Source organism: Melanaphis sacchari, unplaced genomic scaffold, assembly GCF_002803265.2.
Source record: "Melanaphis sacchari strain LSU unplaced genomic scaffold, SCAv2.0 Contig257_pilon_pilon, whole genome shotgun sequence".
NCBI lineage: Eukaryota > Metazoa > Arthropoda > Insecta > Hemiptera > Aphididae > Melanaphis > Melanaphis sacchari.
Genome location: NW_020271130.1, coordinates 140,004 through 284,182, shown reverse-complemented (window position 1 = coordinate 284,182; position 144,179 = coordinate 140,004). Strand labels below are relative to the sequence as shown.

Here is a 144,179-nt window from a genome sequence, read left to right as displayed (position 1 = left end):
CGGCGATTTATATAATATTGTGTACTTATACAATTATGATATACGTGTTATTACTTATTATTGTGTTATAACTCGATGGCCATATAGAAGTTAGCTCTACAACATATTTATTAATAATATGTAATATCACTAATATCTATTGGTAATGCGAATGTGTTCATATCGGTCGTGTAGCAGTAACATCACTGGTATGTAATAAATAATAATTATTATAAAAATCGCAGATATAAAATTTTTTGATTCCGTTTGACCGTATATTCTTGGATTCCAATGATCGGTGGAGGGGACTTTTCCGACGCCTCCTCGTGAGTATGTCTATTGTAGGTGGATGAAGGGAGGGGAGGGAGTATGTAGTAATTTTTGACCACGGCACGTGTCTGTTGCGAAATAATAGCTTTGGAATTCCCTACTGTCGTTGTATTAACGTTTTTTTCAAGGTTGGTTATACATTGCGCGTGTTCCGATATAACCAATCGTATAGTATAATACAAAATATTAAATATATATACGTCACAGATTTTCCTGAACCGTCTTCAACGTCGTTTATTTTTACTGCATTAAATCCCTCCCCTGATATGTAGCCCTAATAATTTCACGGGAATAGCTGGTTTGAATGTTTTCACGAATTACGCGTTGCCAAGGTTAAGTTAGTGTACTCGGATAACGCCAACAATTGATTTATTTTTATCGATCTACTCATTTTTCATCCAAATGCGAACTTCCCTCAAGATTAAACTTCTTAACAAACTATATTATAGTGAAACACATGCAATACGAGAAAAGGTTTTTTGACCTCAATATAATCTGCATCATAAGTTGCTTTTAATTTGTCTAGGTAGTTTTAAGGAATTTGTTTTAGAATTTTATCTGACTCAGAGAATTACGTCGACTTAATATAATATAATATATGTAATTAATAATTATATATTTACGGTGTGAAACTTATATTCACGTATGTGTTTTTTTTTTTTTTTTAGATTGAGAAATGGTAGCGGACACGGCTAGCAGTTATCATCATCAACAGAAAACTCAGCCACAACAACTACAACAGCCAAACCAGCATCAGCAACAACAGCAACAGCAGCACCATCACCAACAACAGCAACAGAAACTTCATCAGCAACAGCAACAACAACTTCACCAAATCCATTTGCAACGCCAACAACAGCAGCAAAACAGTGGCGGAGTCATGCCGCAGTACTGTAGTGACATGGAACAGTCGGGTGGTCCAGGGAGTATGAGGTACGATGATTCGGTATCACCTGGACCGGAATCACCAGGTCCTGGTGAACCATACCCACCTGGATTCGACCTGACAGCGCACCTGCAGCACAAGGAGTTCTTTGCGCAGCGTAAACAGCGTGAATTCATACCAGATAACAAGAAGGACGAAAGCTACTGGGACCGGAGGCGGCGGAACAATGAAGCGGCCAAGCGATCCCGTGAAAAAAGGAGGTTCAACGACATGATCCTCGAGCAGCGAGTGGTCGAGCTGAGCAAGGAGAATCACGTGCTCAAGGCTCAACTCTCTGCCATTAAGGACAAGTTTGGCATTAGTGGCGAAGCTGTGGTCAGCGTTGAACAGGTAATGATTTGAACAGCGTCAATAGAATGCGTTATTTAATGTTGGTTATTAAAAATCGTTTTATGAGAGATTTGCTCAAATCTGATCGCGTTATACAATTATATCAGAAATGTAAATACATAATATGTGGAGCGGGGGGGGGGGGTACATTACGATAGTCAAAGTTTGAATAGTAATATAGCGCTGCTTGTTATCCAAACAATTTTTTTCCGATAAGCCCGATGAGGTGATGTACTTCCTAGGTTTTAGGTCGTGTTTTCTCTCTGAACTTATTGAAATCCATTTTATCTAATACATATAATGTGCCACAATCGGACGACCGATCTGCATAAACGAATATTAAGTTAATGGTGCACAATACATTTAAATGTTAACGAAAGATTCCGAACAATCCATAAATCAACTATGATATGAATTCTTCACTTAATAAAAATCCGCTACTTGCGCATTGAGATAGACCACATCAAATTGGTATACTAAGACTAACGTCGGTTTTTCTTTTGCCCCACCCTCAGGTTATGGCTTCTCTGCCGACAAACGAACAAGTGTTGAGCATCACGAAACGCCCGAAACTGTCCACGTCATCGTCGTCTTCGTCGGTGGGTTACTCGCAGAACGGGTCAGGTCCCATACCCACGTCAGTCATCCACCAACCCGTCCAGTCGACCACGCCCAAAATGAACGGCTCGTACTACGGCGGCGCACAGTCCGACTGCGGTAGTCCCGTCGACCAACACCAACTCCAACAGCAGCAACAGCAACAGCAGCAGCAGCAACAGCAACAGGGCGACCGTTCGAACGGCGTCAATGGTCTACCGATGTCCGTGGCCGCCGCAGCCGTGGCCGCCGCGGCTCAAGCCGGGTACCCGCCGTACCCGTTCGCACCCGTCCTGCCGCCACTGCAGCCGCCGTCGTTCGAAGCGGCCGCCAACAGCGTACTGAACCTCAGCCGCCGGCCGCAGTCCCCGTACGAGCTGAGCAGCGGCAGTGGCGACGACACTTCGTCGTCCTGCGTGCCCATATCTCTAGCGTTCGTGGCCGCGGCCGCTGCCGCGGCGGCCGGCGGAGTCGTCGGACCGGGCGGCACGTTAGTCGGGAACGGCAACAACAATAGCAGCAGCAGCAACAACAACAGCAACGGCAGTCATCACCTTCAGCACCGGCACCGACACCATTTTAACGGCAACGGCATGATGGCCATGATGACCAGCGGCGTCGGCGGAGGAGTGCCGATCGCCGTCCTGAACGGCAACAACAGCGTTTCCATGGTGCACGCCAACGACAACAACGCGGGAATCATCGGCGGCGTGAACGGCAACAACATCGCGGCCATCGTGAACGGCGGCGGCGCAGGCAACGGCGGCGGCAACTGTCTGCCGCACAAGCTCCGCCACAAGACGCACTTGGGCGACAAGGACGTGGCGGCCACGGCGCTGCTATCGCTGCAGGCCATCAAGCAGGAGCCGGGAAGCAGCCGGGCCAGTCCGCCGTGGGACGCGGAGGGCAGCAGCGACGAGCGCGACTCCGGCATCAGCCTGGGCGTCGAATGGGGCGTCCGGCCGTCGTCCGCCGCGGTGGCCGCTTGCCCCACCGGCGCCTCGGTGGCCGCGCCCCGCGCCGCCGCCATGCAGTCGCCGGCCGCGGTCACGATGAGCGGCGAACCGGCCGACGGTGCCGTGCACGCGACCGCCCCGACGGCCGCCGCCGACGACACCAGGCTCAAGTCCGAGGTGGCCCGGCTGGCGTCCGAGGTGGCCAGTCTCAAGAACATGCTGTCGTCCAGAAAGTCGGCCACCGCGGCCCCGGCCCAGTCCACTACCGTTGCGGTCAACTGATCCGCTGCGATGACGGCCGTTCACGACGGATAGTTATTATATTCGTTATTGCGATTCACAGGTATTTGTAATATTGTTATACGTTCGCACGCGAATTCATAGATAAATTATTATTTTTTATTATACATTTTTTTTTTTTTATCATTATTATTTTTATTATTATTATTATTATTATTATTATTATCATCATTATATTATTATTATTATTAAAATCTGGTAGTTTTGACAATGTTTCATAAATCATTCGTACACGTTTTCGTCGCCCACCGAATGTCTTTTATATTACTATAAAATAGATAATAATATTATGATGTTATTATTGTTATTATCAAACTCGAAATAATAAAATTATTGTTGTTTTTTTTTTTTTTAACGACGAGCGTACATTTGATTGAGTAATTAGTATTGACCAGCACAGGCGCAAACAATTACATGGACGGGGGTTACTTGGAGGGGGGTGAGTAAAATCGTAAACAGCAAATTTAAAGTTTACTTTTTTCGCTCATCAATGGCGTTCGTCAGATTAATTTTAAGTGTAAATAATCTTGTAACAATAACATATTAAATACGTAGGGGGCGATTCTCGCACCGAACGCCGTGGTGGTTATCCATAACGGTGGAACGCAACACGAATTCTATTTGTACTACACGTGAACGATAACCGTGTTGAGAGAATCGCCCTGTACGTACACTATATATAATATCTATGCATATTATATAGGTGTGTGTGTGTGTATAAAGTATAAATATATTTAATACGTTACGCCAAAAACATTCAAACGAACGGGGTTTAGGCGAGAACGTTGCTTTAGCTAAAATATTATTTCATAGACGTGTACCGTATCATAAACCGTGACCTGTGGTGTAATACCAATAATGCAAAACAAAACGTTCTTTTCACCGCAGTCGTCGGTTATATAATATCATTGACGAGATTTTCAGAAATATTTGTTACGGTGAGGTGTTGGTAACCGGGTCGAGATTTGACTATAGAACGGTAAAAATCTATAAAGCATTTCTAAAACATAATGTCGGAAAACTAAATAAAATTGAAAAAAAAATACTTCGAAAGCCCATGCTTCCGAATTTTTGGAGCCACTCCGTTCACCTTCATCTCACACGGTCTTGATGCCGAATAAAATTTATCTGTGATAAACGTTTAATCGTATATTGCTTTTGTTCGGTTTTTGTGTTTTTGGTGTATTTTTACGTGCCGAAAAACGTCGGCACAATAAAATAGTTGATATTTGATATTTCAGTAATTGTACGATTAATATGATAGATAATACAGCGAAGAAAGGCATACTATTTCAATATATTGATATATTGTTGTGCATTTGCATCACAATATTGAATACTATATAATATAATACATGCTTATACAATATTATATTATATGCGCGTACTCGCGTTTTATTGTCTAAGAATATTACAATATAATAATATTTATTTATTAATTTATTTGTACGATCACTATAATATTATGATTTTTATTTATGTTATTCATCGTAATGAAACTTATTCTGTAATAAATTATTTATAATAATCGTAAGTTTTTATTTTTTAAACTTGTACAATGCAAAAGTTTATGTTTTATAATATGACGTACCTATAACGTGCGTATGATTTAACAACCTGTACATAATATTATTATTACATAATATAAGATTGTTATTGTTTTCTACTATCTATATATTATTATTTTAATTATTATTATTATTTTATTATAAAAAATATCCATATTATTGTAATATATAATATATATACATAAATATAATATATTATATAATATATCATTAAACTTGATTGTATTATTGTGCAGTACGAGAGAAAAAAATGAATTTCATATTATTTTTTTATATTATTATATCTATTTACACATTATATACGACCGAGTGTACAGTTTTTCGACATCGCCATTTCCCTTGTCCCTCCTCCAGCCACCCCTACAACGCCGACCGACTTGTTCGTGTCCGCTCACGTTTGCTAACTACACTGTCACGCGTAGTGTAGTAGTAGTAATAATAATAATAATAATAATGGCATAGACTTGCGAACATATTATTATAAAAAAAAAACCCGTTTTAACGGGTCTCATCGAATATCGCCGTTGTTTTGTCTTGCCGTTTTTTTTTTTTACTTTTAAATTTTATGTTCGGTTTGCCCCTCGACCGAGGTCGTTTAAAATTTAAATACTGTCGGGAGACGTTTTAAAAGTACGAGTATTATATTGTTTAAATGGTTTGACACGGTTTCCGCGTTCTCCGCGTACAACTGTATACATCATAAATTGTACAACACTACTCATAGATTGGTCATGTGAATTCAAATTGGATTGGTATCATGTTATGAAATACACAATATTATGTTGAACGATTCTCTAAGTATACGTTTGTGGTTCTTTGTAACAATACAGTTATTCAAAATCAGTTGTTAAGACTTAATTATGCATGAAGATTATTAATTTTAAATTATTGAATTTTTTTGTATCACTTAAAGAGCGTTCTGCTGTGATGCCTCGTTGACATAATTTTCTGTTTTTCTAACTCCTTGAGTGTAAAAAATCTATCAAGTTAAAAAAATAAAATAGTTTTTAATTTTTTAGGTAGGGATATATTTGAAACTTACAAAAATTCAGATTTTGAATTTCTGTGTTATTAAAGGGAACTTAATTGTTGGACTTGTATAATAACTCCACATAACTGTGCACGCTTTGTATCGTTCACTTAGTCAACAAAATCGTGATATCGATCTCGGTTTATTACGTCACATAACATATTAGTGATATAGGCAGAGCCGACTTATGAGGTTTGTATAATGTCTATGGCAATATTACGCACTGTACAGTGAATTTATTTTTCCATAAATTTCCGTCAATTTATTTCGACATCCACGCGAGTGACTACTCGTATTATTATTTTTATTATTAGGAAACGTCGTCGTTGGTTTGTTTTTGAGTAACAAAAATACCTATCTATACTCCAAACAAATATAATATTATAATCCAACTGGCTGCAGGTATAACTGGCGTACGAGTCTATATAACTGGTTTCATACGACACAAATATTCGATTAACAACTACAACGAATGTTCTCAATTGGTGCAAAAAAAAAAAAAAAATAAAAAATACGCAATCATCGAATTCAATGGATTGATCAAATTTAATAATGTGCTTCTATAATATATAAACATTATTATAGGTAGGCATTAAACGAAATAAACATGAATAATCATTTTTTAATAGCTTATACATAATTCATCGAATGTTATACACCTATTTATGCTTTTAGATGAAAATATATCTATAGACTATAATTATTTTGATATCGATGTACAAATCTTTTCGATAGTGTGGATTGAAACCCACTTGCACATTAGCTATGTCTTGCAAACTATTGAGTTTATTGGCCAATAGCCTAATACATATGTTTTTTAAATAAGTTGTATAATATAAAATATAAGTATTTTGTACTCTTAGGTTTTAGTTGATTTAGTAAGACGTCAAATCAGTGATTGTAGTGTTCACCTAATACAAGTTTCAAGTATATCTACTAATGCAGATGTATTCGAGATCGATCGTTAGATTAACTGGCGATTGGCGAAAATTCGATCAAAAAAACACGAGACCACGAATAATTAAATAATGAAATTTCAACTATCGGAATAGTTTTGAAAAACCAATATATATGTTTATAAAGTCGATTAATATTTTATTTTTTATCGAGATAAAAGGTAAACTTTTATAACAATTGACAGTTTAGGGCGTTGTTTTTGTTTTCAGCGTATATTACGCGTTTATAAAAGTTTTATACTTATCTCCACGTATAGGTAATGATTTTAACTATTATAAAATAACGAATATCATTGATCATAGTTTAACCATATAACTTTTTTAATTTAACATATTTAATTGGTAAATGAACAAATTATGAGAAACCTTGAAATAATTACTTCTATTTTTAGAATAATTTTTTATTGGCATCTATTAAAATAAAAATTTAATTTTAAAATTATTATACGTAAAAAGTTTAAAAAGAGTCAAAATATCTTAAAATGTATTTTATTGTTTAGAAAATGATTAAACTTTTCGATTAATTGTATTTATATTTTATAGACACACACACACACACACACACACACACACACACACACACACAAAGCACATCACATCATTGTAAAATCAATAAACTCATTGCATGACGCTTCGCTCCACTCAGATTTATTAGTTAAGTTATTGTCAAGGAAATTTGTCAAGTTAAAAACTTAAACAAATTAACTTTTGAACTTAAAGTAAATTATAATATCATTGCCATTCCTTTTGATTATGTTACTAAATTATTAAAATTCTTTGCATGAATTATGTGAACAATAGGGACGGTTACTTTTCAGGTGTTTCGTTTATTTACCTAACGGAAAAATTAAAAAATTAAGAAAATTATATGTATACAACTGACTATTGACTGTTGCAATGGATGAGGTGACACACACTACGTTACCACAGTAGATAATGGCGTAGAGTGTAGAATATCAAAAAATATTATAATTAATGGATAATCAAAAACACAACAGACGATTTCTTTAGTTTGAAAAAAATGTATGTTGTTCGAGGTTATTATTGACGTGAAAAAATATTAGCTTCAATTTTATCGATCTTTTTATATAAATAAAATAATTTATTTTTTGTACCCAATAAGCGCAAAAAATAAATATCTTTTTAACCCATAAGCACGAATCAATTTTTTTGTCCAATTTATTTTAACTCTAAGTATACTTCTACTTGGTGTTATTTAATTACTTCAATAAAATTTTAAATTCATGGGTGTGGATTGTAAAATTGATCTTTTAAGCGACGTTGGTATGATTTTGAACAATTGATAGTCCTTGGCTCGTTCGAAGGTGACTCGATCCAGAGGTGTGGTGGATACCTGTCATAATTTTTAATAAAATTATATAGCTAAGTTATTTAAAACCCAATTTGATGTAAGTTCATGCTGTTCATATTGTATATTATGTATTATACACCGGTATAGTTACTTATTAATGACAATCAATCGTTATCATAATTACTTGTTGAGAAAAATGCAATGTAATAAATTAAAATTTCGACTGAATTCGATCAGTGTATAATTTTTGAAATAAAAAATACACTAAATATGAGAATTAAATTTTGTAATAAGCGTCTATTTTTTTTTTTAACTGAAACTTATATTGTGCATCAGATACAATATTATATCGAGTAATAAAATACAATTTATTTTTGCGATTTTATCGTTCTTTTTTAAATTAAATTTTGCGCTTTTTCGGCTATCTAATAAAACAGACAATTTGCAGCGCTCTTTTGGGTATTACCGGGCGACACTATTGTCTACAGGTTTATACCATAAACTGTTCTACACCTCATATTAAATTATTATTATTATTATTATTTTACAGTACGCGGCGATGAGCGTTGGCCCCCCTCATTATTAGTAAATAGTCGTTTCGCTTCGGACTAAGTGCGACCCCGCGTGGCCTCAGGTTTTCAGCAGCCGGTTTCGACAAATCCGCTATACCTATGCATTTTCGGCGTCTCGTTTTATGGCGAGACCGGCGTGGGATTTTGGGTTGGTGGGTGGGTGAAGAGGGTATTGTTTTGTGCAAAAATATCCCGTTATATATTATTAATGTGACCGCTGCGCGAATACGACTTTTTGCAATCTCCCCAGATTACAAACACGTTTTTGCGGCAGACGCGTTGCGGTCGTACCGCGCCGATCAACCTACGAAGTTATCATTGTTCACCGCTATTCGATAGTGGGTGCCTATCCAAATAATATTAGTATAACGTTAACATTTTTTAGTCGGCTGGAATTCATCTTTCCACCAGTACCTACAGGTATAATTTTATAACGACCTCTTTCGTTAGCTAATACCGACTTTTACCTATTGTACATTGTACAATAATATCTATGTGCCGTATTCACATAATATCATATTACGATAATTAAAAACACAAGATTAAAATATAAATTTGAAGGAATGCGCTTCATAAGTTAATTTTTAAGCGTTATAACTAAAACTATAATTTTTACTTATCATAACTATAACAATCAAGGTTTATAAAGGATTTGAAAAGAACGCGTTTAATTTTTCACGAACAAGCCGTATGAACTGTATATATTGAGCCATATTATGTTTAATGATCATAATACAAACGTGAACGATTTATAGTTTCGTTAATTTTTTAATAAAAATACAAAAATCATAACGATATTGTCATGATTCATATTTGAAAATAATAAATTTTGTATTGTAATAATTCACAATTTAATTATTGATACCTTCACGTATTGAAAGGTGAAAATATAATTGTTTATGTATTATAATTTATTCCTGAATCTAGATTAATGAAAACTAGTCCAATAATTTTAAAAATAAAAACGACAGATATAGATTAAGGCCTTTCAAATGCTGACCGATAAATGCTTTATATAAAATTAAAGGAAATCAATTTTAACGATCTTAATATGGATAATAATACGTCTAGCGTATCTTATACACGTGCGAACGCATTCACATTTTTAGTGAATGTTCCAAAATAATAACTGAATTTATATACCTTGATTAATATATTATAATAAGATAATGAGAATATCGGAATAATTAGTAATTAATTAATAGCTATATTTTAACATAATTATAGAATTATTATGGGAGAATATAATTCATAAAAAATATATTTAAATATGGGTAATTATATTAGAATTTACTGTTGGTTACATAAATATGTATAAATACGTATGATTGTATCTTTGTAAACATTTTTCAGGGTGATAAAAAAAGAATCTATAAAATTGATATTTGTTTTTGAATTGAATTTCAATTGTAAGAAATCATATTAATAGGTATCAATTATATGATAACTATACGTAAAATATATAGTTTTTAGGATGATAACTACACGTTTTAAATATATTACACAAAATATATATTTTTAAGTTGAAAATTAAACATTTTAAATATATCTTACATAATATATCATTTTAAAGATATTTAAAAAATATACTAAATACATTTAATACAAAATATTTTTCATAAAATATTTTTAAAATATGATAATCTTACAAAAGTTGTGTAGGCTTTTTTAACCAGGTCACTCATTAAGTGTTTTGATTAATTAAAAATAAATTAACATTTCATTACCACATTTTCTTAGATATGCTAATGAATTATATAATTACTCATTTGTATATTATAAATTATAAGCTACCACATTGATGGTATATTATATCACATGTAAGTTTAAATGTTTTGAATACATTTTTTACGTCTAGTTATCTATATAAAATCTACATAATAGTATGACCAAAATTAACATGTATAATAATATACTCAGCTATATAATAGTCTATAAAATAATTAATAAGATACTTATTGATTATCTAAATTAAATATTAAATTCATGATATAATAATTAGTATAAATTTATAAAATATAAATATAATAATATATGTATAGCTGTATAGGCAAATTTTTAATGAATTATTATTACAAATTTTAAATAATTATCAATTTTATGTAACACCTGTACACTTAAACCTTAACCTAACCTTATACACTGTATAACATTATATACATTATATAATGTTTTTATAAATAGTGTCTATGTCTGGCATGATTAATATAATTATAGTTTTTGTTCGGGAAATTTAAAGTTTTTCCAAACTTTCCTAGTTTTGTTAAACTTAAAATATATAATTAGTGAAATCGAGAAGCTGTTTTATCAAAACTATCTGTATTCATGGATTTGATAAAATTCCTAATCGGTAGCTTAACCAGACATCTCACTAAATAGGTGAGTGATTATTATACAATATATTTTTTATCACAACATGGTTAAATATTAATATTTTTATTTGTTTATTTATCTTGATTATTACAGTTTCGGTTAAATGTCATTAGCATACACTTTTAATTTAATTTTTTAGTTTAATGTTGTCCATCAGATTTTATGGGGGGGGGGGGGGAAAGTATATTTTATTAATTAATTAAATAATAACTTAACTACCAAACAACGCCAAAAGTCTAAGTTGCAATTAACTAATTTTTCAGAAAGCTATTCTAAATTTTTCAGTTATTAAAAATATTATAATTTGTGTTTGATTTTTTTTTCAAATTTAATATTACATATTATACTGAATATGTATTATATACTAATTAATTTATACATAGTACCTTTAGTATATTAACAGTCAACAGATAATACACATTGATTATCTTTATTTTCTGTTATTAAATTTGACTTGTAGCCCATTAAACATAACTTTTGTATGATTGCCGATTTGGGGTTTTTTTTGGAAAAATAAAATAAAAATAAGTTAAGTTTGAGAATGAATGAATAATATTAAATAAGACTTTAGATTCTTTAAAATTCAAAGACCTAGTTACGTAAATGTTTATGCATTTGTAGGTAACTTATATTCTATATAAATTAAAATTATCGGGTTGTTTGTCGTAAAATTTTATATTGTTTACTATTTTTTATGTAATTTTTTTTAGAATAAACTTTGAGTATTCTTGCATTATAAAATATATACGTGTTTGTCGTTTAATGCCTATGTATATAAATTGACAATAATTAAATTAGAAAAATCTTTTATACCAGTCTTATAATAATTTGTGAAACGAAAAAATTGACCTTGATTTACTTAATGAACTGATAAATGATTTAAAAAAAAATAAAAAATAAATTTAATTTAAAATACGTTTAACTTATATTAACCATCAAGCTATTTTTGCTATTTTTTTTTTTTTTTTTTTTTTTTATATCTAAATATTTAAATAAAATATAATCTATGTATAAATAGAAGGTCAACAAGTGAAAAAAAAACCTTAAGTAAGCATTATTAATTATTAATAATAATTATATGGCAGTCATAAATCCTTTGTGGTTCGTCGACGATCGAGACGAAAAGAAGCCGCACGTCGAGTCGACTTTTTAGTCATAGAGCGTATACCATGTACAAAACGTTTATCTACAGACGATAGAAAAACGCGTCCAAAAAATTTGCATAGTTATATACAATATTATATTATTTGTTATGATGTTATGAGTATTTGTAGCGTGTGCAACCGTCTTCCACATAAAAACATGAAAACGTATACAAAACTCGATGTGTGATATAAGGTTAGGTTAAACCCCTAAACGGGTGGGAAGTGAGGGGGTTACGCTGTTTTCCAATTTTATTTTTCCGTGATAATTTTATGGAATATTTGTAAAAACACAGTAGTTGAGTAGTCCATTCTGTTTGTATAGAGTGATTCTTACAAAAATATCACTGATTTTATCCAAAAATGTTTAAACGTACCTTTTTGGCTTTTTGGGAAATATTTTTTAGATCATTTAAGGATTGAAATTTGATTCCGCTCTGTAAAATATCGATAAACTATTCTGCTTAACTATATAGTAGTATCTATTTTAAATAATTAAAACATATTTATTATATTTGTCAGAAGTATGATTTTAAATTAAATATAATTTTTAATTGAAATTTTCAAAAAAATAATCTCCCTTGAAATATGAAATTTAAAATGTATCTATCATTCAAAAACGTAAATAACTTTAATTTAGTAACAAATATATTTATTATTTTTGAGAGAACGAGTGTTTAATTTTAAAAGAATCACCTTGTATTATTTATGCACATTGAGCACATAAATACGAGTATATATATTATAATTAGCCAATTATAGATGATTAAAGAGTTTTGGAAGATATTTTTATACCTATAAAACAGTCTAAAAACATAGTAATATTATACAAATGTTTTCATTAGTATTTACACAAAGAAAGTATATATTATTTTCCATGTTATACATATTTGACCTTTTTTCACTCATAACTTATAAGTGCATATTTGGCTAGTTTCCAAATATTATGAGTGTTTATTATTTACAAATGTCTGCTACAAACACTTCTTTGTCTATAATATCATTTTTGAATAATAATAGTTCATTTATTATTTTAAATAAAAAAAAAAATTAATAATGAACTATTATCATATGAATTAATTAAAAATCTTTCCTATTTTCGTGATAAAAAATATTTTATTAATATTATTAATTACCAGTAGTTCATAAGAACTACCTATTTAGTTAAAATATATGTATAAGAATATCTAAAATAATTGTTGAAAAATTAACACTAAGACAAATATTTTCCACTAGGAAATAAGTTCAATTATGAAGATATCATTAAACAAATAGAGAAAATGAATTATTAGTATGTTTTCCATGCATAATTAATGTTGATTAGTGCATAAATTAATAAATTAATGTGAATTTAGAGGTATTTTATGGCATGAATTTATTTCTTATACTTAGAAACTAGGAAGTAGAAGATTTAAAACGTACCATTACGGTGTATTTTTCATTAGTATCAGGGTTGAACATTTTTAACAATACTATAATTGAAAACGAGTTTAAGAATAATATCAAATGATTATTATTATATCAATATGCAATATAAGTATTATTGTTGTGCACCCTAACGCTCAGCTGTCGGTTTAACGAGATACGAGTGATTACAATAAAATTATGATGATAGGCATTGGTTCCGAAATAACTATTTTATTCATTGTGAATCGAATATTGCACTCGTCACCGTCAAATAATTTCCTACTCAATAAAATATCATAATAATAATAATAATAATAATAATAATAATATTATTATTATTATTATTATTATGTGTTCGGTGTTGAGATAAAAATAATTTAATATGATCAAATTATAGTTGTACTTTTATTTAAAAATCGAGTGATATAAAACTTGCACCACCAATGATTTGTGGCGCGATTGTTATTTACATTGAATTATTTTTTCGTCGAAAATCTTGATTCCGAGAATTTGATTTTAAATTCGACGTGGTTTTTCATTCAAAATTGACTTAATGCGACGCGTAGCGATCGCGTGAATTGCACGTTTCATATTATATCATGCTCGTTTAGATTTATGTGAATGTTGACTCAATTCCATCAGATGGTTCGTCATGAAATTATTCTTTACTAAAGCAATTTTCATTATCTCGTGAACTTTATTTTTTACTGCCTGAAAAACGATCTCCCACGACAGTGTTCCCAGAAAACAAGATTTTCCGAACTCGACGATTTCGTTTTTTGTTTTTGTTTTTTTATATTTTTCAATATTGTGACTGTTTTCGTTTAGGTGATTGTATATCACGAATGACATGAATAGAATATAACCGCTCAGCTTGATAATAAGCTGAGATAAAAAATGCAGTCCAAGTCTCTGTTAACAACACGTCAAAACCAACTTCAAAATACGTAAGTATTATAATATAATTCGTAATCATATTTTTCCTCTGCATACCTACATAATAACACTCAGCAAATCTTCCACAGTTCATAAGCTTATGGGTAATATAATAAGTCGGGTTATAGAGAAATTTGTTAAATATAATTATATACATTTGGTTCTAATTTAGTTGATAATGGTTCTTAACAATCTTAACATAATTTCGTTAAATTGAAAATTTTGTTAAATGAAATAATTAATTTCGTTGTATGGAAGTTTCATTATGTAAGACAGTAACTAATAAGGTGCGTACTATTTATTAATATATGTTATTCCCCGTTTGGTTATTTATTATCTTTGACATTTTTAAAGTTATCATTCGGTTATGCTTTCCGATAATTTTAAAAGTTTCCTTAACAGTATTTAAATGTTCAGAAATACTTTTATAGAGAAGTAGCACACGGAGAAATAATTGTATGTATTTATATTTCATGCTATGCATTTGTCTAACAGACTGTTCCCTTGCAATAATATTTATGCCTATCATAATTTATAATAAAAATAAAGACATCATAGTCATCATTCTTCTTGTGATTCGAGTCATACGCGTAACAACTATTAATATCATTCATATGTATAACAGCTTATGTTTAAAAGAAAATTTACCAAGTCCATCTGCTGTTTTATTTCCTAATAGAGTATAACATCCGTTACAAATATTATACTTGCATAATCAAAACTATATAACTTAATTAATATATTTTAAAATACATTTACTTTCGTATTTGAAACACTGTGTTTTAACCGAAACTACTTTTAACATTCTAAAAACTGTTTATTATAATATGGCACATTGTTACTTATAAAATATAATACTGTTTTTACAATCATTGAAATTTAAGCAAAAGAACCTGAAAATATTGAAAATCATTTCGATTAAAACATAGTTGACTTTTTGATAAATTAGAAATTAAAATCCATCTATACGAAGTCCTGCACTATTGTGTCAGTCGGCTTGGTCTGTAAGTGTAAAAAGTAAATTTCACCTTTTTGTACGACTATAGACAAATCAATTATGTCATTGTCATATATTATAATATACATTATCAAGACAAGTGTCTTGCATATTAATACTCGTCACTTGTGTAATAGTATAATGTGTTCCAAACAAGAATGTTATCTAAAATAATAAACTATATGTATTATCATAAATAACAATGGTTTGGATATTTTCGAATGACAATGTTTCACTGCAGAACTTCGTTGCGTTATTGTACATCATAATATTATTGTTGCTCTAGCGTTTCGTTACGGGACGTTCGAATGATATAGACATAGAGAATATTCGATAATAATAATATGTTAAACGTTTGTCTGATGAACATTATTGCTGTGTTTCCGTGTTGAATGGTTTTCTTTGTGAACTGTAGGTGTTATGTGTGATATCTATATCGCTCTTAGCTTTTCATGTTATCTGTTGGTATGACTATTGATTATACGATAATATGTATACGATCATTGAATAATACATTAAATCAAAGGAATTTATTTGTTATTTATATATCTATATATATATTTTTTTTTTTTGGTGCATCGGCTTATATCAGAGGTAACTTTTCAAACATGTGCGCCGCTGTAGACTATAGTACAGAAACAGCTCTGTTTGTATGAATAGACTACAACACTATTGAGAATATTACAGTACCTATTATAAAAAAACACATGCATTTTGATAAAAAAAAAAAAAAAACACTATAAATTTACATTGATTGTGGATAATAAATCAGCAGTGTTGTAGTTTATATTACATCAGAGGCACTATATTTTATAACCATCATTGCGCTATCAAACACATTCACGAGTTTGTGACAAACTGGCAAGTCAATTTATAGAAACCAACATGTACTTACAACTTAATGAATTAAATTAGATTAAATAGATTTCCGAAAATCACATATTTATGGCAAACCAGCTCGTAAATTATTAGAACTGACGTATTTTCTATGAACCTCGATAACAAGTAAAACCACAAAGAAGCTGGAAAGTCTAAACACGCACCAAGTACTAACTTCACTACCCTGCTAAATTAATTCTCAGTATTCTTTCAAATCTATTTATCTATAGTTAAGTTTATGGGTCGTACTCTAAGGCTAGGATCACACTATGCGTTTTGTCGGTTCCCGACCAACCGGAGCCGAACCGTAACACTTTAAAATAAAATAGGTTTAAATATAAAACGCGTTATCAGGGCCAGACTAGACCGATTTACGGAACCGATTAAAAACCGTCGGGAAGCGACCGCAACGTGTTGCGGCCCAGCGGCCCAACCGTCCGGTTGCGTTTCGGGATGTAAAGCACAACACATGCAATGCAATTTGTCCGATCACATTTGTGCGGATTATCGGTAACCGAAATTGAAAATTTTATGAATAATTAATAATCATTTTTAAATTTAAATAATTAAAAAACTTAAAATATATTTGTAATATACATATATATATATATATTATATTTTATTTATATAATAGATGTATATTATTATTTATTAGCATAATTAGTTGATACACGTTTTAAATAAAAACAAATAATTCTAATAACACAACCTTTTTATTATTTTTTTACTTATAATACTAGATACATTTCGTTTAAATAAAAAATCAGTTTAAAATTTAAATTTAAATTAAAAACGATTTTCGGGCTTTTTAATCTCATTTGTATGTATTCGGTTACCGATAAAACGCACAGTATGATCGATCGTCCCGATTGCGGTTAATCGGGATAGTATTTTTCGGTTGCCGACAAAACGCATAGTGTGATCCTAGCCTAACATCGCCGCTTGTAGCTTTAAGTGTAGATTCAGAGTTACCTATAACGTAAGCAGGTAAGCTATATTATTTTCACAGTTTATTTTACACTCTGTCTACAAATTTAATTAAATTATTATATTTTAATAAAGTATACCTAATATTAATATCCATTGTTCTGTTTAAATTAAAATTTAACCGTGTACCTATCTCACGTGTCGGCCAACAGATGTTACAGAAAAGGTTTAATAAGTAACAGTGGAAGATTACTAAAATTGATATAACATTTTGAAAATTTGAAGTGTTTCATATAACATACGTATATGAATTAAATACGTATTGTATATTTAAATACAAATTTTATTTTACGTAAAAAAACAAATACACTTGAAAGAAAAATATATATTTATTTTTAGGTAACTACCAACATTTGAATAATTTATTTATAAGTTAAAGAATAACTAGTAAATACCTAAATTTTTAAAATTATATCAGTAGAAAAAAAATATTTTTAATTAACTACTAGGTAATTTTTGCATATACGTTGTTTAATTTTAGAGTATAATGAATAATAATTCGTTTCCTATATTTTCTATTAATAATTATTATTCTGCACGTAACATAATTTTTAGCAAGTCGGGAATTAAGTAAAATGATAAATAATAAGAGAATATACAACATAGTAAATGATATAAAATATATACTATATTACGATGAATGTATAAAATATTATCGGTAAATTATAATAAACATTGAACATAGATTGTATCAGCTATACGGTTCAAGCTATAATCATGATATCTATGATATAGGTTCTCTTTTTTGGTTGAAGTATACTAACAGTTATCTTGGGTAAACCCTATACAATTAATAGGTTTATACTTATTGTCTGTTATAAAAAGAGAGTTACTCTTAGGTACTATAAGCAGTAAGTTGGTATTTTTTTTTTTACATTTGAACCACGACATTGGTTGGGAATTGTGCTATGTATTTGTACTTTTATTGTCATAAACTATGTCCTGGTTTATCTGTTAGTACTTATTATTAATTAAAATTTAAAAATATTGAAAATAAATAATCAACATGGATTTTTATAAATCTTAAAAGTATTCAAGCTGTGACATCAATTTTATTAATATTTAAAGTTTTAAAAGAAAAACAACGATCTCATTTCTCAAACAATTTTAGTTATTTTTTTGTAATTTAAAATTTATTAATTGCATGGATATTAAATTCCAACATTTTAACTAAGTAAAGTGTTCCTAGTTTTATTTACACGTTTAATTTTCAATATATTTAGATTAATTTTAAGCTACGAGTATTTATAAGCTGCAGTGCTTAGTTACTTTTAAAAAGTCAATCAGTAACACTATTCGTTAATTAAACAATTATTATAGTATAATTATTTTGTTTATCAATAAGTAAAGAAACTGTTACTGTCTTCATGATAAAAAACAAATAAAAACATTCAGTGAGAATTTCTTAAATTTACCATCAGCCGTCGATCGACAACAAACGAATGTAAGTATATAAGTAAAAAAATTTATTGCATAGGTATAATTTGAAAAATATGGGTACATAAACATTTAAAAAAAGTGCCGATATTTCAAGAAGAGTTAATTAAAAAAAAGTACAGTGTAAGTAAATGTTGTTCAAAATATTGAAATCTGAATTGTGACTAGTCCGTTTTATTTTAATAATTATTATAGATATTTATAGAATAATATTTTTTTCATATTAATTAATAGTTTTTTTTTTTATCTTATAATTCTAAATACTCCGAATGGTATTGTATTTTATCTTAAGAGTTACTTATCAAAAATAATTTTTACTATAATATTTTTAGATTAACGCATTATACAAATAAAGTAATGCTACTTTCGTAACCTTCGTTAATATCCTACTCTCGATATAATTTATAATTGTTATTACATACATAGTTTTAAATAATATTATGAAGGTATTTCAGATTATGAGCGATGATAAAGAATGTATCTATTGGTTTTACAATAATGAGTGTTATTTTTTTAAATTTCCGTCTTCGTGTCTTAGATAAGTGGTTTTGTTCCAATAATTAATATTGAAAGTCAATTTTTTTAGAAGTTTAAATCTGGTTTGAAATAGAAAATTTGAAGTATTTTTCTTAATTATTTGAGAAAAATTGACGAAAATCAGCAAGAAATTAGAGTTGTTTATGTAACACAGTTCTTTGGCAAAAGCTTTAAAAATATTTATATTAGTATTTTTTAGACATAATAGATTAATTTAAAAATATTTTTTCTCTTTTTTGGGAAATAACTAAAGAAATTTAAAATGATAAATTTGCTTAAACCTTTTTTTTTTAATAAAATGTCTTGAACATTTTTTATACAAATAAAATAAAATAGTGGTACACATGAAACCTATTAGATTAGAGACCCAACAAAAGTATGGTCTTCCATTTTGTTTAATTTATTTCTTAAATGATAATATTATGTAGTTGCATTTACCTAATCGATTCTTAAAAAATGAAGCATTTTTTCATTTAAATACTCACTGTTATTATTAAATTAACATTCCATAGGTATAGATAGTACTTTTTTATTGTTATTTTGGAAATATTTCATGCAGGGAAATGTTAAAATTATTTTTGAATTAGTTTTTAAAGGACCTTGAAACTTCGAAGGCTTTTTAAGTGGGTACCTGAGTTCCCCGCTGATTTTCCTCAATTTACTACAATATAACTATTGGATTGGAGAATATGTGAACCAGAATATATTATAATATGTTAATCCATAGACAATAATAAATTATTATTATTATACTTCCAATACAAATAAAATGAAAATAAATAAATAATAAATATTTAACATGGAAAAATGACATACCATATTAATTCTCATTGCTGTTTATATTATTTCATTTGATTGACGGCTATCGTATAAATCCCACAGCTGCAGTTATCTACTATGGCTAATCTGTGCAGTGAACTATTATCTACCAGCTGCTGTTAAAAAACAAATCGGTATAATCTTTTGGTCCTGCCGTCCATCATCTTATCTCAGCATGTCGTCTTATTACGCTGTTGTTTCAATCATAAACTTTTGTAATTCCGTCAAGAAATGATTTTGAATTATAAAAATTAAAATCTAGACATATAGTAACTATGTCTGTATAATCTCATAATACGAGTATTATATATTTTTAAAATGTAATATACTCGTATAATTAAGAAAATCAATCATTTTTGTGGTAATATGAGTACTATACATAAGGTGTTATTGCATAATAATATTATATTATATGATAAGGACATAATTTCGCAAAACAAATAGTTTTTTTACCAATGATTTCACCATTTTGTAAATAGTTTATGTAGGTCACATTTTATTATACATACACACATTAAATAATTCTAGCGATACATCAAAAAAATTATAGTACGGAATACTTAACAAATATCAGCTTAACCTTTTGATATGTTCTTTGTTCTTACAATACGAAAACTAATAACAGTATAACACTTTAATACGAAATGAAAATGTTTTCAATATTCTAAAATGTCTAGTTACAAATATCTAAAAAAATTATTATAAATAAAAGGATTTCAACAATTGGTGCTAAATCAAATATTTATTTTATCTTTTGTGAAAGGTGTAAATATTTTTGTACGATTAAAAACTATGAATTACAAATGGTTTTTTTCAAAATTAATTTTTTTTAATTACATTCTTTCGTATGATATACACAAATAATATGATGTGGTAAACATTGATTATTGATTATATTATATTAATTTACAGTAATCAAATTCTATACAAACTAATATATACTTTATATTTATTAATCATCCATATTTGTTTTTGATTAATTGATTTTTCTTTATCTTACTACATCCTGTATGTATATTGAATAGGTTAGGTTAGGATTAGATAAATAAAATTACACCATTTAGTTAATTAAAATCGAATAACCGATGACGGTGAAAAGTATTTCACTACTAATAGAATGTAGCAGTAACTTACATAATTACATGGATATCGAAAACTTAAAGCGATTTTTCAACCGAACGTCCAACTTGTTTTAATTGCTTAATTCTTGAGAGGCACGTGTATACTGGGTTTAATTAATGTCAACCGATTAGCTTTTTACGAAACTTGGTTTAAAAATGTTTTTTTTCAGAGATGATGCTATTTTCACGGTAAACCAGTTATTCTGATTCAAATAATATAGAATATTAAACTGCTTACAGAAAAAAAAAATAAAGGTTTTTTAAAAGGTCTAAAAATCTATTATATCTTTTATATTCCTTTAGTAATACTAGCACATCATTAAGTTAATAAATTATAATGTCATTTCAACAGCATACAAATTTATTAAAAAACGTTTTAATACTGACAATAACACACAAACATCATTTTAGATATCTATAATGTCAATGATTGGAATTATTTATTTATCATTTTCATTAAAGAGATGCGTTTTCAAAGCTAGAAACAACAATATAATATATTAAAAGAATTTTAGAAACATTTATATTTGAAGTTGTAGCAAAGAACTTGCTCTCCAGTGATTTATAGTATAAAAAATTAACATTATTACAGTAATAATTTATTTATAAAATAAAACAAGTTATGTTTGATAATACAATTTTTAATCTGTACAATATCAGCATAATAATATATATATATTCATATATTATTATTAAAAGGCAGCTGTTATTTATCAATGTTTAAGTACTTATCATTCTTATACGTTTTACTATTCATGACACAGCTAGATTGTATAGGCAAGGATGGTCTATTGTTTATTAGCTAGTATAAGGTCAATATGATTTATATAATAATATAATATAGAGATTCAGGATTTTGTAGTGCTTCGCAAAAAATTGAAGGATGTTCTCAATTTAAATATAACTGTCCGAAAAGCGTAGCGTATGAGTGACCCTGGTCTAGGTTCGACGTTTGTAGTCGTGACAACAATAAAATAATCTATTGACAATGATAACTATGTGTATTGTAGATTCATCAATTTTTGAGAAAAAGAAAAATATTAGGCGATTAAACGAAAGCATTTTTTTCTTTTTTACACGTTTTGCTGTTTATTGTGAGACTGGACAAAACATAATATTTTGATTATCGTTTACGATACACCCGTGAAGTAAATGAATAGAGATTTTTGAAGGTCAACCTTGAATGTTTTGTTCGACAGTTAAGTAATTGAAAATTCAAACGTACATAAACTTAATTTTTTTAAATATCAATAAATTACCTAGGATGTACAATAAGTTTCATCGTTTTAATGCTTATAAATTGTAATATACGTTTCAAAACTAAATATTAAAAATAATTGATTTACGGTTGATAATATAAAATACTTTTATAAACATGTAAATACTTAATAATATGCAATTTAATATGAATCCTTAAAGAAAATCAGCATCAATAAAAATAATAATGATATAAGAAAGCAAAAATAATGTAGTAAATGCTATGAATTTGATTAATTTACTAACTAAAAATTATTTTTCAACTTCTGAATAAATTTATGATAAAATTTGAATATTGTAAGTAGTGATGCTGGTATTGCCAACGACATACGAGTACATAACATTAAATAATACCTAGATATTATACTCGTACCTATTGGCTATTATTATCTTAGCAATAATTATATCATATTATTTCTAAAAATAAACAACCCTGAGAATGAACTTACATTATTTTTTTATCGGTTTATGATGTATTGGCGTTTGGTTTTATTTTTGAACTTTTGTTTAGAATTTAAAAGTGCGACCTATATTCGTTCTTTGTTGTAGCGTAGTTACAATTCGCTCTAATACACTGATATATATATAATTTAAATTACAATAATTATTACACTCGGTGGAATAATGATTATCTATGACTTTTTATTGTAGTACACATTTTAACTAAGGTTAATGAAAAATTAATGATAAAAATTAATTGATATTAGTTTAGTGAAATACCTTAACGTTGAAAAATAACGTTAGATTAATACTTATTTGTTGACAAACGATTTATTTAGGTTTTTAACTTTATATAAGCTTATGGTTAATATTTTAAAATACAATTTTAATTCAATTAATTAAAAAAAGGGAATTTATTTGTTTTAATTATTACATGAGTTAATTAAATGATTATGCAATTTTCAAACGCATTAAATAAAAAACAAATATTTGATTTAAAAATAATCCTACTACCTATAATTACTATTCCTTCTTATTTAACATTGACCGTTGTGGTTTAGGCAATACAATTTTCGTGTCAATTAAATTATTTATTTTTAAAATCATTACATATTGCTTAATTAAATAAAAAAATAATTAGTTTTAACTTTTAACTATAGTTATAGATATGATTTTAACTTGATGTGATGCCTATCAAAGTCACTGTGGAAATAACATAGTAATTACTAGGATCCGAATTCCGGATTTGTATTATGTAAATGCATATTTTTTAGCAATTCACCTAAAATAATTTTGATTAAAAATGTTAAAGTTTTGTTATGTGTTAATTTTATGATTAAATTTTCTTTTTACATATTTGATGAAAAATTCATATTTCTGGGTATTTGCGTACATGTTGTATACTTTTAAATATTAATTAAAATAGTAAAAAGAAAATTTAATCATATAACTTACACCTAGTGTTAAGGTTATTTGCTCATGGTTTACACACAGTAGCTGAAGTCATATGAGAAAAATATCAAAACTTCGATCGATTGATTTTATGTATTAAAAAATATTTTTAAAAGTACTTGCACGTATAAATATAAAATGTATCTCAATTTAAGTTTTTTTTTACAAAAAAAAAAATATTTTAACGAAGTATTCGTAAAATGTGTTATTCATGCTTTTGGCTAAAACTAAGTGAAATGTATTGAAAACGGACATAAAATTTATTTCATAGTCAAGAGTTAAAAAATTAACTCGCCGTTATTACAACACGCTTTCAGTGTTTAAAAGAATACGAAAAAAAAAAAAATAGAGAAATTAAATATTATGAGATTATTGTTCATAGAAAATATTATACGTAAGTTAGAAAAAAGAGAATCAGGAATAGATTTTACTGGATTCAAATTTACGAATATTCTTTCAAAAAACCATGGATATTCTACATTGAAAAAATTTGATTGCATAATCAATGGTGATATATCAGAATGTGATAAATTATTATCAATCAATTATGCGTCGAAATTACCTTTTTACCCGTAATCTATCGTTGCCTCGCATATCTACTCTATCAAATTTTTTTACATATTGTTTCCGTTGACTTTCGACTCCACCGAACTTTTTAACATATTGATTTTAACGCGATGTTAGAAAAATTCTGTGATTATCTATGTGATAATTATATTGATGACACATCAAAATGTAGTCTAAAAATATAGACATAGTCTTCAATTTCTTTAGAATGAATAACTAATAGTAGTGAATCGTTTTATTCAAAATTTAACACGCAATTCACCAAAGCACATCCCAATATATTTTTGTTTTCCCATGAATTAAATTTAAAGATACAAATGGATTCTTTAATAATAATAATAAAGCTAAACAATAAAAAAATTTAAAAAAAATATAAAATTAAAAAAAAAATATAGAATAAAAATTTTTGACGATTATTTAAATAAAAAAAATTGATAGATTAACTTATGTAAAACTCACATCAAACCACTATTTTAAAAAATAAATCAACTTGCACTGTATTTAATTGCTTTTTTCCATAATATAATATGTCTACTTGTGTTATATTTTTCTTTGTGGACGACAATTAATTGTTTTTTTAAATGTTTTTATTAAAAAAAAAAAAAATTATAGTAAACTGGGTGTGTTTATACTGCTAATTAAAAAATATACTTTATATAACTAACATTAACAAATATTCGACGGAATCAATTTATATATACAAGTATCGAGCGGAAGCTAGCAGAATCAAAATACACAAATATCAGGCGGAATTTATATTGAAATGGCGAAATCGATAAAATCCCAAATTGTCAGTTGAAGATTTATCTTGTTTCAAGTATGCACCAATTTTATTGTATCTTGTGACGTGGAAAGACATATCCAATTACAAAAGTATACTTTGAGATATTCGAAAACATTTTTAATTTAAATCGATGTTGATACTCATCACATAATATAAACAGTATAATACTTTTAATTTTAAAGGAACTTTTTTCATACATATATTTAGATTATCCAATATTTTTTCTCAAAATCGTATACTTTATTATTTAAAATGTTTGCATATTTATGACATAAATCTACATATTTCATGAATTTTTATTGCATATAAACCCGGGCCCTAGTTATTATTTATGGAGAGAACCAATGTCGTTAAGCTTACTAATTAAAAAATTTACCTACTAATTGGGTTAAAAAAATTTGACTTAATTACGTGGTCAAAAATGCAACGAATCAATCTGAAATTTTTAAAACAAGGAAAGTTTACGTATATAACTTCACGTCGTCAGCTGATTACGTGCTATTTATTTTCTACCAATTTTTTAATAAGCAATAAACGTGGTTTTTTTACAACATTGTTATATTGCGAGATTTTTCGATGAAAAAACTACACTATGTACGCGTTGCGTAACATTTTTATATTAATAATATGGCTCGTACGTATTATGTATCAGTTATTATATTACCGATTATTATTATAATATATTTAATATTATTATTTTTCTTATTTTAATGTTGTAAAATGTGTAAAGTTACGATATCGTTTTAATAATAACACTAATAATAATATAATATTATGTATACGTGCTATGCCGCTGTGTGTTATTAAAACGTATATTATTGTATTATACTCGTTTAGTCGTATTCACGACCAACCCAGTGTTGATATCGCAGATGACGCAATACGACGAAGGTAGGAGAGAGAAATAAAATCCTACTGAACAAAATAACACTGTATACGCGTGTGCGTTTCGACAAAATCTTTGCTAGTGCAAAATGTAGAATGTTACTACATCTACAGCATATATGTAATACAGCATGTACGAGTATATTATAATACATTATAATGTTAATATAAATTATTATGACAATAACGAGTGAGTAAAACGTGAGCGTTTTTAAACGAAACAAATTATTGTTGTTCTTATTAATTAGGTGCATAAAGGGGTATTTTTTTTTTGAAATTCATATTGCAAATAATTATAATCCAAAGATTTTACACGAAATAACTGCGATCACGATAACGACGGCATGTATAAATATTATAATAGATTTAAAGTGATGTAAATTGGTAACTTAATTATTGTAAATGTATGTGAATACGATATTCAGTACCTATGTAATATGTTCAGAAAAACTGAATAACCTGAGAAAATATGTGCCCTAAATGTTGAACGAATAATCTACATAATAGGTATACTGTATTAGAGTAAATATTGCATACACCTTCCGAATCTTTTGAAAATATGTAAATTTACGTAACTAATAATCATGAATATATTAAACAAAAACCAATATTGTTATGGCCATTGTATACGTATTTAATAATTAATATTTGTTCTAAATAATTAATCCCACGAAAACTCGCAGACCTTATAGATTATATTTATAGAAAATCGAAAAATAAAAATTCAAGTAGGTATATCTATATTTTAATCATTATTTAACAAAAAAAAAAAAAAAAAAAACATAAAGTATAGGTATTTAATAAAGCCACATGAGATAAGTGAATAACCCATAACCACGGGACTTGATTAAAAAAAAAAAAAAAAATTAAGAACGATAACATATTATTTAATTAAATAATATGTCCATAGTTCACTATTCACACTACAGATTATTCCCAGAAAGAAAATATTTAAAAAAAAGTGAAAATATGTAGTAGGTTTTTTAAATGTAAAAAAACGAAAAAGCTATAAATAGTAATTTTATGTGGCAGTTTTATTGTTTTTGATAATAGCGAACACAATTTTATTCGTCGGATCTCAGCGCAGACACAATAGTTTACTTTAATATTACAATATAATGCAAGACGGGATTACGTTGTATTGATATAAATATTTATTTATATTTTCTGAAATAAGATTTCTATTAAAGGCAAAGATTATTCAGTATCAAAGTCGAAAATAATTATTAAGAACTAATAAGCAATTGAAAAAAAAATAAATATTTTAAATTAATACAAGGATGGATAAATACGAGTACTAAATAGAGATAATATTTTTAAGTGCATTTTTACTTCAACCTAAATTTTCCAATTTTACCAAAAACCACAGTTTTTTTAGTTTTTTTAACACTATTTTTTTTTTTTTAGAAAAGTCATATATTTTTTTTATTTTTTCAGTTTTCATCTGGATTTATTTTTCTCGACTGGTCAACAATGGTGTTTTATTATAAAACATATTATACACTTACACACTGCACGTAATTATTTTTAATTATCATCATGACAACAAGGAAATAAATATACACCATCAAACTTTGATTAAATAGGCAAAAATAATGATTATTATTTTAGTTTAAATTATAGATTTCAATATTTTTAAATTTCAATATAAATTTTGAATACTAAAAAAACTTGGGATTAATTATGATTTTTTAGAAGTTTTTAAGCGATTTTTATAGATATTTAAAATCAATTTCAATTCTCTGTTTGAAATACAAGCTAACACCATCTTCAGTAGAATCATTTGTTGTATAAAATTATTTTTCAACGAATTCATATTGATGTGTTCATATTTCATAGCAATGATTTACAGGTAGGTATAATTGAAACTTTCTTTTTAGAAAGACTAGTTTCTCTATTTTTATTCATTATTGTAAAACTTTGCATGGCTCTATCGATATTCGATTAACCTTAACCCTTATTTTTCGTTTTATTTTAAATTATTTTGGCTTTTCGATCACATTTTACGTTGTTAACGTAATTTGCAATTTATTTTTTCATTTTCTATTCGATTAATAAAATGTGGTATTCTATATTTCGTTTGGAGGTTTCAGAGTTAAGGTCTGCAGTTTAAACTAGCTTTTATTGATAAATCAATAAAAAAAAAAAAAACCGCTTAATAACGTAGATTTCCGCAATTACATTATGGAACGGTCATTAAAAATTATCGTAATATGTACATCAGCGTAAAAATGAATGAGTAATAACTACTAATATATATTATGTAGTTATATTGCTTTTAAACATTCGTATTTTATTAAAAAAAAAAGATTTTTATCTTTCGTTACCTTGTAAAATTGTGCTGGAGCGATTTTCTTAGAAATAAAAGCAGACAACACCGTTTCAGATCAAGTTCGTTTTTTATACATTATTATTGAATTAAAATTTAACACATCCATTACAGTGATATATACTTTCATTGACACTATATAAAATTGAAACCTTCTATATAATAGAACGAGTTCCTAAGTTTTTTTTTTAATCATATTCATTCAAAAGGTTATTGATGTCTGTAAAACATGGTTTATAGTCCCCCAATTTTTAAAACTCTAGTTTTTTTTTTCAACAATAATGAAGAAATCAAATATTTATTAGAGGACTTTCTAGAAGGTCCAAGATATTTTCAAATCCTTTTCCCAGATTGTTTAGTCCAATTATACTATTTAATAATAATATTAATAGATGTATAATATTAATCAATTAATATATTATTCATTATTATATTTTATTTATTTAAAATGATATACCTTTTAATGTTTTGGGGCATAATTTAGGTAGAAAATAAAAAGTTGAGGTTTGGTCAATTTTTATAATGAACAAATTTATTAAGACTTTATTCACATATTCAACAAAAATATATCCACAAATGAAATGTAAATAACACAACCAATAACTATAATGAGATATAGTATAATACAAGTATCGCATAAAGGTACTTGTCAGAAACTCAAAAAAAAGAAATAAATACATTTCCGTATAACCTGCAGTACATATAAGAGGTACCTCATCGTCTCCACCTTAATAATATTCTTATTTTTTCTAGTATGTAATACACGTATTTAACTGATCATAATAAATAAATACAATTCAAGAAGGTTAGGTTTGTACGATATAAAACAGATTACATCAGTAAATTAGATACGACCATGACTACGATGATTTCCACAAGGCATGTTGTGTTTATAATAATAGACAATTGTAAGTAGGTATAACTAGAAGAACGGGTCAACTGCATACTGGACAGTACTTCCAACATCGGTTTAACATCGTTAAAAATTTTATTTTAATTCAAACGTAAACATCTGAACTTGTTTCAATCTCTAAAAATTTATCAGGTATATACCAGTTTGGTTTGTGTTAATTATTATCAATTTCTTAATTGATTTTGTGTTGAGTATTGAAAACTATTTTTTTACTATATTCTTTGTGACGATAATATTCGCCAAATCCTTAAAATTGTACCAGTTATTTTGTAGTTAGACATTTATAAAACTTTTTAACTTATGCAAATAATAAAAATACCGGAAAGTTAAATTAATTTTTCATGAGAATTTGAAATATTAATTTTTATAACATTGGAAGACTAATAAAATTTTATTGGTACCCATAAAATAATTATTTCTTCATAAACAGTTAATTTTATTAATTTCAAACATTTTAACTTACTTTAGTTTATTTAAAAACATAAAAAATTGTCAATTATTTTAAGAGTTTTTTTAAGTCAATAACAAATCATACACAGAGTCAAAACTCTTGAAAATTTTATTTAAGATTTACAAACAAATTTTTTCTTGTATCTATTTAAAAATATTAAAAACATATAGGCACTGCTTTTTTTTTAAATGCATTTAAAATTCATATTTGGACAAAATTACTTACCTATTTAAAGATAAATAACGATATTAATTACTTTGTTAAGATTTAAAATCATTATTTGTAGGAATTTAAAACTATTACATGTATTATAATATCATTAATAATTTTGAAATACGGAATGAAACTTTCGATTTGTTTTAAAATATTATCTGTTTAATGTTTATACTATGAATTTATTTTTACTATTTTATGGTATTTAAAGAAAGATATTATTACATTTCGAGTTATAACGTTATTATAAATGTTATAAATATATATCATTATAATAATATAATGAGTACAATATTTTTGAAAAAAAAAATTATGAAAACACAGTAGTACTAAAAGTAAAATAAATAACTAATAGTTATATATATATATTTTAGAATGGGTAAAAAATGATTGTGTATGTTCGTTAACGGTGATATCTTTTTAAGCTACACAATTGTGTACGATTTTACCTGATTTTTAACTACACAATTTTGTGTGAAATATAAAGCGTTATTAATAATTTATTGATTATTTTAATTATTTTACTATTGTTTAGTTATTCTCATTAGATATATTTTATTATTTTATATTAATTATTATAGAAGTGCACAACATATTTTACCAGATATTTATTAGATATATGGTAAAATTAATGCATTTACAATGTGCATATAACTTCGAACGCAATCGTGTTTATTTTTTTTTACTTAAAGGTATTTGTTAACCTATCTATCGTGTTCTACACCTTGAATTATACTTTGTAATATAAGCTTATAGGCAGTCTCTGTTCAGAATGGTTTTTCGTTTACAATGATTTAACATTAAATTCAAACTGTATACACCCATAACAGTAGCCCACTAACACCTAATGCATAGCAAATCAGTATCCATTTGTCAATATTAAAGTGTGACACTAAAACTATACCTAACAGTATCAATAAAATTAATAACTGAAACAAAACTAAAACTGAATCATAATTTGTAATTAGTTTCACTATAACCATACGAAATAGTTCGATTGCGTGTATAAGTCATTGTGTTTTTTGGTTATTATCATGTAATTTAGGATAACAATACGTTAATGTAAAATTTGTTAAATTGATGATAAAATTATACTTTCATAATACACGTTTTATCATGATACTTCATTTTTTCAACTATACCAAGAGTTAAAACATTTGAATTTAAATAATTAATTTTACTATCGTATTTATATGTTTGCATGCATCATTTTAAGCACAAACTTAGATTTAGAATGAAAATTGTAACAGCGGTAAGAGTAAATAATATTATAATAGAAGGCATACTTATAACTGGACATTTTTAATTTTGACTTAGGGTATGCATTGGTCATATATTGCGGGTCAAATATACGGCTGATGGTGATTATAATATTTCTACACAAAAAATATGTTGATTCAGTGTGAAAAATGATTTGTAGAATTAAGTCGCAGAGAAGACGAAACTTTAAACTTTTTAAATTCTGTAATCGGAAATGAATGAGACCCGTATAAAGGTGAGTAGGTGCACAATATGCTATTGCGTATAATATTATAATATTCATATATATAGTATATAATAATATAGACATTAATAAAACATCGCAAATATAACGACGATGAATTACAAATAAGGTACCTTTAATATGTAAATACACCCGAAAATGGTATATATTACCCACAACGCGGAATGAGTGCAACCCTCTATATACCGGATCTCGTTAAAAAATAACTATCATAAGCATCGAAACATACAAATAATGTGTACACACTAGGTAAATAAGTGCAACACGTCATATTTGTTAAACTTTCAAATTATTATTATACCTTTACGCATAGGTAGCAGAGGTGGAAGACGCTGGCAAAGGGTTATTGCGTGAGATTACTGCAGGTGACTGGTGGGTGTTGGTCCTGGGTACTCGGCGGAGGCAATGGATGCGTGCGCACCGCATAAACCGTCGGCGGGTGTATGGTCGGGGGTAGGTGGTAGCGATCGCGCAGGGCGCCGCGGAAGGAGGGTGCGGCCACCCCAACCCGCCAGTCAGAGGTTCGAGCGTTTCCATAGGACCGTCCGGGCTTTCTGGGCGACAACGAAGCAACTGCAACCCGTCCGCCAAAAGCTGTGATCGGCTCGCAGCTTCACCGAGAGCTACAGTCGACAATCGACGACCAAACTGTCTCATCGTCAACAGCCACACCATGCGTTGAACATTTGACGACAAATTTTGGTAATATGACTTACATTATTATTATTATTTTTGCTTTATATAAATATAATATGATATAAAATATACTTATAAATTGCTGTAGTTATTATTAGTATTTTATTTTTACAAAGTTTATGTAAAAACGTTCAATTGACTTTAACTCTAAATCAAGAATACTTAAAAAAAAAAAAAATCATAAAAAAAATATATATAATTTTTTCGACTTAAGAATTATTTTATTTTTCATTATTATAATAGCAACTTAATTAAAATTTTTTATCCTTGTATTTATATTAATTTATTAGTCGGTACTCAAGAATAAATATATTGTTTTATTTTTTCTTCTAAATTCCTGATTAAAATAAATATTATATTTTTAGAAAATTGCATTCATAATTTAAATTTTTTATTAAATTACTACAATAAATTACAATTTATATTACAACTTTTTAACATATTGTTTGAATTTTTTAGAAATATTTTCTAGTATTACAACTATTATTGATTGCTTAAGATAAATAAATTTAGGAGTATTTATAATTTTTAATGATGTATATGTATATTTTATATCTATATTATTATTAGTGTTGTGAAATTTAATTTCACATAAAAAAAAATTCTTTTACATATATAGGTTTTTTATTCAAACTTATTGAAATCGTTTCGTATTGTATTATTGTTGATTAAATTTTTTCTTTGTTTAATAAAAAAAAAAAAAAAAATATTTTCAAAGTAACTATTTGGTTTTATAAAATCATTAACTTTACTTTAATAATAATAATAATTTACATTAATATAGTATTTTTTTTCTTTTAATAGCATATAGCTTATATTTATCTTTATTCCTCCTTAACCAAACCAATTAATGTAGTATGGTAGATGTATGAAATGTAAATAATAAAAAACTCATAGTTTTAAAAATGATGTACGGTTCTCTCATTATTCAAAATAATATTATATAAAATATAATTTTAGTTAGAATATAAACAATAAAATAGGAACACTAGATTATTAATGTTTGTGCAATATTCACTTTATAAATCTAAAAAAAATAAAATAAAATATAGTGATTATTTTAAATTTAATATTAATGGGTAGGTATTGTCTTTCATTTATAAAGCTCCGATTAGAATTATTTTAAATTAGTATTAAAAACTTTATCATTAGTATAAATTATATTTTGATATTTATAAACAGTGTTTCTGTTTTTAAATAAATAAAAATTATATTTAATCAATATAAAAATTGTAACATTACATTAAGGGTGATTATAAGAAACAAATACAAAATAATATTTATATTACATTTTTTGTACGAGGATAATATATTACACACGTAATATAATTCATTTAAATTATTAATAATAGCTGATGTCATATTATGTTTTTAAAAATATCGAACATTTTTGTTATAACTTATAAGAAAAATTAATTTCGTAGAAATATTAAAAGGAGAAATACGTAAATATAATTACTCATCATATTTAAAATCAATTTATATGTTATCAAAAAAAAAAAATAAATAAATATTTATTGTTTAAAAACATTAAAATTATTATTTTATCAATATAGTATTTTATTTTATTTATCATGATTTGTAATATTTGACGATATTATACCTAAATCCATTAAAAAAATTATCTTCATCCATCATCTAATATTACGGTGGGCTGACAATTATTATCGGACTACTGACAATCTAAATAGAGATTAATTGATTCGGTTTGTATGCATATTCATATAATATTCAAATATTGATGTATGTATCAAAACCTTTTTTGAAAATTGAAATTATTAATTTTTAATGGTAAAATAATGTGTATATGCTATTAATGTGTGAGATTACTGAGGTTATTCGTTTATCATATTCTCATGCATGGTAAACATTTTTTAATTTATTTTTTGTTTATACCTAAATATCATGTATTTTCTGTTTATGAAAGAGACGAAATTGTAAAACAAAAACATTTTTTTTTTATTGGTAAAATTCGTTCGTCCGTGCGTGTAAGTTGAGTAATAAATACAAGTGTGTACATAATAATATATTAATATCCATTTACCTAGTACCTATATACTATTATAAGATAACTGTATACAAAACGAAGGTAAGAAGTATAATAGAAGGAATAGACATAATACGTAAAATTTGTTAAAAAGCAACGACCCATGCCCAATCAAAAAATGTAAATAATATACTTTGTGGAAAAAACTCTAGTGAAAAAACGAACAATAGCAAGCGCCGCGTAAATAATTCATTTTAAGCATTTTTTCATCCCATATAAATTATTGATAGTTTTCACAAGTGAAGACGAACGTCTAGTTGTTGATTTTACTAACTTGGTATAGTTCTGGTTATATAGGTTTTATAAAAAAAATATGTGTTCAAAATATATTTAGCACGTATCAAAGTGCGTAGGTCGTAATCGTAAATTGGTATTAGTTAATAGGTAGTATTAGTGGTAGTATTGAGGTTTTAAATTCACGATTGAAGCTTTGAATGAAAAAGAAAATCAGTGTGTTTGTTTGTCAACATCTTTAGAACCTATAACACCTTTAGATCAAAATATGATTTTCTACATTCTTCATTATACGTTCCTTTCAACAAATTGAAAGCTTACAATATTTCAATCAAACAAAATACACGTATATAAGAGTAAATGAGTTTAGAGAGGGTTTGAAACTGAATTACAAAATATTGTCTTGATATTAAACGTTGTATACCAACATCACTATTCATTAATTACAATTATCTTCATTGAAATAATATATTTTTCTTACATTCAATTATTATGTGTTTCATATTAAAAATTAATCATTTTATAGTGGTTACGATTGCGTTTAAAGTAATTTAAATTGTCCATTCTGAGTACAAATCACATATAATTTTTATTTGTTATTTCTACTGATCAATGGTTGATATAGTAAAGTCATATTCTATAGATAGGATTTAAACATTTCGGTAGATAGCTTAACTGAAAATACTAAATTTTTCACCTGTTTTCAAGGTGTCTGTTGATGTCACGGGTTGCACTATCCACTTCATAAATCCTGATTAAAGTAAATAATATTGTTGAGTGCAATGCGGTAACAATCTAGGAAATTAATTTTCCAGGGCAATCTTGTAATTGTTATGGCCCTTATATCAAATAATTAAGAAAGGTCCTTTGTTCAAAAGTGTTCTGATCAATTAGAGAATAAATAAGTTCTTGTCTGCTCCCGCCTACCTCTGTTGAAGTGTTGCTATCTAAAACCTCAATGGTCATAACTAATCTGTAATTTACCTAAATATAATTAGTTTTTACTATGAATTTTTATTACGGTGACTTAAGGAAATGATATTTTTATAATCATGCTTAACAAACATTTCAGTCATAATTATTGCAACCGTGATAACTACAGGCAATTTGTGTAGGAGAGTGTATCTTTTATATCAGAATCGATTTCGATTATTTTTTATAATACATAATTAAAAAGAATAATAAATACAATCGTCTTGGAGACTTCAAAATATTAAGATTTTTAATTTAATCACTAAACAATTGATCGATGTATACGAGTTTTAGGCTAGATAAAAAATTATTCAATGCCGACATTTCCTTTCAGTTATACATTTATGTTGTGACTAAGTGCTCGATGCCCTATAAATTGTGACATATAATTATCATCAATCAGATGCACCCCAGTTTTTTATTATTAATTAAATTTCTTACTGTATGATCGTTTTTTTCAATTTTATTTTTCACTCAAAATTAGAAAATAGTTGTTGATATTAAGACTTGTTGCCCAAGCCATTTCATTTTGTTGGTGTAACGTGTTTTCCCGGAAAAACACGCGTTCATTCCTCTCCTTGTCGTCGCATTATTGTGTAGTGTTGTAAGTGTACGAGTATATGGTATAATAGTATAATATCACGTCTTGTAAAGAACTGAAAATGACGTAACATTATAAAATACACACTGAGTTAATATTTTAATTATTTGGTGGTAATTAAATTTGAAAAATGTAATACTTCGATAATGATAGTAATAACAATTAATATGTTCATATAATATATTACGTAATTTTTTTTTTCTCGCAATTATCTGTCTGTAAATTTACACGTTTACTTTATTTTATGTTTGGAATTTTCAATAGCACGAATTTGATTCTAATTTTTTTCAAAATAAGACGAGAATCAACATAGAATTTTTTACTAACTGATAACAAAGATACGATATAGATTTATGTTTTTAAAAATAAATTGATTACCGTAAAACCTTACCTACAATCAATACTAAATATTCATTTTATAGTTTAAAGTATCAAGATCCGTTACATATTATATTTATACGTGTAATCAAAATTCGAAAAACCTAATATGTTACCAGTTTTATTTGAGAACTACCTATAAAATGAAAATTGTTAATTAATTTTAATTTTTAATAAATTATTATTAACCTAACACAAAGTTCAAAAAAATACTTAATATAATAGTTATTGTGTAACATTCATTAGTACGAGTAAAAAAAAATCATAAATTTCACAGTTAGAATTAGCATTACATATGCATAACGTAGACGCGATTCCCTTATATCGACGTGGGATAGTAAATAGTGATAGATAAACATTTCCGAGTACATTCCAAACGGTAAATAAAATCAATAAGTTGTCATTCAAATATTTGTACAGATAATATATTCTTTATTACATTACCATACTAACATTTTATTGTAAATAAATTGGATTTTTAATTAAATGATTAGACAATTAAATAAACTATCTCGTGACTTATAGTTGAATATATTAAATTGTTTAGTAAAGAAGTTATTTTATTTTATCTAGTTTAAATAAATGTACTTGGTCTTTTTAAACAACAAACGCCATTAAAATATATCAACTTATTTGTTTTTGATATTTTATCGAAAAAAGGAAATTGCACTATAATTATGTTTTATCATGTTATTATTCATTCCTGTCAAATAGTTTTCGATTATGTTTTTGCAATTAAAAAGTTATCAAATGACGCGAGTTTAATATGACGAAATCTAAATTTTTTCATCAAAAATACAATCATATCGATTACAAACCGAACATTTCAAATAAAATTATTAACTCGATTTATGTATAGTTTTATAAAGACCTAATATTATATAGTACTCACATAAATTACATAAATCAATATAAGTATTGTCAATATTTACACCTAATGGATAAATAACACTTAAAAATTTATTGGGAAAAGATAAAATTGGATAATTATATTATATTTAAATGACGACTGATACAACAGGCGTGAGAAACAGATACAAATCTTCTTTTCGTATAATGTTTATTATTACCTATCTACTTATTATAAAATAAAAATGAATATTCTGAGTTATAAACGTTATTTTTTTTTTTTTTTTTTTTTTTTTTTTTTTTGTTAATGTGAATTCAATGGTCGTTTAATTAAATTGGTGACTAAATGAGTTTTTAATGTAATTATAAACAATCTATAGTACAAATTGTATTTTAAACTTATAAGTGCTCAAAATTTCTAGCAATAAAAGCGCAACTATACAGAATATACCATAAATTCATAATACAGTACGTTGTTAGTTATTACATATTATGTCAACTTTCTCCCATTTCTATACATTCTTTTCGTCTGGTTTTATGTTATATTAACAATATTATTGATAACATTTTCAAATTTTTGGATTTCGAATTAAGCTTATTGAGACAGGGAACTATTGGTTTTGCAACGACGTATTATTTTTAGTTATAAAAAGTTATTTTAATTACGTAGGATTATTTATAAATTTAATAATAAATTACACTTACGAACAATATTTAATTTTTTTAAACATTGGTTCTGTTCTTTTAGTTTTACATCACCAGCCGTCACCATTACCGGTTATCAACTGTTGACACAAAAACAGCTAGTAGTATACATGTTTGATGTTAATATTATAAAACGTATGATTTACAACTACTGTGATGCCGACACTACTAGTGTTGCACTACTATTTATAACATAAGATGATTTCCTATTAAAATCACGTTCTTAGTCAATTTTATCTTGTATAATACATAAATATTATATCATATTTTAAACACTACTATAATACGAGTACGTAATCACATTATAATTTTGAATATTTTAAAAATTGCGTTATTTTTACAAAACTTTTTAACGTAACTAGTTAGTTTATTTTTAAATTATCTTTACTATAGCCTATAGGTAGCTCAAACATCCATTGAAATAATTTAACTTTTATTAGTTAATTTAAAAAATAATATTTTAAGTTAGATTATAGTATACATATGTTATATATATATATATATATATTAGTTAATTATTTTTTATCTTAAGTTTAGTACCTATGCGTACATATTTTTAAATAATAAACAAATAAATATTCATTGATTAAATAATTTAATTTTGAGTTATTTCTTAATCTATTACCGCTGAGTGCATAAAAATAATAATTAATAGTAGAATACATTTACTTACTCTTTAATAACTTTGAAAGTTGTACAATTAATAAGTGTGATTCTACAGGTGGCCGGTACTTAAAAAAAAATAATTTTTTAATTTTTAACCGAGTAAAAACAAGATAATGTATACATCGTATCAAATTTAAAATTATTGAGCTAAATATACTGTTATGTTGTTTTATAATTTACAAGTTAAATAATTCAAGTTAATTTTTTTTCATTATATTGCTAACTATTCTTAAAAAACGTTAATAGCTTTTTATTCACATGCACAATTTAAATTACTATTTTTACTACTATTTTTGGTTTTTAATTTATTCGTAAAAATAATATTTTCAATATTTTTTATTTAATAGTTTGTTTAATTTCGGTTTTATATATTTATAATTTCAAAGATTGATTACATTATATAGGTACAGCCGAGTGCATACGCTGTTAGTAAATGGTTAGGTAAATTAATCATATCCATTTCAACTGAATAAATAACAATTTTATCGATTATTTAACTATTTTCTAATATTTTCAGTTCAAATTTAGAACTACAAATCTGTCATCTAAAATGCGTTTATTATTAATAATAAACAATATGAGAATCGAATTATATAATATTTTGCATAAATTAAATTTAAAAAAAAATGTTGTTTGTGTGAATACACAACTCATTATGTAACGCGATATATAGCTTCAAAATTATAATTTACATAGTCTATTAATATTTGTATTATCTGTTCAAACGTATTTAAGTTGTGGTAAATTTTACAGATTTAAGAAAAACATTCGACTACACTGTGTTAATCCACAAACTTGGTAATCTTGGTGTTCACAGAATTCAAGATCCACTTCGAAATTCAATCGAATTCGACAGGTAATATTTTAATGTATATTTTTTTATATGTACATAATACTAAATAATCATAATTTAGTTTAAATAACACGTTATGGTTTCAAAGTTTACATAATTATACTAGAGTTAACTATCCTTCCCACCGCCTAAAATCATGTTGCCCATCGAACACTGAATAAGATTAATATCAATAGTTTTGTAGTCCAGCGTATTATTGCTGTCATCATGGTATACATCATTGCCATCATCGCAACGAATTTAGCTGTTTAGATTTACTACATTTTTAAATTAGTTTAATGATGATAAGCATATTGCACATAATATTAATAATAATTCTCGTCTCTGTGATGTGTTGTAAACATATTGCTTACGTGTATCGTGGATGTATTTTCATTAAAGTAAATAAATATACAAAAATAGTGTAATGATATTTGTATACTCTTTGTCGAACCAACATCAAAGTATTTTTTGTGAGTAGTAAATAACATACTGAGTACCTAATGACAATTTAATCAATTTTATTGTAATTTGTAAAAAGTTTAAAAAAAAAAAAATGTATTTAACTTAAATAAAAATAAAAACGGCATTCAAATGCATTACAATTTGAAAATTAGTATTTTTGAATTTTTGATAAATTTAAATCTAATACATAGGTTTCAATATTATTATTTTTTAAACAAAGCAAGTTATATTAACTTAACTTTCAGGAATAAATATGATATGCTACTGATAATAGGTATTCCTATAAATACGTATAATATTATTTAAATATATAATTTAAAAACGAACATTTTTTAATGATGTTTAATACTTTCATATTTAGAAAAAATGTATAATAATTTATAAAAAAATATATATATATATAATTTAAATTATAAAATATGTTTTTTAAATAATTATTAAACGATAAGTGTATTACGGCTATATTTATTCTTATTCATTGTTTAAGTAAAATGTTTTAAACTAGCTGGTTTTTAATGTTTTCCTCTTGAAAAATATCAGAAAACATCAAAGAAATCTTGAGAATTTCCATCCTCTGTAGACCAGTATATGTATATTATTTTTAATTTAAATAATATTAAATGATAATTGAGAAAAATGATTGTGTAGCTCGACAACGTCTCAGTATAAATAAATTATTATTAAGTAATATATTTTATAAATTTTTTTTCTAAGTATACTATAAGTTATTAATAATCCAATAACATTATTACATTCAGTTCTTTCCGTTATTAATACAAGCATTTCAATGTTTTTGACTGCAGTGATTTCAGCGAAGTATTATATGTTGTTGTTAACTGTTGCAAAAATAATTATTTAAAAATTATGTAATTGAACCATGTCTCATATAGGCCATTCACGTGAAATGCATACACACTAGTCCACTAACGTATATTTACATAAATTGATTTGGGCCGTTCCAAATGGAAAATTCGCGTTCATTTTCAATTCCAATATTTTCATATATATTACCTGTAAGTGGCCTAGAAATTCAGACTTTGACATCGACAATTCACATCATTTTTCAATTCCTATCTCGTGATGTACAATCGTGCTTATTTATGCGTGAGGCAGTTTAATTAACTTATCCCCTTCCTGACAAAGACAATTGAACAATATTTGCTTGGTCTGTGGCCATTATTATTATCTATTGATGTTGATGTTTCGGCGTGGAAATTCGTTGCGTGTCGATGCATAAAACAATTCGTAGTACTAAAATATTATATTATATTTTTGTATGTATATGTCTATCAGTCTATCGTCTACGAAGAGTATACCTACACGTATTAGGTATAACATGCGCCAGAAAAAAAAATAATAATATTAAATAAATAAATAAAACGCCAAGTGAAATTTAATCAAAAATCGTGTCGACAAGGACTCAGCGTAACAACACGTTCGTATTTTATTTGATTGGATGTACATTTTTACACGAAATAGAACACATAACATTATATAGAGTCACATTTCAACGTGAAATCCATAAATATGAAATCAATAATAACGGTTTATTTGTGACAGTTCGACTGTATAACTGAAAAGAGAAGTAAATTTACAAGTTTAAACTGTGAAAAACAAGCGTTAGAAAGGTATATTGATCAATATTCTTTGATATAAAAATTTTAATTTCATTACATTATACGATGATTGCACAGGCATAATACATTTTAATACGTATAATAGAGGTACGCATATTTTAAAATATTCTGACTGACTGTATGTGTTATTATTGTAAGTCAAAAGAAAGATTTAAATGTTTTTTTACGACATTAGTTTGAATTAAATAATTATTAAAATATTATTTAATATTTTATTTGAATGAATACAAATAGTTATTCGCCAAACCGCTTTAATTATACACAACCACATTATATTTTGTAAATTATTAATTATAACTTGTAATTAATATTGATTATATAATAATAATAATGATAATAATTTTTGTATGAATGAAGAAAAAATTTCTTCCAACAATTATTCCGATGATTGCTATTTTTTAATTGACTGCAGTTGATAATTCCAAATTAGCTAATATACAGGTAGTTTTTAATAATATTTTTAAAACAATTATTTTTTTCTTAGTAATTTTTTTTTTTTTAATTTATCATAAAAAATGTGGTATTAGTTACATTATAGTTACTTGATATTTAAATAATAAATTGCTCAAATTAAACATTAAAATCATAACTGTTTGAATACTTTGAAAATTCAAATTACTTTTTAAGCACACGCAATTTTTTAAAGCTATATTATAAAACCTATTATTGTTGAATAGGTAGTCGTTTTTTCGAATGTCTCGATTAATAATTACTTTTAAATGTATCATTGTAATAATAAGCTAATAACTCTGACTAGTCGTGTATCGAAGCGATTGGAGTAGACAAGTCTTTATGGTTCAGTATCTCTTTTATTATACCACGTTAAACAACGCGATCGATCATAATATTTTCACATCGTTAAGGTTAGGTTAAAACAATCGACATTAGTAAAAATATATTCCTGGGAAAAAATATATTTATCTACTGAACTAAATATTTTAAATTAACGTTACTTTGAAAGGAAATGTTAATCATATTAAAATAATTCATGTTTATTCATTGGTATTATTTGAATGTACACAACGACAACATTATGTATTAGATTTTTATTATTTGTACAACGATATCTCAGTGACCGATGTTATTTACAAAATGAGAAATTTGTGTCGATTTTATCATTTTGCTAACTATTAATCAAACGGAAATTCTAATTATTCTAATTATGCATTTTGTAGATTAAGTTTTGTTTATTTCAAGTAAAAATAATTTTCTTATACATGGACAGAAATCGATCACAATTATTGGTTAAGATTATTACTAAACCAAAAAAAAAAAACAACGATATACAATTCTGTTTAACTTCTATAATAATTAATAATGTTAAAAACAATTTTTTTTGTTTCTAATTGGTACTTATACAATATATATAAATCTATAAGTATTATTTCGTTTGATTTTATTGCATGTGATAATCCATAGTGATATTTTTAACGCAGTTTTCGTAAATTTATGTTATTTTCAAGACAATAACGGTTACTATACAGTTAAAAAATATTTTTCTGATAAAATTCAAAATGTTTTTTACTTTTACAAATCAATTTTCTATAGACAATATTTATAAAGAAAAAATACATGAATTTTTTTTTTTATAAAAATAATAATAAATTTATTAGTAATCTATGTTTATGATCGAGAGAATTTTATTTTTAGCGAATTTGGTGGGAGGGAGTCATGTTTATTATAACAAACTACGTATCTATATTTAATTGGTTTTCAAAGTCGTCTGACAGGAAAAACAATTTACAAACGAAAGCTTTGAAGTTAAACAAACAGATATCGCTTACTGACTGACCATAAATTGATAACATACTTCAAAGTATGATATGAAACTTTTCAAGCATTAAGTTTCATCCTTTAAGCATATTATATTTCGTAATAATATGATTAGAGATCTAATTGTATTGTATTAATGAAATTTATTGTAAAATATAGATAAAAGTAGCAGTGTAAGTTATGCATTTGTTGTATGTATCAAGAATTTCAAATATATATAAAATGAGCCTATTTATGTGTATTTTAAGCATTTTATATTTTAAGTGCTGTTTAAATTCAGATTTGTCCTATGTTTTTTACAAATCACAATGAAAAGTTTTGAGGAAAAGTAAAATTCACAGATAAAAAAATCTACGTGTACTTATATGTTTTTTATATACGTTTGAAAATTATTACTTTGAACATCTATTCGATTACATATTATCAACTCGAGTAGGTATTAATTTTTTGAAACAAACATTTAAATCTATTAATAATATAACTTGTATAAAATAAATAATTATTAATTATATAAATAATTTTTTTTTTTTGGTATTTTTAATATTTTAGATAATATTATGACGTATAGGTATAATATCATGAATTATTAGGTTATAGTAGGTATTTTTATTTTTAGTGTAATAAAGTCTTAGCACTGGTTCTGATCTACGCTGATTTCGGTAATATCAATTTAAAATACTTATACAACATACATACCAGGTACTGGTGCAGAAATGATTGCATAATGTTTAATCGAAGCGTGCATAATATTAATATAGTTGGTGGTACAGCTGGTCACGCACAGTTTCTTTTGCGAGACATTTTTTTGTAATTTTTAGTGCAATACGTGTTTCATTTCATTTAAATGCAATTGAATTTCGTGTTCAACGAGTTTTTATTTACACGCATTACTGCAGTGCACGCCATTAATAATATAATGTGTGTGGAATGATAATAATTATGTATTTTACATTAAAACGTAGTAAGTAAATAGGTTAGATACATTTTGAGTTAAAAGACAGTGAGAAAATCAAGAAAAGTTTATTTGACTTTAGGCACTCTATAAGTTTGTAAAGTTTAGAATAGAAACCAAATCCTCGAATTCGTTCCAGATAAAGTGACTTTAAAACCTTAACCTTGGATTTCTTTTGTATTTTTTATAGTTGCATTATGAATAAATAGGTTTAGAAATATAGTCATAATTTCAATTTTCCCTCTAGGAGTTACATTTGTGTATGTTAGACAGACTCACGGGAAAAGTCTTTTCTACACTATACTCCAAAAAGTATTCAGAATTTATAAACAAAATAAGTTATAAGTGTTATAACACTAAATAAAAACAATAAAGAAATATTATTAGCTAAAATAAAAAAATGAAAACTAATGAATACTACTAAAAATTAAGATTCAGTGAATTTGAATAAAAAAATTGATTATTTTAAGAATTATTATATGGTAATAAAAATGGTTTTATTTATTTCAATTTTATCGAATGGGTTAATTTTTTTTTTAAGTTGAGCTATGTCCTATATTTCAAAATTGATGTTATGTTCAAAATACGTATATAAACAGCGTTTAATCATAAATCTAAAATGTGAAATCTTTTGTAATTTTTAAATATAAATTAAAAACCATATTTTTAAGTTCTTGAGATTTTTTGTATTACTTAAATATTTTTCTGTAGGTGATATAAACTTCTGTTTGTTTAAAAAAAAATAAGAATGCTTGTTTTTTTTTTTTTTGTAAATTTTTTAATGTTTAATTATTTCAAATTTTTTATGTATCTAATTCGACATTTGAACGAGTTGTATATTTATAAATTCCCTATTATTAGAATGTATGTACCAAAGATAGTAGTCCTTAAAAATTGTTTTAATAAAAATATAAAGTAAATGTTATATTAAATCTAGTGTTTATTATACATAGACCATTTTTTCTAACCTATTTCCAATAACTTATCATCTATAATACACAAGGTAAATAACTTGAAACTTATTATTTTTTTGATTTTGATGCGTCAAAATGTTTGTAAAAATTATTCGATAATTAATAGTAGAAGATGGAAGTTAATTAAAAAAAAAGTTTGTATCTTTACAGGAAACTCTTTAAATAATACAAACTCAATAATTCGAAAATATAATCTTAAAGTATACTTAAATATTTCAAAAAGATTTCAGATTTTGAATTATTATTAAAGAAACTCATTGAAGAAAAATTAGGGATGAGGATTATTGGTAAACTATCTATAGCGTATATACATAGATATAGCAGCTAAGATTGCTCATATTTAAACTCTTGTAATGGAAGATTGTTTTGCCTCATTTCGGGTTATTTTTTTATCGACGTCTTTATAGAACTTTATTTATTTTCAAAATTTGTAGTTAAAAATACAAGGGTCGACGTTGTTATGAAAAAAATTAGATTAGTTCGTGAAAAAGTATTGCGCAATGAGTTTAAATGTTTGATGTTCGATACATGCCCGGATTTATCGCACATTTGTAAATAGTAATCACTAGTTAATTTTGTGTAATTTGTATTGTAAATAAACATGATAAGCTATTTGGAAAAAAATGCGACGTAGTATCATGACATTTCCGGCGGGTTACACATATTAAATTAAAGTAGCTACGTGTTGCGTTATTATAAATAATTATTTTATGCTTTTTTTGGATCAATAGATGAAAAGTTTACAAAACATATTATTGACCTATACGAACAACAACATGTGTCAAGCAATATAATATTATTATTGTTTCATATTCACCCACATTATATTTTAAAATGAACTGAACTGGACACGCGAAACCGATCCACATCTGTTTCAAATAAATCGACTTACATGTACTCAATTCCTAAGTCCGGATTGTGTGGGTCTTACGAACATGGCCGTTCGTGTGTCATAACCGTTTTCATCACGTCTATGGCTTAGCTGATATTTTGAGCTTTAGACGCGTATAATAATAATAGTAATAATTATAATAATAATCTTCATATTACATGACAACAGTATAAAATAAATTATATATACCACAATAAATTAAAAATAAAATTTGGATTTATAAATTTTGAATTTGATTTATTATAATATTTAAACACGGTTTTAATTTAACATTACCACAATTAAAAAAAAATCAATATTAGTCGTTTTTTTATTCATATTTTTTGTGTAGAACTAATTTTTAGCATGCTGTATTTTGTCTGTGAAAATGATATGAGAGCCGTTTTAAGGACACAATATTGAAGTATTGGAAAAAATATGTATCGAATTTTTACGACTTTATTATCTGCAGACGAAATGGCGTCAAATTTGCGTCATACTCACGTGTACACAGTTTCGTAATGTACATAGACTTTCCGCATGTATTAAAATTATAGTTAAAGTAATGTTTTCATTCGAGTATTAGAGGTTCAGCAATAATGATGGTCACGACTCCGTTTCACTTGTTATCTTTATTTATACGATATAAGCATTTTTATTATTTAAATATATTTTTGCTTACTATTTTTATATTGTTTTGTTTTAACACCTTGACCAAAATAATTGGCACGATTCTGATTCTTTCAAAAAACTTATTATTTGATGTCTTTGGTCTATGTATGTTTGCTTCTTTTATGTGTCTTAAAGTCAGTCAAGTAATTCATTATATTTTCTCGGCTGTTTGTAAATCCGATACTTGGTAAATATGAGTGGTTATGGTTAATTTTGTAATTTCACAATAATATGCTCTTTGTATTTAATCTATTTGTTTTCTGATATGATTATTTTACTGACCATTTATACGTAAATATTTATTGTCATATTTTACTAAATGTTGGCTTTCATTTTAATCTTAATTTCTAACCTTTTCTTGCAAGGAATAAATTGTTTTTGTTCATCATTATCCGTTATTTTTTATGTCTGAGTACCTGGTATATATGGTGGTATTGATTTTGTCTACGTTATTGTATTATGTGTATTGTGTTCATTGCCGGTAGTCGTAACAAGTGTAACCTATACATCGCAATGTATTTACAGACATTACACAACAACAATAATAATAATGATAATATTATTATGTTCGACTTAATATGTATGTCGTTTATAATGTTATAATATTATATTGGTGGTTACACGGTGATTAGTTGCGGTTGGATGGACTCGAAGGCGATTCCGACGCGGGTAAAAAAATAGTCGCATGTAATAGGATTTGATTCGATATGAAAACGGCTTTAGAGGTAAAAAAAAAAGTATAAATTAAAAATATAAAAGAAAAAAACGGCGGCAAGAGACTAAAATACAGTAATACCTACTTAATTTAATATATATATTAATAAACGGCGGCATTCGTCGATACGCGTAGCCAAACTCCATATTGCACATTATTGTTATGTTGAATGCACACTGCATATAGTGTATTTGCACATATCGATGTGACGATGTTGAATAATATTGTTCAATATTTTTGGGAATACCTCGTGACATTCTGATTATCTACAAATGTATCAAATCACAACATCGTCAGTGTCGGTGAAATGTATTTCTAGGTTTTAAAATGTCTTATAGTGTCATTGATTATATAAGCAGGGTACCGAAGTTATTGTTTAGACCACGGCTTGACTATTTTTTTTTCGATGTAGTATCAGGTGACCGAGAATTCGAAGGAGACGCCACCACAATGATAACTTAATTAAAATAAGTGTGTGATCACTAAGATAGATTTACAGTACACATACCTATCTATAGGTATTTTGTTCACGACACAAATGAAATCACGTACGATACATAACAGTCTATTGAATTATTGACGTTTCCTTTAGGATTTAAGCAAATTAGGCTTTCACAAATCTTTTTTTTTTTTTGTATTAAGTGAAAAAATAAGACTTATTGTGGTTGCATACTAGTTTGAATAAGTCCGTTTTTTACAATTTGACCTGACTTCATTTTAAGAAGTTTCAGTTTGAAAAGAATGAGTTATTTTTAAATAAATAATGATACTTTGTACAAATTCATTTTTATAAAAGAAAAAAATGAAAATAAAGAAAAATAACAATAACTTGTTTCCGGTTAATTATGGATCATAAATGGATAAAAACATAGATAAAATATATAAATCAAGTTCCGCTTTCGTAGTTTAAGGAAGTATACTTAAATTTAAATATCTTGAAAGTGCAGACTGAAGGTATTAACACTCAATGAACTATATTTTTTAAATCGAAGTGGAGAACATAGTGTTAAATTAAATTTATAACAGCTATAATATAAGAAGTTTTAAATTTAAGACATTATATTTTAACAAGTAAGTAATTTACTTAAAACTAGAATTTAAATAGATGATTAGAGAATTTGCATATTATCTATAATTTTCATAATTTTCTTTTTTTCTTACAATAAATGTTATAACTACAAAAGAAACACGTTTATTTTCTAAAAAAACGAAAAAAGTACAACATATTTATATGGAACGTTCAAAATACTGATAGTAATATGTTTTAATGTTAGAATTTGAATGCATATACGCGTATACAATATATTACTAAACATTATTATGGATTCGAAATTCAACATATTCGACGTAGATGACATGATGTATGGGGCAATGCAAATTCAAATAATACGTTATTGCCAAAGATGTATTAAACACATCACGAAGTTTTGAAAAATGAATTCGTTTTATTCAGTTAGCTGTATAGTTCATATCCAATTAATTAATAAAACGAAAATCGTGCAACATGTGGTTTTACTACAGTATATTAATGGGTTTGTTGAACGCGTGTCTTCGGCCATATGAATTATTTATTTTTATGATATGGACAGACAAGAAGAAAGAAGAGTCGATTGGATTTCGTATTATGTATATAAACAGAATTGTATAGAAAAATATTAAAAATATTCATAGACAAAGTTTTTATTAATGAGATATAATAATAAACATAACGAAGAATATTTATGGGTCGCTATTAAATAATAATAATAAAATATGGTTTATAAATAAATCTGATTAACCAATTTGTAAATTATTTTATTTTATTTTTATTAAATATTTATTTCTCGTTTATTTTTAAAATGTTTTGTTTTATGTATTTTGTTTTTAAACGTTGAATAAAGTTTGATATAAATGTATTTTACAGCTGTTTTTGTGGGCAGCCAAAACAGCTCAATCGTTTTTGGAATAGATAACTTTTGATTTTTCCAGTGATGAATACTGAAAATTTCCGATGGGCAATGGCCTGTAAAGATTTTGGAGGATATAATCTTTTTAAGTGTTGCGCACAAATCATTAATTGCGAATATCGACTTAATAAAACTACATGATAGGTAATATATAAATGCCAACATTGTCTTGTGTCGATGTGAACCACGAACACTAAATACATATAATTATAATTTCATAATACTCCCAATCAACAGAGTTTGCTAATTTCTTATTAGTTTTTTCACATTTTCCGCAATAATTATTTTTTCTCATCAATTTGTAATTATTTAAAAAAAAATAAACTGGAACGCTAATTGTACGTGTATTGTTGTTCATAATATAAAGTATACAAGTATAATTAACATGGCATTGCAGTGCGTAAAATTTTGCAAACTATTAGGTATATTATGTATTTATGTACAAGTTTAAAATGACAACGCAATAACTATGATAATATACACATATATACAAACATCACTGAGAACAATATTTCATTAATAATACTCATCACATAATGCGGTCGTGTTTACTGTTATTAAATCATCAAAATCAAATTTCAGATAGATTAAAAAAAGCAAAACATTAAATCATTTTTACATTTATTTTTTTTTATTTTTTTTTTTTTATAATTTACGTTTTGGTCATTGGAGTTCTATATTTTAACAGCGTACTACGTTTGGCAAAATCTTTTTTTAAGTATACTTTTTATTTTAAAAATTGGGTTTCTAAATTTTTTTCACATCAATTAACAAATTTAAATTTTTTGAGGAAAAATATTTTTTTTTGTAACAGTATGTCGATAAACAATCTTCCGATTGTTTAATATCGAACCATTTGAATGTAAATATTTATTTTGTGCATTTGAAATTTAGCCAAGAAAGTACGCAAATTCGAATTCGCGCGTCATAATCGCCCACATTTGATATGATGATGAAACTTACAGGAACTATCTTCATAATACGAGTATATAATTTCACAGTAAAGAGTTTTATTTTAAAAAATACTGTAATAGATTTAATATATGCAAGGACTATTTTAAAACGATTTATTATAACAGGAATAATATACAAGGTTATGTATTTAAAAGTTTCCAATCATTACTTAAAAACGTTTATACTTTTTGAAAATATTGTTTTTTATAATTTTCTGACATTAAAAGACGATGTTTTTTGAAGTAAAATTATATTTTTTTTACAACTTTTATCGACATTATTTTATAATTTTTAAGTATAGACATAGGTACTTACCTACCAACTTAAACTCATCGCCTTGTATACACAATACATGTTATTAATGTTATTAAAAGACAATGGTTGTGTGTGTGTATGTGATTCGTAGCAAAGTCTAAATTACATTAATGATTCTGAAATTTGGTATATGTAGGAAATATTAATATAGATGTATTTTATTTTTAAAGAGGAACTCTCATATGGGTTTATTGAAATCCACCAAAATTACTTACATTTAATGTGGATTTCAAGAAAAGTTTAAGGCATAGGTATTTAATTTATCATGAGCAACACCGTGCAAGATCAGTTAGTATACTATAATATTACGATAGCAATATTTCGAACATCTTAAATGAATTTTTTAATTAAATTGTACCGGACATTTATTTTAATAATACGCGATTAATTTAACCCAAACCAACAGGGTTTTATTATATTATAGTGTACATTGCGTATAGGGCCATAAGAAAAGAACATTTTTGACTATAAAAACCACGTGAATATCCGACACTAGGCTCAACTAGGTGTTGCTATAATAGTAATGGATAGATAAAATGTTACAACATGTGGTCTGCCGCTTAATTATTTATTATTACTAACTTGTGTTTATATATGTGAACTTCTCCTTGAACATCAATATTATCAAATCCGTGATTTTTTCTTTGTTTTTCGTTTGTGAAAAGTTACATAAACAATGATTAATGATTATATTATTGAAAACTCAAATGCAACATGTTTAATATAACTATCATAAATAAATCGAGTTCAAAAATTTATTATTTTCATATTATCTGATTACAAACAATATGATATGAATATCTCAACTTTTTTTCTTATCAAATACTAATATAAATTTTACGTTTGACATTACATTTTTGATCTATCAATGCATAATTATAACTATACATTTCAATGTTGAATGTTGATAGATATATGTGTACATTTAAATAACATTTTTCATAGTTTAAAAATATTTGAAAACTGTAAATAATATTATAATACTCATACTGTATATATTTTTGTAATGTATAAAACATATTATAATTAAAATAATTCCTAAAATACTTGTTTTATAATTGAAAGTTGTTACGGACTTCTTGGCAAATATGTACATTATGAAAATTTATATTAACTCATGAAATTCTGAAATACATAATTTTATATATATAAACCTCAAAACCAAAAATATAAGTTGCATATTTGTGTATATTTTAATAAACACAAGTGTTTTTCAAATTTGAAAAATTGTACATATTTATATTGTTAACAAATGAATAAACTCAATTATAAATTAAATGCAGTAAAAAAGGTAAATCTTTCATTTATAGTCATTTATATTTTCAATTATACAAAATGTTTAATAATTATTTTTACCATATATATCTACTAATATTTAAAGTTTAATTAAAAATATAATTTATTTTATAATTAAATATAATACATAGATATTTTCGCATATTATTACGCTCTTTTAATAATTATGCATTTTTTAAAGTTTATTCCCTTGTAAGCATTTAACATATTTAATAAAAAATAATTTCATATAATTTTTTAGTGTATTTTTAGTGTATTTACAAATTTCATTGTTTTCAAGTCTTGATGTTGAATCTTGGTTTCAACTTATAAATACCTATGAGTCAATTAGGTAAAATATAACTAAGCCAAAAATTGTACTCTCACAAAACGTTTTTTTTAATTAAACGGGTCACCTAAATGATTTATTACCAGTGAATGCATTTTTTTTATAAACTCATAAGACCTATCTAACTCGTTATTCAATGATACATTTCTTGACTAATTCATCTATTAAATTTAACAACATCATAAAATTAATATCGATTTTATCAATTTGTTTTCATTATATAAGATCATAACAAACGAAAAAAAAAAATAACACATTAAATTATATATATCGTTGTGATAAATTAAAATATGTTTAACTAAGCAGAAAAAAGCAAATTTAGATAAATCAAGCGTGATGTTTCGCTATGTTTGATTATGATGATGACTATTCATATATATGTTTCATCTGCTGTGCGTTGTTATAACGAGAACCATGGTATCGCATTATTATATTAGCGATTGCCATTTATGTTTATGCTATGTTTCTAATCAGTTAAACTGCAGTTAGCCTCGTACAATTATATTTTATTTATATTCTGTAAACATTTGCAATACTTTTTAAACATGATAATTTTACTGTTCCATTTATACATAACCTATAGGTAAATACGTCATATTATATATCTATAAGTACTTCAAGTGTTTGATTTTAATATTTCGATGTGTGCAATTTATTTGATAACAATGTATTTATAAACAACGCAATTCGTTTAATGTTCAATAAATTCATTTTTTCGATATATTTTGGTAATTTAAATTTTTAAAGCACTTTAAATCATTGAAAACAATTCATTTCCGTATAACATTTCAATCTGGCGGGTACAATATTTTTTTTTCATCAAGTACATTTTTCATTTTTATATATAAAAAAAAAAAATGATTTAACTTATTTATGATAAAATGGTTTATATATATATATATATATATATATACTATATATCTATTATCGCTACGTTTTGAAAAATTCAAAGTCGGAGTACTATGGAAGCACACTTATTATATTTGTTTTATATTATAGTACAAAGTTATACCGATTTACCGTTTTTCTCTGAAAGAAAAAAAAATAAAAATAAAGAACTCATAGGACGGTGTACATTGAGAAATGAAAATGTCCAATCGAAGATAATACGGTTGTCATCTGCCATCAATTTTCGATGTGCACTCATCTGTGAAAGAATTTTTTTTATATTTCTATGAAAGAGCTATTTTCCACTCGAAAGGAATAAAAAAGTCAACGAGTACGTCACAATGATAAAACTATAAAACTAATACATTATTTAATATTGTTTACTCTACGTTAAAAGTCTAATGAAATTATCGCTTACTATATTCTTCGGCGGGCCGAACCATCGCTGTCCATGAACGGCATGAACTAAGAATATCCTCCTGACAAATTTGAGTACTGTTTAATAATATTGTTATAGTTACGCACACAGTGTATGGCCAACACGGGAGTTCAGTACTCAAATTTATCCAATGTTTGTTAGTAATTTAACATTATAATGTAGTTACTAGTTAAGTACTGTAACGGAATTATTTTTTATGGAATTTGATGGTAATTTAATTACATTTTTTGTGAGTAATTTATATATAATTGAAATTAACTTTTTGTAATAAAATTACTAAATTACTTTATATTTTATTATGTTTAAAACATTGTAGAAACTAATTGTTAATATATGTAAATATACCATTAAAACAAGTAAGATTTTCTGACAGTTATATTTTTGTAATAACTATTTGACTAAGAAGTTTAGTTTTGAGTAATTAGTAATTAAAAATCCATTGTTACTTAAAACAAATTTAAAAAATAAAAATAAAGCGTGTTAAATAGATAACAAATATTGTCTTCTTTGGTTCTTTAATAAACATTTCATACATTTTCACATTGTTAATTTTTGTCATAAAATGTATTAAAATAATGCGCTTCAGTAATACTTTAAAAATTAAATATTAAAAGTAACTTCAACAGTAATGAATATATTTATCTCATTAAATACAGTAATTAAAGAATAATTTAATTACAGTTTTGTATGATTATTTTTAATGTAATTAAATTACCAAAAAAAATGTAACTTCCTTAACACCGGATTTATCCTCTTTGAAACGTTCTTTACACATGATACGATATGGTACATATACGTATATTGTATGTTATACATACAAGTAGTGGCATAGCCAGAATTTTTGAATGAGGGGGAGTTAAAGTTTAGGTATATACCAGGGATGGACAACTCAAAATCATACCGGGACAGAACATAAAAATCAAAAAAAAAGTCATTCAAAATATGTGTTTTAATTAAAATGATTTTTTTATGATGTAAAAGTATTTGAACTTCATTACATTTATCATAGTCTTCTTATTTTGATCGTTAACTTATTGAATAATTAAGTAAAAATCAATGAGGAAGCTACAATACTCACCTTCCCTCCCCGAATACAAGAGATACATACAAGTGTATCTTAAAACTTAGTGTTTCAAATTTTTTTTATTAAATTATAGTTTTCTTGGGATATTGATGGCGGACTATCGTGTTAGATCTACTTCAATTTATATAAGTAACTCCTGTAATGTTAAGAAGATAAGAGGAGCTCTATTTACATCTACACAAAATTTTATAATGTGTATTTTTTTTTATGAATATTTCGTTTTGTTTTTTAACGTGATTATTTCCTACTTAAATCACTTTATTAATTGTTCAATACTTTTTAACGTATTTATTCGTTATTTAGAAGCATGTTGAGTTTGAGGGTTATACGCAATTAAAGCTTGTAAAATATAGCTGATTTAAAATTACATTTTATTCATTTTAATAACACCATAAAAACTAAAAAGAATTGTCAAAATTAATTTAGTAAGTACCTACTATTTTAAGTCAAGACTCATGTAATATATTATGACAAACCAAGACAAACTGGTCAATCGACGTTCAAATTTTAAATGAATTATGTAATACATAATTTGTATAGCGACAGAATATGTTTTGTATAATTATTAATTTTATAAGCGCAGCTAGCTATAAAGAATAGTTATAAATACAAACTGATTGATTGAATTCTATCGTAAGTTGTAAATAATAAAATTAAGCAAATAATAACTAACGTGTACAAATATACAATGATAACAATAATTCACTGTCGCAAATCACGATTGATACTGATGGTTTATTTTCAATATAGGTAATCAGACATTACTCAGTAATCACATACATCAAACATTTTTTTTTATTTATCTTATCACTCAAGTCGTTTAGTATCACGATTTATTTCGTCTCGCTCTCCAGTAATAATATTAAGAAAATTTTATCAATGTCAGTAATAGTATTTACCAAATATTGTCGTATCAGGTATTCGTATTTTAAAATCGTTTAAGACTTTAAAAATGATTATAATATGTAGGTACTTGAGTTTCTTTTAGAATTTCAATTATTATACCATGTGACATGTTAAAATAGTATCCATAAATACCAGTTAGTTTTCGCTATACTCTTGTTGACATTAAATTCACTTTTATTAATTTGATATGGTAACTCAGCATACTATTATTTTTAGGATCCAAGTATATCACATCAGATATATCTACTTTAAGATTTTTCAAAATTTCAAGAGAGGCTGATTAACGTTTTGATTTATATCACGACAATTGTTATTTGTGACGATATATTGATTCTTATAAACAAACTTAGTTTTATTTAGACAGGCTACGGTTTTAAATAGCTAACTCTAGTTACTAACTAAAAATACTCCGGATGCACTAAATAAGATAACTATACAATATATATTATTATTTTTACAAAAAAAAAAAAAAAAAAATGTGTGCATATAAAAACGTCAATAAAAAAATGAATACAATTTGGATTTACTAGGTATCTTGTTGATTGAAATTATAATATCGTCTAATTGTTTAATTAATTTTATTACTAAATGATACTATTTTAACACTTTTTTTTATTCCAAGCACAACTTATTTTTAATAATAATGATACATTTTCACCCTAAATTTTTTTTCTTTCATAATCTTAGTATTCATAACAACATTCTAAGTAAGAAATGTCTGTATAAAATAGCATTCTGAATTTTGATTATTGCTGATATGCGCAACGTGTAAAATAAGTTTGAATAAAATAGATCATCTTGGAAATGAATGAACTACTAATATCTATTTGATTTATTTTAAGAATATCCAAAAATATAATATTTTAGTAAACAACCTGTTTCTCAGAGTTATAGTACAACTAATTTTTTTGTCAGAATTTTAGCTTCCTATTTGATTTTATCTCTACGATCCAGTACATTTTGCTTGAACTTACATATATATATATATATATATAGATTAACTTTTTTGTAATGATATGCATGTGAACTGTGCTATTATTGGAGGGAATTAGTGGGAAACCCATATCTCACGCAGTTAAAAGACGATCAAAAAATGCTTCATACTTTTGTAATGCCAACGATGTTTAAAATTCGTAACATTTAACTTAGTTCAGCCAACACAATTTATATAAAAATTCCCCAAAAAATTGTTGTTGAAAAACGAGTTATGTTACAATTTAAAAAAAAGAAGTCTCACTGTTCATGCATGAAAAACACCAAAAGCTTATTATACATTATATAGTCATTATACACTATATAGTATGATTCACAAAGTATTCTCACCACTGTTTTCTTTTTCAATTATCTGTTTTTTGGAATTTTTAAATATATTTTTAAATTCTTGAGACTTTTTGTATTAATTTATCAGTATTTATTACTTAAAAAAAATAACCTAATTACTTATAAGTTATAATAAATGCAAGATCCGATAATTATATCTACACATTTTATATCTTTGAAAAATAATTTTAATAACTGAAAGACTACTTATCAAAATTATTTAAACACTATGTACTAAATAATATAAGTAAGAAAAGGAAATTTTTATTTGAACAATAAAAGTTTATAACACTACAAAACACTACCTATCCTTTAAAGGATACAACTAATTAGTTGTACAAAAATCCCCAAAATTCGAATAAAATATAGTTTTTAATTAAATTTAAATTCCAAAAATCAGTACTTAAAAAAAAAAAAAATCGGATTGATCATGTTTTGCGAATTACTGTGTATATATATGAGTTTTTTAGTATCTTGACGAATAAAATAATAATTACGATTAAAAATTAAAATTGAACATTTCTACTCCGATAGATAATGAGTATTTCCAATCATTATAAACGCACTGTATATTATTATATGATCATCAAAAAATATTTTAAAGGTTTAGTTTCCTTCAATAATGTAGGTAAGTTAGGCAAGGTAGGTATTATATTATGATATGGAAAACGACCGGATAATAATTGAGCACGTGATGATAGATTTGACTGTCATAACCATCGAGGTGAACTGAATCGCGGGCGGCCCTCGTACGCTTGACAAGAAAAACTGTAAGAAGACAATGACAATATAATAATATCGTACCTATATAATAATAGTGCTTCAAAATAAAGGCTCGTATCGATGTTGTCGTGTTTGCCTCTATGTGTACAATATATTTAAATATCAATATATGACCGAATATCCACTCGACGAAATCTCGAGCATCACGTTTTTATGCGTATTTTTTTTTCCATCGCACCCATGCGTGCCTAATGGCACTATACTTTTACATATAATACATAACATACTGCGATTTAATAATATAATATTCGCTTGTAATTTCGATGAAAACGACCGACCGTCGAACGTACACAATACATTATTCAAATGTAATATGATGTAGTAGGTATCCCATGAAATAATATAATATACGGGCGAGAACTCTGAAGAGCCTTCTCAGCGTTTTTTTTTTTTTTTTATCGTCAACACGACTGCTATTTTATTTTCGTTGCACGAGGTCATCTGTTGCTACAATTGTTCGGTATTTAAAAAAAAAAAAAAATCGAATGGAGAAATTCGCACATCGCTCATCTCGGACTTGACTCATATTTTTGATTAATTCAGTACTTGAAATATCACATCGCTGGCCAACTCGGGCGCAGTGGACAGGTTGGAGTAATAAATAATAATAAATCCGATTAAAATTATTGTAATCTTGCCGAGTCGTTTCGGCGTTAATTCCAAACATTTTAAACGCTAGCAAATGAACAAATACACTGAGCGTATGTCCATTTATACGCATATTGTGCTATAATAATAATTGATTTATCATAATAATTCGACATTAAGCTGTAAGGCTATAGTAACAAACGACCGCCGACAGTAGGTATTACGAGAGACAACTATAACATACACAACGCGATGGTAATGAAATAATATAATATTATTACAAAGGTAGTTTATTCCGGGATACGATGACCTATTACACGAACGACCTTATCATCACTTTGGTATATTTGGTATCGCTCAAAGTCAAAACGATTAGGCACAATTTCGAAACTCAAATATTGAACATTCCCGAATCAAAATAATATATATTTCAACCTTCAAGTTTAATAATTGAAAATTAACAGATAGCAATGTACAGATAGTGGTTTATTCTTAAAAAAAAATTAACTGTAAACAACTGAGATTCCGTGCCATGTGTGTGTACCTACACAGTATACACATACCTATACGAAACCGATTGATACTACTGCTGTAATATATTATATACCTTTTGATAACATTTCTAATTTAAATGTATAAATATTGGTTTTCTATTATTTTGCCGATAACTTTTAGTCCGCTCGAGTTCGATAAATTGTGTTTACATGTCGATTAATTTTTATTGACGACGTAAGCTGCTGCATAGTTTAAAATTGAGTTTCAGATGATTAAGTCAAATTAAATAAACACGTTGTATAATTCAGTTTAATATAACTTCTATACTTCTATTCGAATACTTTTGTGTTTGTTTTTCAATACAAACACAAATAAAATTATTAACACTGTATTAATTTACTGTTATTATTGAAAATTCGACAATATTCGTTATTTTTCTACACGTTATACGATTAATATACAATATACATACTTATATAAAGTTTTTAAATCTATCAATTTTATTAATTCAATTGATTTAAAATAAAATTTAATAGGCATCCCATTAATTGGTTACAAATAATAATATTTTATTAAATTATTTTATGATATGTGTTATAATTAACAAACTTAATTATCTCTGACTCGTGTACCTTATCGGTTTATAAATAAATAAAATCAGCTACTAATTGTTATTATTCTGTTTGCTCTTAGACTTTTACATTTATTTTTTATCAAAACAGTTGTTCAATTAGAGTACATTTTATATCTATCGTTGTTCAAACATTTAAATTGAATATTATAATTTTACACACATCCACGTTTCCTTTTTATTATTAATTCCATGATTACAAAAATAATCTTTTAAATTATAAATGATTATCAAAATAATAATAATGACTCCGACGTGCTTAATTATTCTGAGTCGAAGTTAATGTGTTAGCAGTAGTCAATATGTATATACTATTGCCTAATAACTAAAATAATGTAGTATATTATATTATTGATAACCGCATAATCTTTGATTCCAAGTATTTAAAATGTTTAATTGTACGGCGAAATATCAATATTTAAGTTTTTATAATAAAATAAAATATCAGTGAAATGAATAATATAACACTGAATTTTTATTTTATAAAACAAAAAAATAAATTGCTCAAGACTAAATAAACGGCATGTTCAGTCTACGAGTGTGTTAGACCAGCTGGAGCGGTAAACAAGCAATTGACGATAGAAAAAAAATTAGGCAGCCAATGGCTGGTATGTAGGGACGTAATATAAAATATTAATCATACAAAATAATAAGGCAATTCTTATAAAATTAATTTTCAATCGAACTTAATGTCCTTAGTTTATTATCACAATAGCAACAGGTATCCACGTATCGTTTGCTAGAGATAAGCGAGTGTTTTTCATTATATCTGTACATTATGGTACCTCATATAATAAAATGATATAATATTATAGTGATGCATGCGTTCTCGTATTATCTAAACGATTTAAGAATAGGTAGTTTGGCACGAGCGGTCAATCACACATTGACGTGTACAGCCAATCAACAGCAAACTTCATTCGTACACCTAGCGCGATTAATCGACGCTATTTTTTTTTTTCTTTCAATATTTCACTATTTTATTCTTTTAGAAGTTTATCATTATATTTTTGTGTTTGCCGTGTGCTACGGAATTGTTTGACCCCGCGTTCCATCGCGTATCGGTGTTCAACAGCACTCCGATTGATGTTTTCACGTGAGCGAGCGAGTGCCAAATACGCGCGATATCACTAAACAATAAACTGCTTTAGTTTTAGTTTTTTATTTTTTTTTTTTTATTTTACTTACAACGCCAAATTTATGAACATTCTATGCGCGTAGTGTATACGAGTACGTCATAAATTCTTGCTAGATATTTTTCTTTTTTCGAGTTTCTACTTTTAGCGTAATATTGCATGTCCAAAAAAAAAAAGAACGATTTCGTGAACAGCATCAACTTTTCAATACCTAACGTACCGTTAGATGTACTTGATATTTAATCATATATGTGTATACGACATAAAATTGCGTGTTCTTTCTTATCTTTCTAGAAACAATATTCTTTTCAATATTCCTTTCCATCTTGTCTGTTAAGATTATAACTATCCAATGTACCGTATGCTTTATTCCATTAATAATGAGCGTCATATCTATTCTGTTGTAATCAAAAATAATTATTTGTGTATTTAATGAATTTTAAAATAACTTAATTTAACTGTACCTTATTTGGTAACCAAGTTTAATTCTGTTATACCGTTATACGTTATAAAACTATGTTATCTACTTAATAAAACTGCTTCTTGGCATTTAATAAATAAAATTAAAATATTATCGAAACATTCATTATTATAGAACATTTTAAAGAATCACTGATTCCAAATCACAAGCATTTTTTTATTTTTAACTGTTATATAACTTTTTATTATAAATATATAGTCATGTAAATGTATATAATATATACTTATGTCCTAGAAGTCCCCTATCACCTATAGTATCTCCGATAAATTAATAGGTATATTTAAATACGACTCTTTTTCGGTAATAACTAAATAAAAATTATATAGTTTGCAGAAAATGATGGAGTATAAAAAGAACTAAACTAAACAATTTTTATTCATATTTTATATAAAATTTACTAATTTTATCTTTAGAATTTTTATGTAAAAAGTATAAGGACTATATACAGTTTAATAACACAAAAACTACTAATTTGAGTTTGAATTTAATGGATCAACATTTTTAAAAAAGCAACCAATTAATAATTTATAATGAACATGGTAGTTATTATAAGAAAACAATTTATTTAAAAGTTAAAAATTCCAAAAATCAGAGTTTGACTAAATGCATTAAAGAATAAAATTTAAAAGTTAGTTGAATATGTATAGTGAATCACTTTGTATACACAATTAATAAAATAATGTAACATATATTATAGTTGTTTTTTATAAATAATATGTCCCTGAAATCCTGTATAATCAATAAAATTTCTGTGGTAAATTAATTTACATAAATGTGATTTTTTTACAGTAATTTAATATTTTAATTAAACGGATAAGTTTCAAATTTTTAGATATTTTGATTTTTAAAATAATATTATTTCTTTATTCTTTGTATTTGAAAAGATATGTTAAAACACAAACAAGATACAAAATATTAACATTATAGAATGTAATGACAATAATTTTTTTTTATAGTTTTTAAATCTAATAATGTCTCACTATATTTGTCTTCCTTGACTTTTTTTTAACCAGCATTTTACTTATGATTTAAAAAACAAAATATATTATTTGATTTCGTATTTCACAAACATCTATGATGGCTTATTTTAATATTTGAATTATTAATTCCTAAAAACTTTTAGTAATTAATTAGGTTCACAAATAACCACGAAATAATTGAAAGTATTGTTTGGTATATTATTGGTTGTTATAAGACATGCATACGTTATGGATTCTGGTAAATTCATCAACAAACATGAAAATTTCTAATATAGCTTGAATGTGAATTTTGATTATTTTTCAACGAAAATACCATTTAATTATTGTGATTACCAGAATATCATATATTGTTCTTAATATTAAAATAATGAGCTTACATATTATTGCGTAGTAATAAAAATACAAATTTATGCATGTTTGATTACATTTGTCTTGATCTAAATCTTACATGTTATTATTTATGTATTTCATGTCCACACTAGTGGTAAATTTTGAATTATTAGTTAGGTTTAAATTTAAGAAAAAATTATACGAGTATACATATTCACAATTTCTATTCGTATAACATTTTTTCTGTCAAATTAATTTTCTGTGCTATATTTTTACGAAATAATTATATTTTATTCTTGTGTATGTTTATTGTTTTATAAATCCAATTAAGCATTATTATTTAAGTAACTAATCTCAATGGGGCACGTTTAAATGCAGTTTAAATAAATCTAATCCCTAATCAGGCAACCAGTGTTTGCTATAGTTTAATATATTTTATGGTATATACTATATACGTATAACGTATTACATAACAATCGAAAAGAGGAAGACAGATAAAACTGATGTTATTTTGCCTATTTCAAACGCCTGTAAATAAATCGTATATATTTATTTATTCATAAAACTAGAGGTAGTCGATTGAAATATTACAAAGTTGTAAAGATATTTCAACATTGATATTAAATAATAATAATTTAACAGACGTGGGGTAGAATTCAATATGTTGTCAATACCATCGTTGAGATTGTTCTCACCATCGTTAAAATTGTCCCCATAGTAAGTTATTTTTAATTTCACAATTTTTTAATCTTAATTATTGATCGACATTCAGAAATACCAATTAACTAGATTGTTATCAACAAGATCGTTTTTATAAATATTTTCATTTGTTTTGGGTTGAGAGACTGTTAAGCGAAGTGATATCAGTGTGTTTTAATAATAATGATGATAAATAATTATAACTCAAGACTCAAGTCATGATTATTAATGAAATGAATTGTATGAAACGAATAATACTGTAAAAACACACAATCGAGAATTTAATTAATTTCCACTTAAAAAATGCCTATAGAGATTAATAATGTACTTAAAAATGTAATTAGGTAATTCAATTTATTGATATTGATTAAGCTGAAGTATGTAATTACGTAATAAATAATAAGTAATGTGTACAATTTTTATAACTTAAATATGCGATTTCAATAGTAAAACAACAACTACTAGGATTTAAGGTACCTACCTACTATTTATTATTTTTCGTTATAGTTATTCTTCTTGAAAATTTGTCATTGGTTAGATTACGCTAGTATTAAGTGAGTTATAAAAGTAATGATATTCATTTTAGGGGTGTTATTAAATTTGTTTTTAACTGATTAAATGACACCGAAAAAGCGAATTATCAATTAGACAAATGTACTGTTTTGTTTGTCTAACAATAAAATTAAACTTATAAGCTGTATAATTGATAAAATAAATTCCTTCCTAATAATATAAAAACCAGTAAAGCTGATAAAAAAATAATTAAATAATTTGATTTTAGATATAAGCCTTCATATATCGTATCCATATAAATGTCAAAGCTTATTATACTATTATGTAAATATTATTTAACATTCAGAAAGTGATACACAAATCGTTACTAAATAATAAATAAGTAATTTATTGCGTATTCAATAATCAACTGTGGGATTCACTATGCGTGCTCGTCATACATATTTTATATTTGTTATCTTTAATTACCTATGCATTTATTCATATTATGAATTTTTGAATAATTATGTTTAAGTTTAGACCATATTTTCAAATACTAAGATTTTTTATGCCATTTAAGGCACCTCATAGTGATATAAATATTTTTTTACAAATAAAAACCCCGTTTTTTTTTACTTTTAATCGTTGGGAAAACGATTTGTATTTAAAAATGTTGATGTTTATATATTGAAATTAAAACGAGTAGTTTCAGAATTATTAAATTGTGTTTACTATCTATGTATAATGTTCATTATTTTATTTAAATAAACTATACATTTATTTACTACTCATACACATAATGAAATGTATATATTGGTTATCTAATTGATATTTCCGGTAAGTTTCGGATAAATCAACTCGCACGTAAGGCGATAAGATTTTACTGCAACGCGCGAGTAGTGACGATTAATCAAGAAAGAACGTTAATGGGGGTCGGATAATCTGTAATACTATAATACTACTGTAGTATATTAATATTAGAGATACACAATTAATATAGTTAAATAAATTTTTTTTCCATTATTATAATTAAATATTTATCCACAATGGTCGTTTGAAATACCAAAAAATTTACAGTGATACGTTTAAAATGAAAACAGTAGATTACATTATAATGATGTTTTTCATTAGATACCTATTGGCTTTTTCGATATATTCGTATTTGATTGCAGTAGAAAATTTCAATCTAAGAAACAATTAGAGGTGAGTGGAGATGAGAAGGGTTTCTTTTCGTACTTACTGGAAACTACAGCATTCGGTTAGTTGGTATATGTTTTACTATGAGATAATATATCACAGGTGTTGTAGATGGAATGTCCTTTCTTGACATATAAATGTACATTCTATGCTGAGCCTGTTCATGATTGTTTCTGATCTTTTAGAGAGATAGATCTGAGTCCTTTGATTTTTTAATTTCGTTAAGTTTGGTGAATAATGTTATTTGTCTATTTTGTCAGGACTTGAAAGTATAAATTTTTAAAACTTTTTTTTTAACTAGGTATACGAGAAGTTTGGAATAGATGTAAGAAAGACGTGAGTGTATTTTTTATTGGTTTTCTTTGTTAGCTATCGATAATATTGCTTGTTCACTGAAATTGTAAGATGTAAATAAATGACACTATTCCGTAAGTCAAAGCCATTGAAATTTATATTATAGTGATAAAATGGCTATTAGTGTGCACTTTAGTGCGCATTATTCTTTGACGAGATTAACGGGGAAAAAAAAATGTGTAGGAAATAATGTCGATAAACGGGACAAATACATATTATTTACTGTCTTAATGCAAATTCCGACCTGATTCTCTGCAATAATACTCGTAACATGAGAAAACGTCGGAATAAATTTTGTAATACGTGGATAATCTGTAGAGTTTTGAAAAACGAGTGCAATAATGACCCCACGTGCGCTTTCCAACATAATTCTCGAAGGTTCCAAACAACAACTACGAAGCGTTCATAAAAATATAATATTATTGTATCACGTTTCAGATCCAAATTGTAAGCAAGTATTTTAATATTAATTTTATACTTACAATACTGAATACGGAAATGTTGGTCATTAGTGTTTGATATTTGGGCGCGAATTGTTTTCGCTATTAGGCAATAACCTCATTAATTCCATATTCAGAATGCACGCGTTTTATTCGTTATATATATACTGCACTAACTGCAGGTATCATATTATAATTATTATACAAGGTGATTCTTTTAAAATAAAATGTTAATTTTTTTGAAAAGTATTATATAATGTTTAAAAAAAAATACTTTTTACATAATAAAAAGCCATTATAAAATTACATTTTTGAATATAAATTATATTTATACTATATTTTATGGTTATCGTTGTTTGCCTTGGACAGTATACATTTTTTGTTCCATATTTCCAAACGTAATATTTTTTTTTGTTGAAAATTTTAATATTTTAAAAATCAAATTTTGAACGAATAGTTAATTAGTTATTAATTTATTATAGCACGAAGCCAATACATATGGAGAATTTAAAAACATAATTAATATAATTTAAAATGAATGATAATATATACAGAAATTATAATAAAAACATAGCAATAACTATAAAGTATAAAAATATCTTATGAATGTATAAAACAAAATTTGACATAATTTAGTATAAGGTTCATTAACAACTTGCAATAATTTAAATAAATGTCTACCGTTTATGGTTTACCACAGCAGTTATACTTAGAATCAGTGGGCATCCAAAGGAGGGAAGCTATCACTCTTATGTTTTTTATATTATTATAGTTTATTGTTTTGTTAAAGTTATATTACAATTATGAATTATAACGTTAAAAAAATTAATTATTAAATATTAGTGATAACTATTTATTTGTGTGTAAAGAAAGTAGAACAATTTCTTAGTTACTCTTTTCGTGTATGATATAAATCCCGAGTATGCATTTACTTAGAATTACAAATTGAGTTGATGAAAGGAGCAAAATTGGGACGGGCTTGAACTTTAAAATTAATCTTGGAGAGAATTTCGGGTAAATTTATATAATTACTTAAGAGATTACTAAAAAACTAATGAGCAAAATATGCTTTATATGATAGGTAAGTGATGGAAACTATGAGAAGGTTGAAACTATTGAATAGTTGTCAGGTAGAAAATAAATTAAGCCTAGATATATCACTTTTAAGCATTTTCAATTTTGATGAGTGAAATAATCGACCGACCTTTTGCGAATTACACCTGTGTCATTCCATTACGTACATCTAAACTTCAAAATATGTCTTATGATTATGTATAAATTTATATTGAAATTCGAGTAATTTTTTTTTCAAAATATGATTGGTGATATAATATTTTCTTAAATTATGTTAAAAAATATTTCAAAGAACTTTAATACTATTATTCAAAATAAATTTTTTCTGCCTTTAAAATAATTGTTTTGTAAACCTACGCGTTACGATAATAATAATACACCCACTCAATCGGAGTTAATAAAAATATTTTATCATGTTATATAAAGCGGCTGGTCGAATATTCATGCTGGACGTATCTAATACGTAGTAGGTAGGTACTTAAGTTTTTTCCGCGTTATCCGGCGATACCGATGCGTTGAAAATAATTGAGCAGGTCAAAATAACTCTTATGATATAATATAAGTATGAGTAATTTTTATGCTTACTGTAGAATCTAATATTGATATTTCATTCTTATTATTATTATCCTTAGTTTTATAATCTATAACACGTTTTGATATTTCCGTTTTGTTTTTAGTTTTCTGCTTCGGTTTTCTAAATTTAAGAGCATTGAAGAGATTATTTGAATTTTTACTTTTAGTAAGATCGATAGAGTACATATTATTTTATACTTAAGTTATTAAATATTAATATTTCAATTAAATAAGGTGGTCCTGTTGTTTTTTTTGGTTTAACTTCAAGGTGACGAATTTTTATATGAGTTTATATCGAAAAACTTGTTTTACCTACTATAATATAACTAATAGCTTATTACATAATTTACGCTCGTCACTATTTGGCTATTGGACATTATGTACTTATTTCAAAACTTTTAATAATTGTAGAGAAAAATTCAAATTTTGAAAAATTTCGTAAACATTTCTATGATATAAATGATATGTAATTATTAATAATATATTATTAAATAATTAGTATTACCTAAATCATATAATTCTTTTTAGAATATTATAAAATGTATGTTTTAAAACAGTAGAAACAAAAAAATGATATCACATCATGAAAATTTCAGTTTTATAATTATAATACATTATAACTTTTGATAAATAAGTACAACAACCAATGGCTCGTTGTATAATAATTAATAGTAAATAGATATAATTAAAACCGTCGTCTTCAGAGCGAACTCTTATGTGTAACTTATATTATTTGCGTAATGATTTTTAACAGGTAATCGCGACAATGTACTTCTTTATATATTGTAATTAGTATAAATAAGAGAGATTTCTTCAGCAGTCAAAAAATGATTCGTTTTCATTACTGCAGGTCAAGTTATTATTTTATCGGATTGTAATTACTATATATTTATTGCGTTGGTCTGTTTTGCTATCAACTTGTAGTTTGTGTATAGGTATAGATATTTAAAATTATTATTATGATTAGATAATGTAAACATTTGGTATGAAGCAATATTTTTCTAATGTATAATTTCGTGATTGCTCAATATTTAATAACTTATATGTAATAAACCAATAACGGTACCTATTTTGACTAATGACTATAGTCTATAGATACTCATACAATATATTATAATGTAACTCTGAAAACGTATTTAATTTCAATACATTTTTATGTCTTAATCTCGTTTCGTTAAAATTGACCATATAAAATCCATATGCAGAAACAGTATTTAAAACTTTATAGGTTTTTCATGTACGCAAATAATAATTTGATAATTTATATGTTTTAGCGTGACATTAATTTATATTACTTATCAAAAATAAGACAAAAAAATACTGGTATATAACCAAAATCAAAAATTTTTACGAGCAGGAAATAAATCGCACAACGTCGGCAGTACTTATAATATTATCAGTTATCACTATAATAATAATACTTTACAGTATTGTTATTATTATTTTATATTTCGTGCTTGTGACGAACGGGTTTTCAACCGTTATGACGAATAAACCAAAGCGCGTAGAGTGGTACAACTCACGATCTCTCATGTACTATAGGTACAAATTTTACGAATTTTGACGATATCTGTTATATGACGTTACCGAATCTAGAACCAGCGATGACGGCGACGTAAAAGTGTAACGCGCATTCTTAAAAAAATTAGGATTTTAAAAAATCGTCGTCGGCAAAAAAAATAGATTAAGAAATTTCACCTACTCCGGTGAAAGTATTACGATATTCAGCCTACACACACAAACACACACATACACACACACCTAATAATAGCGTTTCATGAACTCGCCGCCGTTCACGTCACATATCCCGGTTAAGGTCGTTGACCGTCTTTCTCTCGGGCGGCGGCGTGCAACCGAACCGAACCGAGTTTGACCTCATTTCGAAGGGGAGAGAAGTCGAGTACCTGTGTACCTATAGCAATAACACAAGAGGAGGAATGACGCGCAAGAGGAGGAGTAGGAGGAAGACGGCGAGAAGGAGGAGAAATAAGAGAAGAAGAAGGGGAAGAAGAAATAGAAGTCAAAGAGCAACGAGGAAGAGGAGAAGAAGCGGAAAAAAATACGCACTACCGGAACACAATGCGCGAACCACGTCATCGTTCTCCGTTCCCGTATTATAACAATGAATATAATACTTTGCGCAGATATTATATATTATTATGTTACATATCCTACGACGGGACCGTTTTCGACCGGACGAAATGACAATGTTTGTATTGTGTTGCTATTCTCATCACGTTATACACACGTATTTGCATACGGAATGAGACGACACGGTTCCGATGTCCCCGAACGTAATAATACTGCATAATTTCGGTCGCCGCCATGTGGTTCAAAATCGGTTTCGGCATTTCGCCTGTTGATTTACTATCGTTGTCGAGCAATATAATATATTAACATTATTATGTAGGTTATAACACTGCGTTTTTATCGGTATTTATAATCACATCGGCTCAACGGTAAACGGCTCGTCGAACCCGTTTCGAACGTTTGAATTATAAATGTATTCGTGTTAGTTCGCCAAAAACTGCGGACCACATCATAATATTTTTCTTGAAGACTCTGCACTTAAATCAATCCAAACCCGAAACACACCTAAAAATCTGTGAAAAAAAAAATTAAAACACTATAGGTTAAAATCCAAATGATTTTTTTTTTCAAGTAACACGCCCGAGTTGACCGAAATCCGAATAAAATATTTTGGTCAACTCGAATAAACCCAAACACTTTTTTAATTAACAATTTCAAAGAATATATTTATAACTAATAATAATAATTGGGCACCTGAGAGGAATGATATTATCGAATACGTATTATTAATATCATTAAACGTAACAACAAAATAAACTAAACACATAACGTGTCAGAAGAGGTGAGGGGATACTAAGTATTATAATACGAACGACACGTGTACGATCGCTCTTTTAAATTTTCTCAGCTCGTAACGTAACTAACTAGGTACACTATGGCAGATACCTACGCAACAACCCGCGTATTTTAACCGAACAATAACGGTTGTCAACACCCAAACGCCGGATTAATTTTTTTTTAATTCCGACGTTTGAATCGATTCGAATATTATGCACAACGACGATTATTGGTAGATCGTGTCCGAGACACCTCTAATTCGTGATAACGCCGTTTCGGTTTTCACGTCCGTTTACAACGAGACAATTACAATTATTGTTCTCGGCGAAATCATAATATCCAAAGCATCGCGTGTGTTCCAAACGAGATGCGTGAAATACGACAGAAAAATAATATTATAACCGCCATTCGATCGAACCCATCATATTGCCTGTTCGGTATTACTTGTATTTCGTTATCGACGTAGGTATAGAGCGTTATATTATTACTAGAGATGTAAAATTTACGTACATTTTTTTTTTTTTTTTGATAATTTATCGAGAAAAATTTACGTAAATTTACATAAAATCTGTAAATTTGGTAAATGTTGATAATTTTTGTATGTCACCATAGGAATACCCTTAAAAGTTTTTAAACTTTAACTCTTTAAACTCTTTAAACTCTTCACTTCTACTTTTTCATGAACTTATTACTATTGTAAACTTCTATAAAATACTTCTTTTTAATTTCTTACAGCTTTATTTCAACTTTTTTAATAACACAAATTAAATAAAAAGTAAACTACTCAGCAAACCTAAAATTAATAAGTTTTAAATAATAAAAGTTGATAATACTATCTACAGCCCTGAATTATGATACTGTCATAGTCCATAGATCTTGAATGTCAATAAAATCAAATTTATTAATTGCACAGTTGTAAGTAAAGATTATAATATTATGTCTACAACCGTGCTTTAAATAGGTAGTGATAATAATTTATGGAATGATATGTTATGTAATACACTGTCAGTAGTTGTGGGCATGTTGAACGTTTGACGTTTGAGTTATTATATAATATAAATTATAAGCTATTTCATTCTATTGATATGTTAAGAATATTCTATTTCGTTAAGACGTTTATTAATTATTTAAGGTGACACATACTAATTTTTTTGGTAAAATATAATATTTACCTGTATAAAAATAATTGGTAAATTTACGCGGTAATAATTTACCGAACTTACATTTCTAATTATTACAGTGGCCGCGAAATTGCGTATAACAAATCGCATGCATCGGTTATTTTAAACGGCTTACGCGTTTCGTAGATAATAATTAATAACGCATAACACTCGCCATAGGTCTGTCTCGTCACATATATGACACGTTAGATACTGTGTATTTATATTATTATCGCGTTATTACTCATGTGTATAATTATCGTCATCATCATCATCATCATTATGATCGTCATGATCGTCATCGTCATTACCGCCGTCATCGATATTATTATTACTATTATTATTATTATTTATTACAGCCGTAAAGCGCGTACGGATCGCGCGCAGAGGGACGGCGCCGCCGCCGTCATTGGATTTCGCGGACTAGATACCTACTACCGGGTCGTCGACCCGAGTTCGCCACGTTCGTTCGCATAATATTATAGATTAATATTATTGTTGGTACTCGCTGCCGCAGACGGTTTGTTTTCTTCAGTAATTTTCTCTCTCTCTCTCTCTCTCTCTCTCTTCTTTACGTAAACGAAGTTATGGAGAAAACGTTCTCCCGCGGTCGTCGACGCCCGAAGAAAGTCGGCCGTGAAAGTATGCGCGTTTTGTGTATGTATATGTACATATATAATACGGTGTTATATATTATCCGTGTCAGGCGTATTATACGTGAGACCCCGGTTCAAGTTCAAAGTCCTAAATCGTTATGGCATCGATTGTCGTCGACGGCCACCGCCGCCGACGTTGCCGCGGACGTTAAACCGATTGAACCGTTCGGCTGATTGATACTATGTACGACACGATCGTATTAATATAATATGATATTGTTGTTGGTCGCGTTATAAAAATAATATATCGATTTAAATATCTATGGCGTATAATATAATCGATACGTACCTACGCATATTATCATAATATTCATATAATATCGTGTTAAACATTTTAAATATTTGTCACTTGTATTTGGTTTCAATATTAATACTTATTATAATATAATAAGATTATATTATAATACTAGCATTTTTCACATTGAAAAAAAAAAAACTTGAAATGACGTTTTATAAAAATTAATAAGTTAATTTGTAATTTATTATGTATTTTTTTTTTCAGTCATTCAAGATGAATAACCCGGAGAGAAACAATATGCGCTCTAAACGCCTTTGTTTCAGTGTGATATGTTTGATTTTATACTTGGTGAAAATAACGAAGGTATGTAATTAAGATTGTTTTTTATTTTTATACGCCACTATTACTTAAAAGTTTTAATCAAAGGCTAAGAAAAAAGTCTATATCCTAGAAAGTTTATTTCAAGTAAGCCCAGCGAGACGGATTGTAAATTTCTGGAATCTCCTTAAAAATAAATTTCATTCATATGGTACCTAATTGAGAAGGAAACGTAAATTTAAAGAATAAAACAAAAAATTGATGGCTAAATTTAAATAGTTAATAATAATCAATTACATAATTTAGAAATAAGAAATAATGACAGATAAATAACTCAGTGCAGCAAAATTTGGTTTCTAATTACCTTTAAAAATATAAAAATATGCTTGTATGAAAAAATTCAACCCAGGAAAACCCCTTATTAAAAAATCATTAAAAACTTCCTAAATTCGTCTTATTTATTTATGATATTTATTATTATATAATAATCGTTACTTTTTTGTTATTAATATCATCGTGACATTATCTGTCGTACGATGATCGTTTCGGACCGTGCACGATATAAATTATAAACTACATAGTCTATATTTTAATACTTATTACAATACGTTCTACCGATCGTTATCCAACGTGCACTAACCCTTATTTTTGACGTGTTTTTTTGTTTCACAATGACCGTTGTGTCTGCGCTTAAATGCGTAATGCATTAATGTGGCGCAATTAAACTTATCCACGCGTGCTAACAACAATAATAATTATATTATAATTAATATAATTCTAACATGTCGAATGTACCTACATACCAGTACTCCATAGATTTTATATATGTAGATACTAAGTACCTCGTACACCTATAAAGTCGCTCACCCCGTGGCACGACAAGCCATTAAAATTGTTTCTAGTTCGACGTTCCATAATAATATATGAATAAATTCAAATCGAGTGGATTGGCGACTTACCGATTATCAATATGATCACGTAAAACCATTGATACTACGATGGAAATCACCTGCCTTCACTCTCCCCTCTGAGCCTTTGTTAATTATTTTAATATGTAAACATTTACATGAAATAAATATGTCTGTTATTAATAATAAATACTATAAAAGATTCAAAACATAATAATAGTAAAAATGTATTTATGCCTAAATAGCTTTGGTAAAACGACTGTAAGCAAAATAAAACAGTTTTATTGGTACATTATTTTTATCATTGTCCTATTCGTTCTTTTTGCTTATGTCTTTGAAATCTTATCAAGACCACTACTACGATACAGCATTGTAAGAAATATCTAATCAACGATTATTTTGTTTGCATGTATATTGTTTAGATCGCACCAGGTACGTGCGAAAATTTCACAAGCAGCATTATTAGTAGAAATGGCGTTTCCAATACAATAGCAACATTTCCAATAACCGACTTAGAGTCGTTCCCTGGAACTCCGAATTTCGTTTATCAAAAAAATATTAAAAACTGCTCAAAAGTCAATCAGTTTGTAGTAAATGACGTATTCTTCAACGAAACGATTGCATTTAAACCGTAAGTATCTTTATAATTATGTCTGTTTACTCTGTTTCGCGTACCTATGTATTATTTATAACAATATTATGATGCGGTGCGAAAAAGTTTCATAAGAATGAAAAACGTTGGGTCTGACATATATCGTGTATACTCGTGGGTAGGTTAGGCCGTTAAGAGTACGAGTAAAACACTGCTGCTGATTTCTCAGATGCAAAATGAAAATGAAAATTATTGTAGCGATCAATATATTTTACGTTTGCTCCTATTAATGACGTGCTATTATAACACGGTAGTTCGAAAATCGTATCTACACACAATGAAAACGAACCGGCCGGCGAAAACTCGACAAACGCTCTCGCGCCCATCACGCCTATCATTATACATTATAGAATAATATACTATAGCATTACATTATTATATTATATATTATTATTATGATTACCGTCACTTGATGGGATTAATTATGTGGGACAGTGTAGAAAATAACGTCGAGTGTTATTAAATAAGTGTACGAGGCATTTATAATATTATAATATTATAATAATGACACTACGAACACGAGAATAAAAACGCATAAATTAAAACGCAGAGACTCGCTGCGGGGCAACGTTGCACTGCACCGAGACCACATGGTTGGTCGTCGTCGTGGGCACTTGTCTCGCTCCGCTCAATCAACCAACAAGTCAGTGTCGTGTGTGATTATTGTGTTTAAAACGATAAATCGTCGTGTTCGCAAAATTTTGGCCAACATATTGTTTACCGTTCACTATTTTCAGTTTTTCGGATATAGATTTAATTTTTTATCCATAAACAATGTCTAAAAATTAACCAGTTGGACCAGGGGTATCCAAATATTTTTTTTTTTACGACGAATTGAAATTGTGATATGTTTTGACTTCGTGGGTTAACACTGTTTACAACGAGATGAAAGTGTAATGACATTTAACAGAGATAAAAATCGTTTATTATATCGTACCATTCCATTAATTTATTGTACGAGTGGAAAAAACCATTTATTTAAATTGAATTTTACCGAGTTCTTCACAATATTAACTCAGATAAAAATATAGCTAAGAGCTTAGAGTTCAGTATCTCAAAACATAAGTCGCATAGGCGTTTCCAAGGAGGTAAGACGGGACCCTTACCCTCCTAGAATTTTAAATTTGTTGCCTAATAATTATTGTAATAATTTAATGTAATAATGACGAAACATAATAATGTACTATTAATAAAATGTGAGCATAAATTGTATAAAAAAATCTTCATTTATTTTTTAAATTAATTCCCCTCCCCTCTGGTTAGGTTAGGGGATGCCCATGATAAGTCTTATAAGTGAACTGGTTTAAAAAAATTAATGTGTCAAAATAGTTCATTTTGTGTCATAGAATGGAAACTCCTGGACTCTGGTGCACTAGCCTAATATAGGTAAACGTATGGTTTAATGACAAATAATTAACGTGTAGACATTATCCATATCATAATAAGTTCACATGTACACAATTGAATATTGTACAGCAATAAAGTTCGATGATATAGTTGAAATCCAACAATAATTTGCATCGATGCTAAGGACTAAGGACTAAATATTAAGAAGGTGGTGCCTGACTAAGTATACTGGTGGGCTTTTTATTATTATTTTTCATATAATATTTTAATTCTTACAAAAGTTTGTAAATGATTAGTTTTTGATAATTTTTACAAGTTGTTAAATTGTAGAACTAATAGATAAAAGTTTATTTTTTTTTTACAATTTAAACGATTCTTTAATGTTGACGTTGAAATATCATTATGACGATATAATTATTGAGAATCTTGTCATTAACGTTACAGTGGCTCATAAATTCATTCACTAGCTTTTGTTTACCGTAAGTTTATTGTGAGACTGAACGAATGTTTGAAAAGTTTTATGCACCGTTTATAGAAATTTATAAAAATGCATTTAATTCATATTTCATTGTACTTTATCTTTGAACGAAGTTTTTAAAGTATATTCTAATTTCTACAATATAAAAAAAAATGAAACAGCTAACCACAAACACGGTGATCATATTATTATACATATTGATCACGTCAATAAAATATCAATCGTTTCGGAAGAGATCGTGTAATCATTAAGCATTGCTTTTTTTTTATCAATTATCGTGATGATTTATCGAAATGTATTCAAAACTATGATAAAAATATATAACACTGACTTGTAGGTGATTTTTAATTGTTTTTTGTATGTACGTATTTTTCAAATACAATCTCGAGTGCAAGGTTTATTGTATAGGCAACATAGAGTCATTAGCCGTAATTTGTGTAGTGTTGAAAAAAAATTTAGGTATTTTCAACGTGAATACTCATTGTCATGAAAAATTTTTTATAATTTTTAAATACAATATGTAACTATTAATTTGCTATTAATTTTTCAATTTTTGCTTCACTTCGATAGTCATAGTGAATTTTTTTCAATTTTTATTTCAATAAACAATATACATATTATACTTGTGATGTTCTAAATCATAACAATATTTGTTCATGTTTTATTTTGTTTATTCGCCAAAACATAAAAGATAATTGTGTTTATATTTATAGTAAATTGTTATAAATTTATTAAAATGGATTTACTTATCAAATTAATTTCACTAAAGATAATGAGGTACGCAATTTACACTTGAAACTTTAAGAATATTTGAGACGTTCTATAAAAGATCGAAATAGATGTTTTAATTTATTTTAAGTAGAAAAAAAGAGGACTCGGAGCCAGTGTTTTTTTAACTATTCAAAATTACGATAAAAATAAATAATGTATGCACTGTCGCGTAGAATCAAACTTATACAGCACGAGTATGGGGAATCGAAGTTGGCATAAAAAAAAATTAAAGGAAACAACAATAATATTATCAGTTAGTACACGTTACCCTATTTAGAACGGTGTAGAAAGCATATATAAGTAGCAAAATATTGTATATGATTTTATACGTAGGTAATCAACAGAAAACACGTCATTGTATTGTTTTCAGTGATTATAATAATTACTATTTGCAGTATGAATAAATTGTAGGAAACGAAGGTATTATTATAATATTATGTTTTATTGTTTTACAGCCCGCCATTAGTCGCCACCTTGATTAGAATGCCGAAGAATAAAGAACTTAGAAAATTGAAGGGCACAAACATCTCGGCGAACCCTACCAAACCATTGACGTTTGTATTGTGTGGTGACAACTTCGATATTTTACAATTGGTAAGATTTTTATTTTTTCAATATTCTTGTCGAGTTTTTACGTTTCTATAAAGTATATAAGAATTTTACCCACAAGTATCCAGAGAGAATTTAAATTTAAGTTTTTAATCTCGTGATTAATGTACATTACTGCTCGTGAGCAACATTGAAGCGTTGTTCAACGACAATCATAATAACAATTGTCACAAATACGAGTTAAATACATTAAGTTTATTATTATGTTTTACACACATCCATTCAACACGGGCTATTTATTATAAAATGCTCACTTCATAAATAACTAATATTATCATATATAGAGTATTCAATTCAGGTGATAAAATCAATTTTTAAGCATTTAGTATTTTACAAATTTTAGTATCTGAAGAATGTATCGGAACGCTCGTTTTTCATTAAATAATTTTAAAATATTGTCGACTTCTCGAAAAAAGGTACTAAAAAATTTGCTCAGTCTCCCATACGTTAAAATATTGTGCATTTAACTCGACTGCACAATCTACCATTTTAATAATATAATATAATAAATTAAAACGTCGACTATAGTTTTAGTTTTAAGCCGATACATTCGATTTAAACTTAAATACCCGTGCAATAACCACACAATGCAAAGTCATAACACAATACAGTTAGACTGGTGTGACTTTATTGAAAATAATGCACTCGTATATCGAATAAAACGGACGTCCAAAGTACGCATAAAAATAATCATTGTATAATGAGATAACGTATGAACAACTTGTGAAGTCGAGTAATTTGTTAAAGTTTATATTTACACGCTTGCCCGTTGACATACCTCAGACTTCATGTTGTTAAGAATAGTCAAAGTTCGAAAACGACTAATTCTAAACACAAATATTGGTGAACACCGGATACAGTGATTTGTTTATTGGTATGTAGAGAAAACCACCAATAACCTGACTTTTTAGTACTATTTTTGCATGAATTGTATAATGACGTTAGCATCAAAAATCGATTACTGTTAAATTGTCTATAGACCTCGAGAAGGATAAAAATGGTAAAACGTCCAACTTGAACAGTATCACATATTTTACTATACATTGGTTTTTTACAATTAAGCACAAAAATGTAAGACTATGAACTCAATTTTGTGGTGGCATATAATCAAATACAATGCCACCGTTAAGAATAATAAATAATATTTATTGTTCACATGCAAATACGTCAAAACGATTTCGTTCATTTTGTGTGAACGATAAACAATAATTATATCTCAAGATATTCTATTCATACAAAATCAGTACGACAAAGACTTAGGATAAAGAAAGTCAACAATAAATAATTCATAACTTTTAAGGTTTTTTTTTTTATCAATGAAAACTCTTGCATCGGTTAGGTTAATTTAAAGTCTTTCTGATGTTTCATCACTGGTGTCGCTAGTATACGGCGTAAAATGTTTTTATTCGAAAACTGCTAATAAACGAAAAGGCTAAGTCGTTTATTTTGGATCTTAACCGAGTACAAAAAACCGATCTGGACAGTTAGCTCTAGATCGTCGTCCAGTGTTTTTTTTTTTGTGTGTGTTTTTATTTTCTATTTGGCATCAGTATAAAATATAACGGCTACAGCAGGAAGATCGGAAACGCCACCGATAAGCGTACCTGAACTGGACGCAATGTATCAGCCTGACTAAGACCTCTAGTCGTAAAGTATTATGATCAGGGATTAGGAAACATCGATTTTAATCATGTGTATTGCAGAAACCCTAAAAATATTAAAATACACATAAAGGCTGATACTTGGACATATTTAATTTAGTTGAAAATATTTTTGGTTATCTTTTAAAAAGAATGAGAAAATTAAAATCATAAATACGAGATTTTACTACATATAGTGTAATAGATTTAATTAAATGCCATATTTCTGTAGTAACTTATTACATTTGTTATTTTAAAAATAAAAGAAAACAATTGAGTATGAAATATATTATATACATTTACGGCTAGTTAACCTTACGAAAAATCTGCGAGTTCTCGTTTCTTTTTGTTTCATCCGCTAATTGTTTGAAATGGTTTAAATTAAATTTTATGCAAAACTAAAAATAATTAACACTTATATTTTAAAATACACAAAACGTATAATTATATTTGCATTAAGTTTTTATAATTGATATTTTGGGATTCAAAAATCAGATTTATTATTAACATTGTTATAGATGTTACAATAAAATTTATCAAAGGAGTAAATTTTATTATAATTTAAACCCTGATCATAGTACGTCGTTTTATAAAACGTTAATTATGGATGCTGCTTCTATAGAAGCTGAAGTAAAAAATGAAAGGTAACTAATAAATAGTATACCTAACTATGACTATGTGTATGTGTGCTTTTTTTTTTTGGATTTTCCCAAAATTAGAAAAATGAAAAATTGGATTATCGCATCAGTTTGCTGTGTCATCGGTTTTTAAAAATATTAATAATATACAGAACCACCACTTAAGTAAGATTTGTGCAACAACGTCTCTCTCTAAATTAGTTTTTTTTCTCTTTTAAATCTTTTTTATAGGCCATTTTATTACGTTAATAAATTGTATACAATACATAAATATACCACATTATTTATTTTTAAATTTCGAATTTAATAAAAATTAAAAATACATTTTCATTTAAAAATAAAATATTTTTTATTAACCATGGAGTTCAGTAGATTCTTACGATTTTTTTCACAGTCATTTGTTTTTTGTTTTATCATTCATATGGTTTAAGACTGTGTATTTAATTTTCAAATAAGTTAGAATAAAAGAAATATTTTTTTGTTTCTTATATTGTTTCAATTCTAAAAAACCCGATTTAAATATTTCATTTTTATGTAATTGTATTTTAGGTTCAACTTATTAATTTTATCAATATTAAACGGTAATTTTATAAAATTATCATTATTTAGGTGCAAATCAATTACTTATTGTTTAAATTATCTTATTGATTTAATTTCCATTAGTGGGGTACGTTCATATTACAAATTTAAATTTTACTCACCTACATTGATTATTGTCTGATAATTTTTGTCTAGATAAGGTTTCTTTTTTTAATTTCACTTTATGCATTATGAGAATTAAAATAATATTTATTTACTTAGAATTAAGTATTTACTCTTATTTAAATTTAATACATTAAAAAGATAAGTTTCGGTACAGAAAATAAAATAGAAATCAAATTTAATTTGTTAATACTAGAGTTGTTGCAACTTAGGATTCTTAATTACGGGTTATCCCTGTTTACAATAATTTAATAGTCAAAAGGTGGTGCTGTTATTTTGAAGATATGGTTTAACGATGGAATATGTTATTATATGCTGATGTACACAAGACATGAACAGAAATCGTATGACAAATTATTGCCTACATTTAAGACGTAATGACCACCAATGCACATTTAATTCGTTGATTGCAATGACTGTTTTCAAAACAAGACATAAGTATTTAAATTCAAAAATGTATTCACTGTGTTAGTTAGATAACCATTTACAGTAGAGCCATTGATTTTTTAATGATATATTATTTATGTCTAAAATTCTCTTTTGTAAAGTTTACAAATATTGAACAAAAGAGTTGAAATTTATAGAGCTTATATTTGTTGATTTTTCTTGAAAACCTCTCGAAAAATTTGTAAAATTATGATAAATTACTGTTGCTAACTTAATTTTGCTATTTTTTTTTTGCATTTAATATACTGTATTGATTATTTAAAGCACGGAATTGTTTACAATTGTTTATTTTAGAACTTATTGAACGTGATATAATTTCCAAATTTTCAGAAAATCTTTTAAGATAAAGTGTAAGTTTTATTAAATCAAAAACATTGCTCAAAGTTAATTGTAGGTTTATCTTATTATATATTTTTTTTTCTTTATTTATATGTAGGTACATTCAAGACTTAATTTAATTTATAGTGTAACTTACTAACTACTTTTGGTCAATATAATATTTATTACAATTAGAGCAATAATTTATAATTTAATATTATTACTATACTTTTTTTTTATTAAAATTATAAATCTAAACATTTCAAAAACGTTTAACTTACTTATTTTTATCAGTTATACAAATATTAAATACATTAAATTTTGCGAATATTTAATCAAAATTGTTGGTTCTTTAAGAACAGTTTAAATTTTTTTTAAATAAAATATTTTATAACATAGATGTAGGTATAAACAGTTATAAGCTCTATTCAGAATCTCAACGACCAGAAACATGAATTATAAATAGGTACGAGTATTCACAAAATCAGCTGCTAAAGTGTCGATACGCGTACCTACAAAACGTACGCAAATGGATGAATTCTTCATACTGCACTAACTATAGTAGCTTTTACTATTCTCATCATTCAGTCGTTTAGTCGATTTTATTTTTTAATTAAATAATAATATTAATCCTAATTTAAAGAGTTATTTAATTTTTGGATTGAAAATATTGACAGTGTTAAAAATAAAAACTTCTCAGCGTACTTACAACGAATGAATAAAACGAGTAAAAATGAATTACCTACGATATAGGATTCTTTTAGGAAGTTATGTACCAGATATAAGATTTAAATCCTTGTTATAGTTGCCAGATTTATTTAAAAGTTCTAAATAATATTATTTGTTTAAATCGAATATTAATTTCCAAAACTCCACAAGGTCAATAATACTTCGATTAATTTCAATTAATTCAATAGCAATATTTTTAATCAGTCACTATTTTCATAGACAATAAATTTATTTATATGAAATTTTTAAAATGTAAAAATGTGTTAATGATAGAATTAATACGTGATTAACGATAACTGATAGTATATAATAGAGCTATTAATCCAAACTGACATTAAAATTTTAAGTAATAAATTTTCACATTAAATATTAAATATTTTACAATTCGCTAATAACTGCAATAAAAATGAACCAGTATTATTCCAATCATAAATTATTATTAAAGGAACATTATTTGTTTAAGATAAAAATTCTCAATTAATTTTATTTTTTATTTAAAATTGATTAGTATAACATAAGTTTTTTATGGACCTTGTTAAAATATCGTTAAAAAAATATATTATGTAATTATCAAGAATATATCAAAACTTATATTTATAAATCATCTAATTTTAGTATTTTAACAAGAAGCACACTAATTTCTTTGTTATTTGTTTTCTGGAACTTACAATTTTTCGGAGTCATGGAGAATTTAATTTATTTTTTTATTTTTAAAACCATAATTAGAAAATTGAATAATTGAACTGTGTACATTGATTACATGCAAAATTGATAACTATAAGAGGAGTCGAATTTTGGACAACAAAATAATTTCAACAGAAATAATGAAGTCACTGTTTTCTATAAATCGGACAAGCAATCAATTATATTAAACAATATAATCTCTTTGAATAATGGAATCGTATGATAGCTCATCAGTTATCCTACTTGTAATTAATTTATTAGCCTGGTTTATTTGGCAAAAAAAGTATATTGACCTTTGTAATTGATTGGAAAATCTGTATCTGCATAGTATTTTTAATACACAGACAATCATTAGTAAATAATATTATGATTGAACATTTATCATTAAATACAAAAAGTTCTAAGTACCTATCTAACATACTAAATATTTAATATAATAATTTTTTTTTTTTTTCATATGATGCATACAAAAAGTTATGTATAATATTGTAATATATTACGATGATTATAACCTTAAGTGGTTATATTTATTATGCGCTGTATTTAATATGAATATACGAGTTTGATTTGTGGTTTGTGTCATGTCATGTCATTCATTTGACATCCATCCATCCTTATTTCCGTGATTCCGATAGCATAAAAATCGCTTCATATGTATTAATAATATTAGGATACTATAAGTTATACCTCATTTATGAATTGTGTGCGAATTAATTGTGTACGTTATAGATTTCAATAAATTTCAACCACAAAAATAACTGTTGATATAAATTACTTGAAATAAATTTAAAAATAATTGTGCCTATATTATGAAGAAATGGATTGCCATGATAAGACACTTTTAAAAATAATAGGGGGGAGAAGAAACCGGAAGTTCAATCACCCGATCAAAATGTTTTACCGTGTATACGTATCTGATTGTGATTTTTTTTTTGATCCCAGAGTCAGGGCAACGAGAAGTAGAATGCGTGTAATATTATAAAAATGATATTTTACATTTATACTAATAAGAAATAATATTAAGTATCTATCTACGTAAAATATCGCAGCAACGGAAACAATGGCGAACCATATGACGACGAGTGACGACACTTGCCTTAAAACTATAGCTTGCAAATGTTATGATAACGTTATGATTATAACGTTATATTTGACAAAGAACGATTGAAATTTGTAAACTTAATTTTGACGGAAAACGATAAATATCAATAATTAAATAACACAAAACAATCAACAAAATATATGATATATCATCAAACAAAATATAACGCAAAATGTTATATGTATATTATTATACCTATAGTATATCATTAAAAAAAAAAATTAATTTAAATTATTTAATTAATAAATTATAAAATATAATACGAATTTTAATTCTGAATAACGATAAACGAAAATTTTGTATAACGTTTTAATTTAAATAACGTATAACAATTTGTTTTTCAAATGCAAGCTCTGCTTAAAACTTATATTATTTTCACTAAAGCAAAATGCGGCATAACATTAATTTCATAGTTTTCAAATGAATAAATAGTAATTCATTTTTGACATTCGTTTTTTTTTTACTTTTTTTTTTTCTATTTTGTGAGATCAGTACACAATGGTACAGTAAATGACCAAATCGAGCTGTAAAAAAAAAAAAATTATAATATTAAATTGATATACATAATAATATATACAAAGCATAATATGCTTTTGAACTTTGTTGATTGTGACTAGTTGGATGCGATTACAGAACTATCATAAATTAAGATTCAATATTTGTTAAATTTTTTTTCAACAATTGAACTTTAACTGTTTGTCTTGGGTATTAGTGTTTATGGTATTTATTTTCAGTAGAATTTTTTCTCTCATACGCAATTGAATTCACGTGATAATATAGTTTAGATTTTTAACATGTAAAATATGCATAATATTAATACTTTTTTCGAAAATTACTGGGCACCACTGAAAAAATTCGTGTAGGGGTCCAAGAGTTATAAACTACTTATTTGTACATAAATATACAAATAGTATTAAATATTAATAGTAAATTTACAGTAAAGTAATACAATGAGTAGGAATATAAACAGCGACAACAATTCTAAAACTAGTATTTAACATTTATTCAATAAAAAAATTATTCTATTATCAATTTATCTTGAGATTTCATTAACTGTTGTGAGATTTTTTTTTCTAAAATAATTAAATAAAAGTATAAATTACAATGGTAACACGTGAAATTTTAGTCCGGTTTACTATTACTCTGCTCATTTAAATTATAAACACTTATAAATTATAACCATTTAACCACTTGTTCGAAATTATTTTTCTATGTATCAATATAATTCAAAAAATATTCTGATTGTGTGATTTTTTTTTTCAAAAATCGTATTTTGTAATAACATCTAATTATGTAGATTACATGTATACATTAAACTATCAAATATCAGTGCTTTACAGTTTACATATCTAAAAATATGTTTAACGACATTCAATGTTAATAACAATCTCTATTATCTTCATAATTTACAGTCTGTATTCAATAATAATTGCTGGAAGTTCATAATATAATTTATAATACATACTATTCAACAATTATTAATTTAACTCTTAGAGCTCTTTTTGTTGAATTTGAAACGTCTATGTGAGGTTCAAAAAAGTTTGTTGACATCTAAATAGTAACTTACGTATTAAAATTTTTTTAATTAATACGTACCTGTTTAAATATTTTACTTAGAACTAATTCTCGAATAAATGTATTTTAAATGTCTATTTTAGAAAAATGTTATTTTAAAATAACAGATTGTCATAAATAGTTTTTAATTTTGACTTATAACGTCAGGGTAATATTTTATTTTATACATTAGTACAATAATTTTTAGACTCGGTAAAATACCTTCATAATTTTAAACAAGATTTTAAATATTAAATTGGTCTTTTGGGAATTTATTTCTATTATTAACTAATAATTAATAAAACTAATAAAGTAATCACTACAGTTAAACATTAAAAGTATCATAGAACATACTTTAAGTAAATAATTAACCTAAATAAGTAATTTCAACACCTAAATAAAAATAATAAAATAAATAAGTAGTTTAAAATATTAATTATTAACCATTGGTGATGGTTGAAACTTTTAAGGCAGAAACTGTCCATTGATTCATAGTTCTACATTTGTATAATAATAATACTGATATGGCAGAATTTGAAATAATAATTAAATTCTATTGTTTTTAATTAATATTTAACGATAAATTAATAATTCAATACAACTGAGAAATTGAGACGTTGCATTTTACTTATCTGCACAAATTCACTACGATATGTATAGACAGTTAGCCAATACAGTAATATCCATTACATATAGTTGATCACATAACAGGAAATGGTGTAGATCATAGTACGATATTAAAAATAAATATTTAAAATTGATATTTATATTATTACTATTATTAATAAATAATAACCATACAATAAAATCTTCGTTCTTCGTCGCTTTACTAAATTTATTTGAATTTAATTTGTTTAAATCTCTGTATTATATAAGATTAAGGTTTATTATTATGAAATATATTTCTGTCTCAAATATTTTGACACTATTTTTTAATTTTATAATAAAATGTGTGTATTTTTTTAAATTTGTTTCGTATGTCTATCTTCACATTTTGTAGCAGTAAAAATAGTTTAATCTTCAGTATTTTGGGTAAGCAAATGCTGTCAAAATAATGAAAAAAACAAAAAACTATTCTGACGTTATAAGACAAAATTAAAAACTATTCATAACAATCTGTCATCTTAAAATAACATTTTTCTAAAATAAACATTTAAAATATAATTATTCAAGATTTAGTTCTAAATAAAATATTTTAACGGGTACGTATTTATTAGAATTTTTTTTAATATGTAAGTAACTATTTAGGTGTCAGCAAACATTTTTGGACTTTACATTAAAGTTTCGAATTTAACAAAAATGAGCTCTTGTTGAATAGTATGTATTATTAATTATATTATGAACTTTAAGCAATTATTATTGAATATAGACTGCAAATAATGAGGATAACATAGATTGTTATTAACATTGAACGTTGTTTAACATATTTTTAGACTCTATATGGAGCAATGAATTTATTGATTTTATAATGAAATGTTTTTTTTTTTTTTTTGTATATTATATACGTACATGTTTTACAGTAGCAAAAAATGATTTCAATTTTCAACTTTAAGGATGGCTTTTGTAGCATACTAGATTTAAACGATCTAGATTGTACTTTTGAAGATTGAAAATAGAAAGTTCCTAGTTCTTTTAAAAATAATCAGGAAAAGTGAAAAATAAATTAAGGTGGAAATGGAATTACGACGCTAAACATTTTTTGATAAAATTTTATTTATTTTTTTGAAACAATTCAAAAATAAATAGTCATGTAGACTTGAAATTTTTACCAAATATACATTTACTAGAATTGCATCATGAAAAGTAATTTAGTGATAAAGTTGATAGAATCCATTTCTACTTAGAATCGATTTTCGTGTATTCGATACTTATTTCACATTTATACACCCTTTTTTAGTTTTTGCGATTCATGTACGATTTTTTTTTTTTGTCACATAGTATGAACCTTGAAAATAAAATACAAGATTTGTTGTAAATATTTTTATTTTAAAAAATAGAAAAATATTGAAACTTCAATCATAATTTTTGATAGCAAGTATTCAAAGTTAAAATGTACAACGATATTATCAAAATAATGAAATTTAAAATTTTATACATATATAATTATCAATAACTAAAGTATGACAGTTAAAAAGAAAGTTGTTTGTAAATTATTCTTTTAGTAACTTATAAACCGCATAAATATGAATAAAAAATTGGTTGACATTTCAATTAGACGTAAAAATATATATTTATAGAAAAAAATAAAAAACAATACATTTTAGGTTTGTTGATGCTTAATTAATATTTATTATAACAATGACATTTTTCAAAATGTTTAGATTAATTTTAAGCTATTGCATATTTATTCCATGAATCTGTTCATACCATTGTACAATAAGTCAGTAGGTTAACAGCGATAATAAATGGTATAAATATATATATATTCTATTGCAATAAATAAATTGGAAAAAATTATTTTAAATTATTATTTTACTACTTGTAAAATATACTTATAGTAATATAGTCTAATATATCGCTAAGAATAGAATTTTGTATGTAACAATTTATCATAAAATTTAAATTTAATACATCAATTCCAAGTAACTTATTCAATAATTAATCTATTAAACAACAGAGCAGTACTTTATTTATCTACTTTTTTTTTTTAATCATAATTTACATTATATAACTACAATTAAACTTAAAAGAATAAAATAATTTCTAATTTTTTGAATATTATATGCATGAAATATTATATTTTGACATTAAATTCATCGATACTTGTTTGTTATCGCCCCGCCAGTACCCCATAAAAAATTTATCGACCCGCAACTCTTGTTTGTGATAGCTCTGTCGTATACAATTATTGTGTTTTACTCGTGATAGATAATCTATTTTAGGAAATATTTTGGAAATAACTACGTTAGAAAATAATTAATAAGAAATTGGTGGCCCTGGTCTTTTTGTCGAAATATATGAAAGTTTATTTGTGCGTAGAAAAAATAATGCTGGACGTATTCTGCCATAGCAATGGATTTTCGGTGGAATATGTCGAGAAACCAACGCGTGTTTTATAATTAGTGTACCTGATCGATCGGAGAAAATATTGTTATCTATAATACAAAAGTATATAAAACCAGGTTCAATAATTATGTCAGATTTTTGGAAAGCCTATAATAATTTGCAGCAAGCGAGATTCAAACATAATACCGTTAACCACACTTATAATTTTGTTAATACGTACACAGGAGCACACACCCAAAATATCGAGAGGTATGTGGTTCTGTAAAGTGGGATAATAAAAAGCGCCGTGGAACTGATAGACATTTTTTGGAGTCCTATTTGGCTGAATTTATGTGGAGAACACGTCTCGGGGAACAAGATACATTTCAAGCTATTTTAATTGATATTTCTGAGTTCTGGCCTCCTTTTTAATTTAACACATTTAATTTTTAATTTATAATTTATAATACATTTTTTAAATTAGAATTTTATACTTTTATACTATTTTTAATAATATTAAGTATTGAAATATTTTTGCATTTATATTGTATTGTTTTTTGTATTTATGGCGGGGCGATAAATTTTTTACGGAGTATTGGCGGGGCAATAACAAACAAGTACCAATTTATCTGCTCACAAATTTAACATCGCGGTGTACAATCATATATTGATAATTGTAAAAATAACAACACAATCCAGTCATTTGATATATGACTTAAATTTTTAAAAATCGGCTTGAACTTCTCAAAAATAATTCAATTATTCCTAAAACGAATTAAATAATTTAATTAAAATGATAATAGAACGTCTAGAAATATACTATTTAATAAAATATTTGCATTGTAAAATTAGTAAATATGTTGAATTTAATAAATATCCATATTTTTTTATGAACAATAAACTGTTTGCATAAATAAAAATCAATCATTCTTCGCGATAATTTTAAACATAACTTGTACATATTTTAGAGATTTTATCAGCATGTATAAGTTTGAAACAATTTAATAATAAATTATTGTATACGAATAAACAATTCAGAGTGAAGTAGACAGACATTTTCATCATTTATTAATTAATAGTAAACATTATGAACTATTATAAATATTTTTTAAATTTTTGTTAAAATAACTTATAAGGAACATCATATCACACTTTAAAGTTTTACTCATGGAAAAAAAAAATAAATAAATTCAAACATTTTAAGTAGATGTATATAAATTGTTTAAATTAGTCAAAATAGTTTGAAAATTACATTTTGTACAAAAATTTAAAATTTAAGTAATTATGTAAAGTTTAAGTTATAAATATTTATAATTAATATTTTTAAAGTACAAATATTAATAAATATTTTTTGATAAAAATCGTTATTATTTAATTAGGTAGATTGTAGATATCCAACTTTTAAACATTTTAATTTTCATACACTCATAATAATAATAATAATAATAATATTTTTTTGGAATTAAATATTTAATTTTTTTCAATAAAAATCGCGTTTAAAAACCGTTGTATTAATGTTTCAAGCTTTTAAGTGCTTAACGTTTCTTAACACAAAAAAATGTCTGCAGTAGAAATCTATTATGAACTATAACAGTTACAGGCAAAGCTAGAATTTTGTTTATCGTATTTATTTACTATAATTTATTAGTTATGCTAATAATGTACCTAATTTTTGCTAATGGTTAAAATTATAATTAGCTGATTGATCTAAATCATAAATTCTGTAAAAAAAAATGTATTATCTATTGCAAATTAATCTCAATAAAAAGATTGATATAACATTAAAAAAGCGGGCAAGTGGGTACCGTTCTGCTGTACATTAGGGGGTAGGTGAACCTCGGACTAGGGTAGGGTTGAATGCAATGATAGGTATCATTGTATACGAAAAACGATTCTGAACGGAGATGATTTGTCAGTCTAGGTCATATTATATTTAAATATTGTCATACATTCTATTATGAAACAAATATTTTATTTTTCAATTAGGACGCATTTGCAAAAGTCATGGTTAATCAATTAATTATTAATTTTTATGAATTATACTTACAAAATAGTTTGCAAATATTCATGGTTTTGACGAATTTTTGTCAATATTTGAACTTCAAATGCTAATAATAAAAAATTTCAGTTGTCTATAAATAGCTCAAAAAAATCAAAACATTTTGAAAATTAAATCATGTAAAGAAAATGCCAATCTAAATAACTGGTAAAATTTTTAGGTATCTACGACTTATACTTTTTGAATCTTAACAAATATTTAAAATCGTTTGAGGATAAATCGATATCGTTATGCTATTTCGTAAAAATTTAAAATTCAAACGCAATTAAAATTTTTTCTTATAATGATGCTTTAAGTTTTTACTATAGCTACTTGAAGGAAAACTTAGGGAAAACATAGTGTAGTATTTTAAATCCTTAGTTATAAACACAAAAAATTTTATGATTTTTCAACTTCAAAATTACTTACAAATTTTCGCGTTTTCGATAGATTACGTAAATATTTGAACTATAAACATTTATAAAAAAAAATTGTGACTTATGATTTTTAATTTTTTATAGTTACAATAAGAACAACTCATAAGAACCTTGTATTAAATTTTCAACATTTTTTGGTCATTCAACATTTTTTTATTGGCACTTCAAAAAAAAATTCTCATAAAAATCGATAATTTCATTGGTCTATAAATAACTCAAAAAGTCAACATTTTTTGAAAATTAAACTGTATATAGATAACACTAACACATAAACATTTGATGAAAATTTCAAGTATTTACAGTGATTAGTTTTTGAATTACAACCATATAAAAAAATCGATTTGGTCGAAAACTGGTTTTGCGTAAAAATTCCCGTTTTTCCGTCATTTTTTTTTTTGTTTTTTTTCGATTTTTTTGAAAACTGTTGGAAAATGTTTACATTTTACATCTATAATGCACCAAGGATATTCACTTTACCATCGGAAACCACCCCCGAAGTTTGAAATTGAAGCATTATTTCGACTACTTATGCTGTACACAGACACACACACAAAAAAAAAAAAAAAACATATCATTGTAAAACCAATACATTCATCACTCCGTTCAGAATCTAAAATTATTATACAAAATAGTTTATTATTTTTTATCTTTTTATTCTTACAAATGTAGAAACGTATAGTTGATTCTATAAGCCAGCGGAGATTACATTAAGCGAAATTTACTGTACACAACAAAAGATATGGGAGGATAAAAGTTTTAAAAAACAATTTATTTATAATTGGTATATTGTCTTTATATTCTAAAATTTTATACTGAACATGGAACTGTAAACAAAAAGACAAGAAACGAATTTGAAAGGAGAACAAATAACGTACAAATAAATTCTTCTGATGAAATAGGTCTTATTCGTAAGTCACAATATAAACTGATTTTATAATGAACATTATATTTAGCTAATATGACAAGACCCTATTTACTGTTCATGTTTATGTCTATACGATTAAAATAGACATCACATATTCGCTTTAAGTATCAACATTATGAAAAAATTACAAATACTTTAGCTGTAACAAAGACAGATCAGAATAATATCATAAACATATTCAAAGTATACAGAGTTAGAATGTATCCCGAATAAAATAAACACAAAGATGATATGTACAAAAAATGAGTTAAAGTACTGGTAAAAAATGTGTTTTTAAATGATTAAAAACTTAAAAGTAATGCATTTAATATATTTAGTAAGTATGTACTCATTAAAATATAAAAGAAATTATTCAAAATATATATGCATCCGTCTTCGATATGTTAACATTAAAAAAAAAAAATTTACGAACGTCCATTGTAATAACTGGAATATTTTTAAACATACGAAAAATATATCATCATATTTTATGCATTAAAAATTAACAGGTATATTAAATAGAAGTAACGAAGTAAGTAGATATTAAAATATAATATGTTATGAAACCTCTATAACTTGATTATCTTTTAGGATAATATTATAAGAACGATAAAAGTAATATAGTATTTCTTGTACGTTGAGAAATTAACAGGAGTTTAATAAAAACCATCATATAATAGAATACAAAATGTACTAGATTATATATCATGTTAAACCAAAAAAAATTTTGTTTTTTGTATGTTTAAATTTATAAGGATAATTTATAATTTATTTATTTTACTATTAATAATTTATTTTCTATTGGTAATATGGTATGTTAAATAAATTGTCGTCAAAAATATTGTATGTTATTTATAACATATAAATCAATACCATCAATACCATATAATGACATAAATTTGAAAATGGATGGATTATGAGTAGCTTAAATATTTTTTAAATATTTTGAGAACATTTAAATGCATAGAATAAAAACAGCATTGTATAAAATTTATTATAGCTTAAATAAAAATAAAATATTTAAAATCATTATAAAAAAATTGTAATAATACGTTTTAATATCCAAGTTATTCAAAATTTGAACTTCAGATTCATTAAGGAATAGATTATGACTATATATTTTTGATATTTTTGGATTGTTATAAAAATGGCTTACTAGGGAAAAGTACTTTTAACTTACAATATTAAAAAAAGGAAATTATATCGAATATTTTCATCTACTAACTATAGACCTAATTTACAATCAAAAAACTACCCTCAATGTGGTAGACTGAAGTATTTGTACTGCTCCTATAAAAGTAACGTCAAGTAAAAAAAAATAAAAATAAATATACTATAGTAAAATTAGTACATTCATTGCTCATCTTAGAATATTTTTTTTATTTTTTTTTTTTTATTGAATTTAAGCCCGGCAACTAGGGCCATTAGCTGTTTGTAAGGGTTACGTTGTAGGTTGGTACGGTAGGTTGTATTTTTATGATTGTTACGGTTGATAGCAAACACGTGTATGTGTGGCAAGGTTTTTAACCACTATGATCCTGAGTGGTCACCCATCCGGGAGCTAGTAGCTGTGGCCGTTACTTACTCTCAGTCGCATTCCGCGACTGGTAGCAGCCAACGCGCCACGCCAAGCCCATCTTAGAATATAAAATAGGATATTACGAGTATTATGGTGTTTGTTTAGTCACGAGGCTCCTACGGTTTGAGCGGTCGGCCTCGATGACTACACCATCAAAAACAATAATACGTACTAATAATTATTTAGAATTATCTAAGGGAAAAGGGGACCATATAAAATGTTGTAAATATTTGAGCCGTACGTAAAGCGTACGCAAAGATTATATTATAACACAATAAACACGTGAAATGAAATGCTATCAACGACGACGTGTTTACAAAACAAATATGATAAGTGATACCATAATCACTATCGCCGTGATAATAATGATAATAATAATAATAATAATAATAATAATAATCCAACAAACACGATACAAGAACAAAATCGTGGTACAATTCGTATAATATAATATTTAATTAAAGATAACAATATTTACGCGACTCCAGATCCAAAATATATTGTTGATGGTCAGTGATGAATTGACGGCGACAGTCAAGCTACTGATCAGCTGTTGTTCAGGTGCGCGTCGGCACAACAACAGCGGACAGATAATAATTAACAGTGAGATTATTATTGATAATTGACGGCACTCAAAACACGCCGACTGACCGTTACACGGCAGAGAATCACAATGTACAATATTATATTAATACGTCAATAATAGGGACGATAACGTGACAATATAATTAGCGTCCACGTAAAATTACGACTGCGAGACAATATATATTTATTTAGGTTTCACATAGTGCAGTAGTTGCGACGTACGATATTTATATATATGCATAACACTCGGTACGCAAGACGACAAACGCGAAGCACTATAGGAATTGTAATTTAGAGGGATATGAAGACCACGAGACATACAATATATATATATATATAAATGTATACAGCTCGGAACTCGAGACGGCGTATAACGCTTTAAGTTAAAGGTACGAACGCACAACAAAGGAAACCCGAACTGAAAAAGTCGGGTTTTACGCGATCGCACACTTAAGCGTTATACAAGAGACCAAACCGAGTGTCCGAGTCTGGGGTGGCAACTTGATGACGAGCTGTTGATAACTAAGTGTCGCACGGGTAACTTATTTTCCGTCTATCAAGTGACTCTGATATCACCGAAAATATTGCTCCGTATCGTGGCCGTTGACCCTATATTAGGTGAAGTAGGGCAAAATCAATGGACATAATCTTTACGGGCCTTTTATATCTTCGTATATTTATAATTTCTTAAGGTCCAATAACTTGCGCGAACAGTGTTAATAATACCATTTAGAAAATATTTATTTTCCATTTTAATATGAATATTGAATATTTTAAATAATAACAAACGTCAACCATGTTTAAAATAAAAAACCTATACAAAAATCGATCCATTTATTTGTTTTATAGGTGTAAATATTTGTATTCATATAATTTTCAACTTTGTCGCCATTCCATAATATATTAAAAAAATTACAAAAACATGTTTGTATAAAATATTAAATTAGTATTTTAACAACATTGGTATTAAGTTGCCTAAAATAATGATCATAAAAGAAACCAACTATGTGTCATTAGAGATAAAGAAAAAAAATTGGAAAATATACTAAATCAAAATATAAAAAAGTTACTATATATTTTATCGGTTTTGATAAATGTAATTATATTATAGTTATAAAATATATATTTACATATAAATCGTACCTACATATCATTATTAGATAAATAAAAACAACTCACTATGGCATTATAATTTCAGATTTAAGAATATAGTATAGATTTCTGAAAGCAATGACTTGACCTTATCTAATCTAACTTAACCTCTTTAATTATATTAGAAAGTCTTAAAATGTTTCTAAATAATACTCATACACATAATATGATCCAACAATAAAATAAATCTAAATTTGATTATACAAGTTTTTAGATTTTTACAAAACTTTTATCACATACATTTTTAGTGTACTGAAATTAAATGTTTTTTATTTTTAAGAATAATTCCAATATATTTTATGTAACGGCGTTCTGTATAGGCATTTTAGGTACACCACCTTCCTGAGATCATTTTACCATCAGTATCTTTATGTGATTTGTTATTTATAATTTTTAAACATTAAATAGGAAACAAAAAGTAACTAAAAGTAGCAGGTAAAAATTTAAAGTAAATTTATATGTAATTTAAATCATATGGTCTGTAGGCATATCGGCATAAAATTATCTATGAGGTATAATTATCTCATGTACAAAAAATAATTGGAAAAAGTACGAACGTGATATCAGCGATATTAAAGTTACCATTATATACCAGTGTGATAATACGATTATAGTGGTACATGCATATTTTGCACTTCTGTCTAAAGCTAAACACATTTTAAAAATTTTCCTACTTGCTACGTGGAATGTACTCGAAACAACGTATTAAAATTTATGTTGTACAAAAAATCAATTTGAGGATTTAACTACAGAATTTTAAACTCATAAGCTCATAAGCTTGAACACTTATTAAACAATTATATAGGGCATATTTAAACTGTGCCCGAAATTTTATCAACGTTAAAAAGGTATAATAAAAACTGCACCTGAATTTTTATCTATGTTAAAAAGGTGTAATGTAAACTGCACCCGTCCACTTAAGCTGTACTCTGTTTGTGAAATATATAAAACTTTTGACTTATTAAAGTCTTTATGATTATGTACTTTTTCAATTATATCACAAACATTTTATTTTCGTCTAAAAATACCAACACAATATTAAGTAACTATTGCATCCTAAAATAAAAGATAAAAAAACGCGAAAAGTTACAAAATTTGATTAATAAATATAATAGTGACCAAACTCCAACAAATTGATAAATATGTATCAACAACATGTTATAATTTGTAATATTTGTAATTATTTTACTTTTTTAAATTATTCATTTTTTTTAAAATTTTTAATTATTCATATTATATGGCTGTAATGAATGAAGTATACATTAAAGATAATTTTACAAAATTATAGCTATTGATTTTTAAAATTTTAACGGGACGCAGTTTACAATCGCCAATTATTTAATAGACAATTTCTAATAAAAAAAAAAAAAAAAAAACTATCACAATTATATAATTTATAAACTTGTATTGAAAATAATTTTTACTTTATATTAGGTATAAAAATAATGATATAGAATATTGTTTAATCGCTATTACTAATCAAATAAGAATATAGAGTCGATTCATTTTTTAATCGATATACATTTTTATTATACTCAACATAATAATAGTTAAGTATTAATTATTTTTTACAATGATAAATTATAAACTGGCAATACATATCTTATCATTGTATATTTTTTTAACGTTTTAATTATTATTATTGTTATAACATATTCGGAGTTTGTAAATTGCGTTCTCCAAAAAAGGTCATAGTCATATACTACGTAAATTGCGGTCCGAGATATTACGATTTCCGGTCAGCTGTACAATTTATAGATTAGTAATGCCTAATAATCTACGATGTATATATTAGCTTGATTGAGAAATGAGGGAACAAAAAGCAAAAAAATGACTGAAAAAGAAACATTTATATATGAAAAAATGTATGAATTGCAAGCAAAAAAATAAAATTACTTAGTTAGATTATGTGTGGAAATTATCTAACAAATTTTTACCAGTTTCTTAATTAGAATTTTTTTTAATAATATATTTTTCAATGATACACATTTTCACCTAATACTTTATTAGTAATAGTTAATAATACATTTTTTAATTATAAACAAAAACAGCAAAACGAACATGTTTAATCATGCCAATACTATAACAATTATATTGCCAGTCCTGAGTCTAAAAAATAGAAAGAAAATATTGTTTTCAATAAATAAATTGATTTCATACAAATTATACCTCAGCCACAGTTTACATATATACAAAATATATCCTGGCCGCAATTAAAGTATGTATAAAATGTGCTCGGGCTAAAATTTACACAAAAAATTAAAAATGGGATGCAATTTACAGATTACCTATAGATGTTTATCAATTTTTTCTTTTTTACCACTCACTTGTTTTTTCTTAAACACAATGGAAAGACAGTAATCATACCCAATTAAAAAAAAAAAAAAAATCTTACCTTGATAATATTTTATCATTACAAGTTGATAATACTATACATACTATACAATTTTAACAGCGCATTCGAAAATAAATTGATTAAGTGCAATTTGTTCACGTCTTATGTAATTGAGTGTACGTCATTTATTTGCATATCACAATTTGTTTAAAAGACACCGTTTTTAATTTTTTGTTTGTGCAATTATTAAAAACATAAAAAAAAATGTATTTATCATTTACGCATTAAAATTTTAGTATTATGTAGTAGTATCAATTTAAAAAAAAAAGCAAATTATTATAATAATATCTTTATTCTTATTGTATCCTTAAAGTAGACATCTATTAAAAATCTATTAAAAATTGACTATACAAACATGTTTTAATAGGCGTGTATACACTAAAAATGATGTACGACAATAACTAAATCATTTCTCTTGACTTTTAAAGCAAATAAAAGATTTACATTCGATCAATTAAACCTACAGTATTTATCTTTAAGGTTAATGATTAAAATATTATCAGTCAATACCTATGTAATTATTATATTATGTTCAATTTCTGATATTCAAACTTTTAAAAATTGATATTTTGGTAAATTTTAGGATATTTATAGCTTTACAGAAAAGCTTGAATAGATTATTGTAATTCGAGCTTTTGAAAACCAAATATTACGGCAATTTTAAGGTTACATGCATAGATTTGTATAGATTATAGACGATTCAAGTAAAAATGTTGACGACATTATATACATATTCTTAACATAAAATGATGATTTATTCTTACACATTATATTTTGATACATTGTTACTACTAAAAAATATGAACCGTAAAAACAGGAAGCAAATCTTGTTGTTTTTTCTATACACAATGAGACTTTCCTAAATACTTAAACAAATCTTAAAACATTTCAAATTATTTCAAATTTTCAAACTTTTTCAATTTTAATTGTTAAGAATGTTATTAAAATTGTTTAAACTAGGTTTAAAAGTTGATAATGAATACGTGATATCATTTATAAATGTTTCTAATGAAGATTTAAAAATATTTAAAATATTTGACAACAGATTAGTATCTTGTATTATCTCTATTGTTAATTATAATTGAATGTATTTAAAATTAATTTTTCAGGTCGAATTCAATGAATATATTGATGAAAAATCTCCACCATATTTAGATTTCAGCACCTATCTCGGTATAGTATTATTTAACATTATATGTATTTTTAATAATTAGCTCCTAATGAATCAAAAAATGATATTCTGAAAATAGATTTAGGATTTTAACTAGATATAAAAATAATAGTCCGTTACAAAATCATAATAAGAAAATAATTTAATACAATGTTAGTATTAATATCTAAAACAGACAATTAAAAAACCAATCGTAATAGATATTCATAAAGGTATTAAAATATATCTATAAATTAAATCGAGATATAATTCACGTGGTTTATACTCGTATATTTTGTATTGTTAATAAAAATAGTGTTCAGCCAAATATTTTCAATCACAAAAGTAAAAGTAAACATATGCCAGCTGTAATTTAAATTATTTTTTCCCAATACTATAAAACTAATAAGTATAATTGTGCATTATTGTAATAAGGTCATTTTATAAAAAAAAAAAAACGGGGGTGAAACTAATTAAATTTCATTGTATTTTGTACAACAAAATTATAGATTCCATACGGCATCCATTATACGGTTATGGCCTATGGACTATTATAGATGTGTAATAATTATTATGATTTATTAACAATATCATAGTGTATTATTGATTATTCGAATACTCGTATAATCTACAGCCAACTCCATTTTAGATTTAAAAATGGAAAATTAAGTTTTTACCTTCTTAAAATATTTTTATTGGTATCCTCCATTCGCATTATCAATCATTATAATCAATAATTTATAAATTTTAGTTATTAAATATTAATGTATCGTATCTGTTTACATGAATAACATTGCAGGTAAAAGAAAAACTCAAGTCATAAAAAAAGTTGCATTCGAATTTGCAATTATGTCAATTTTACAATTCCATTATTCACCAGCGTGTGTATTGGTTGATAATTTAAAACATAAAGTAATAAATTATTACTAATAATACAATTTTTTTAATACTAAAACACATTTATTTACTATTCAATTTTCTGTTGTTTACAGGTTTTTTGGAGTGATAGTAAAAAAGGCATAATAGAATCTTACGATTCTCAAAAAAACGAAGTAAACATTTTGGTAGACTTTTTGACTAAGCCTGGATCAATGGTCATCGATTTAACTCGTGAATTACTGTTTTGGTGTAACGTTGAGTCCGTAGGTAGTATCGAACGCATCAATTTTGATGGGAGCAATAGGTATGTACAACATCAAGGCTATGATAAAATTATTTGTGGATGGATTGAAGGTTTTATACGAGAGTTTTCTTTTTAAATATCTATAATGTATGAAATAAAATGTTGAAGGTTACAAACTTACAAATTATAATGTGTTTTTAAATTCGGTTAAATACCTTTTGGCTATACCCACATACATCGAAATGTTTTTTTTTTTATTTATATTTTTTCAAATTTAAATAATATTACGTATTGTAAAGCATAGTAGCTTTAATAATGTATGAAGTTTGAACAAAATATAAATAAAACATAAAAATTCCGTAGTTAACTTATACGGAATGTAATGTGTACCTTATTATTATAAAACACAGAGTTATTTTAAAGCGTTAACACATAAGTAATTCCTGGCTTATACAATATTTATATCATACAGTAATTTGAAGGAATTTAACTATATATAAGAACTTATATTTCTTGACATTCTCACATCTTATAGTCAAGCTTAAATTATAAAAATAGTGGCTGGTACGGTATTTTCTATTCGTAGTATTTTAAATCTTATTTTTACTCTTTATATGATCATACAAATAGTAAAAATATCTTATTGCGATGTTCAGACCACCACGTCTTAATTCAAACTATGATGTCATATTTTCTTTATTTTTATATATTTTATACTCTGACGTCCGTAACTTATTTATTAATTATTATTTTCGTGTATTGAAATGTTAAACATACCACACAGGGAAAAAATTACAAAAGGAAAATACGATTTGCATTACCCAGACATGTTGGAAATAGACCATACCCACCAAATGATATACTGGACAGCGGAAAAAGTCATTCACAGATCCGACTACAACGGAAATTTTCACAAAATCATAAAGAAAAGTAAATTCAATGACTCGAATTTTCCTAGATGCATCTCTTTCACCAAAGCCTTCGAACACAATTTTTTTTTGGAAAAACCCCTGGTGCCATATTACAATCGATCTTTTTCACCTAATTATTTACTGTCGATATATTATAATGAAAACAGTGATCAGGTAAGTAAAACATATTCAATAATGAATAAGCATATCGTGTTCATTTAGCAATTTCGGTATCTACTGTATTAAAAGTTATTAGAAACTATTCATATCAATATTTTCATTATAGTTCCTTTGATCTTGAAAATGTAAAAGGATTAAATTTGTAAATATTAATAAAATATTGTCATTTGTTAGTTTTCTTTTTACTCAAACTCAAATTATAATTATAGTTAATAACGTGTTGTAAAAAACTAATATGATACTAGTAATTTTCAAAATTTATTATAAGTAGCTAAAAAAAACATTTTTTTACTGGACTCTTTCTTTAGTTTTAAATATTATTTTAAGATTCATAAACGTATCAATTATTTATAAACAATTAAACAATCTATTTGAAAAAAAAAAAAAATATATAATAATGTTAGGTTAGGTTTGTTGTTGTTTTATTTTTTTATTTTCATCTATTACTATGATGCGATCCTTACTCTTTATATTTTCTTCGAGTTAAGTTAGGTTAGATTGAGTTTCTTCAACAAGATTAAATTTCACTGTAAATTCACCCGTTAGATATCATGACTGACTAAAAGTCCGCTTAATATTTTACACTTTCACCATGCTATTTTACATCGTATCATTTTAATTTATTGGTGTTATGTTTTAATGTCTAACAAACGTACAACTATTTGAAATCAACCTCAATATTTTATTCGCAGATATTGCAACAAAATCACTGGAGCACCTCTCACGTATGTCAGGAAATCCCATCAGGATATCACTGTTTCCTCTTGCCTGTATCATTGGACAGGATTATGTATATTAAAGTCAAACATATGCTGAGCATATCCAGATACAAACCAAAGATGCTGAATCAACTGAGAAAACTCAACCCGAAACACGAAAAATTGCTTTTGAATGTTGAGTCGTTCTTTTTCAACTCGAAATCCTATAGTGTGTTTTATTACGATTCGGTGTTAAAAAACATCCGGTATGTAGTTATCTAAGTATACATAATATTAAGCTATGTCAATATCAAGACTAGACAAATCTCATTAGTTAATTGTTTTTTCAGGTTCAATATTCGTAGAAAATGAGTAAAAAAAAATTGATTGTATAACATTTTAATTAAAATCAAACTTATAATTTTTATAACTAAAAATTATTAACTACAAGTTCAAAATCGAATTTTTCAAATTTGCTACTAGGTGTAAATAAAGTATGAATAGAGCTATAGATATTCTTCTACAAATTAAAATCATAACCATCTCTGTGTCCTGATTGATGTTTTGTTAATTTATTTTAAAATAAAATTTACACAATTATGTGTAAAGTATTACGTTTTGTAGAAACAATTCAACATTAATCAGAAAAATATATTAAAACGGTTAACTCGACATAAAATAAAAATTTAATACCTATTGAAATTCGATTTAATTATTTATATCTAGTCAGATTTGTCTATAACATAATGATATTTTTGTATTTATCAAATCATATTTATGTCAGTTTTTTTTTCTAATAAGGCGTGTGATAATAAAACTTCAGTTAACATAAAATTTTATTTTTATTTACATAAATAAAAGTAAAAACTAAGATTTATTAATTATGATGATATATTAATTTTTTACAGTAGGTAATAATATTTGAAAAATATTAATAAAGTCACTCTATACTAATAACACTATAATCAATTCAAAATTAGTATTTTAAGTGCTAAATGTTACAAAAGCTTATATATATATGTATCACAATACAATAAATAAAATACTAGCTTTATAAATTTATGATGATACACAATACTTGAGTTTATGTTTTACAACTTATCATCTATGATTTTAAAATTCTGAAAAATACATTTTTAATGTCTTAATTTTTCAGATATATTTCTTTTTTAAAAGAACATCCAATTGATATTGTCAAAAATATCATAGTACCGATAAAAGGCTTTGGTTACAATGGATTAAATAACAACATATACTTTATCAATGCATCGGAAAATAGTATAATAATGGCTAAATTAGATAAAAATTACTACCCTAAAACTATGAGAACTATAAGGAAAAATATGATTAAGAATATTTTCGTGGCATTGATTATTGATGTACAAAATAACAGGTGATCAATTTAAATTATTTTTACTTTGTGCGTAACCAACCTATGGATTTTTTTTAAAACGTCATAATATTGGTAAAATACTGAAAGAATGAAAACATAATAAAGCTATGGCCTATGAGTAAATACTATGTTTGACTATGAATTGTAAAAATTCACTAAGAGATAACTTAAATTAAAAAAAAAAAAATTATTTCATTAAAAAAATCTATGCCAAATGGATCGGAGTTCACAAAAATTGTTTAAGATTTTGTTCAAAATGAACGGTGTAAATTGTTACCAGGGTTTCAATTTTTCTTTTTTCGTCATTAAACTGAAAAGCGTCGGCGTAAAACACGTGTTAAATTCCGAATAGAAAAAAATGTTACTCTTACTTTTCTATTAACGCCAAAATATGTCTACAACAGCAAAACAAAACCAATAATACAATTTATTATAATGTCTATAAAACCGATTGTAGTTAGGAATTAATTTGACTCATCGTAGAAAATTGAAAAGAGTGATCTAATTATACAAGTTATTACTCGAAACAGTACATCTTTCCATGTATTATGGGTTCTGACAAGTTCTTCCGGATTTTACCTCATAGACACTTCGCTCCTTTATATTGCCACGGAGTTACCTCCTCCGGGCGATAAACCAGAGTGAGCTCCCGAGAACTAGACACCCCGAAAGTCCGTCTGGGACACCACCTCACTTGAAATAGTACAGTGAAAAAGCTTTTTAATTTATTTTTAGCTTGCTGTTTTATCCAGCCAAGTATTTGGATTACAATGATATGCATCAATATACAAAAGATGATATATACACATTTACCATTCAAAACGTAAATATGTCTACACTTGATAGCGAAGTAACCATTTCAAAAATGCATACAATGTACTTATTAAATGTTACAACTAACTCTGTCGACCAACTTAAGTTGCATAGAACTAATAATATACGTTTACAGTCTCATTCGACATTTTCATTCAAGACAAAATATAAGGTAAGTATATCATGCATAGTTGTTTATAAGATGTATATTATTAAGCAGGTAAATTACTGTATTAGAACACAGCAGTCGATTTGACATCGACAAATTTTGGTAGAACTATGTAACTTAATATTTGGTTATTATTACATATGCTAGAAATTTTATGAAATTTGCTAGGTCAATATTTTATTTCATTTTAACCCTACCGCTTCCGAAAAAGTTTCAAACGTTGTATTAGCACCCATTGACTATCTGATTCGAATAACATTATTTTAATTTGCAATAAGTAACAACTAATAATAAATTAAGTTTACTTTAGAGTGGGTTTTAAAATCACTAACAATAGGATAAAAAAAAAGAAAAAAAGGGTTATCATTTCATGGACTTGAAATTCAGAAGAAGAAGAATGGTAATATAATGGACCTAATGAAACGATACACGCATCATAACAATCAAAAGAGTATTTTTAAATTAGTTGAGACAATTTGTTTTGGAATTTGATAATGTTTTGATGTTTAAGTCAAATTCAAAACTTACATCCAAAGTATTAGCAAGCAAAAATCATCAGATCAAATCTAAACATTTCTGTAGAAAAATATTATTACATTTACACAGTATAGTGTCGGTGTAATATCATATTATTATTTTTTTGTGTTCATTATTGTAATTTTAGGTTCTAACAAAATCCGAAAATCTCTCAGTAAAATCTATCGAATTCAATTTTTCATGATATTTTTAAATAAATTGAATTTGTTCAATAACTTTTATTATTGAAGATTTCCACTGATATTCGGGTCTATTATCTATGTAGAGTTCAACCGAAATAGACTCAACAATATTCAATAATTGTAACCTAGTTCATATTTTTTTGCTTTTTCAGAACTATACAAACAATGCTCAAACACAAATAAGAGGGATATATATTTATATTTTCCAAACAATATTTAATCTTGTTATCGGCATTTTAGCGTAAGTCACATAAAACAGATAATATTACTAATCTATATAAGTATATTTATTATTATTTAACATAACTTTATTTAATAACGTACATTATTTATGATAATATAATATTAGGCTTAGTGACTAATAATAGTTATAAAACTAAAAATATCCATGCATATTATGCATCTACAAATGAGCATTATTATTCATCATAAAAATACTAAATATACACTAAAACAAAAATATTTCGACTGAATCATTTTAAATAATAGTTATAATAATTATTACTAATTAGTTATTTACTATAAGTAATTGAAAATATGCTACAATTAACAATTTCTTATAAAAATTGATTGTAGTTCATAATTAAAAGAGACCATTATAAAATTATTTTCAATGTTTTTAAAAATAACAGAGGAAAACAATTTTTATGTAAAACCAGTGTTCGAAAAAATCGATTTTTTCTTAGGGTGTAACTCAAAAAATAATAATAAAATAACAATAAATACTTGAAACTTTCACTAAGTGTTCATATTAATACTAAAATACAGTTCTACAAATAATACGATTTTCAAATATTTTGATTCTTTTTTAAGCTATTTATAATCATTGGAAATTTCCCATTTGTTTTTTTTTTTTTTTTTTTGAAAAAATTTACTGATTCAAATATTTGAAAATTGAATACAGGGTTTATTATAAGTTATTCATTTATTAATTTAGAAATATCGAAAATAATAGTAACAAAATTCTTTTAAAAAGTTTAAATTTTAAATTTTGAAGAAATTCGTAAAATCTTTAAAAGTTAATAAACGATTTTTAATAAATTTTTCAACCTAATAATCAAAGTTTACGAAAATTAATAAATACAATAATAAGATAAATAAAAAACATTGGGTTCTATCACTCGAAGCACTATATTTTCATTCGTGCCACTGTTGAATTGTGTGTATATAGCATACCTAATATATTTAATTTGCTTATTATGTTTTGAAACATGAATTTTAAATATTCTTTTAATAATAAATAATTATAAATAAGAGATAAACAATAACTTAATTAAAGCTATAGAAATGGATACGAATATTATTATTAGTTTTTCTATTTATAATAAAAAAGGTTATTTTTCTGGAAAGTTACATCAATATTTTATAAACATATAAGCTCAGTTATGTTGACAAAATCACGAAAATGTTAAAGCTATTTAATAGTTAAATATGTATAAAATGCGTAATTTTTATAGTTAAGACTTAGCTATTTAATACCAAGCTTTTCATAAATAATTAATATTGATACCAAGAAATTAAAAAAATACGCAAGAATAATTTTATTTCATAGACATTATAAATGCAATTTGAACCAAAAAAATTATTCGTGTAATATTAAAGTTAAAAAGAAAATATTAAAAAATTCATATGTCACTTTCTAATAAATGAAAAACTTAAAATATGAAAAATAACCTTTTGGATTTAGATTTATTGTATGAGTATTCTAATAAATTAATGTAATTTGTATTTATTGTTATTAATTGAATCAACAGAAAAATAAATAAAAAAGTTTTTAAAAGTTCTAAGTCCTGATTTGTAATAATATCATATGATATGTAATACACAAATAATGTCTTAAATCAGTTTACCGAGAGTTAACGATTTTTATAAAATGTAAAAATAATTCAATAGCAATTTATTTCAAATTTGGAATTTGAAAGAAACCTTTTTTATAACTTAAGTCTTAAATATTTGTTTTCAGGATACAATCTGTATGGATCAATTTTGCTTAGTATTTTTTTAAAAAATTTTTCATTTTATGCTTAAAATTTTCAAAACAAATTATACTCAACATATTGGTAACAAATTATACTTATTCGATTATTTTATGTTTTTGCTTTTTGCTTCGTTTTTAATTAGAATATGTCAATTTATTACGTATTTTAGTATTAAAATGGTATAAGTGTAAAAACTTTATGCAATTATTAGGTTTTGATATATTTGTTTTGTTTTTTGAAAGAAATACAATTAGATTTTTTCAACATTTTTAAAGTTTAATCGAGCTATAAATTAAAACAAAAGTATCGTAATCAATCTATTCTACAGATATCTTTCATGGTCTTTATTTTGGTAAATTAATTGTTTCTGTCCGAGATTGTATGATATTATTTATTTATTTCCTTACTGGACGACGTGAATCCGTCAGTTCTTGAAAATACGATTAGAAATCTTTTGAATATCGATTTTCGATAAACGTAGGCTCTATAGCTATATACATTTAATGTATAGTTCAGAGTTTGTTTTTTTTATTTATCCGTTTTGATTTTGTTATAAAGATAAAGAGAACATAATTTTATGTTTTGTGCGAATTTTCATGTATAACATGAAAAGATACAGTCAAAATCTTTCTCATGTATCATCAATATATTTAATATTCTTGTTATAATATTATTAATGCTGCAATCATTAGATTATAACATCATGCATAATACATTGATCTTACCATTTTCAATAGCTATTTAATTTCCTACGCGATAAACATGCTATAAAAATATATTGACATCGAATACAATATTTAACTTTTAACTGTATCACAAAATTATTTCATTGGTACGATTTACTAAGAAGAAAATGATATATTTCTATAATAATAACACAGTAAATATATTTCTTAAAGTAATTCAATTGTCATTGAAAATCTAAATTTTCTATTTGTTTTGACCATAGTATTTTTTCGAAATAAAATATGGTACCAATCTCAATAATTTTAAAAGTTTATGTTTTAACATTACAAAATTGTAAATAAATAAATTTATTGTATACATGAATTCGAAAATTATAACACTTTGATAACCCTCTAAAATGCTATCGACAATTTTTTTGATGACAAACAATACTTCTAAATCCTTTAATGGCTTCACATGATATGTTATGTGTTACTGTACATACGTACATATAATATAAGTATATAATAAATATATATATCATTAATTATATTTTATAATATAATATAGTTATGTTTTTATTTATTTTAGATAAAATATACTTCTTAATCTACACAAATAATCACTACATGACTTACTAAAATGCACAGCCGTCATTCAAATCAACAAGTGAAAAATTCATTTCTTTTCAATATAGAGTCCACATTCAAGATGTACTGCTACAATTTAAGTTCTTATCCACCGTCGTACTACTGCAGCAGATGTCACCTACCCAAGTAGATTAGTATTGCTGATTCCGCACTAGAATACTGCTTTTAGTTCATACTAAAATAATTATTAAAAATCACAAAACAAAATATCAATTGTAAAACGAGGGAAGAGAAGTATTCGAATTTACACCTCTCTCTCTTTGAACTGTATTTAAAGATCCATATCAAGTTATACATTTTATTTGCATTAATGTAAATTTTAATAGTAATAATTAACATTAATATCTCTTTATCAAATTGTGCTACTGTAACATAGTCTGTTGTCGATATTTATTTAACATTTTTTATGAGTTTCTTACAATATCACGTTTCGAAATAAAAATATAAAGCTGTAGATAAACCATTAAAATATATAGTGTTTTAAATAGGTTTATCAACCACTCAACGACATTCACACACCCCATGAATAATCTCTGTACGGTTAAAAAAATTAATTTTTTTTTTTTTAAACACTTGGCGTGTTTGCAAATTGATTTTGTGAAAATTTATTTATAGGCTTTAATAATAAAGACTTAAATGTTTCGTAAAATATATCAATAAATGCCTTATTCAAAACATGACTAATCAAAGTATATCCGTTCTGACAGCGTTTCATTAACATCTTTAAATTGAAAGCTTTTGTTCGCCTGTCTTTTAAAATGGTTATATGCCAAATTATAGAATTGATCAAGAATATTACCCATCCCCAAATTTTATCTCTTAATAATGCATATGTTTAAATTAATTCGGTTTTTATTTTTAAATTTTCAAGCACTTTAAGACTATATTTTCAAATACTTAAGATGTTATACCATTTGAAGAGTATTCTATGGCGATAAAAACTTATATCTTTTCAAACAAAAATCACCTATTTCATAAAAATCTTTTAACTTATCTACATTTAAATTCAAAGAAATAGGGTCCGAACATTATAAACTATAAAGGTTAAAATAAAAAAATAGATTGTAATATAATAATTTAGTATTGTAATTGTTATACTCTAACAGTTGTTCCAAATTATAAAATTTCCCTTATATCGTATACCATATCATTTAGGCCTCTTATATTATGTATCCACTAATACCTTTACTATTAAAATATTAAAAGATCAGAAACTACTACTCAGCAATTTCAAAAAATTATCCCTGAAAATTCACAATTTAAAAGGTGGTTCTCGTTTGAAATTTAATATTTATGTTAATCTTGAGCATCATTCGTCCATATTGAAACATAATTTAATTATAAATTATAGTAACCTATTTAAAAACAGGGTTGACAATAAAATGCCTCACACCAAAAAGTTTTCAGTAATTTTATTAAAACAATATTACATACATTATCAATAATAAATTATTATAAATTAATTAATAACCAAAATTTACAAATCAACAAATCAATAGACTCTAAATATTAAAATATGTTTATGGATAAAATTATAAAATTAACGTTTTTTTACTTTAATGTGATAATAACGTTAAACGTATTAAATTTTTGTACATTTAATATGAAATGTAAAAACTAGCAAATTCCTCTACAATTAATATTATTTTATATTATTTAAAGCCGATTTCAATTGTCGATTTAACGATTTTTCCCGCACTTGTATAAACAGCTACACTAGAATTCAAAACATTCTTGGTATTAATTGCATACCTATGATGAGACTTTAAGCATATTTAAACTATTGTACAACTTCAAAAATTTTGACCAAATTATTACAGAATTATCTAAAAATAATAAACTTTGATTTTTTTGTTATTTATATTTCATTACAGTGATTTATCACAATGTAATTTATACTACAGTTACTGATTTTCTTTAAAATGCTTGCAGTTATAAAATTAACAATCTAATATCGTTATGTCAATCATGTTATTCAATTCGCAGAATAATATGTAGTCACTATCACAAATTTGTTCAACAAATAAGTCAATTACTTGTAAAATTGACATAAACTAGTATTCATTAGTAACAATGGTAAATACTTTTATAGTACAGATTATGTATCAGTAAAATTAATAATTTCCTCCTCAGCCACCGTTAGGGCATGAAAATTATTTTGATTTTTAAACGCGCGTCGTAGAACATCCTCACTCGAATAGTTAAAATAGTTACATGGCTAAAATATACACAACGCTCAACACAATGGTCATAACATGATCAAATGCTCACAAATAATTTTAAGTATAATAATAATAATGGGTCGTGTATTATAACAATTTATTATTATACATTTCACTTAGGTCTTTCCCTAAAACTGGGAAAAATTACTTAAATTAGTTTTTCGGTGATACATTATTGATAAAATATTTAAAAAAACGTATTCAATATTTTAAACGCGGAATGATGATTTAAAACTGAAGATGCTTAGACCTTAGTCACATAAACTTTTATTTCCCATATAGGTAAAATAATCTGTTATTACTTCATTGATATTATTGTATTGTGAAAATGAAAATAATATTATAGTTAGAAAAGATATTTATTCGAGCTGTTTCGCTTTATAGTGTTTTAGAAAATCTACGCTTGATTTTTTTTTTCAGAAGAGATACTTAGTATAGTGTTGGAAAGGTACTATATGTCTATCTTTTCTTTTTTCGTGATTGTTCGAATAAGTGGGTGATAAAAAAGTCAAACATTATGACATCTAAATTTTCATAGAAGTATGTATGAGTTGGTATTATATGTATGATATGGTTATGGTAGAAAATAGAAATTACACCGGTTTCTTTTGATGTCTATAAAAATAGTATCTTGTGTGAAACTATTATTTATTTGTTTTTGTTTTATTTTGCATTAATCGGAAGTTGAATAATCTCCTTTAAGGTAAAGGACACCATATAGTTTTTAAGTAAATACCTGATATACATGTTGATCATTCGACTTATTCAGGGGTTGAAGTGGGGTGATGTAATATTTCTACTTCTTTTAGAACTTATTTTCCGTTTTAAAATTCTCATTTTTCTTAAATTTTACTCATCTTTCTAAAAATAATTTAATACATAGATAGCTACTGATAATTAATAATCAATAACTGTAATAAATATCAAAACAATAGAGAAAACAACTGTTCAGGATCTAATGAAAAAACTAAATGTAGGAAATAATTATATTCTGTCCCCCAACTATTTTTATCCATTTCGACCATTGTAGTATAAAAATAAAACACGTGAATATAACAGACAAATATAAAACCAATGGTTTTAAAATAATAGTAGATTTTTTTAAAGCTAAAAATAAATAAATAACAAATAAAGACAGAAAAAAATAGTTTATATAAATAATAATATTATTAAAACAAAAAATACTATTATTATTATCTATTAAATGCATTTTCTGCTGCTTTTAATATATCAGGTTCATTTAAAAAGTAAATCGTTAGATTTTTCTCTTTTTAATAAATTAATTAAATTTACTATTACTTAAAGTTCAAAAAAAAAAAAAAATTAAAAACGAAAACACCCAAGAATAGCAAATACATCAAATAATTAGTAATTTATAACACGTTAATAACAAAAAATTAAAATAATGTTTAATAAAAAATAAGTAATACATTTTTCAAAAATATCTGCTTTAATCCCAATAAACAATATTACTCTCAAAAATGTATGAAGCACTGTAAAATCGACATGATATTTTTATTCTTGGCAAATAAAATGAAAACATAGGAATATAAAATATATTATTATTCATTAGCTATAGATTATTATTATAATTATTATATATTTAACCAATAGTGAATTGAATAGTACGGTAGTATGTATTAAATAGATTTATTATATAACATATTTTAGAAATTCGATTTCGTATGATAAAGGTAATCTGAAAGTATACATTTAAAATCGAATTTCCAGACTTCGAAATATCGACAATTTATGTTGAAAGATCGGCTTGACTCTGTGTTGGTTTCGGAGTAGGCGTTAAACCTAGAACGTTATACAAGGATTATAATTTGTTGTAACGTGATAAAGAAAATGAAGTAAATATGCGATTTTCTTCATATCTGTTGTGGAATATAAAAGACTGGAAAAGTAGGCGTAACTGGAAAAAAAGGAATTTTAAACCATTATATTTACCCTAGAGTAAAATAATACTCATAGTAAATTATAAAATAAAATTTCCATTACTTTTTCCATTACCGATAGAGTTAAGAGTTAAATAATAGCTAGCTAAGTATATTATTCAAAATGATAATGGAACTATTTTCAAAACTATAAATTTATTATAAATTATATAGAATTTTAATATTTACGTAGTACCTATTAAAATTTAGAAGATTATAAGATTTGTTGTTCGCTTTTATGAGTATATTATGAATATTTTTCAGACATGGTTACCATATACAGTTACCTCTAAATGTTATTTATTATGATATTTTAAAAACGTGAAATATAAACTTATTTATTTTTTTGTTCTAAATAATAAAAATATTTAAAATTATAAAAATAATTATTACCGTTATTACGATCAATCAGAAATATATATATATATATATATATACAGTTACTAGTAGCATGATTATTTATAATGCTTTGACCAGATATACAATATATCGTATAGGTTTGGCATTATTGTTTTTATTGTAGGCAGTTAAGTCCTGTTATTATGATAAATTTTGAAAAATTAAAATAGTAGATATTAACATAACATTAGCGTATGTAAACAGATTAAATCTCGAACCGTCGAGAAAACGAACGAGGGCTATATTATAAGGCCGTAAAACAAAAATAGACTACGTAGTGAAATAAATTGTAAAAATGCATTTGTTATAAATAATCTTTTACCAAAATGATCGTTAGCTGCACTAGCGCAATACAAACACTTGACCGAAAAAATATTGTCCCGTTAAAGCACATACTATTTCCCCGTCCACTCACTATAATTTTTGAACATTTGTACCAATTCGGTTTATATATAATATATCAGTATTATAAACAATTTCAAAATACTTTTTATGAACAAATACAGTAAAAAAAATATATTGTAACGGAATGAATATATTTTAAATATTTTTATTTTATTTTATTTTTTAAATCTGTTTGTCAAAAGGAAATATTATTTACGACTATGTCTACCTCTCATTTAAATTATAAACATATGTAAACCTGATAATACAATAGTAATCGTTACAAAATCATATCAGTACAATTTTAAACTTGTTTTGTTTGGAAAATTAATAAATAAGAAAATCTCATTATATAACTATTAATACATTTAAAAAAGTGTTAACTACGTATTACTGTATACTATAATCATGTTCTGTATTACATAATATTATTATTATGTTGAATTGTATTCATTCAATACTCGTTCTTAAAGCGTTATGTGTGTGAACAAATCGGTTAATTTACTTAAACGATATTTAATCTAATCTAATGGAACTTGCGTGAAACTATTTAAAATTTTAACTAAAAACTATTTTATTGTTATGCGTGTTTGTGTGTGTGTGTTTAATTGTCAAAATACAAAATAAAATATCTTTGTCTGCAGTACAAAAACAAAAAAAGTTTATTTATTTCTAAATTATTATGTCAATAGTGATACAGTACGCCAGTATTAAGTAATATTATAGCAAAAAATCAAAATAAAACACTAATGGAAAAAAAGAAAAACATACAATCTTAGTTCAAAGAACTTTGGGTAATGGTATATCACCGAACACGGAAGAGCTGTAGTTCTTCGTTACAACCTCTTGGAGCAGACGAGCGTGTTTCAAGTCTCTCGTTTCGCATACGACTTTGACCTATAACAGAAAATTGTACGTAATCTATGAATATTAAAAATTGAAGAATAAATCTATACAGAAATATGATTTCATGACATATTAGTATGTTATTTATTGGTATAGATGATAAAAAACAAATATCATATTTATAGGTTACACGATGGTTTAGTAAACATAGTTACAATAAAAGAAAATAGTGTCTATATTAATATATATTTAATAATATTGAAAGGTTAGATTAAATTAAGTGTTTTGTTATTTTTTTTTTTTAGAATAATAATGCGTGACGACAAAAAATTCACTCTCAAAATAAAAAAAAATCCAATTAAAATATGAGCTATTGAATTTTACGTAACATAAATCAAATTTTTATAAATATTTATAGTTTTTATAGTTATGTATATATAACATTTTAGACTCCAATAATAATTATTTTTTAGTGGCCAAATTCAAAAAAATTATTTTATTTGCTTGTTACCGTTTAGTTTTTAAGTCTACATAAATAATTGTTTTAATATTTTTTATTATATTATATTATAATGATAAAATCACTGTTAGACATTATGGTGTTTAAAATGATTGAATTTTGATGGGCTACCGTAAATAATAAAAAAAAAAAAAGGCAGATGATGGGCCAAAGATTGATCCTATAACAACACGAATCAAACTTTTATAGGTACTCATTTGTTTGATCTAATTATTTTTTCTGATTTTATATAAAACCCAAATTTATTATGATCAATACGTGCCTTAAAATGTATTTATTTTTTAATAAATAAAGTGACTAAAAAAATTAGATTTTCAAATTATAATAATAAAAAAATAGTCAAGTTTACACTGACCCTAACGCTGAAAACGTCGTCCGATAACCAAGCTCTTTCGTGTATGATATCCTTCACGCAAACACCAATCGTTGCCAATACTCTGCACAGTTCCGCAATGCCACCGGGTCTGTCGCTCAACGTAGCATGGAATTTGACTAGTCTACCGTCGATGGCCAGTCCTCTGTCCAAACACCTTCCCAAAATGGATGTGTCGATATTGCCACCGCACAGCAATAGAACAACTCTAAAAATACCATCAATACAACAATTAATAATTGTGAATGTTTAATAGTTAGGTATTACTATTAAAATACATTATTGGTCATTATAATGATTGAATTGAAATTAATTCATAACATTATCGATTAAGCAATATAGTTTTGTACTTCATACACTTAACACAACTATTTAAACAAATTTATTAAGAAAGTATAGACGTCAAATTATTTTCAAGCCAATAATTATGAAGTATACTCGTATATTACACCAAATACCTCAGCAATTTCCAATTTGGAGTACGTAAAAAAAAAATTAACTAATGGCAGAAAATTTTGAATTTGTTTATTTAAAACGATTCGTTTCGAAAATATTTAATATGTGTTATTAAAAATGAACATTTGTGTCACAAATTAAAAGTTAACCGTCAACTTATTTAATAGATATGGAGTGTAGAATGTAACACAGAATGTTTTGTTATTTTTCATTTAAATTTTTTAAAATTAGTTGTGTGAAAAAGTTAAAAAAATTATAATAATGGGTACAATCACTACAATCTAACAAGATATTAAACTTTGGGGTACAAAACGAAAAAAAAAGTTGAAAACCGCTGAAATACCACATTCAACATTTTACTGATGACTGACAGTCACCGTAACGAACTACAATAAATTTTCAACAAGAACTACTCGTAAATGAAAACTAAATAAATGGGGTAGGGGAAAAAAATAAAAGTTAATAATTTAGAATAAATATTTTTCATTTTATTTTAAATTATTAATATTATATACATACTTTCTCAACCGAGAAAAATAATGATATGCCTTGACAATTTGTATATCATTGATTAAATTGATTAATTAATTAATTAATTAATTTTATTTTTTTTGATATAGGTACATTAATTATACGAAAAAAAGATTTTTTTTATTTTAATAACTATTATTTTTGGGTTTTTATTAAGTATCATGTGATCAGATATATGTGTTTTTTCAGTCTGTAAACACTCTAAAATAATTATTCAACAGATTTAAAAAAAAAAAAATTATATATATATTGCAATTCTTAAAAAAATAACTATTGGTAGTTAAATCAGAGATCTGGAAAGTGTAATATTTGATCATATTAAAAAAATGGTTCAACACTACCCACTCACTTTTTTCCTATGAACTCGTCCAAAGTACCCGACAATGCGGCAGCTAATCCAATGGCTCCCGCGCCTTCTACAACACACTTCTCTGATTCGACGAGTCGCAGGATTGCCATCGATATCCATTCTTCTGTTACCACAATCTAGAAAAATATAGTTTGTTTAGTAATATCTATACATAATATTTTATAATTAAGTACACAATAATCCGTTGTTTCGTTGTGTTCAGATTAACTGGTAGTATAGGAAGGAGATTATCGTAAATGGTTCTGTGAGTGCGAATGTATTGACAATATATTATATTTTCCGAAGCCTTATAATTTACATTTTATTTGGAAAATCATAAATAACTAAAAATCACTATTTATTACAAAAATTAATTAATTCTAGTGTTCCTTAAAATATTTACTTTAAATATGGGCAATATATTTTTTTGTTTTCTCTCGCTGGTATTTATCTTAGAATGTTTTTAATTGATTTTTTAAACATAAAAACTGGGATTATTTTTTATTTTGAAAATTATCGTTATTTTTTTTAAAGCACTAAACAAAATTGTTTAGAATTATTTACGATTTTCCTACTACTAATCAAATATATTCAATTCTATGCGACATGATGGTTTGCGAAAACACCTAAAAATCGTAATAGCAAAAAATGTTCGGATGTATTTATCAAGTTAATAGTAGTTATCTGTAGTAAGTCGTGTATTTAAAATCCCGAGTTTTGTGAATCAACGGATTGGGACTAGGCGTACTTACCATTTTATCAATCAAACCCACGGCAGTAGCATACGCGTTACACCCAACTCTGGGAACTGCCAAGCCATCAGCCAAAGTGCTCCTGCCTTCGACGGTAATTGGACTACCATTTTCCATGGCTTTCGAGAAACTCGGCACGCGGTCAGATTCGACACCCTGAAAAAAGTTTAATATGAAATTATATACTGATAAAATTCAAGTAATCCAATTCACATACACGCGATACACTTTCTAATTTATTTTACTGTTTTTTTCTAAGGATAGTAAATTTATTATAGCCCATGATAACAATGATAACAGGAACAAAGATATTAGGAAAAATAATAATTTAAAAATAATTATAGTTATTATTATAATATTAGCATTTTATAATTTAGAAAATTGTATGATTGTATTATGCTATATCAATGTTATTATTTTTTTTATTTTTTTTAAAGTAAAAAAAGGTAATTTTAATTTAAAAAAAAGTTTTTCCATTGACACATAACATACGTTAATTGATATAAAAAAGTTTTGAAGAAAATGTCTTTAAAAACATAATTTATAAGTAAGTAGGCAGGTATGATTATTAAAATATTCCAAACATTTTGATTAATTTATTAATAAAGAAAAACATTTTTCAAAGTGATTATATTATTTGCTTAATTATTTAGAATATTAAAGTGTGCTACAATTCAGACTAAATTTATAAAGATTCGGATCAAAAAAATAGTTAATGTGTTTCAACAAACCATAGTTATAAACCATAAAAGTACCATTAAATTATATTTCAGTTTAATATTATATCAGTTTTAATTTTATATTTATAAACAATTTAATTAAATTGTTTTTTTAACTAAATTATTAGTAATTATTTATTATAACATAAATACTTTTCGAATAATACGAGTAACATATAAATTAATAAAAAATTTAAATCCGTTTCAACAAATTCGTACATTTCTTTTAGAATATATACTTTTTTAACTTTTAATAAGCGCGCGTACAGAATACTTTGGTTTAAAAATTAACCACACGTATTTGTACGTACAATAAAATGTTCATTTCAAACTCACATATGTTACATACTAATGTACGCTTATTACACACTGAAATCTGAAAAATATCATTATAATATGATTACAGATTATAGAACATACATTTTATTTCTCTATATTTTTCTCGTTAAATAGACGTAAGGTGTACGGTTACAGTAGAGTAGCTAAATAGCCTATTCAATACGCCGTGCGATTATAATAAATTTTTAATATTAAAATTTATTAAAAAATACAATATTAAAAACGTTATTGAGAACATCAAAAAGTCGAAAATAGTTCCAAATTATTTTAATTCATGAATGATTTTATTTAGACACAATAATATGAAATTATATTGCAACATTCATTCCAAGATCTGTTAATAGAAAAAATAGAAAAAGGCGGGAAAAAATTTTTCATTGAGGAAAAGTAAGTGTTTGAATTTTAAAGGTACGTAAAATCTTTTTGAGTATTCAATTTCATGTTTCATTCGTTATTGCAGATGCTATGAAATTCATACTTACAATAATTTTACAGTTTTTTTTCAATGTTTTGACGGCTAGCGACACTCCAGCTATCAGACCACCACCACCGACTGGAACGACGATCGCATCGGCGTCCGGAACGTCTTCTAATATTTCAAGTCCCACTGTACCTTGACCGGCCATTATGTGAGGGTGATCGTACCTACATTTAATAATGGTTGACGTTTGTAAAATACAATTAAATACTTTATACAGACTGTTTAATACATGTTATAATGTTACATATTATGTTTAACCTTATTGTAGAGGTATACCGTATACTACAAAATAAAAATAATTTAGGACTATAATTATAATCGGATGGTGAACTCTCTCGAGTAAAAGATGAAAATAATTGATAAAGCAAATATTTAAAAAAATACGTAAGTACTTTTTATTATTTATAGATGAGTGATTTACTAAAACAAGGAGTCGAATAATAATATAATGTTCGTATCGTGTAATCTTCGTAATTTAGCGTTAACGATATGACTTTCGATATAATTTATCATGTTATATTTTGATTTAAATATCCCATGTATTAATAATTTAATTTAATTTAATTCATATTCTTCTAATATGGGATTATGACATTGTTAAACCGACACAATATACTCTGTACAGACCCATTTATGTACATGATCCCTTTCTCCTTCGAAAGCTTGAGCGCTATATGCTTGGACTCTTTCATGTTGATGCCCTGAATGATGACAGTTGCCCCGAAATTCCGGCAAGCTTCAATTTTGATTATCGGTGCAACTGTAGGCATAACTACCGTCACTGGTACACCGAGTCGCTTACCGTGGTAACATAAAGCCTGCGCATGGTTACCCAAAGAAGCAGATATCACGCCCTTTCGCTTGTTCTCGTCGGACAGCATCATCAACGCATAGCATGCACCACGTTCCTTAAAACTGAAATACATGACAATATTTTTATTTTTTTATGAAAACCTACTTAAAAGACGAAAAATGTATTTAAGACGTATTAAAATATTTTTTTCGTGACGTTTGTTACGTCCCTCATCGATATACAGGAATCAATATTTTTACACCAAGTATCGCTATAGTTGTACACATAAACAACAAACGAGTTATTTCGATTTTTGAAGAATTTTCACCAAAAAATCGAGATACATAGATGAATCGATTTAAAATGTCCAACTTCAGACTTCAAAAATTTAAAGACCGCATTTTTTTAATTTATAGTAATATCTTTACAATATTCTAGTAGTATTATAGTTTTTTTTAGGATATGTTTTTCATTAATTAAGTACTAGAGGTACCAATAGTAGAGATTCGTAAACATTAATTGTACGTATATATTATAGTAGAGCTGTTGATTGCAATCGATTTAAATGATTTGTTAATAATACCTTCCGGTGTACTGCACAAAGTCCTTTTTCAAATAAAGTTCCATATTGACAACACTGGACAAATGCGATCTCTGCATACAAATAATGAACAGTTAAAAATATAAACTGTTAAGTTATAACAAATTTAATCAACTAAAAACAATAAGATATATTAAAAAAACGCTTACCGTGCACGCTGTTTTGATAACACCATCTTTTATCTTGTAAGCGGCAGACGTTATATCCTCAAATGTTAATTTAAGAGGGCTTGATTCCAGACAGTATGGGTCTTCAACTTCGGTTTCTTCAAACTATATTTTACACGATAAAAAATAAAATAAAATATTTAGTTGAATGTGTAAGGAACGTTATAAAATAATTAATAAATTATGCATAAAATAGTATGTATATTGTTTGCATTATGTAATTATACTTCAAAAATCAATCAGTATTTATTATGGGTATACAATATACATATTTTATCTATTATTGTATCTAAATAAAAAATACAATTGGTATAAATATATGTAATTTATTTTGTTTTGTAATCTTACATTTCAATCATTAATGTTTTTATTAATTCTAGGTATATTTTTTCTGTACTATAAAAAATTTGACATTTAAATATCTATTACCCATGTCTGAATTGTAACTAAATTTGTTAAAATTGTATTATATGAGATATGTTTGTATACTAATTTTTAGAAAATCTTTATTTAGTTTAAATAAATAAAAAAATATTAAAATATAATTTATAAAAGAGTAATTGCTGCATATCAGGTGTTAAGAAAATTTGATAATATCTACTTAATATTGTTAAAAAAATAGATTAGGTATAATACATTTAATTATACAAAATATGTTCCTTATCTTATATTCATTATTTTTAGATTGATACTAGGAATTAACTTAGAGATAATAGTTAATGAAGAATGAACATCATTACAATACATATAATGTATGAATATATTTATGAAACTAAATAAGAGATTAATTTTACTACAAAGCTATTAGCTATATAAATTATTTATAATTATAGATATTTTACGTGGCTTATTAATTGTTTATTTGGTTTTATAATTAAGTCAATAAAAAAAAAAAAAAAAAAATAATAATAACACTTAGTTTAGTTTAAAATAATCCGTAAAATAAGTACTTGTACTTATTTCAAACCATAATATATTATAGATAAAAGTTTAAAAAAAAAAGATTAATAAATGAACAATTTATTTAACACTATAATCTTGTAGTGAAAGACGTCATACTGTTAGAATACCGTATTTGTACGTAACATAGCAAATTAATGCTCAGAAAATCAGGTTTAGCTTCATTATTTTAAAAAATTAGAGTGAATCGACCTATAATTCTATAATAAAACTTGATGGTAAGAACATCTTCAGCTGTGTTTGTAAGAGGGTTTTTACAATAATTTAATTTTTTAAATAAGTTATGAGCATTTTTAATTTACTTTATTTTACGTACATACGCAAGACCTGCTAAAAATTGAACTATCGTAAAAAACCTACGTACAAACATAGATAATATTCTTACCATAAAGTTTAATTATAGATCGATTCACTCTAATTTTTAAACTAACGAAGCTAAACCTAAACTGTTTGATGTTAATTTGCTATGTTACGCACTTGTAAGACGAAGACAACAAATATCTGTATAGCATCCTCTTAAGCGATCTATTTATCAGAAAGGACTATTGAAAACAAATTTTAATTCATCAACAATTATAGTTTACATAGGCAATTATTCTTTTTTTTAACTGATCACTTTGATATTCTTAACATTCAGCTGATATACGTTTAGTATTTCGTAGCTTTATTTTAAAACATATAAAACGAAGAGCGTAGAAAAATTCGAAAAAATGGTTATAAAAGTAAATTTATTGGAAAATTCAAATGTGTATCGAAAATGACAATCAGACTGTAGACTAAGTTTGCGGCAGTAGAAAAATATGAATATTTTTTAAATAAAATAATCGTTACTATGAGCCGGCTAAATAAACGTGTAAAGAGAATTGCCCGAAACGAACTTTTTAACGTAAAACATCGTCTTGTTTTGTAAATTACATTGATATTTTTCCATCGTTTCGAGCGTCTAATATCCAATACGTAGTAAAAAAAAAAAATCTACGCCACTTATGTCAGCGTTTTCGCGACAGTTTTAATATTATCTTGTACACCCGTACTACGGTCGTCTTAATGCAAACCCATTTGATTTCTGCGGATTAACAAATCGTTGTACACGTGCTATTAAGTTCGTAATATTATCCGTTCACATGGCGGCCAACCCGGAACCGGGGCACATATTAATAAATAATATGTGCGAATTTAGCGACCGACCAACAATTTAATTTCTCAGGTGTAACGCCGTTACTCAATACTTTATATTATTATTATTTATTAAATTATTTTACTTGCGTGTGTGTACGTGTACTTACGGTGCCGTCATTGTTTTCGTTTTCAGTGACCATTTCGTGTCACGGCGCCTATAATGTTATACGACAACGATAATATTATATATTATTACAGTGTAATATTATTTTAGTATATGGGCGCACCACACGTTGCGACGATTAAACGGGACGTTTGACCGATATATTTTCATGTGTGCTCAACTGCACGGTGCGTCGCGGTTCACGGAGATGAAATCGATCTGGCACGTCAATAATGATAATAATAATAATCACTGTGATGAAGACGGTATAAATAAACACGAGGATGTAACTGCGACGCCAAAGTTCGCTGTCGGTCGGCTTTTATCAGCGTTTTATAGTCGACGCCCGTCGGTATAATAATATTATGTACCTACGCATGCAACACACGGCCAATCGAGACGGTCGTGTTATTGGCCGAGATAACGGCAATAATTCCTTGACGCTCCGATAATCGCCCATTACCGTAAAAAATACGTCGATTGTTGTAATGTACGCATCATTAACTAACACACGTATAGGCCACGTTATGCGATAATATCGTGTACAAGGTGTTTGGTCCCGTGACAGTTCGTAGGTCGATAATTTTTGATTTTCTATAATACAATATTATTAATATTGTATATTAAACAGGCAGACAAATCGTAATCGACACTGTTTTTTCTCGGTCGAACACACGCTGTCGCATCTTACCCACATCCAAAACCTAGGTTCAACTTGGTTAAGTTAGGTAAGGTTGGGTTAAACCGCCATACGACACCCGGGTTTTAGAACTCTTTTACGTGTGCGAACGTAGACGTAAACAAGTATTGTTACGTGAATATATTTCATGTTATGTAGTATTCTATTAAGCGGATAGATGTGTCGTGTGTGGGAAATGTATGAAGAAAAATAAAGTTTTTATTGCGATGTTTACAATCATTGATTTTTTTTTTTTTTTTTTAACAATAATAACGATCGTACACGAATAATAATAAATATTAATCTTAATTAGTCCACATTACGTTTGTAACCATTTTTCTACAATAATATTTACAGTAGGTACTTAATTAATTCACTAAATAGTTTTATTTAATAGTATTCGTTCCAAGTGGAGAAAAATAAAATTAACGACTCGAAACTCTAAAGGTCGAGGCACATTTTTGCGTAACGATAAAATCAACAACAACGGTCGTATCGATCTGCCGGCCTCAATGATCGCTGATGGTTTTTACAATTACTAATTTTATTCTACGGTATCATAAACACACATACGCATGATTAAAAGCGTAATATTATTTAATTATTATTTATGATGTTTATGATGTATGTGTACGATACGCTGGTTTAACAAGCATTAATTATTATACTAAACGGTCATTCGTTTAACCAAAATACATTATTATGTTCGACCCAAAGGTCGGACTCCACAGCGATCAAGACAATGTTGTTATACCTATTTTACTGTTATTTTTGATCACCAACGACGATATATTATTATTATTCGTATAATATAATATGATTTTCAACATTAGACTTATAATATTTCGTTTTTTTAAGTCACCGCATCTGCGTAGATGACCACCGTCGAGATTAAAGTCTATTACACATTTTATCAAATGAACACGCTCGTATAATAATAATTAATCCTATTAACATAATATTGTAGCTGTATTATAACAGTTATCATAGTAAAATAATTATCACTCAAATATTATGTTCATTATAATAATATAGTGTATACACAATAAATAATTGTTTTTACACATAGTTTACTACGCTAATTGCTAGTTAATTTCGCAACAAATATCGATTGACTTCTAACACAATGTTTATCAAAGCTCAAATTTAACTCGAAACAGTATCGATTTTTTCCCTGTTCAAAATTAAGCTTATAGAATTTTAACCATCTCTTTTTAAATTAGTTGAGATACTGAGCGAAACAATTATTGTAATGATTTTACAAAATGTGTTTTTTTCGTTTTTTGCATGCATTTGTCTTCACGTTTTGGAGCGGTAAAACTACTTTGATATTCAACATAGATATATTTTATGATGGGAAAGTGAATATATTTATTAGTACTTTAAGCGTCGAAAGTAAAAAAATTCGAGTAGGTACTTTTCTTAATGAGTTTATCAATTACGCTCAAAACATTTTAAAATACTTTATGAAAACTTATTAGTTAGTTATAATTGTATATAAACACATCGATTTTTTGCAAGAATAAATAGTAAATACATAACATAATATAAATAAATAAATATAGTTAATTATTCAAAATTTAAATACAAGCGCAATTTGTACACGAACAAAAAATTATTAATAATAACATATAATGTGAATTATTATATTAATTATAATAATTTAATGAACACGACGTTTTCTGTAAAAATTAATTTAACCTTCACTATTAGTGTATTACTAGGTAATAATAATATGAAATACTATAGTAATAATAAAATTAATATATATGTTATGGATAATGTTAATATTTGGATAACGACGACATTAGCCGGATAATGTCGACATTAGCTGTGCCTTTTGGCTAATGTATAATTTTTATTTATAAACATGAAATATCAAAATCATTCAGAAAAGCTTAACGTCAACCAGTCAATATTTAATGATGTTAAAAAAATAAGAGTTTTTGTTAACATTATTTATACTATCACAATAGTAAAGCGTTGGACTGTCAGAGTATAAAAACGTATCTTATCTTAACTTAAAGTGCAAAATTTATGAGTCTAGTACTCTAAGTACCTAAGTAGGAGTATCTTAATTGGACGATACCTATTTTTGTTATGACTATAATTTTAAATTTTATACAATATGCGATTTGTAATTGGCTTGTTTTCAAATATGATATTTGAGAGTGCATTTGTCAAGTGGACAAATGTTTTAATTTTTTATTCAAATAAAATGGAACAAAAACAGAATTTTATCATTTATTTGATAAACCATTGTCTAAAAAAAGAAGATAATTTATCTTATTTATCACACGAAAAATACTTAAATACAATTAGAGAATTGAATAGCAGCAATAAAACATATTATTTCGTATTAAGTCTTTATTCAACATATAATGATTTATTCTACTTTTCCAACTTTTCTTAAATATTTAAACAGTTTTTCGTGATATTATTTTAATAGTAAATGTAACCTTTTAATTTTTAAAACAATGGCTAATATCAATAATTATACTAAAAAAATAGCTCAATACAAAATATAAATATAAAAATTAGATGTATAATAATATTTATGTTTTTATGAATTATCTTACATATAATTCCATAATTAATCTATAATTGCTAAAAAATTATAGAAAATATTAAATATTTTTTAATATGTTAATATCAGACTTATTATTTCCATACAAACAATATGTTTCGAAACTCCTGAAATTTTTTAATGTTGTTAATATGCTTTTATAAAATATAACATTTTTCACCGCTTTTATCCTAGTCATTAACTTATTTTACAAATTAACATTAGATTCTGTACATTATACATAAATTGCTGATGTAAGTTTTTTTTTTTTCATATCTATTGTCACTTTTAAGAGCAATAACAATATTTAACATTAAAAATTGTTTCTGATAAAAAAAAAACTTGATTTAGTTAATGTTTTAAAGGTAAAAGTTAAAAAATTCTTAGAATTTTTAAAAATAACTGGAAAAACCAAATTTTTTACAAAACACTAATTTTTGACAAAATTGATTTTATTTTTTTTTTTATTCAAACCGCTAAAAAATATGTAATACATGGTTCCTTCGAAGTTTTCTCAAAGCAACTAAAAAAATCTTAAAAAACTTAAGTTGTAATTTATTTTATATAATATGCATTTCAAAATCGAATTGAAAATTAACTACTCTATGTATTTAATTGTATAATAATGATTTTTTTACTACCTAGGTACTGTTCAATTTATTATACTCTATATACTATTAAATATTTAAATTATTTTAGTATTTTTTCATAAATATTTATACTCAGTCAAAAATTTAAACAAATTATTATAAGCTTTGTTTCTTATGAGTTTTTCTTACAAAAATAAAAAAAAAATAGTAAATTAAAGTTAAACCAGTTACATTTTATTAGAGCTTATAGTTCAAATTTTTACAAAATTTGTTAAGATTACCTAGTTAAAAATACATAAATGTTTAATTTTATTAATAAAATATTAAACATTTAACACAAGAAACTTCATAAGTTATTTTTCTAACATACTAAAAATTAGCACAATGTTTGTATTTTAAATTCAAGCTTAAATTTTAACAAAATTAATCATTCAAGCAATAAATAATGATTTTTTTTTAAACAATTTTCGATATTTTAATAACATTAAAAACATATTAATCGTAGGTATTCGAAATACTTTACCATCAGGCTTAATATACATTTCTATACATATTAACTTTTTTTAAATAATTAAAAAACATTTAAGCTACCTATTTATAATTCAAACTTATACACTGCATTGTATGGTATTGAGTTATAAGATTTAAAGAATAATATTATAATAATTAAAAATATAATAACAGATGTGATATTAATGGCAAAATCATACCTAATAAATACTTGTTACCTACTATACAGCAGATATATTTCTTTGGGGTTTTTTTTTTTTTAATTTAATGAATGTAGTTTAACTATACTGGATTAGTGGGTAGTAATCCCTTTTTTAGTTTTTTTCTATACAATGAATAAACACAAAAATAATTATTTACCTATTCCTATTAAAATAATTTGATAAGAAAATCATTAAATACAATATGATCGTATTTGTATTTTAATAAAATGACCGTTTAAGATTATTAACCCAAACTGTGATGTGGTTTGACAAATAATTATATATCGTTTGAAAGAAAATGCTAACTCTATCAAAAATAACACTTTAAAAATAAATATAAATAATCTCATTGTTGAATTCATTTATATACAATATAATATAGCCATGTAAAGTTTCAAAATATAAAATCACATATAATTTACATATAATTAATGAAATTCCTTAGTTTAATAAAGATAATGGTATAGTTATATTGTAACTTTGTAATTTACAGACGAAAATGAATAAAATTAAATCAAATAAAGGCCGAAAGGCATTGCACGATTGCTTATCTATGTCAAAATAATTTCTCTCGCTCAAACGAACGCTGCTCTATGGTTTTATCTAATATATAATAGATAAATTAAGCGACTTTAATATAGAAAATGCATTAGTTTTATAATAACTCTTCATAAATGTTAGCAATATATATTTTAATATTTATCAAAACACATAATTTGTCACAAAACGTAATTAAAATAATCATTACAAAATGAATAACTAAATATCTCCAAAAAAATTGTTTAAAGTTTTTATAACTCAACGCAGTCAAAAAAAAAAAAAAATAAAAAAAAAACTGATTTTTTGATGAAAGTATTTCATAAATGATAAATATATTTTAATTCTTAATAAACGAGCTGTTTAATTAGTTTAAAAACTCTTAATTACTGAATGTATATTTAAATACATAAATGGAAAAATAAGAGATATCACTGCTGTATAATTATAGTATAAAATATCTAATAATCTCATTAGTTATCATATTATCGTTTATTAGTCCCAGTTAGACGAATGACCATTTCTAAATTTATTGAACACTCTTAATAAATGGATTAAATACTTATACTTAAAATTTTCATCAAATTCAATCACTTAATTTTAATGTAACACCTCTCCCAACTCAAAAATAAATTATTAAAAGTAAGGTTAACTTAAGTACCTATTTACTTAATTAATTAATATTATATAATCATTAAAAGAAAATTAAAAAACCAAAGGTATTAAAAAAATACATAACTTATTTATGCGTATTATTATTTTTTTTTTTTTCAAATCAAGTGTATTACAAAATATATAATGTATGATTCTTAATATGAAACAATTTAAAAATGCAAACAAAAATGATATGTACAAAAACTGAATTTTATATATTATGTATAATTAAACAACATTAATCTCTATCTTAAAAATCATTAATTTTAATAAATGGTGAATAATTAGTTTTGAACACGTTAAAAATGATTTAATAAACACGAAATAACATTTTAAGTGTCGTAACATATACTACTAAATATAATTATACATATTTATTGCACACTGATTATAACTGATTTACGTTATCATTGCAGTCCTATCAATCTTCCACCTAAATTGTTTAACATTTCGGTAGCTGACCTGGATAATTTTTTCGCCGTGTCCACTGGAAACTGAAAATGAAAAAGTATAAAAAGTTAAATTTAATAAATATTGGGGAAATATGTTATTGAATTTTTTATTCTATTCGTGATTTTATAAATTTAAATAATATTCTAATAGAAATATAATATAAACTAAATATATATATGTGTGCGTGTGTAAAAAATCCCAAACCTAAATAAATTATTCAAGTACTGAGCCATGGCAATTGTTCTTAAGAAAGTTTCTATAGTTTTAATGATTGCGCCAAAAATGAATTCTTCATTAAATAATATATTGTGCATCGATATTTAAATTATAAAGATATTATATTGTATAATACTATAATGTATAATATTAATTTAGATAATTGATAAATGTAGTAAGGTATATGAGAATATAAGTTAAGTTGCTTTATTTTAGAAAAATGTACGTTATAAATAAGTCATCATTTAACATACTAATGCCAGGTGTGACAGAGTTATAAATTATTTACACTATTGAATAATATAAGATTCGTATACGAACGATATAACATCAAATTTGACATGAGGTAAATTAATCAAAACTCAACGTTTATCTTGACCTAAATTTAATTTATGAAAGTCATATCATTATATTTCTTCAATTTATAAAATATACTGTTACTTTCAAGCATAAATCACATTTAATAATTAAATTATGAAATGCATAAGCCACCACACTTGGTGCTATTGAAACCGTAGCTTACTTATTACACGCACCATAAATATATGAAACAAAATGGAAGGGTAAATTAGTTGATAAAAGTAACAATAGACAGTAGGTAGGTAGTCCTTTTTGTTTCATAGATACAGAGAAAAAGTGATTTTGTTACGATCGTATTTTGTTTTTTAGATAGGTTACCTACCTAAAAATATTATGCAAACCGATTTCACAAACTAAACATTAATGAGAAATCTTAACTTATCGAAAGCTATTTTAAAAATATCTCTCTAAGGTTTGTTATAATGTATGTTATTACAATATTATAATTAAATGTTAATATTCGTGTATACGCTTAAAACCAATTCATTGATCATTGATCCATATCGAAATTATAAGTATATTGGTAACCGCCATCGTGTTTTTCCCCGAGCAAGAGTATTTGTCGCTAAATCAATTTATTTTATTTTTTAGGGAAATTATTCAAATTATTACTTACAGCTAATAAGCAATTTTTTAGGCTAATTAAAAATTGTCCATATTAGAAACAACATTTTGATTCCACTGTTTTGTTCGGCGGTATTACCCTCAAAATTATTTGGAACTCCTAATAATTTAAAAATGTTTGATAACTTAAGGTGTTTAAACAATACGAAAAGTTACCATTCTTTTGTAAACGTATAAAGCCCAAAAATCAGATTTAAAGGAAACAAACTATGAAAATAGTTATTATCGAAGACAATATTAGGTTAAATTTATACGAGCAACACGTCTTATAACTATGTTTTATGTTTATTAATTCAATAGAATTTGTTTGATATCCGATCGATCATTGATTTTAAATATTTAAACAATAGGCACAACTGTGCCAAGAAAATTTTCAAGATTTTTTTTATTTTAAAATTAAAATCGTGTGTCTCATAGTGTAGGTACACTACTACAATTAAACATACCTATTAATTTTAAGTGAAATCGAAAAACCACGACAATATGACTAATGAGGCTTTTTTATATTTACATATTATCTTGTATTTTATTTTGTATTTTTTTAGAAAATGTCCAATTAAATAAACTAACATTGAATGTTTTTAAACAAACAACGAATAAGTCTTAAGAGTACAAGGTCACGAGTTGTATTTACCGAAAGCGCCGAGGTCAGCATATTGGAAACAGTTTCCACGCCGCCGATTAAACCTCGTCCGATCCTGTTAAATTTGTCACCGTCGTTGCCGTATTTCTCTTCTTCTTTAGTCACATCGACCACTGGTAACGGCTATAACATAATATAATAAAGCGTATGATTAGAGATATAGGATATTTAATACCTAAAACACAGCATACGATATTAATATTCCCAAAAAATATCAAAGTATAGGTATCTATGCCCTAAAAAAATAAAATATGACATTATTCAATGTGTATTCTACTTATTTTTATTCAAAATTATATACACTTTATGACTACATATTTTTAATAGTTTTACCATCTAATAATGTTTTCAATTTATAATAACATTAGGTATATAATGTATAATATGTTTTTTTTTTTTTTTTTACTTGATACTTAATGGTTTTAAAAATACCTACTCTTTGAAATCTGAAATTCAAGAAATATGATCTACGTTATAATTCACAACAATTACTTATAATAGGTATAAAAATATTGTTAAAAACAAAAATAATGAATTTAGTAGCTAAAATTGTTTAAAAATTCAAAAAAATGCATACCTACATTGTCATGTGTCAGTGTCACATCAAATGGATTTATTATACTCCACTTTCAATTCGGAAAAAAAATTATATTCTTATAAAATAAAAATAAATACTAAATAATTACAATAATTAATGCAAATCTTTTAAATTAGATATTTCATCATGTTTTTAATATAATTTTATACGCTTCTACCAACAGATAGGTATTATAATGGGCATTCATATTTTTGAGGTGCACTAAATTTAAAAAAATACTATGTTATCGCCATTTTAAACTAATTATAATTTAATAATACATACATTAATTTTATGTAAGACCTTCATTTTATCCACCGCCTAATCTGAGGAACATGCCTCTCAGAAACGGTTTAAAACAATATCGGCGGTTATTACTAATTATATACGTTTTATATAATTATATCAATCGATCGCACTTAACTATAAGCCTCGCTATGTTTTTATGGTAATTAAGTACAACTCACGTGTCTACGTTACCATCAATTATAATAATCTAATAACCACAATACTCAAAATTTAGTTTTATAATACATAGTATATTTGAAAATATTTTTTAATTATATTGTTATACATTTGTTTAGTTATACGTCTTTGATTTTATAATGAAAGCAAAGTACAATGACAATATTACTTAGATTTACACGTATGAGGAATATTATAATAGTTTAATGAACAGGGGAAATATATAAGAGTGATACGTCTTATAGAAATGATGTAATTATTTCTCAACGTTTGGCTCAATAAATGTATAAATATAATTTATCTAACCACATGGCAAATACTTATGTATATTATGTTATTAAATTTATAAACAAGTTAATATTTTCAGATAAATAAGTAATTAAATATTAAAGGCCATACACAAGTACGTATGTATTATTTATTACTTAATTTTATCGTAGATTATAATTTTGTTATTTTATTATTATTATTATTATTATTACTATATTAGTGCATCACTATTTTTTAAATTTTTTATCGACTAATTTTATTTTAGTTATTATAGTGTATATTTTTGATAAGATATAGTGGGAAGAATTTGTTAGAGATGAGTAACTGTAATAAATTTAATATTATTTATAGTAATATCATTAACACATTATTTTACACAGCACTCTTAACAAAATTATCTTTTAATTCCAAAAATTGATTATTAATTTATGATTATTAGTTTTTAATAAAATACCTATTAACTATAACAAAATAATTATACAGTCAGTTGATATTTTATATCAAAATTATCATAATCATACAAAAGTTGTACTATAAGTGCAGTAAATTAAATAATTACATAATATAATATTCTAACTACAACAGTTTCGAGTTATTCTATCAAGTTTTAACATTTTATTACTATTAAAAGTAGTGCATGATGATTTAATATTAATATAATATTACTTGAATTCATTACAAGTCTTGTAAACAACGACATATTTTTATATTTTTATATTATTCAATAAAAGTAACGATCATTTTACTTAATGTTATAGGACATAGGTAATATTGTTGTGATTGAAATTTTATTCAATAAATAAAGTATCGGTATTAATTGTATTTACCTACTCGCTCTATTACAACATAAAAATAATTAGAGCAACATGTTACATAAATATAGTTTAAACAATATTATTGTAAACTATTATTTAATTAGTTATTTAAAAAAATACTGAAATAATGTTTATTGATAGAATGATAACTTTTTAGTTGTTTTATGCAAGATAGTATGAAAAAATACTGAATTAAATAGTTCAATAAAATGTAATTCAATCATGGGCCACCAAATCATGTTTAAGGGACCACTTGATTCATTACATGTTTAATGATAACTCGTGCAACTCGGTACTAATATTGCTAACAGCATCATACTTGGACATGATTAACTGATTACTAACTATTATACATAATTATTTTTTTAGTTTTTTAATAAATAAATGTAATTATTCAGAACATCTACATCTTAAGACTAATGTGAATTTTATTACTCATTTATATATTTACCACACATTGTTAAAAAAATAACGAAAAAATTGTAACATCATTGTGGGTAATTGTGAGGTTTATGTGTAATTGGAAGGTAAACACTGGTTTTTGCAGCCAACAGATTATAATGCATAATTATTATATTTTGTTAACTAATATTTTTCTATCAACCATTACCCATAAGAGTTGTATTATTTTATAAAAAAAACCTAGCATGTTTTCTCTCGATGACTGAATTATTGAATATTTTAAGTTCTAATCATCGTACTTTATTTTTAATTTTCATTATAATGTTGGATGCTGTTACAAATTAAAGACATTATTCATCACTCACCAATTTATTATTAAATATCAATTAATACGATTATACATACATTATCCGTTATTATAAATATATAACACTGCAGGTTCTTAGTACAAATAAGTACTTTTGTCATACATTTTAATATTTTTGTTACATGATAAAATATTATTTATTTTTTTTTTGTGTTATTAATATTTTTAATTTTTCTGCAAATGCAATATTATTGTATTAATTATATTGCACAACGTGTTTACCAGTTTCTGTACGTGAAAGTTGATATAGACACTTCTGCAATTACAATCACAGTAATTATAATTTAATACATCTTGATTTACAGACATACACGCGTACAGTTATTATTATTTTTTTATGCCATTGTCAACATTTATTACATAATTACAAAACCATATTATTTGCTTATTATGGTAATAATTTGTAAATTATTTACCGGAGATATATATTATGTAAATATCATAAAAGGTAGCAGTAGACACCTATAGAATATCTTAAAAATAAATAAAAATATTATCCAATATCCATACATAAATCACGTGGTTATACATACGCCGAATTATTTATCAGTGCACTCAATTAACTAAATATTATTTCAATGTACCGGAAACTTATGATAACTTTTTTTTATTTCATTGTTTATGTTATTATTTATAGTATATTCGGTAGAGAATAGTGAATAAATGTGATGGTAAAAAATTATACACTAATTAAACTTTTGATGAAAAAAGTTATCCATCGAAATGACACTAAAAATTATAATAACTAAACATATTTCGACAAAATGTGGCAAAATAGGTATTTAAGTCATTTTTTTATGGCAAGTATCCACTCTGTGGGCGTCTCCACAATATTCATAATATAAATTATTTGTATTTTATAATTGTGCATTATTACTCGTATATAATAATATAAATAATTTATGGTACACATTTTTATTTTCTATGGTGTTCTAAAACTTATAAATTATGATTAATATGTTCACAATTAAATAGAAATATGGCAAAAAAGCGCATTCACAGAGGTGTATAAATTAGTTTAATATATATTCACCTTAGTCGAGTAAAATTTTTTACTGTCTTTCAGTTACATAATTCAAGTTATTTTATTTCTATTAAAGATCCGTAAAACTTTAACAACACAAATGTTAAATAATTGTATGAATTATTGATTCATTATCTAGACGAATTCTGTTTAAATATTATCAAACAAAACTATTGTAAAAAAATATTTTAAGTTAGTGTATTTTAGAATAAACGTTTTATAATAATATATTAACTATTAGCTACCAAATAGAAATAATAATGATTCTACAGAATAATTAATATTGGTAAAATCGGTAAACACTGTTTGATAAATCTTTGAAAACCCTAATTTACTTTATGTTCAATATTTATTAAATAATCATAGAAAATGTTGATGTCATGTAGAACAATAGTTTCCAGTCGGTAGGAGTGGGATATTTAGATTCTACACGAGAGAATATAGTGATAATGAAATATTTTAAAATATTGTGGCATGAAATATCAGTCGTGTATATTAATTGTATAATGATACGTGTGTTTTCAAAAAATTCGTTTAAAAACATTCATAATATTTATTATCTATTCTTATACATTATACACATTTTTAATTGAATACATATTGTACTTTAGAAGGAAACTAAACAAATTTACTTATCTTCTTGTTTTAATCGAAATCTCTTAAATAATTATCGAGGAGACCGAACTCTACTATATAGTTACAAATTCAGTTAATCATCGGTCTAATGCATTAATTTATCAAAATATTATAAATACAGTGCAATATGCAACTTATTAAATGAACATTCAACTGAAGTAAAAGATAAAATATTTAAGTATAAATGTTTATTAATAAATATTTGATTTTATACGTTTATTGCTATCCATAGATTATAGCAATAGTGTGTCGCCCACCCCCTAAAGCATTGAAAAGTGTCACCAAAACTAAGTTTATAAACTTGATAAAATATATCTACTAAATACTTAATTTAGTCAGATTCTGCAATGATGGCATGTTGCTTACAAAACTAAAAATCACCAATTTTCTTTGTGTATAATATGAATAGGTAGTTTAAACTGCCGCAAAAGAATTAACTACTACAAGATAAACCGTCTGTAGATAAGTGTATATAAAAAAACGAAAACGAATTATAACTCAACATTTATAATAACCTCTCTTTATTTTATTATTTATTAGGTATTTCGAATTTATTTGTATTATTCGAAGTTTATATTGTAGCCACTTAGTCACGGTTATTTAGATGTTTCAAGTAGAAACGAATCCCTATTTTTTTATTTTCATATCGATAAAATCTAGTAATCAAATTAGAATAAAACTCGTGACAATGATTATTAGAAATCTGCTAAATGTATATCATTACATTTTACTACGTTATAATATCATAATATTGGCAATAGATCGAAATGTCGAAATTGAAACAGAAACGTGACGTCCACTGAATCATAATAATTTGTATGAGTGCTAGATTAGGTACATTATTATGTTATTAAATATTATGTTCATGGTCAGATGCTGCAGTGGACTTGGACCTCCTCCCCTCTACAGCCTCAAGCCGTGTCCCCTCCGCGTTCATACATATCGGTTGCATATAAAAATGTTCTGCAATCGATTCAGATGTATGTTTATATCAATTTCCCTACCACCCGCCAAACCGTAATCTTCTAGAGGATACGATGGAAAAAAAAGGATTATATAGAGAGGAAAGTCGCTGTTCGCAGTGGGCAACACGTAATAATTAAGTGACGATAATTATAATATTATGACGTGTGCTCATAACGGTATAAATATACACGTGTATAATATCGGTAGGTACATCATCGGAATCGGGTAAATCTCACGCGCGTCCAATCAAAACTCAAGCCGCGCAAGAACCCATCGCCGATTTCGTGTAATATAACGATAATAATGATAATATACTATTGCGATGCGTGTGCCGTACTTTCAAAAAATTCAACAGCTTGCCCTGGACGAAGGACAACTGCCGCTTCTCCCTGTCGTCGGTGGTGGCGTCGTCGTCGGAGGCTTCGTCGTACTTGGCGTCCGCCAAGGCGTCCAACGACGGGTCGAACGGTTGGTCCGTCGTCGCAGCTGCGTCAGTGGCGACCCGGTCGGTCTGCCGGAGCCGTCGGTCGGGCACCGGAACGGCCAACGACGAGCAACAGCAAAGGGCGAACCAGACGAGAGCGGACGTGTTCATGTCGCCGGCGTTGGAGATCTGTCGGTCGGGTTTTCGTCTCGTGAAATCCGCTGTTTCTGGTCACCGGTCGGATGTGCGGCGGACGTTGATGCTCGGCTATGTCCGACAATGAGAGATTTTTTTTTTTTTCCCCGAAGACTACGACGGTGCAAACAGCGCCCGCGCGAATATCACCGACTAAAAATTATTTGCGACGTGCCCGCGCGCGAGTTTATCACACTGGACCGAGTCGCGAACGGTCGGTCGAAAGCTATCGTCGTTATACTCGTTTTGGTGTTGCGCCAGTGAAAGTAGAGTGTAACAGTACTGCTTCTACTACTACTACTACTGCTACTACTACCACTATTACTGCGACGTCTGCTGTTACTTCTGTTATACTGTATAATAAACAACTGTCGTCGGTATTTTTGGCGATCGATTTCACCGCGTCAAAGACAAAACTGCGAATACGACATAATAATATAATTACATATATTATTATTGTTATTAGACGTTTCCGAATCGGTTCCCATGCCTAAAAATCGACATCCTAATTGGTCCCCGATATTTTAGGTGGCACACATCAAAATCGATTTCCGATAGAGACTTTCGAAAAAGAGGAAATTATGCAATCTAATAATATTACCTAATACTAATAAAACATATTTTTCGTCGTTATATAGGTACGGGTATAAAAAATATAAAGTAATAAATTGACGTTTAATTTAGATGAACAAAACAAATCACAATAAAATTGGTGCGATACGGACGATTTTCGAGTCGTTACTCGTTATTACTACATATATATATATATAGTAATCTACCAAATTTGAATAATCGTAGAGCAGTGTTTTTTTACCTATTTGATATCACAGAATACCGAACATAATATTTTTATTTATGCAAAACCCCTATGAAAATTATTTTTTTTTTTAAAGAGGGTACACAAAACATGATGATAAACAGCAACATTAGCATTGCATTAAAATATAATATTTTATATAATATATACTCGTCTAACGGTTTTTCCCATTAACCATTTTTTGATAAAAGCACTTTTGCGGAACCCTTAAGTGATCTCCGTGGAACACAAAATAAGAAATACTGCAGTAGAGTGTATGTACGAATTAAGTAGTGTTTGCGTTTAAAATTTATCTCTTAAATATAGAATTTATGCACAGTGAAAAAATAAGAAACTCAATAAGAAGATTTTACATTTTGATTTCAAAGACTTCTAGTTCAATTAAAAGATTATTATTTGGATTAAGCATTGTGAAAGAAGATATACAAATTAGGACTGTTACAAAAATTTTAAAATAAGGATTTCGAAATAGGATTGATATTAAAAATGTTTTTTGAATTAACCTTATTGTGGTCTAATTAGATTAACGATTAATATAAGTGCTAATGATTTGATGTCAACAAAATCCATTAATAAAAAAAATTCTTTGATTAAACATTAAAAGATTGAATTGAAAAATACAGTACTCATACATTTCAGCATACTATGTGAACTGAATACACGTGATTAGAATGAACAACTAATTATTGTGAGTCGTTTCACAGCAAATTCAATAGAACCTAGTTTTTATCACACACGTTTGAACATCTTTCAAATTATCAATGTTTTAAAAGAGATTCGAAATTAAACATAATATATGAAATCATCTTGTACAGAAAAACAACGGAACCTTAAAAATCAATAATAAACGAAACATATATAATATAATAGGTATATAATAAAATCTGTTAAAAATGAAAAAAAAATGAAATAAATTGATTGGAATTCGTAAAATATATTTGTTATACATTTTTAGCTCATAAAGAAAAATATTAATTAAATAAGCACGTATATATAATAAAAAATTTAGTGCAATTGGCCTATTTTGAAACAAAATCAGTATAAGGGTATATTTGTATCACAAACACAACATTTCGCTTTATAACTTTGATGATCAATAGACTGGATAAATATTGTTTTGATAGATTATTCGTAAAAATACCGTGATAACTAGGGCTCGGAAGTTTTAGAAGTTGCATATTGTTTTATGTGCTCTCGATTTATACTTTATAGCCAACTAAACTAAAAATTTGAACTATACGATTGTAAGTTTAATGTATATTTTGCATATTTCATAAATTTTAAAAAAAAAGTACATATTTTATTGATTTCCATCCGCATATTAAGCAAATAATAAATGATTTCTAAAACAATTATTTTTTTTTCTTAACCTATGTATTTAAAACAATATTTAACATAAAACTCATTTTTTGAACTTGAAGTATATTTTTCGTATATTTTACAAGAAAGAATAAATTTAATTAAAAATAAAAAAAAATAATAAATAAATGATATTTATTTTACTTTGTTATGACATATTGTTTTATTGTGTATGATTTTACCTATGTACCTGAAAACGACATTTTCGTCATACAGTGTAGATAGGTCGTTTTATTTCTCTCCTCGTTTGCCTAATCAATTCTTTAACATAATGTTAAAATTATAAAACTATTTTAAAGGCATTTTTTTGTCACCTAGTATTTATAATTTCATATTCACTTAAAATTGCACCCTAGTATATCAGAGTTTACGAAGACACTGATTTCGCATATACATTATTTTCTTCACAATTACCGTGTTCATTAAAATATCATAAAAATCATTGTGTTAAAAGTTTAAATACCGAAACGCTACGCCGGCATCAATATAATGTTACATATGACGAAACCCGTTTTAGTACCTTCTAGCCGGATGACGGTGGACATGGTTGTAGACGTTATAATATATTATGGTACACCGTATACGACAATGATAATTTATAAACATTAAACAGACGTAATCCCAAAACGTTGCGTTGCAAGCAGACATAATATTAAATTGTATACTTGTAATGATAAATTAAACTGGTCTTAACAAAATATACCGGATATGAAAACTGTTTTTTTTTTTTTTTTTTAAACTATTATTATTGTCCGTGGATCGAAATCTATCGACTATCGGTCACGACAGTCGGTTACAATAATGCAACCGATAAAATGGTTTACGGCCATTATTGATACTCGAGATTCTCCGAGTACATTATGCCGTCCAATACGAGAAACAAACGTGAAACTAAAAACGTCAACTATAATAATTAGTTGATACCTATTCATTTTGTCTAATGGGTCTGCTGCGCGACTATACGGTATAACTTTCCATTTTCAACGAGTTTTTCATAATTCAACTACGAGCGTTCGGTCAATACTTACGTAACACTTCTACTTAGTACTTCTAATGAAATGTATGTAGTTTTCAATCAAACCTAAATAAACTTGACAGTCCTGTATACGCAAAACTCGTCGATGATTATTGTTATTTGCGTCCTCTACTTGCATTAATAATTATTTCTTTTCGTGTTTTTCGTGGAAAATAAAAACGTCACCTAAAACTATTTATTTCGTTAAATCGCAGCCGTGACTAATGAACCATGTTAAATATGACGTGTAAGAATACTTGCAAGAAGAACATTCTCGGCGATTTAATAATGCAGATTAAATCACCGTTTTATTTCGTGTAACTTTCGAAAATTGAAATAATTGGTTTATAATGTATAATAGACCTACGAAATTTTTAACAAACCGTTCTTCTTTATTCCACATTACACCTATAGGTAATGGTGGTAATCAACACGCATTTTACAATCTGAGCATAACTATTAGGCAATTGAACATTTCGCGATTAGGTATCGTATACGACTTACTAAAAACTTATATTAAATGAATCAAAGTATATTATGACATATTATTTTCTCTGTATTTAAAACAAATTGTGAGAAAATGGAAAATCTTTGACTCAAAATTATTGACTGTAACTTTTTTTTTTTTTTAAATCAGTAATTTATTGTAATTAATTAAATTATAACAAAATAAAATAATTTTAATTACCTATATTATATTAATATAATAACAAATTTATAAAATATCTCTATTCAATAATTTCGTAGCGGAAAATTTTTATTAAATGATTGATTGAGAAGTAAAATTTATAAATCACATCGATAATGTAAAAATAGCTGAACAGAGCTTGCAGAAATTTTTTTACGATGATAAATTCTGCTTTGTGCTCAGTCTGTACCATCAAGAAAATTTAAAAGTGATCTTTTCAAAAAATTATTGTGCGTATGAAAAAAAAAAGATTCTCAATCCACTGCAATGTACAATTTTGGAGCATATTATTTTTATACGACAATTTGATGGGCATTAAGTTCTCCCCTCCCCTCCTCCCACCGAGGTAATTTTGTTCAGTTTTTTTTTTTAATAATAATGAAGGTTTGGGCAAAATTACAAGTCAACTTAACACACATTCAAAAAGCGATCTATAAAAAGAAAAAAATGTCATCGTTTGTCATTGTAAAAAATATTCCTTGCTCTCATTACATTTAGTAAAACAGTTCAAATAGGTACTCAGAATTATATTACATAGGCATAATATAGTGTTTTAGTCTTCGCACTAGTAAATCCAAAATAACACTTTCAATCGTTAGACGTGATATTTAATAAACGCTGTTTGAAGCATGTACTGGAGAAACTTAGGTACCTAGGTACGAAAACTTTCATTATCTACAGACTGTAGTTTGTACAATCAACTAAATTATTAAAATAATCTCTGTTAAAATGCACCTGTAAACGTGATAAATATCTATTTAGTCTTACATGATATTATATTTCATTATTTTATTAACATCTATAAAGTTTTATTTTATTTTCTAACTTTCACCATGCACTTCTGTTGCGAGACACTAATAATAATTATGTCAGATTCGTCAAATAGTGCGATTATGCAATGCAAATATGAGTAATATAATATTATTGCATTATGAAAATGGTTAAAAAAAAAGAAATTAATTTTTTCAACTTATTTGTATAATTACTATACTTAAAATAATTTATTCGCTCTATATAACTGTCTACAATGTAAATAGATTGAAATTGTTTATGATAACATTATTATTTATTATTATTATTGCCAACTTCCGTCAGCTCAATTAGAATGTCATAAATATTATTTGGTTTCCTACTACTTCAGAAACTATTAAAAATAAAAAAACGGGTCTAGAATAACTTTTAGAAGAGTATTTGACTGCCTTACAAGTAGAGATTTTTTTCAAAAATTTACTTTTTCAATCAACTTAGAGGTGAGTATTTTTTATTATATTCAAGGATTGTAATGCAAAAAGAAATATATTATCATATAACTCGATTTTCATATAGGTATATTAATTTAAAATAAACTGTTAAATGTGATTTCGACACATTCTAATTTATGACAATTTATTTTCATACAATAAAAAATGATATGATTTTTGAAATTATGATAAATGTCTTAATATTGTGTAATTAAAATATTAAATTATAGTTAAGTATTTGTTCATGACGATAAAATTATGATACTCAAACGTCATTACTATAATAGAAACGTGTTATAAGAGTAGGTACTTATACTTTAACTTTGCTTTAATCAGTGATACCGATTGAAACTATTTTGCAACTCATTTTTATTATGCAGGTAGGTACATAAAAATTTACTACGACTAATGAACATACGCCACTTTACATAAGTCCAACTAATACCTGATTTGTTTAAACAACTTAATATCATCTAGAAAGCTACACAAAGTACGTAATAATATGTTAATAAAAAAAAAAAAAATCGTCTATTAATTATATATATATATATAGTAATAGACATGTTATAAATACTATAAAGTGCACCTATTTAGTTCCTCAAATCGTATCTTCGATTATAAATTATTTATATCTCATAGGTTTGTCGATAACATTGCAAAAGTTCATAAATTTTTGTATATCTAGTTATTGAAATAATCTCATCTTAAATGTTTCTATAACACATTTGATTTTGCATTTATTCTGTATGTACTTGTACGATATTCGGTAAGTATTAGAGATGTAACTGATGTAAGTATATAGGTGCTATATTATTTCATCGGTTTTATGACTATAATTTCAGAGAGAAGTTTGAGACTTGTGCTGTGAATAGGGTCAACACTACATTTGTAATGTCAATTTTTAAAATATATAAAAAATTAATAGTATTAATACGATTGTATAGTGTAACGTGTAACCTATATTCACTGCGAATTTTCACACAAAACTGTTGACTAAAATGTATTTGCACAACACGTACAATGCACTAAATTGGATAAGAATAATATCTAATACACACTAATTTTTCAACCCACTTAGTCGATGATCACGATCCTGTTACCAGTAGATAGCAGATTCGATTTGAGTTTTTATTTGACTAACAGACCCTCTGCTAAGTACTTAGCAATTAACTATTAGGAATTTGAAATAGATAAAAAAAGAAGTATCTGAGAAATGTATTTTTTTAAATAATTATGAATGCATCTTGGTTCTTGAAATTGGTTTATATTATTATTGAATTTAGTATCAACAGTAAATATTCTTCTTTATTTTGCAAATATCTTTCTCAATTCTGGTTTATACAGTAAAAGTGCAAAAATTAAGATAATTAACTCATTACAATAATGTAATGTTATAAACTTGTTATGCGAAGAGATTGTTAGTAATGGCGTTTTCAAGTCTCGGACATTTTAGCACTTAACAGTCCATCTCTGCCGCCGGATATTACGAGTAATAGTTTTACATAAATATATTACACACACACATTTTTATAGGTAATTGTTACGAATCGTATTAAATACAATCAACTATTATAATTTGCGTTTACATCAATATAAATGCACTGTACGTACGAAACAGCAATAATTCGTTAAAATTCGTTTTAACGTCCATTACATTAAAATTATAATATTATTAGATAGGTAACTACCAATTACATACCTATCAGTTTAATATTATAGGTACACTCATAATCTGTTACTTGTATTATTATTGATCATGTTTTGTGTACCATCTCTGTTAGGAGGTTAGTAGGTTAAAGTGCCATAAATATCAAATAATTTACACATTCACATTAAACGTCGACTAATTCGAAAGAAAAAAACCATTCAGTGGTAATTTTTTTTTTTTTTTTTATAATAAAAGTAGTTAAGACATCCATTATATACCTAATATGTATATATAATAATATATAGCTCATAGTTATGTAATTATTGCTATTATTATTAAATAGAAGTACGCGCATTAACCACAATCGTCAGCGAGAATCTAATTCATAATGAATAAGAAAAAACATTCAGACATGTAATAATATTAAATTATTGAAAATTGGAAGGCTAATAAGTAATAATATTTAGGTAAGTCGTGTAGTCTGTAACCAATCTATATTAATTGATAATTAAGGCGTTTTATGTAGGCAATTTTGCACAATTTGATGTTCAATAAAAAGAAGAAAATAAATAAATTTTATTAAACTATTTAAATAATCCTAAATAATCACTATTTTCATCACTAAAATCTATTGGTCTAGACTCTCTAAGTATTTCTTAGTAAAATTAGACATAGAATGTACAGTCCATCATAGTACTACGAGTAAGTGAACGCTTGGGACGAATAACAAATTGCATTCAAGACTTTAATGTTTGAATCCTATAAAATACATAATATAATTTTATTATACTTTAATTATGTACTTATTGTACCAAAACGTCTAACTAAAAATATTAACAATTACACGATTAAAAATATCTGTACTAATATCAAATATTGAGTATTTAGAATACAATTTTATGGTTTTAATGAATTCTATCATTTTCCAAAAGTAAAAAAAATAAATTTTATGATCTAGGTATAACATTGTCAACGTAGATACTTTTTGATGAATAAAAAATGATAAGCCAATTTTATTTTCATTCCTACATTTGCCATTTATAGTGCATTGGAAATTAATAAGGTATAACATATATTAATAATTAATATCAAATCAAATCTAATCAAAATTTTAGGTATAATATATTTAAACATTACCTTAAAATATATTTAAATTAAATTGGTAAGCTTGTACTTAATTTTTTTTGAATATCTGATTTTTA

The 144,179-nt window shown here is 26.0% G+C and overlaps 4 protein-coding genes across 6 annotated transcripts in view; 2 read left to right on the top strand and 2 right to left on the bottom strand.

Annotated features, from left to right (window-relative positions):
• Window positions 1–3,518, top strand: part of LOC112595106 (homeotic protein female sterile-like) — a 15,209-nt gene extending 11,691 nt beyond the window's left edge. The window contains exons 2-3 of the mRNA XM_025340196.1: window positions 978–1,585; window positions 2,101–3,518. Coding sequence (XP_025195981.1) covers window positions 986–1,585; window positions 2,101–3,420 — 1,920 coding nt within the window. The 5' untranslated portion in view covers window positions 978–985 and the 3' untranslated portion in view covers window positions 3,421–3,518. The remainder of the gene's footprint in view (window positions 1–977; window positions 1,586–2,100) is intronic.
• Window positions 3,519–32,434: 28,916 nt separating this feature from the next.
• Window positions 32,435–108,276, top strand: LOC112595126. Its single transcript, XM_025340218.1, has 14 exons — window positions 32,435–32,508; window positions 39,708–39,810; window positions 72,761–72,859; window positions 74,145–74,353; window positions 77,426–77,564; window positions 98,578–98,641; window positions 99,418–99,530; window positions 99,611–99,801; window positions 100,526–100,826; window positions 101,525–101,796; window positions 102,687–102,923; window positions 103,659–103,908; window positions 104,777–104,865; window positions 107,861–108,276. Exons 3-14 carry the CDS (start codon window positions 72,770–72,772, stop codon window positions 107,862–107,864), a joined length of 1,959 nt encoding a protein of 652 aa, XP_025196003.1. The 5' UTR covers window positions 32,435–32,508; window positions 39,708–39,810; window positions 72,761–72,769; the 3' UTR covers window positions 107,865–108,276.
• A 3,499-nt stretch (window positions 108,277–111,775) lies between these two features.
• Window positions 111,776–122,370, bottom strand: LOC112595110 (L-threonine dehydratase catabolic TdcB). 3 transcript variants are annotated; one of them, XM_025340202.1, is made up of 10 exons: window positions 122,038–122,369; window positions 119,774–119,896; window positions 119,607–119,677; window positions 118,858–119,145; window positions 118,232–118,394; window positions 116,692–116,847; window positions 115,940–116,076; window positions 114,586–114,811; window positions 113,636–113,761; window positions 111,776–111,944 (listed from the first exon to the last, which is right to left on the bottom strand). In XM_025340202.1, the coding sequence occupies exons 1-9, from the start codon at window positions 122,068–122,070 to the stop codon at window positions 113,645–113,647; spliced, it is 1,314 nt and encodes a 437-aa protein (XP_025195987.1). In that variant the 5' UTR covers window positions 122,071–122,369; the 3' UTR covers window positions 111,776–111,944; window positions 113,636–113,644. The 3 variants fall into 3 exon arrangements, with proteins under 3 accessions (XP_025195987.1, XP_025195988.1, XP_025195986.1); XM_025340203.1 differs by lacking the exon at window positions 111,776–111,944 and having other exon boundaries at window positions 113,508–113,761; window positions 122,038–122,085; window positions 122,158–122,370; XM_025340201.1 differs by lacking the exon at window positions 111,776–111,944 and having other exon boundaries at window positions 113,508–113,761.
• A 5,706-nt stretch (window positions 122,371–128,076) lies between these two features.
• On the bottom strand, window positions 128,077–136,596 carry LOC112595113. Its single transcript, XM_025340205.1, has 3 exons — window positions 135,928–136,596; window positions 130,060–130,191; window positions 128,077–128,266 (listed from the first exon to the last, which is right to left on the bottom strand). Exons 1-3 carry the CDS (start codon window positions 136,183–136,185, stop codon window positions 128,180–128,182), a joined length of 477 nt encoding a protein of 158 aa, XP_025195990.1. The 5' UTR covers window positions 136,186–136,596; the 3' UTR covers window positions 128,077–128,179.
• Between the last annotated feature and the right edge of the window lie 7,583 nt (window positions 136,597–144,179).

What these genes read in the sequence shown, in the direction of transcription:
- LOC112595126 (XM_025340218.1), top strand. Translation starts at nt 72,770, where the DNA reads ATGAATAACCCGGAGAGAAACAATATGCGCTCTAAACGCCTTTGTTTC. An exon ending in GAAACGATTGCATTTAAACC is followed by an intron (nt 74,354 to 77,425) that starts GTAAGTATCTTT and finishes ATTGTTTTACAG; the next exon opens with CCCGCCATTAGTCGCCACCT. An exon ending in ATAATGAAAACAGTGATCAG is followed by an intron (nt 100,827 to 101,524) that starts GTAAGTAAAACA and finishes TTTTATTCGCAG; the next exon opens with ATATTGCAACAAAATCACTG.
- LOC112595110 (XM_025340203.1), bottom strand. Translation starts at nt 122,070, where the DNA reads ATGGTCACTGAAAACGAAAACAATGACGGCACC. An exon ending in AAAAAAACTGTAAAATTATT is followed by an intron (nt 116,848 to 118,231) that starts GTAAGTATGAAT and finishes AACTTTTTTCAG; the next exon opens with GGTGTCGAATCTGACCGCGT. An exon ending in GACGAGTTCATAGGAAAAAA is followed by an intron (nt 114,812 to 115,939) that starts GTGAGTGGGTAG and finishes TGGTATTTTTAG; the next exon opens with AGTTGTTCTATTGCTGTGCG.
- LOC112595113 (XM_025340205.1), bottom strand. Translation starts at nt 136,185, where the DNA reads ATGAACACGTCCGCTCTCGTCTGGTTCGCCCTTTGCTGTTGCTCGTCG. An exon ending in AGCTGTTGAATTTTTTGAAA is followed by an intron (nt 130,192 to 135,927) that starts GTACGGCACACG and finishes ATTATGTTATAG; the next exon opens with CCGTTACCAGTGGTCGATGT. An exon ending in TGCTGACCTCGGCGCTTTCG is followed by an intron (nt 128,267 to 130,059) that starts GTAAATACAACT and finishes TTTCATTTTCAG; the next exon opens with TTTCCAGTGGACACGGCGAA.